This window comes from Canis lupus, chromosome 19 (assembly GCF_011100685.1).
Source record: "Canis lupus familiaris isolate Mischka breed German Shepherd chromosome 19, alternate assembly UU_Cfam_GSD_1.0, whole genome shotgun sequence".
Classification (NCBI taxonomy): Eukaryota; Metazoa; Chordata; class Mammalia; order Carnivora; family Canidae; genus Canis; species Canis lupus.
In genome coordinates this window covers 42,092,182-42,236,360 of record NC_049240.1, presented here as the reverse complement: position 1 = coordinate 42,236,360, position 144,179 = coordinate 42,092,182, and the positions used below count along the sequence as shown (strand labels likewise).

The 144,179-nt window shown below is 37.1% G+C and overlaps 1 protein-coding gene and 2 long non-coding RNA genes across 4 annotated transcripts; all 3 read right to left on the bottom strand.

Annotated features, from left to right (window-relative positions):
- Window positions 1-36,260: 36,260 nt before the first annotated feature.
- Window positions 36,261-42,690, bottom strand: LOC119864487. Its single transcript, XR_005374246.1, has 2 exons — window positions 42,005-42,690; window positions 36,261-40,599 (listed from the first exon to the last, which is right to left on the bottom strand). It is a non-coding gene; the product is annotated as an uncharacterized LOC119864487 (long non-coding RNA).
- A 5,792-nt stretch (window positions 42,691-48,482) lies between these two features.
- HNMT (histamine N-methyltransferase) lies at window positions 48,483-94,838 on the bottom strand. Of its 2 annotated transcripts, XM_038565099.1 has the most exons (7): window positions 94,491-94,838; window positions 84,432-84,467; window positions 82,621-82,673; window positions 61,573-61,680; window positions 60,408-60,538; window positions 57,909-58,002; window positions 48,483-49,219 (listed from the first exon to the last, which is right to left on the bottom strand). In XM_038565099.1, exons 1-7 carry the CDS (start codon window positions 94,625-94,627, stop codon window positions 48,864-48,866), a joined length of 915 nt encoding a protein of 304 aa, XP_038421027.1. In that variant the 5' UTR covers window positions 94,628-94,838; the 3' UTR covers window positions 48,483-48,863. The 2 variants fall into 2 exon arrangements, with proteins under 2 accessions (XP_038421027.1, XP_038421028.1); XM_038565100.1 differs by lacking the exon at window positions 84,432-84,467 and having other exon boundaries at window positions 94,491-94,832.
- Window positions 94,839-95,481: 643 nt separating this feature from the next.
- Window positions 95,482-112,143, bottom strand: LOC111091176. The gene is made up of 4 exons (XR_005374245.1): window positions 111,888-112,143; window positions 110,185-110,306; window positions 95,780-95,994; window positions 95,482-95,600 (listed from the first exon to the last, which is right to left on the bottom strand). It is a non-coding gene; the product is annotated as an uncharacterized LOC111091176 (long non-coding RNA).
- Window positions 112,144-144,179: the final 32,036 nt, after the last annotated feature.

The window sequence follows — 144,179 nt, the reverse complement described above, 5'->3', positions numbered from 1 at the left end:
TCCTCTTGACTTAGGTATGGGCTGTGTGGCTTAACATACTCAAGTTCTGCTTGGCCTGGTATCAGAAGATCATTTTAGATAGAATATTTGCCACTTCTAAACTTTAACATGGCTGAGATCCGTGTACAGAGTGCTGGTAAGATTCTAATAGTAAAATCTTAGGTTGCACTGGATTTGCTCCCCCAAATTCCATTCTATATTCAGGAATATAGAGAAAACTTTGTATTCCTGAGGCCAGTGGGAAATATCTCTTCAGAAGATTCTCTTTTTGTTGTCTCTTCCTAAAAAAAAAAAAAAAAGATCTTGAATCTATGCTCTCTTTTTTTTGGAGGAAATACGGACTTGAATGAAGATTATTTCTCTTTGGTATAAGTGAGACCCATGAAAACATCCAAACAACAACAACAATAAAAATGAAGAGGCAAGAATTAAGACAATCAAATCTCCCTCATCCACAAGGCCTAAAGAGAGAGCAGAGCCTGTTTCACTGTCTTTGAGGTTGTGCCAGGTTTAGTGCAGCCCTGACCTATAGAAGGCACTCCATATGTGCAGGTCTTTACTTCCCTCCTTCTGAAACTGTAACACTCATTGGGTCGGACTTCTGCCTCTTAGCCTCATTATAAGAGGCCCAGTTTTTTCTTGTCCTAGCTCATAACTGACTTTCCTCTGAGCCAGGTATCTCTAAATGAAAAGATAATGCTGCCAACCACAATTGCCTCACAAGCTCTGTATTTCCACTCCCACCCCCCAGAAAAATACACAAATTGGCCCCAGACTGGCTCCAGATTAATTACTAAAATCTTTCTGTATTTTACTGTATTTAAACAACACATGTAAGATTTTGGTTCTCACAAGGCCCCCATGTTCAGAAGCAGTAAAGGCAGCATCAGTTCTAGGTCCCACTGACACCCAGGTAGGGAAAGGGAGAAACTTTCTCTAGGAGGCAGCTTTCAGAGTCCTAATCACTTCCATAGCAAGAGGCTTTGTTAACAGACATTGAGAGATAGGAGTAAGAATGCCTGATATTATGAGAATGTGGAAAGATGCTTCCAGAAAGAGCCATACTCAGTAGAGGGTCATGGACATAGGGATCAAGGAGAAATTGAAATTAGGAAAATTTAAATACACTGAATGGAAAAGAGTGGTACTTTGAAAAAGACTTGATATTTGGACCACTACATTGCAAATTTCTAAACTCCAAAAGACAGTATATCAAACAGCACTTTCTTGGGGTAAGAGATAGAAACTGTAGGTGGAGTTCCCTAAATTAGGTATGGTGACTATATTAACCCTTATTTAAAAAATCTCTTAATGAACAGGTGATGAGATTTCCAGACCAACCTAATTGACATTTGGAGCTGAAACCAAATTTTCCCCATTTAATCACATCTTTCAAATATCATTTTCTCTGTTCTGCATTCTTTGGCAGTCCTAAGTACTGGGTTTCTTTGCTTTGGATGAGGGCTTGAGGATTGGGAATTGCCTTCATTTCTACATAGCTAGGTTTGCAGCAATACTTGAATAAACTCCTATGTACTAATCTTCGAACTCTTTAAAAAGTGAGGTATATGACAATTTTAATGTGGAACTAATTCAATTCCTGACCATCACTAGAACTGTTCTAGCGATGGTCAGCACAGACTGTAGTTTCTAAAAGAGCCAAACTGTTTAGGCTTTGAAAAAACACCTTCAACTAAGACTGAACACAAAAAAGACTTTACTTTCTTTGGGATTTTCATACCCAAGTTCAAGAATATTTGATTTTAGAGGCTTTTTTTTATATTTAAAGAGTATTTGTCTTACTTTTTTAAAGATTTTATTCAAATTCTAGTTAGTTAACACAGTGTAATATTAGTTTCAAGTGTATACTATAATGATTCAACACTTCCATACATCACCTGGTGCTTGACCACAAGTGCACTCCTTAATCTCCATCACCTATTTAATTACTTTGAATTTTGATGTATTTGAGCTTGAGTTTTCAAGGAATTCTAATCTATGGACTTTATTTTCTCCCAAGGAATTTGATTCTGCAAGGGGGTTTATATTCAGGTATTGGAAATTTTATTATGGGATTAACTTTAAGTTTCCTGGTGAGTTATATTAGGGAATATGCTTGATCAGAATTTAGGATTGGGAAAAATAGGCAGGTAGATTTCAGTTGTCTAGAGTGGACTTAGTAGTTAAATAAACTTATCACCTATTTCAGTAAAGAAATGTCTTTACTGTCACCAGCAACTTCAGGGAGGTCCTCCATAGAGGAGTGATTGGTATGGGGGAGAGCTTTATGAAGGTAGAATCAGATCACCCTAATGGGCTGCCAATCTCCTCCCCCAGAGAGATATCCATACCATTTTGACCATATATTTAAGGGTAACCCAAATGAGTTAAGAGAAACAGGTCTTGGGAATGTTGATTGGAAAGCATATTTTATCCTGGTTCATGTTTCCAAAGGAAGCAACATCCGTGTAACCTCCTGGCTTCTCTCCTTCCATCTTACTTATTCCTCTCTAAGACAGATGAAGTTAGTGATCAGATTGATGAGATGGGGAGAGGAAGCAGGATGCTCACTCCCATCTTTGCTCTCTTTTTGGGCTCTGTCTGCTTTTAGAGAACATGTATTTTCTATTTGTGGCTATGAGCTAAGCAGAGTACTTGAGACTTGCTTGGGGAGGTCTGCAGTTTTCTTATGCTATCCAAATTTAGGGTACAGTATTATGAAACCTACTATTGCTCTTCACTTAAACCACAACCTCTATCACCTCTATAACTGAAAAAGTTGATTTTTTGAGCTCTCCCTGCCTTGTTGTAGACACCAGGAAGACTTCCATTTATAAACTAGGTGACCTTTGTCAAACCATTTAACTTCACTATTTCCCAATTTCCCTATGTGTATAATGGGAGAATACCTGTATTTATTTTTACAGGATTGTTATAGATTGAAAGAGTTAATGGAAAGTGCTTAGGTAAATTCTATGTTAATGTTTGTTATTACTATTTTATCTCATCTATCAATTTATATATAATTTGGGGAGTGGGAATGAGATATGCTTTTTACTGTGTCTCCTATGAAGTGCAGCAATCGGTACTAGGTGTACACAGAGTGATGTAATGGTGGTGGAGACAGACAGATGATAATTGTGATACAGCATGTGATGTGCCATTTGATATAGGAAGTCAGAGATGGGAGCAACTGACAATTTAAATATTCTTACAGCTGTACTTAAGACTAGTTCAAGATAAATTATGAATTAGAACCTAATATTTTTCAGCCTCAAAGTTAAACTTTTGTGTTAGTGGTCTTCCCAATTTTTCTGCCACATAGTGATCTATGTATGCTCTCTCACCACTCCTTGGATGCCCTCCTGGAGTTTCTCCTTCTAATATGTAATCCCAGATTCAATAGCATGTTGGCACAACAGCTGCCTGAGGCACCCATCCATATGAGCTGTCAAAACATCACTGGATATGTAACAAGATGGATAAAATTGAGTTTATCTGAAAGGAAAGGACATAGTGTACCAGATGAGAATTGTGGTTACAAGAAGCAGAAACTAGGTCAGAATGATTAAGTAGAAAAGAAATTTATTAAAAAGGTATTTAGCAGATCACAGAATCATTGAAAACAAGCTGGAGACTGAGCACTCAGAGCAATGCCCCAAAGCCACACTGTAATACTGGTCTGTGAGGAAACTGCAACTGAGGCCACTGCACAGTAGGTAAAGGGATTTGTACCACCACCATTTGTGCATTACAACTGCATTGCTTCTGTAACCACTGTCGCTGCTGTACTGATGCCACTTCTATAGCAGCAAAGCAGCTTTGCATCTTCTACAGCCACCACAGACCCCCGAATGCTGGACATTTCTTCTTTAATCTTGCAATACAATAGCAACAACAACAGAAAAATGGATTCTGTGCAGTTTTTGCTTTTACCACTATCTACTTTCTACTATAGTTTGTAAAGGTTTATCCAGTTGGTGGAGCCCAGGTAACATACTTGAATTCCAGCAGCAAGAAGTTGACAAAGCCAGTATTCTGGCTTCTCCTTTAGGGTAGTATTGGAAAAGTCTTAGTGAACCAGGAAACATGACAAATGTCTAGGATGCTCTTAGAGCCTTGGAGTAAGAATGAGACTCTTTAAAGATTTGATTGAATAATGATTGATGCCAATAAATATAAGGCTTTTTCTTTCCTTTTCATATTGATGGAAAGATTTTCTTTTCCATTTTTTATTTTACATGCAAGGGTGGAGCCAGAACTCAGAAAAATACATGTAAGGCTAAGCAATTCCACTGTGGGTTCCCTTTTTTCCAATATTCTTCACATAGTTATCTGCCTTTCCTTTAAGTGTTGAATTTATATTAATAGCAAATTATTTTGAAGGTGCGTCAAGTTATCTATCAGCTTACCTAGGGCACCCATGTGTCTTGATATTTAAAAATGGTATTCCATGGTAAACTTCTTTCCTTGTGCCCTCTGAAGTATAGTGTTAAGGGTTCTCTTGTTCAAATAAAATAATGTCAGATATTGCCTGATCATCAAATCCTTCTGAAATACAAACTAAGTTATCTCTTAATCTTCTGTTATATTCTTTCCCTCACCAGATGCCATGACATACTAGATGCTGTGGGTCTTGCTCAAATATATCATTCTATTTGTACCTCCAGGTATTATAAATTCAGGCCTTGATGCCAAAATTGCCTACAAATCTTGCTTCTTAAATGTCATAGACAAGATACTTTGATTAAAATCTTCTTCCCTAAAATGAGAAACATCAACACTATCAAGTAAATGCTCAGAATATATTACCCATTATTATTATTATTATCCTCATCATCATTATTATTTTTGTTAATTAGGCATAAAAGATAAAGGATTTTAATAGAATAATTTTTTCTCTCATGTAATTATTTTTTTAAGGAGTCTCTGAAACCATATTCCAAATCTATTACATGTAGGGGTTCCCTAAGACAATTGGCATAACAACCCTTGAAAAAGGCAGTCAAATAAGACCTTATGTCCAGAAGAAAGCTGGAATAATCTTGTTTCATGGGAAAAAAGACGACTTTCCTAGCCCTCCAGATAAGGATGACAGTGATCTAAGAGAGCTGATCTCCGTAACCAAGTAGGATATATTTGGGTTGAATTTAGCACCAAAAAGTGGAGTTACTTTCAATCTCTTCTTCCCTTGAAAGATCACTGATGGAAGTTGGCCTAGTGAAAACCTGCAGTGCTGGACATCATCAGCCAAATTCTTCAGTGTTATCTTTTGGTGGTGAAAAACAATGGGGTTACAGAAGCTGCAAAAGACTGATTAGAAAGATGGCTTCTCTTTCTTTGGACTTGGAAATCCAACTGACAAGGTTGGCCAGCTATCTTCTCATCTTCATCTAGGGGGTTGATCTGGTTTTATTTTTTTTTAAAGATTTTATTTATTTATTCATGAGAATAAATAGGAGAGAGAGAGAGAGAGGCAGAGACATAGGCAGAGGGAGAAGCAGGCTCCATGCAAGGGAGCCTGACATGGGACTTGATCCCGGGTCTCCAGGATCAAGCCCTGGGCTGAAGCGGCTCTAAACCACTGAGCCACCCGGGCTGCCCAGGTTTTATTTTAATTTGAAGAAACAAAGTGTGTCATCAAACTTATATGATGATTACAGTATTTAAAACTGTAGTTATGTTTTACTGTTATGGCAGTTGACTGCATGTGCCTATTTACATGGAAAGGCCATGGAGAAGACTGTGAAGCTATGATGGGGAATTATATAACAATATAAAACATAAGCATGGGTGATTTTATTTGTTCATAGATAACAGCCTCACTTTGAATGAGTTCTAGCTGTTATTTATTCTTCCACTGTCTCACAGGATCCATTTGAGGGAAAGGATCACTAAATGTTTGATCTGGAAGAAACAGAAATTGCCCAGTCATTCCATTTGAAAGAGAAGTATCTGGAAGGCCAGTGAAGAAGTGAGACCCCACAAAGGTCACACAGTGTAAATAGCAGAAGTGAGACTGGAATCATGTCTCTTCTGATAACATCTGGCCATGATCTACTCAAAGACATATCATTTGCTTTCCCTCTAGGCATCAGGCTGAACTTTTTTCAAGCTCTACTTTTCAAAATGATTACTTTGTAAATTTTAACAGCCATGTTAGAAAATAACACACAATTCCAATGTTAATTATTATATGAAAAGGGAAAGGAGACTTTGCAAATATTGTGCTAAATCTATAAGCAGATTCAGCTATGAGGCTAATCTTTTCTTTTTTTTTTTTTTAAAGATTTTATTTATTTATTCATGATAGTCACAGAGAGAGAGAGAGAGGCAGAGACACAGGCAGAGGGAGAAGCAGGCTCCATGCACCGGGAGCCCGATGTGGGATTCGATCCCGGGTCTCCAGGATCGCGCCCTGGGCCAAAGGCAGGCGCCAAACCGCTGCGCCACCCAGGGATCCCTAATCTTTTCTTTATTACCTTCTTCTCCAATCCTAGTTTAAAAATACATGCTGATAAATAACCTGTTCCAACAAGTCCATTTTTCAGAATCCAACACATGTCTTTGCCTCTCTTTAACATTGGCCATCTGTGGGTCCTACTTTGGCTTTGTTCCTAATTACTATACTATTAGCTCGCTCTTCATCTGTTCTTGGCCATTTAGTCTATGTGGACTTGTTTTCTTTGCCCTACTGATTATGAGTTGGGCAGTGGGATAGCAATCCCACTCAGACCTAACAGATAACCCTGTGCAGTATTAATTGTCTTATTTGACCAAACTATCACTAGCAACTCCCTGAAACATTCCCTTTGAATCCTAATCCATTATTTAGTAAAGTTCCCAAATTAGAAATCAGGACTCCATATGGCTTAGGCAAGCAAATTCTGAGTTAACTCTATTAATCCAATTTTGAGGGGACACCTTAGGCCTGGGGTTCTTCTTCAGAGTCTATATCTAGTTTTAAAGTTGTATTTGACAGCTTATTCAGGGCAAAATATACTAAATAACTTAGCATGTAGTTTTCTCTGGATACCTCTGTGTGTAAGTAGGCTTTGCGTACCAGTGAGACTGGTTGATAATTCAGCTATATTCAACTAAGTAGAAAACACAGCCCAGATGGTCTGTCCAGAGGAAAAATGCCTCAGATTCTGACCTATTTCCATTACACTTGAAAAGTCCTAGTTAATTCTTCTTAATGGTATCCAATTCCAACCATTTATTGGTTACCATGGAACAGTGAGAGCAGGTCCTTGGTTTAATGCTCTACTGTTGCTGTCTTGAAACTTAATAATTTAATCTTTGTGTGTTTTGTAAGTGAAGTCCTATGGGAACAATGGAGCATACACTTGAGCAAAGAACATAGGTGGAAGAAAGGTAGAAACTTCATATTTTAGTACTTTTAATGAAACTGCTTTTCTGCTTTTTGAGCAAGGGATCTCATTGTTTCATTGCTGTTCTGAGTAACGATGGTATATATTGCCAAGTCCCTACTTCATCTTGGCCACTCAAATTTATAGATGGCTCTATAACCTTCTGTCCTGGTTATATGCTACTCACACATCACCTCAATGACTAAGGTTCACTTTCTCTCACTTATACCAACAGTTATTTAAACTGTTTGTTAAACACTGATTCTGTGCCAGACATTGTACCACGTACTTAATCTGTATTATACATGTAATCACCATGGTGTCTCTCTGGGTTCACTGTTTTCATTATTCCCATTTTACAGATGATGAAATTGAAATGTAGGTTAAGTGACTTTATCCAAAATCACATAGTAAGTGTTGGAGTCAGAATTTGAATGCTGAAAGACTCCAGAATCATGAATGTAAGTGAAAAATATCTAAGAAAATGATCAGTCCAAGAATGTGATCTATATATTCTTATTAATCTACTCCATTATTTCCTCGGTAGTCTGTGACCTTTTATTGATTTATTTTGACTTAAAAATACCCTCCATATAGTACTATTTTACAGTAAGTTTATGGTCTACTAAAATACATCTTAATGAGGCATTGATGAGGTGATAATAGACCAATAATCACCTGCCTTCTCCTGTTTGATTTCTTTAAGAGTAAGAAATATTTGAATAACCTATTGTTCTGCTTAAGGTCCTTGAGTCAAAATTGCACTTGAATTCACTTAATTATTTCTATTTCCTGATCATTCCTTCTTTCTCTGAGACTCAGTTTAGAAAGCTATGTGCAGTACAGGAAGTAAGTTCAAAATCTGTAGAACTCAATTTGTAGAACCTGATTCCAAGAAAGTATACATGATCTTCATACCAATTCTGCAGATAGGTCCAAAAACTATTCTCCTCCATTTCATTTATGCTTTAACTGCAAGAACAATCCAGAGATCCTTCTCCAAGGTGCACACTTTCCCCTGATTGCCACATCAGTCATTCCAAATCAGAGCTTAGATGATTCTATGAATGCAAGTAGAAAAGTTCACTTTCTTCATCTTTCCCCACAACTAAGTCTAAATGGAAATGTTACACATTCAATAGAGTTCCAGTATGAACTTATAAGGAGTTGGCAACTAAAGTAGAGAATGTGTAGCTCTTATGATGAGAGTTTTCTGTTCTGCTTAGTGGCTGTTGTATTGTTAGCATTTCACTGTCCAGGATGGAAAGAGTGAGGGGAGAGGCTTTCCCCCTTGCAATTACTGAATGGGCAACTCTTAGTAGAATGCGTACATTAGTCTGCCTCTCCCAGTGAGCAACAAAATTTCATCTTTCTTCTGTTATGATGTTTGATCTGAGAAGTACAGAATGCAACTATTTTTCAGGAAAACAGATTTTTCTATGGATCTATGTTCTGTTCCACATGAGTTTTCCTCAAGAAGATGCTCCTGATTAACAAGGAGAGGGAATTTGGCAGTAGCAACAGACTGCTGAGAAGGATAAATGACTTTCTATACACCCAAGTTACCAGAACATTCATAATCATTGAGTGTGACCAGGCTGTGTCCTCTCTGGTTAAAAGTATTTCCAAAGAGAAGATCATTTTTGCCATTTTACAACTTGTACTGGCCTCTGTGCTATTAGCCTGACTATTTCTTGAAGTTAGAGCAATTTAATGGTAGTTTTTATTTGAGGGGTTCATTTTCTCCTTACAGCAGCCCAGCTGGACTAGGAAGAGGAAGCTCTAGCCCTGTAACCAAGAATCAACTGCCTCCCCTCCCCAGAGAAGAACCATTTATTTTGAGCTCTCCATTGCTGCACACCATGATTATATTTAGTGAAGCTTCTAATACCAGCAGGATGAGAAGTTAAAGGGGAGATGACCCCTTACAACACACTGGGCCTTTCCTCCAGACCATTGACAATTACTATTCTAATAGTCACTATCCTCCATCAGTAGGAGGCTCCTACTATCACATCACACCATCATACTTTGATGTTGAAATATATGCATCACAAGCCACAGAACACATTCTGATCTTTCAACACCACCTACTCCCCAACACTGAGGCTAAACTTCCACATTCCCTTTTCCCAAACCCTTCTACCATTCCTCTTGAATACATGACCCTGAAAGGTAAAATCCTCTCACCCTTAACATGTTTCGTATGAACTTCATTTTCTGTAGCCTATTGAAGAAGAGGGTGGCTTTATCCCTTAATAGGAATGGGAGGTAGAATTATTATCTCCCTTTCTCCTTGGGGGTAATTCCAGACCATTCTATTTTTCTTTAAGGACAGAATCCTTCTATACCATTCTACTGTTCCTTTACTAATGTTAAGACATAATCTCTCATTCATTAAATAATTTATTTTTATTTTTTAAAAGATATCTATCCATCTATTTATTTGAGAGATAGGGAGCATGAGAGAGAACATGGGAGGGGGAGGGGCAGAGGGAGAAGGAGAAGCAGACTCTGCTGAGCAGAGAGCCAGACAGGGGGTTGATCCTATGACCCTGGGGTCATGACCTAAGCTGAAAGCAGGTATTTAACCAACTGAACCATCCAGGTGCCCCTTAGTCATATTTTATGTGCTTGTTCACTTTCCACCTCAACTTTGACCCTATTCCAGAAATCTTCCAAAGCAATATCTATGATTTCTACAGTTAATTGATCTCTTACTTCCTTGAGTTATCTCATTTCAAATGAGCTTCCCTCTCATTGCACTTCAACCATCCATTTCCACAATTCTTTTCATGTCTGTATGATCTCCAATAGATAATCCACTCAGAAGTCACAAAAGCATAGGTTGCTTTCTTCTGCTAGAGCTCTTTACTTCTTTCCAGTTGCCATACTCAGGCATATGTCCACCACAGTACATCATTGATGTCACTGATACGCTAGTCTTTGTCACATCCAAATTTGATCTATCACACCTCCCTGTTTTCAGGTCTATCCTTATCCAGTACATGTTCCGTGGCACATTCTAACAGTCATGCTCTTGCAAAAACTCGCTTGCACCTCCCTTTTCTCATCCAATCTGTCTGGCAAAACTATGCTCCTGGGTAGAGCTTAGTATCTGTATTTTCCATGCTTGCATCCAAACAGATGAGTATTGTGCAGAAAAACCACAAAGCCAGGCAGATTCAGTGAGATTATAAATTTATGATCCCAGATTTCAGCTGAGATTTCATAAGTGCTTAACATTCTAACTTGGCTGTGCTACTAAGAAAATTCTTATATTTGCTTTAAAATATCATTCATATATTCCACTCTCTTCATAACACTTAACCCTCCCCTGTACTCAATTTCACTAATCTTTGAAAACCTTTGAAAAGCAGAAACCATTTCCATGAAATGGAAACCCCACCTTCCTGCTACCAAATGTATCAAGTTTTCTACATAAAAGCCCATTCTCTTCTTCTCTCCTGCTTTAAAAAAAAAAAGAAGAAGAAGAAGCATCCTTTACCAATATTCAGCTTCCTAGGTCTCTAGTTCCTGTCTCACCTTCCCATGGTCCCCTCTATATCAGTTATAGTTCTGGGCAGCCTGGGTGGCTCATCGGTTCAGCACTGCCTTCAGCCCAGGGCCTGATCCTGGAGACCTGGGATCGAGTCCCCACGTCAGGCTCCCTGCATGGAGCCTGCTTCTCCCTCTGCCTGTGTCTCTGCCTCTGTGTGTGTGTGTGTGTGTGTGTGTGTGTGTGTGTGTGTCTCATGAATAAATAAATAAAATCTTTAAAAAACAATATATATATATAGTTTAAAAATATATATATATATATCAGTTAAAGTTCTTCCTCTTATGTTTGAATTAGTCTTCCTTAGTGAATTCTTTTAATTAGCATCCAAACATGTTCTTGAATCCACCACCTAGATCCCCATGTCCATCCAACCAATGCTCTCTATTTTTAACGACTTTTCACAGTTAATTTTCAGAATTATCTATCTAGGCATCCTTAGCTTCTCTGTTTCATTTATACTTAGCATCCAATATAACAGCAAATTACATCAACAGTAGCTTCAAAAATTTCCAGAATGTGACCTTTCTCACCATATAAACCAAAACTACCTGGTACAAGCTGCTGTCATTCATTACCTGAGGGCAACAATTGCTCCTCCTGCTGCTTCTACTCTACCTTCCTGCAGCAGCCTCTGCTGAGAACCCTTCAATGGTTTCTCATCTCAGAGAAAAGACCTAAGTCTTGAAAAAAGATTTTCAAAGCCTGACAGGACCTGTTCCATCCTACTTCCCTCACCACTCTGATCTCACCTCTATCCCTTTTCACTTTATCCAGCCAAACTGGCTTCACTGTTATTTCTCAATAATAGTGCAGCTGCCTCAGGTCTTTTGTATGTGCTGCTTCTGCCTGGAGTGTGCTCCCATAGATATTCTCATGATGTACACACTCTCTCTTATTTCCTATAGGTCTGTGATCCAACATTACCTTATAAAAGAGGACTTCCCTAAATAAAACAGCAAACACCCCTACTCAGTAGTTCCTATTTCCTTTAATGCTTTATTTTTTTCCACCAGACATATTGCATATTTATTTATATGCTTATTGTCTGTTTCTCCTCCTTAAGGCATGTTTGTTTGCTTGATTTTGATTTTCAATTTACTACATTAGCCCCAGCATGTAGAACAGTATCTGGCATGTAGTAGGTCTCAATAACTACCTCCTAACAAAAGTCTCCATCTTGTTATATCCCCTTTATTCTCATATTCATTCCAAACTGGTTTGCCTCCCTCCCTTCTAAATTTGCTCTTCTTAAGGTCTTCAATGACCTTTTTTGCCAAATCCTCATCTAATTTTTGTTGCACAGAGCAGGTTTTAACAGAATAGGTAACCACCTCCCTCTCAAATCACTCTTCATGGCTTTTGTGATATCCTTCTGCATTCCTGGTTCATAGTCTCATTAATTTTTCCTTTTTATAGCCATTAAATTGTGGAGCTCTTCAGGGGCCTCTCTTCTTAAGCTTCACCTTCTCTCCAGGTGATCTAACTTTCTCCCATGACTTTATAAATGTCACCTATTGGGGCACCTGGGTGGTTCAGTGGTTGAACTTCTGCCTTTGACTCAGGTGGTGATCCCAGGGTCCTGTGATTGAGTCCAGTATCAGGCTCCTCACAGGGAGACTGCTTCTCCCTCTGCCTGTGTCTCTGCCTCTCTCTCTGTGTCTTTCATGAATAAATAAATAAAATCTTAAAAAAAATAAATTTCACCTTTTGCTAATGGTCCCAAACTTATTCTCTTGCCAAGCATTTTCTTCTGATATTCAGGCCTGTGTTTCCACTAAAAGTCTCAACATGATATATGAAAAACTACATGTCAGACTTACTTATCCTTGAGTATTATTCTGAAAATGATACCATTGCTTAACTCACAAAAATGGGAAGCCCTTCCCTATTCCTCATTTCCTATATCTAATTCATGACCAAGTCCTATTCATTCAGCTGCCATACCATACCTTGTGTCTTTTGCCTTCTCCTCATCTCCTTTGTTGTACCTACACCATCATCATTTCCACCTAGAACATCACAACAATCATTTACATAGTCTTTCTACCTCTACTTGTCTCCTTTCAATCTTTTCTCTACACAGTCTCTAAAGGTCCATATGATCATGTCACTTCCTTGCTTAAAGCACTTGAAGCAGCCCTCATCACAATCAGGTTATAGTGTCCATCATGATCTGGACTATAACTATTCTTTTGCATGATAACTCATATTTTTCCCTCAGTAATCCTATGCCTACACGTATCTGTAGTTATAAATGGCTTTTATTCAGGCATCTATTATTTGCATTGTGGTAGTTATGTAAACTTTGTTTTCATGCCACTTTTTAATTTTCATGCAAAATGAGCACCAGTGTCACTAAGTTTTAGATAAGGATGCTGAATTCCTAGAAATTAATCATGTCACTGAAATCATATTTATTGAATGAGTGAATGAATTTGTCCAAGATCACATATATCTAGACATTGTAGAGCTTTTCTACCATACAAGGTCCTTGGGATTATACACATGCGATATTTTTTTTTGAAAAGCATAAAGTATTAAAATGTAAATTTAAAAAATCATAGTACATTTTGGAAGTTTCTGTTACCCTGTATTATAAAGATACATATGCCGGAGGGGAATAAATAACTAAAAAACTGAGTTTCCACCATCAAGTGGCTTATCTTCTCACTAGGCAGGCAAGGTTTATGTATACTAGAACTCACTGTAAACAATATAATATCACACTTATAAATGCTGGGGAAAATAATTGGGGAAAGTCCTCCCTCTTTTGTATTCTGTTGAGGAAGAGTACAAATAAAGAAAGGGAGACTTATCCGATCAATCTGATCAAGTCAACCAATAGGCCATCATTATAAATTATAGCCAGATTTCCAGTATCCTATGCAAAAGCCCCCATTACTGGACTTAGCTCACAAAAGCATATCAAATCTGAACCTACAAAAGTGTCTAATAAGAGAGGTCTTCTCTGACACTATGTCCACATTACCCAGCAACGCCTCATCACTTTTATCTCACTAGTCTTTAATATGATTTTTTCTTTCTTCTCACTACCCAACATTCATGTATTTATTTGTTGTTGTTTCCTTGTTTTTGTGTTGTCTTGCTCAACTAGAATGTGATTTTGAAAAGAATATGGACTTTGCTTTGTTTGTTGTCATGTCCCTGGTCAATAAGGGGCTATATAAATAATATGTTAAAGACATGAAAAATGAAGCACTATGTTGAATAGAATCCATTCTTTAACTGAGGGACTCTGATTAGGTTAATTACTTAAAAGCTCTCTCATATTATCCTTTCTTGACTAGAAAGTACCACCTAAGTTTCCTCTCTCAATTTTGAGGACCAACTTCCCTGCCCTTTTCCAAATCTTATAATGGGAGAAACTGCCACCTCACCTACCTAGTGTGCCTGGGGAATATGACCAAAGGGATGGGCCATGCCCTCTTCTAAGAGTTGCCATAAGCAACTGTCTGGTATCTCAGTGGGCCTCACTTTGGGCATGGCTGACTCTAATGCAGAGGATCACTAGCTTATTTCCAAATGTGCTACTTATGCGAAGTGATCCAAATAACCATTCCACAACCCAAGAGGCCCCAAACTGGCTCCATTCAGCTGTGACAATGTGCCCAAAAGCTACTACAGGTTTCACTAAAGTACAGAGGAAATGTCAGACTTCCTTTGCATTATCAGACACACGTCTTACATGACTTCTTTATTGGGTTTTATATCTTGAGGGGGGGTCTTAATAGGATGAAAGGGAGGCTTGCTAGGTGCAAATGAGTGCCGTTCAACTATTTAAAGGCACATTTAATTAAACTGGATTCATAGCCTGCATGGGGCAAGTTAAATGAAAACTAAATAGATGGAGTATGATTACATATTATTAAGAAGAGAGACAGCTCTGGAGACCAAATTCTTTTAACACAACATTAAGCTGAGCTCATTTCATATGCACAGTTTAGCACCGGCCTATAAGGAGAACGTGTTTTGAGAAAATCAGCAGAATGGTTATGAGCTCTAAACAGCTTTTAATAAAATGCAATGTTTCAGGGAAGGAGCAGCTTCTAAACTTCACTTAAATATGCTAATTAAAGAAAATTAAGTTTCCCACTGATTCCAGGTTCTCTTTGTTTTCCATTTTTTATGTACATCTCATCCAGGCTACTTTCTACCTTATTTTATAAACTCCCAGAAATGTTCTAAAATCCTTATTAAAAAGATGTCAGGACTTGTTGAGAGTTGGGGAAGAAAACCAAACATGAGTCTTGCAAATTGATGACTTTAATTGACTATCTGGGTCTGATTGACCATAGACTAAAGCTTTTAGCTGGTATCTAGACCATTTTTGACCAAGAAGGCCCCTCAAGCTGGGCAATAATAATAAAAACAGTTGTATCTGTTGAGTCTCCTGAGTAAGGCAGGTGCATCCCAGATATCACCTAATTGGATGCCCACCATCACCCTAGAAGATAGGTATCCACAGAGATGGGAAGGACAAGGGAAATAGTTTGTGGTGTTGCTGGTATTCAAATTCAGGTCGGCTAACTTCAAAACCTCCACTTCTTCACTGATAATACCTACCTTGAGTCCATCTAGGGAATTACAACCCTGGAAGAGGGAGTGATATTTGAAAAGCACATAAAATTGTCAACATAGCTGACATAAAATAGTCAACACAATTTTATATTACAAAATAGTGGGAAAAAATCTTTCAATGTCTTTCAAATCTTGCAACGATTTCAAACCCCTTTAAAGAACATTGTACAAAGTCGTCTTTGTTTCTGGTCCATAGGTTAAAAAAAAGATGTTGAGAAGCATTGATCTGATTTATTCATCCCTGAGTTATGTTTTGAGCTTGTGTCACCATTCCTATCTCTTCTGAGTGCAACACCTTAGTGCAACTTCGTAGAATTGGCTTTCCTCTACTTTCCATCCCTGTGGCCTGTATTTGTCTCCCTAGGTCATTCTTTCTTGAAGTGTGATTACCTGATCAGTAGCATCAGCATCATCTGGAACTTGTTAAAAATGCAGATTCTCCAGCCCCATTCCACATCTACTGAATCAGAAACTGAGGATAGGACAGAGAAATGTGTGTTTTAAAAAGTCCTTCAGGTGACTCAGATACCTGCTCAGGTTTGAGGACCACATCTCTAGATCAATGTTTTTTAAATTCTTGAAGTAGCAGAAACATTTTCCTTAAGTAGAATATTGCCTAAAAGTCCAATATAAGTCATTTTGCTTGAAATGGAGATAAGGAGCCTAGAGATCTACTTGTTCCTGAAAACATATGGTAGCACCTGAGAACATTTCTAGGGACACTCTAGGACTCCATGAGATACAATTTGGATAAAGATTGGTGACATGCTATGTTAATGAGCACCTGCCCCAATTCATATCACGTTAAATACTTTTCCACTAATATTTACACTCAAATTTTCTATAGTCCCAAAGTTCTGTTTTAGGGTGAGATTTTCACAAATCTCTACATAAAATGAGTCTTTTGAATATTAACAGAGTCAGAACAGGAAGTTGGGATTAGGGAGTGCAAGGTAACGGAGGTCCCTGTTCCTGCTGGAAGAATTCACACGTGGATATAAGGAAGGAAAAGCAGCAGCTCTTAAAAACAAAAACAAAAAAAACTCCAGACGCAAAACTTTTGGGCCTGGAAATGGTATAGGAAGCTACAAATATTCCCCTTAAACAAATATGTATTGCTCTAAATGTTACAAATTCAGTAAGGCTACTTTAGACAAATTTATGAAAAATTGGAATGTGTCATGGATCCTAGCTTGCCTTGCCGCATGCTCACCTAGCCTTGCCTGAGGGGAATTGTCTTTTCTACAGAAAACTGTCTAAATCACCCGTGCACACTGCAGCCTCATACACTTGGTGTTCTGTCTTCCCAAGGCTATTTATAGAGGACAAGGCAGTCTTCAAAAGAAGGAACCAACTGTTTAGGAAAGATTTGGGGTCAAGGAAATTTTTACAGCCCTTCTAGGAACACTATTAATTGCTTCTGTGTCTTGGCAATGGTTAGTTATTATCCCTGAAATACTCTGTGACCTTCAACTCAGCCCATTTCCAAAAATTTCTATTATTATTATGTAACTTCAGATATCACTAATAATTTTAACTACCTCCCTGTAAAATTATCCCTGTCTCCCTGTCTTGTCTTCTCTGATATTCTTTTTAGTATGTTTCCACTGATTCTTGTGCATGGCTGTTAAAATGTTTATCATATTTTGGTACTAACAACATTTTAATAACAATAGATAATACATTTTATATTTATCATTTCAAGTATGTATCTCTTCAACTTCGAGGTGAAAGTAGAAACCATAGTGTTTTATCTATGTATCTGAAGAGCCAGGCACAGCATCTGTCATATCATGGGGGCTTAAAAATACCTTTTCTGTGAAAAAATAAATAAATCCCTTACTAGGCCTACTCTCCCAAGGTCAGTTATGGAGCTTACCATCTTGAGAACTTAATAACAGCCTCCATGAATTGAATGCTTAACATAAACTAGGCCTAGTGCCTGGTAGTTTCAGATGAGAAAATTTGGGGATCCCTGGGTGGCGCAGTGGTTTGGCGCCCGCCTTTGGCCCAGGGCACAATTCTGGAGACCCAGGATTGAATCCCACATCGGGCTCCCAGTGCATGGAGCCTGCTTCTCCCTCTGCCTGTGTCTCTGCCTCTCTCTCTCTCTGTGACTATCATAAATAAATAAAAATTTAAAAAAAAAGATGAGAAAATTGAGGCTCAGAGACATTATGAACCTTTCTGAGATCAAGTAGCTGGTGGAGCAAGGATTTAATCCTAGTCTTGTGTGATGGCAAAATCTGCTCTTATAATATTTATCTTTCCCTCTCCTTCATTCACCCATTCATTTAACCCATGCTTAAGGATAGCCTCCTTTGCTTCAAAAGGAGCAATGCATGGCAAGGTATGTAGACATATCAAGGGGCTATTCTCAAGGTCCCAGACTTCCCTAAGCTCACAGAATGGTGGAGAGAAAATCCCCCAAACTGCAAAAAGCAAACATACAAACACAATATGATAAGGGCTCTTGTCTTAGATTAAGTATTACTTTTCTTTGAAAGAATACAAACCTCTTAAAAAAAAAAAAGAATACCTCTGAGTACATAAGCAGTGAGATCATAAAGAGATTGCCCTTGTTTAACTATATCTCCCTATGGAAATAAAGCTCATTCCTTTACAACATCCTCAGACTTGGAGGAAGATCAAATTAAGCAGGTTATCTTGGTACTGTTCATTATCTCAGGCTGCTCACCTATCCCTTGCTCTAATTGCTAGCTTTCTGAGCAAAAATATTTCTAAGCTGCACGCTCTGCACTTTCTCCTCCTTTTTAATATCATCAGATTTGAAATAGACATACGTTGCAGCAGAGTTGCTAGAAATATTACAGAAGCCCAGTAGGAGATATTTGCATATTTATGAAAATAGTTTACCTTCTGCTATGACAATAACAAATGTTCACAATCTCAGCAGTTTGTTCACTTTGTAGAAGGAAAGAACTAGGAGTGAATTAGCAATTTAAGAATAACTTCTAGGGGATGGTTACAATATGATTTTCTTTTCTTAAAGTTGTCATTCTATGAGGCTTTGTGGGACATAATTGCTCATGCAGACATAACCTTCTTCTGACCATGAGAAGCATTTAAACTTTTGGAATCCTCAAAATTTGCTAAGGATTTAGGTCAGACTTTGCCTAACTTTATCTAGCCCATCTATACTCATAGTTCATATTCAACAAATATAATTTTGCAATTTTTTGGATAATTACTTAGAAACAGCCTGTCAGTCTCATGAGTAGTATTTAGCTTTCTAAAAATCTTACTGAAGACATTAAACAAAGAAGGATGTAAATCTGATCTACCCAATGGCTTTTCTAGGAAGAGAATGAAGATACCCAAAGAAATATTTTAAAATCGGAAGATGATACTTATAGTGCTTTTAATGATGCTAAGTCTCTGTTAGCCAATATTTGTGTCATTCTATCTTCAGATATACCACCAGTTTATTGTAATTTTGAGATAGTCTCAAATCAATGAGCCCCATGTGGAACAGGCTGAATGATATAATAGAAAGAGCAAAGTTAGAAGTTAGACGGACTTGGACACAAATCCCTACTCTCTTACTTCCTCATAGTGGTCTTCTGGAAAAAGTCTTAACCTTTTTGAGCTCCAGTTTCATCAGCTGTAAAGTCAGGATGGCCTCACACATTTTGTATGGTTCTATAAGTTTGAAATTACAGAGAAATTGGGGATAGTTCTGGGCACAAAATGCTCAGAGGTGTTCAATATTAGTAGGTGTTCAATAACCTTACCTCTTATTCAGTAACCATACTATTGGAGTATGTATTCCACTTTTTTATATTTGTGTTATAGTTATTGTATAGTTTCAATGCTGCTACTCATTGTATTTGTTTCCTGTGGCCACTGTGACAAATTTTCACAAACTTGGTGGCTTTCGACAGTAAGAATTTATTGTCCCATAGTTCTAGAGGCCAGAGTCTAAAATCAAGATATTGGCAGCACTTGATGTTCTTTGAAGGCTCTAAAAGATAATCTTTCCTTGCCTTTTCCAGTTTCCATTGACTCCTATGTTCCTTGGCTAGTGTCTGCATAGCTCTAGTCTCTGTCTTCATGTGCCCTTCTTCTTTGTTTCGTCCTGCTATAAGGCATTATAAGGACATTTGCCATCAGATTTAATGTACACCTAGATAATCCAAATGACATCATCTTGAGACCCTTAACCTACTTACATATACCAAGACCCTTTTTCTCGATAAAGTCATATTTGCAGGTTCTGGAGATTAAGGCATGGATATATCTTTGTGGGGACCACCCTTCAGCCCACTACTAGTATATATTTTGAAACTATAGTAAACTAATGAGAAGTTAAAAACTTTAAGTAAAATAGGACATGAATAGATACATAAAAGTTAATGGATTCACTGAAATAATAATGAAAAGTTAGGCAGGAAAATAGGAGAGAATGAATTTATGCAAGATTGTCCTAGTTTATAATAAGCTTGAGTGAAAAGACTTACTGGACATTGATTGTAACAACTATGTAAAATATTCCATTTCCTGAGTACAGATATGATTGTTTTAATATTAACATACAAGTCTGACTAGCTCTGAACTTTTACCCTGCTTATCTGCAATGAGCACAATCTTCCTAGAACAACTGTGGCTCAAATATTTCTTTAAATCCCCAAGTAGGAGTGAGAACATGACAGTGAGTTGACTAACACAGTGAGTCAGTCTTATACATTTTAAAGACTTTCTAGTTAAGCAAGAAATCAGAACCCCCTTAAGACTAATTTTAATAGAGATATTCCAAGGCAACTGGCACAGATTTTTTCAAAATTGGCCTCCACTTTAGTTCCTTGGGAAACCCACTACTGCATCTAATATTTGTGAGTGTTATAGTACTGAAGAATGCCAAATGTTTTGCCCTGCATCTTAGTTCTAGGGCTTCTCAACCTTGTCCTTTTGCAGTGAAAGGAAGAAAGCATTGTTGTATTTGAATAATACAGAAGAATACTGCATCACCTGTGTTATCCATAGCTGGGTCCTCAGTTATATAACCAAAGCTCCCAGTGGTTGCAACTCTTTGGTGCTTACCAGAACAGATGTTGATAATAAGGTTCTGGTATCAACTGACACACTTTTTTCCAGACTCACTAATGGCCTCCAACAATTTCAGTCTTGGTGAGGAATCTCATGCAGATGTCCAACCTCCCTGCTCTCAGTTTTCCTTTTCTGCAATCTCTTCCTGACACAATTCCTGACTATTTTTCAGGTGATCTGTTATATATCTGGATTTAGAACACTGGAGGTCAGAATTCCATTCCCTTTTGTCCAAATCTGTTGCAACTCTTATGCAAACAAGGGATCCAAGTAGACATAGAAAAGTCACATATTTTATACCTTTACTTGGTGTCATTCCCTACTCACATACTCAACATCTTTTGTAAATTCCTTGGAAAAATATTCTGTCTAGGGATGCCTGGGTGGCTCAGCAGTTGGGTGCATCTGCCTTCAGCCCAGGACATGATCCTGGAGTACTGGGATCGAGTCCCACACCAGGCTCTGTGCATAGAGCCTGCTTCTTCTCCCTCTGCCTATGTCTATGCCTCTCTTTTTCTGTGTCTCTCATGAATAAAAAAATAAAATCTTAAAAAAAACATTATGTCTAAGTAAACTGTGCTTAAAGACAAAGAGGAGTGCAATCTTTACATTATAGGGACAGAAAGAAGTACAATGATCAATGAGTGATGACCTACTGGGAGGTGTTCCCATGGCGAGTGAGTCAGACTAGGCATACAGAATTTACTTCTCCCCTGAATCTTCTGGAGTTCATTTCTGTTGCAACACTAAAGAGACTTGGGACACCAAAGGATAATAAGCTGGGTCTTCATGGTTGATCTTGGTATGGGAGAAAAAATATGAACCTTGGAATCAGAGCAACTTACATTAGAATCCTAATCTACCATTTACTAGCTTTGCTTTTTTAAACATCTCTTAGATTTTTTTTTTAATTTGGATCATCATTAAGTTGAAAGAAATACCACTTAACTGAAAGCATGGCAGGAAAGATTAAATGAGAATTGAAAGCTTAAGCTTTTTCATAATAAGAATTAATTACCTTAAAACTTAGTTCAAACTTTAATAATTTATAGATTAATTGTCTGTGGCATCTTTAACTCAGAGCATCTTTGTTACTAGACCTACTTCTTTGGCTTGTTATCTCTTCATCTTGTGATTCTCTGTCCTGCCATAAACTTTGCTCCCTGATAAGTTACTTGATGGGTGCTGAAGATTTAGATTAAAATACTGTCATTTTCAGAAATCTCTCTTTAAATAAATATACAAAATCCATATTCTTATCTTTCATTTGCCTTTAAAAATAAACCAATATAGATAGAACTTTTTGACACACTTAAATGCTAGTTTGAGATCACTCAACTCATTTGCATGGATGACCTCTACTTGAACTCATTTCTCTGGAAATAAAAGTTTAGTGCAATACTAATTCAACTTAGAAAGTAATTGGAAGTCTTCAGTAAATGAGGAAAATTCTAATTTTATAGGGACTGGGGACTTAATTCAAATGAAAAAAAGTTCATTGATGACATGAGTTAATTGTGCAGTTAACATGAAATAACCTTACCTAGCATTTTGAAGACTCTAAAAGCATCAGTTTGCAGGTATCAATGATTAAAAGATCTATAACAGAAAATAGCAATTCTTGAATTTTCTTTATGTTGTATATAGCAAAGGAGATAGTCAATGGTCACTAGAGAGTCTAAGACTTTCCATAATATCATATAGTAGACCCCTATTGTAACTCCCAAATCTAGGTATAAAGGTTCGGTTTCTTCAGATTATACTTCAACTTTTGCAGGATCTTCATCTTCTACCTCTAAATGTTGTCAATCTCAGAGCTCAGTCCTAGACTCTATCCATTTATTTTTTATTAAATATTTTACTTATTTATTCATGAAAGGCATGCACAGAAAGGCACAGACACAGGCAGAGGGAGAAGCAGGCTCCATGCAGGGAGTCCAACAGGGGACTCAATCCCAGTTCTCTATGCTCACACCCTGGGCTGAAGGCGGCGCTAAACCACTGAGCCACCTGGGCTACCCAACTTTATCCATTTCTCTGGCTGTTAATGCCATTCTTATGCTACTGATGTTCAAATACTCCATCTCTCTAAGGTTGAATCATGTATCAACCTGTCCACTTAACATTACCACTTGAATGCCTCAAATTCATATTAAAAGTAACATGTTCAAAATTAAATCCTCTCTCAGGTTGGGTTCCCTAGAAACAGAGCCTCAGACAGGGATTCTCAAGAGATTTATTGTGTTCATATTGATTTAGTGATATTCAAGTGACTATTATTTAGTGAGTGCCCTTAGGGAAAGGGGAAGAAAATCAGGAGAGAATTGGGGAAAGAGCTCAGTGAGACTAGCTCTAGCATGTTCCCCCTGGGAAGCTCTGGAGTGCAAGTTGTACCCTAAGTTATTTTCATCTTGAGGCATGTCAGAATCTGGATCCCCACAAGTGGGAGATTGGAGGACATAACTTTCTGAGTACTGCAGTTTAACTGCAGTTAAACTACTGTTTAACTTGTGAAAATTCTCCAGAGAAGATGTTAGCTATGAGCAATTAACAGCTAACACTCATGGCAGCTATGAAATGGGTATATCCACCAATAAAGCAGGTAATTGGAGGACACCAATAATATCCACTAAAGATTTTTAATTGGCCCTCTCAATATGTGGCCTAACTTCTACCTATAGCTTATATGTGAAATCCACATGCATCTCAGCCAATTCTACTTATACCTAGCCCAGGGTGCTATCATGTCTTACCTGCACTGTTAAAATGTTTCCAACAGATGCCCCTATGCCAACCTTAACTCAGCAGCATACATTGTTCTCACAAAAGCCAGAATTATTTTCTTTCTTTGTTTGTTTTTGTTGTTTTTAATACAAATCTGATCACCTTTAATAAAAATTTTTTAGTAGCTTCTTATTGCCTATAATTAATTTCAAACTCAAGACCAAGATCTAAAACACACTTCAGAATTAGGCTTCTGCCTCCAATGCCAACCTTATCAGACACCTCTTCTCTCTGATGTTTCTGATGCTGACCTTTGGTCTATGGCTAGATTGTTAAAAGTTTCTATCTTGACCTTCATTCTTATTATTTCTTCAAGTGAGAATGATCATCCAGATCTCTTTGGTCGGTTCCTTCTCATCATTCAGGTCTCAGATTCAAGGACACTGGTCTAAGAGAGGCCTCTCCTGACCTGCTTAGCTCATTGACAGCACTGATTACAATCTGTTCTCTAAAATCCTGACTATCAAATGAGCTGGATTTGGGTATATGAAAGCAGAAAACAACTTTCTATTAACCTCAATCCCTTGACTCATTATCCTCCACAGTGGATAATCCCATATCTTCTTCTATTCCTCTCAGATATTAAAATTCCAATCCAGTAAAACATCTAGACTTTAGTTTCTTTGACTTAAACTACTTGAAGATTTTTAGCTCTCCCAGCTTGGGCTTGCCTCAGGCTGGAAAGACTACATTGGACAAAGAGGGCAAGATGAACTTCTTCACTATTCCTTTAGCTTGCACTCCCTTCGTCTTTCCACCCAACTGTGTAGGCTCCCTGAGCCTTTGAAACTGGAACAAAGGTAGATCTAGGTGATATATAAAGGTACTTAATTTACTTGAGTCATTGTTAACTTGGCATCAGGACTTCTGTGTGTTGTAGGCCTGACTGCTAATTCTTTCTCAAGTTGGGAACTCCAAATCTTCAGTTTTCTGACAGTTAAAACCTTGGATACTAGCTAATTATACATCCTTCAACTCCTGGCTTCTTTCAGCCTGCTCCTCTAAACAATCATGCTGAGGTCACCTCACTCCTTTGAGCAATCCCCTTTTGAGATAACATGAGATACAGATCCCTTTTGCAGAGAATGTACCTGGAGCAGGGACAATAATTCAGCTTTGTGCTGCCAAAGCAAGGGGATACAGGACATTCTCAGTCCATTCAGAAAGATATAACAAAAATATCATAAATTGGGTGGCTTACAAACATCAAACTTTTATTTTTCACAGATTTGGAAGATGGAAAGTCCAAGATCATGGTGCTGACCAATTTGGTGTCTGATTAGGGCCCTCTTTCTCATTGATGGCCACCTACTCAGTGTAATCTCACAAGATGGAAGGGGCAAGGGAGCTCTCCGGGAACTCTTTTACAAGGGCATTAATCCCATTCATGAGGGCTCCACCCTTATGACCTAGTCACCTGCCAAGTGTTCCACCTCCAAATACCATGACATTGTGGATTAGGTTTTAATATATGAAATTTGAGGGAATGGGCACATTTAGACCATAGCAAATACTCTCCCATGAAACCTGCTACCAAAGGTTATTCAAGGTCAACTGGAGGCTTTCAGCCACGAGTAGTAAGATGTCAGACTCTATGTCTCCCAGACTTCTGCTTGCTGAGGATTAAATTTTCTAAGGATGAAATAATGTGCTCTCTTATACCCTGAGCTGCTTGCTGACATTACATTGTGCATCACTCTTTATTTCCAGGCCTCTTATATTTTCTGCTCTTTACAGCCAGGAAGTGAGTATTGGCAATAGATGGCAGAACCAATCTTATCCAATCCTTTTGTACAGGAAACCTCAAAGATCTAACACTTCTATTTAGAATTTGGAGTATGTTATACCTGTTGTTCCCCAGCTTTAGACCCTCACTTAAAACTCTAAGATGGTAAGAGACCCATTTAATACCCTTTTATTTCCACCCCCCCTTTTACTGTAAGTCTTACTAGAATATATATACAATGAGAGCTGGGATTTGTTCGTCTGGTTCTTTGATGAATCCCCAGCTCTTCGCCAAGTTTCTGGCCCATAGTCTGTGCTTAGTAAGTATTTGCTGCAAACTAAACTTTGCTATGTATACACACTTTTTTTCCTTAGTTCCTTTATCCATAAAACTTGCTTAAAACCCAACTTTCAGAGTGAGAGTGACAAGAGAAAAAAATATACAGCACACATAGAAAAGAGTAGGGAACTGATATTTAGATTATAACTTTTATTTAGGATTTGAAGGGTCTCAGAAACTAGTCAGTGTCAGGGATTTACAACCTCCCACTCTTACCCCATGGATCTTTTGTTTAAAATGTAGTATTTAAACTGTTAAGTACTTTTTTTACCCCAATTTTTGGTAAATTTTTCCCAAATCATTCATCTCCTCACCTGCTCTCCCTAGAGGAGCTGTTCAACATAAAATGGTCTATGTAAAAAAAAATAAATAAATAAAATGGTCTATGTAGTTCTATAAGGTAAGAGGCCCTTGCACTCACCAGGCAGGTATGTGTCTTACCAACATCTTTCTGCTTCAGCTACTCTTGCCTCCTCCTGGGAGTTCAGAGAGCCACAATAATAGCTCTGTCTTTACATGAAGCAGAAAAATGAGAAATACCTGGAAAAGTTTCTCTGTTATTGGGTGGCCAGTACATCCTACTTATTATAAGACTTATCACTATATTTTTGATATGTTAACAGGCCATCCTGTCAGAATCTTCTGTGTAGTGAAAGTAGTAAACTTCTTCTCATCTCACTTTCCTTTGTCAACACTTATTGTTTCTCCAACTAATTAAACAAACTAGTGTGTATTTTCATGATCAGAGTGAACAATAAATTTTGGAAACAAAACAAAACCAAAGGAACAGTGTGTGTCCAGAAGAACTGAGGATTCTACTGTGGAAGTTCAGTCACCTGGTAAGAAGACATCTAGCTTCTCTGAGGGGTTTCATATGTGTGTCAGCAATGATTTTGCCAAAGTCAGTATAGGTGAAAGTGCTGTGATTGGATGCTTGGAAAAAGGTCGAAGGAAAATGTATGTAGGCAATTTAATAAATTTAAAACACACACACACAAGTATTTGAATAAGATAGGGGCAATGCCCAGCTCTGAATTTTTTCTCCAAGTTTCTCCAAAACTAGGGGAAAGAAAAAGAGGAATGAGGAGAGAATTATTCCAAAGAAGAATGAAGAAAAAGTTATTTCAAAAGACATCTGTGGAGATTGTCAGGTTTATTATTAAAGTAAGTGAATTTTGGGCCTTTTTTGGAGACTGGCAAGATCTGAAATAAGGGTAGGAAATCACAGCTCTTCTATAACAAATGAAGTACCCAGGCTGTAAAAATGAAGTTCTTGAGTTCTGGTAAAATATCCAGAAACAGAGGAGCACAGTAGTTCTTCATTAATACAGAGATAGTTTCTTCTGCACTGAAAATATGTGGTAACAACAATGTTTATGCTTTATGTATGGTACCTTATTTTGTTTTTGCAATTTAACTTGAAGCCACACCCTTCTAACATACTTAGGTGTTTCCCTGGAGCCTGACTGCCCAGATCTGTATCCTGGTACCACTCAATGTGTTTGCTGGCTGCCCATATGGCAAATATGTGCACACTTGAAAAAGGTGCACTTTTAAAAAGATTCTTTACCTCCATCTGTCAAAAGTGTCACAATATACTGATTTTGTTAGAATAAAACACTGTACTGATATCTTCTGGAAAAGTGTCCTATTCAATATACAAATCTACTATGACTATTTATTCATGAGAGACACAGAGAGAGAGAGAGGCAGAGACACAGGCAGAGGGAGAAGCAGGCTCCATGCAGGGAGCCTGACTTGTGACTCAATCCCAGGTCTCCAGGATCACGCCCTGGGCTGAAGGCGGCGCTAAACCACTGAGCCACCCGGGCTGCCCTACCATGACTATAATGGGAATGGAAGAACCTTAGATGGGACTCTTTCGTGGCATACAACATATGAAAACCACCTTAGTTCTGCTCTCTCTTTTTTTAAATCAATGTGAGCTTGTGCAATTATTTAACCTTTTTCTGTTTCTGTAAAATGAAGCCAATAATAGGTTTCTGGGAATTAAATTAGTTAATGCATATAAAGTGCTTAGGTACTTGGCAAATAGGAAGCATTCAGAAAATATAAATTATAATCATTATTACTGATGAAGAAATATACTTTGATTAGACAGCTTCCCCAATGATATCCAAATGGTAAGAGGAAAAGCTAGGATATGAATTGGGTCTGGTTTCTCTCACCCAGTGTTCATTTTCTTGCTGATGATTCATGACAATTCTTGGGTCGGGGATGTGCTCTGTTGTCAAACATCCAATGCTTTTCTTGATCAACACTGACATTTAACTGAATGGAAGGTAGCTGTGTAATAATGTGTTACTGCAAGAAATAGTATAGATACACATTCTATTGTTTGCATTTAAATTTAAAAAGTATAAATTTTTCTCTCCAGAAAATCATGTGGTTCTGTTCAGTGTGCAGTTCCTTTCTATTGTCTAACTTCTTGTAAAGAATGTCCTGTGTTTACTACCTAATTTGGGACCTGCTGTAATTATAGCCTTTAAAATATAATCTTTTAGAACTATGCCCTTTTGAAAGCATATGTATTCATTAAAAGCAAAGCTCTCGTTATGGGAAGAAAGTTTGCAAATAACTATGAACCCTGGGATGGTATAGAAAACCGGTGCCCATGTTCCAGACCAGACCTCTCTCTTAATTCGTGTTCCCTTTGAAACATAGGAGATGGCCCCTGTGGGACCTGAAACAGCTGCAGAGCATGAGAGGAAATTCCCCTGTCACTCCTCCTTCTCACTATGTTCCTGCCAGCTCCCCTCTGATAAAAGCCCCCCACTTCATCCCAACTTATTAAAAGTAAGCAGGCTTGGCTGTATCCTGTATCATATCCTTCCCCCATATGCATCTTCAGATCTTTTGGGGAAATTAACTTCTGACAGCTTGAAATGAACGAAATTCCATCTTGTGTGCCTATTCAGGAAGCTGCTTGCCCTCAAATTTAATTCTCTGTTTTCTCCTTGCTCTGCTCTGGCACAAAGGGTAAGGAGACAGTGACAGGGGAAGGTTAACTAATCCCCATAGGCTGTGTTTTCCAGAGTCCATGCTATATTCACAGGCACACACTTATGGCTGGATTTGGGCAAAGAAGGCACTAATGGAAGAAGATTAGAGATTGGTGGGAAGAAGGGAGAAGCCGCCACTTCTCTGCCTATGGTAGGGTTTCCAATATCAACTGCTTCTCCTCTGTGTCTCCAGCAAACCTTGCAACGACCTACTTTTGTTCCAGCTTATACTGGATGCCACCTTCCCCAGGCCTTCAGTGATAACACTTCTCTCTTATTCCTTCAAACTTGGGATTCTAGGGGCCTCTTAGTTTTACTCATCTCTGGATTGCTTCCCTTTGTACTGAATGACTTTACATCATACTTCCTGTCCTCTGTATAATTTTGGAACCAATTCCCTGTGTTTGTTTTACGCACTTGGACTGATTTCTGTTTTCCTAGTTGGGTGCTGACTGATAGAGACTGATTTTACAAAAGGTGGTTGTGGTGAGGTAGAGTCAAGCACAAACTCATAAATATAGTATGTAGAAGAAAGAGGAATGTATATGTTTTGGGAAGTGATTCAGATTAAAAATAAGAGGTTGCTGGCTCCTAAATGCTATGTTGCAGGAAGGAAAGAGGTTAGTACTCACCAAACTACTGGGCAACAATCATACTTAGACCATTACACATTAAAACCACAAGATTTTTTTTTTTCTTATCAGCATACAGTACTGGGCTTTCCCTCTTAGAATTGCTTTGTACTCAGCAGGGAAGGAATGGACTCCTGCCACTAAGGCAGCAGACAAGAGACCGTGTGATACTCAGGATGGCTGGTGAGGGTATACAATTCAAAACAGCTATTTGAAAGTTATATTACTAACACATAATTCTTGTGTTTTTAATATATAGTTCAGTGTTTGTCCTATAAAGCATTAAGGTTAGCTGGTGTTTTTCAGTCATTATATAACTATTAATGAATGCCTACTATGTTCCATGCTATATTGTGTACTGGGAGAGAGCAGTAAGCAAATTAAAAAAAAATACTCTGGGAGCACCTTGGTGGCTCAGTTGGTTAAGCATCTGACTCTTGATTTCAGCTCAGGTCATGATCTCAGGGTGGTGAGATAGAGTCCCACATCAGCATGGAGCCCACTTAAGATTCTATCTTTCTCCCTCTCCCTCTGCCCCTTCCCACCCCCAGCTCATGCAAGTGCATGCACTCTCTTGCTCTCTCTTTATCTATCATCTATCTATCTATCTATCTATCTATCTATCTATCTATCTATCATCATCATCTATCTATCAATTTTATATATATACAACACATATACTCTGTCTTTATGGAATTTATAATATAGGGGTGAGGGACAGAGGAGATAGACCATAAACAAAATATATAAGTAATATTTATGTTAAAATGGTAATATATTTTACAGAGTAAAATAATGCAGGGAAATAAATAATAAATGTTGGGAGTAGAGAGTTGAAAAAATTTTTAAAAGATTTTATTCATTTATTCATGAGAGATACAGAGAGAGAGGCAGAGACCTAGGCAAAGGGAGAAGCAGGCTCCCTGCAGGGATCCTGATGTGGGACTCTACTCAGGACCCCAGAATCACAACATGAGCCAAAGGCAGACTAAAGGCAAATGCTCAACCACTGAGCCACCCAGGTGCCACAGAGGGTTGAAATTTTAAATAAGAAGGTCATGAAGGGCCTCATTTAGAATAGTATTTAACTAGAGACCTGAAGAGGTGAAAGAAAGAGTCATGGGTCTTGTAAGTAAAGAATATCCAGGCAGAGAGGAAAGAATGGGGCAGGAGTAATAGAGCGGACTCAAGGAGGAATACACAATTTCTGGTCAGTGCCTCTGGAAGGACAGCATTCTTATTAATTGAAACAGAGCAAGATGAGTTGAAGGAAGTTGAGTTGGGTTTGGGAGATTAGCAGCTTAATATTTAGACATATTAAATATGATAAGCCTATTGCACATTTAAGAAGAGATGCCACATAGGCAGTTGCTTCTTTGAACCTAGAATTCAGAGAGAGATTTCAGACTTGTCAGCATATCAAGAGTACTTAAATTAAATTTCAAGCCCCAAGGAAATGAAAGTGAACATAGAAAAATAAAAGGCTGAAGATCAAGTCCTTATCACTCCAAAATTAAGAGGTCAGGAAAATGAGGAGGAACTCAAAAAGAAGCTGTATTAGGGTTCTCGAGAGAAACAGAATCCATAGGACTTATATAAAGGTATAAAGATATGTTGAAAGAGATTTATTATAAGGGGCTGGCTCATGAAATTATGGAAGCTAAGAAGTCTCATGGTCTGCTGTCTGCAAGCTGAAGGCCCAGGAAAACCAATGATACAGTTCTGGTTGAAACACAAAGGCCTGAGAATCAGAGGAGCCAATGGCATAAGTCTCAGTTCTACTTTGAAGACCTGATGTCTGAGAGGAGAAGAAGATGAATGTCCCAACTCAAGCAGAAAATAAGCTAGCCTTTCCTAGGCCTTTTTATTCCATTCTGGTCCTCAACAGATTGGATGATACTTACCCCCATTAGTGACAGCTATCTTCTTTACTCAATCTATCAACTGAAATGCCAATCTGTTCCAAAAGCACCCTCACAGACACACACAAAAATAATATTTTTTATCATTTATCTATGCATCTTTTAGCCTTTTCAAGTTGACACTAAAATCAACCATAACAAAAGCATTAGAAGCAGTAGCAAATGAGGCACAAGTCAAAGGTTTTGAGGAGGATATCCTGAAAGTCAAATGAAGAAAGTGTTTGAAGAAAATGTAAAATGCTGCTAACAGAATAAGGTGTGGAATGAGGCCTTCCCATCTGATCTAGTCATCTGGAGGTCACTAGTGATGCTGAAAGGAGCAGTATCAGTGGAGTATTGGAGATAAAACACAGAGTAGGCTCAAGGGAGAATGAAATTACATGGCAATGAATGACAGAATAGGAAATAAGAGGAGAGGTATAATAGACATGCCAGGAGAGTTTCAGTAAAGAGAAAGAAATAAATGGTAGCTAGAGATGAAGTTGAGTTAGGAAGAAATTTTTTGTAGGTAGGAAAATAAACAGTAAGTTATTATGTTGATATGAAAGATCTAACAGAGAAGAGAAAATCATAGTTCTGGGGGAAAAGGGGGATAATTGCTGCTGCATGACCTTTGAGCAGACTGGAGGACTTGGTACCAAGGGCCCAAGTTAGCTAAGAGCATGGAAAGTGCATCCATAGTACTAGGAGAGAAGGCAGAGTGTATGGGCAAAGATGCAAGTAGCTAAGTAGATGTGGAAGGAGTTTGTGAAGTTCTCATCTGGTTGCTCTTGTTTTTTCAGCAAAATATGAAGCTGAGGAGGAATCAAATCATCAACTAGGAAAGGGGGATAGGGAGGAGATATTGGAGGTTTCAAGTATGAAATAGTCCACTAGTAAAGTAGAAAAGAAATTGATATGGAAATATAATTTCCAGCTCGTCTTAAGAGCTCACCTGAAATTCATAGCCATGAATTTAAATTGAGGGCCTTTACCATGGTTTTATGCTTTTGTTAGTCAGGTACAGTTGCACAGTTGCAGGCATAGAATAGACAGATTTAACCAGAGATGTGTTTTGGCCTATGAGGAAGCTAGAGAGCAAGAAAGAATTCATTAATATATGCAAGGGTGGGATTATTGGTCACAGAATTAAGACTGGATAAGAAGGGGAGTGAATCCAAGACGGCTCAGAAAAAGTGAAACATATCATGGATGAATTTTAGGTCCTGATGGGTTCAAATGGAGATTAAAGAGAAGATAATGGAAGGAGTGCCCTAGAAAGATGGCAGATGGTGGTCAAAGAATATGATGCTGGAAATAGAAAATATGGAGGGGATGTATTTTAGATAACAACAAAATCTATGGTATAATAATGGGAAGAGATCATAGGAAGTTAGGGTTAGAGACTGAGAAGCCAGGGTATCAGAAGGATAATATTAGATTAGAAAGACATTGAAATCACCAAGAAGCAATAGGGTATAAAAGATAATGACAATGAAGCAGGATAAAAATCTTCAAAAAATAAGACATGGCCTTAGTATGAGTTGATAACTATAGCAAGGAGGACTGGTATATAAAAGCACTTGATTATTTTGAGATTCAAAACTGAGTGTTTTTATGGAGAAGGAAGAGCAAATAAGAAGGAAGGGGCAGTGAGGGAGTAAGAAGACACCTTCTTCTTACAAGCCAGTGTCTGAGAACACAGAGGGGCCAACATCTATTATTGGAAGGGCTACCAGGGAAGTTGTATTCTCAAGAGTCTGGTCTAGAACATAAGGTGCCTTTCATTATAATGGGCCAGGATTTCTATAAGTCATATTTGAAGAGTTTTAGGAACTGGGTACAGTTGGTAGATGTGATCAGGAAAGGATTCCATGGGACGCCGGGGTGCTCAGTGAGTTCAGTGTCCAACTCTTGATGTTGGCTCAGATCATGATCTCAGGGTCATGAGACAGAATCTCGAGGGGGCTCTGTACTGAGCATGGAGCCTGCCTAGGATTAATTCTTTCTCTCTTTCTGCCCCTCCCCCCTTACCCACTGCTCTTTCTCCCTCTCTCTCTCTCAAAAAAAAAAAAAAAAAAGACATGGGAACTTGGTTAGGGCAGGGAGAGGAAATTATTACTTATTGGAGTCATAGGCTGGGGTAAGACATTGATGCTCTTACACAGTGTGGTCCCCCATGAGGAGAAAACTTGTAGGATATCATTGGATAAGATATATAGTAAGTTTTTACTTTCTCCTGAATTATCTATTTTTATTTTAGTGAAAAGCTTAGGTTGATAAGTGAAATAATACACATGACAATTGCTAAACTCTTTGGGGAAAAAAAGGTGCTATAGGAACAGAAATTATTATTATTATTTTTTTTAATTTTGAGAATAGGAAAGAAAGAATGAGCAGATGGCTCGTCATGCTTTCATTGGTTTTCAGGTTGGTTCCAAATGGTAAACTATTGCCTGGCAAATATTCGGAATCAAAATGACCCTACTCCATTTGTTCAGAATATTTCAGTACTCTGTGTACTATGCAAGTCATGTTCACCATTATAAAAGGGCATAAAACTTGCTAGGAAGAAATGTCTGATTTATTAGATCACTGGGATGAAGCTTGAGAAGAAAGCAAGTAAAGGAACAGATACCCATCACCAAATGGCAAAAATGCTAACAGAGAAAGAAAAGACTGAGTACATTGTGGAATTTGAAGTTTAGGTGGCAGAGCTATTCTCTAGCCGTGGGAAAACTCATTGTAGAGACCAGGAGTATTTTTAAGTGAAAGTGGATCTTGAACTATAGCTCTTGTTCTAAATAAGTCAAAGAGAATTTTGTGTAACCTTGATGGAACCAATAATCTTTGTGAGTAAGTAACATTAAAAAAAATATTTTAGTAAACCTGAAATGACTGTATTGTGGAATAAAAGAAAACCTAATTGAGACTTGACTCAAGAGCATCAATCAAATTGTTTGGACTTAAAAAGAAAGAAAAAATACTGAACTTTGCATAGTTAATTAGTAATATGAACTAAGTTTTAGAGAGTGGGTTGTGGCTGTCTCAATGTTCTAATCTATCACTTGGAATTAACTCAAAGACAATAGTTGTGCCTCAGGGCTAGAGTGTGGCACAGCCTGTGCAATCAGTCCTGAGTCTGAATTCCCACTGAACTACTTCCTAAGTATTAGTTTCTTCTGTAAAATGGAAATATTAAAATCTCCTTCATGATTTGCAGGGATGAAGTGAAATTCATATATTGCTTAGCATAGTGTCTGGAACAGAGAAACAGGATTTTGCATCTAGTTCCTCCCAGTAAGTTTGCTCTACAATGGATTATGCGGACACCACTTGAACTTTTCAATTTTTCTTTCAAAGATGTTTGGGAATAAATGTAATAAAGGAACCCATTTGCTCTGCTTTTTCCCACTTAATGACTAAGCAAAATTTAAAGCCTAGTATGCTATGGGAAGAAGGCTAGATGGATATTAGAGTTTCTCTTAAATAAAAAGCAGATTTATTCCTTCTGACTATGCTTTAGTTGCTGCCTCTCTCTCTAAGCAATTACTATGTTTGTGATTTTGTATTCGTCATTATTAGAAGTTGGGCAAGTATAAATTAGTCCACTCTACTCCAGCCAATGGTCATTCCTGAAATAGGAATCTATTATTCCCCTCATATTGTGATGTATCCCATAAAAGGATATTGCACTGGACAGTAGGATGGGAGAGCAGTCTCTGAGGAAAAGAAAAAACATAGATGGGATTCTTGAAAATCCTGCTCAAATGTGTCCTGTTCAAGAAATAAATTGTCTGGTAAGAATTGTTTTATATTCCCTCAAGTAATCGCTGCTTAATTTTGCAGTTATGGCTCATTTTATCCTATATTATATTTGTTTTCTTGTCAATCTCTCTTAGTTGTCAGTAACCACCATGAGTGCTAGACTATCTTCTCATTCACTGCCACTTTCCTATTGTACCTAGCCCCTAGACCTGTGCACAGGTATCCAAACAAAGCCAACCCCTGACAATCACTTCCTCTCTGCAGTAACCCCAAGACTTGAGAGTCTTAGTTATTGTGATTATATCCATGAAAATGCTTAAGTTAGGAATTGGGGAGATTTTTCAGGTAACTGTGATTAAATAAAACCTCATTTTGAGGTAAGAAAGATCAAAGCTTGTGGAATCAGTCATCCTGTAATGCAGAAAGGCCTTTCTGGTCCTGCTGCCTTCTACCTCCTTGGCTGAGAAATGGCATAGACTGGTAAAGCTGACTTCCAAGCCAAAGGCACACCTATTTACACAGCTGTGGTTATTTATTTGACTATTACTTTTGCTTCTCCAATGTTCCTCTCTCTTCTCAATAATGTTTTCTCACTGTTCCATGTAAATTCTTCTATTTTTCAAATTACTGATCTGAAAAGGGTAGGAGAGAGGCATCTTGCATGAAAGGAAAAATCAATTGGCATATATGGTTATCTTGAATACCTGACACTTGAGTTTAGTTGTTACCCTCCTAAAAATTAAATAATGTCTTTTTATGGCATAAAACTGGGACTGCTAAAAACTCTGATTTTTAAATAGCCATAGGTATCTGGGCCAGATTTGAATGTATTATTCTTAGCAGGAAATGATTATGTCTTACAGTTCCCTTCAATACTATTGTGCACAAGCCAGCAGATCTCTGTTCTTTTTTGATTGGAAAATGTAAATCATACTTAAGAATTGTTCCAAAAAGAGTCTTGAGCTGAGTCCTTGGACACAAAGTTGCAGCTCACTGCAGATTCTGATAGTTGAGTTACAACTCACTGAAAATCAGGGGTTTAAAATGGAAGCACTGACAAACCTTCAAGCCAGGGCAGCACAAATGGCGCCTTGATAATTTATAGTCTACAGGCAGCTCTTGGGTTTATTATCACAATGACAAATGCACTGTCATTGTTAATAGGATATTTCCCAGCAAGGACTTCTTGTTATGCAAGCCAGGTTCGGTATGTCATGCAGCATGATAGCAATAAAGTCTACAAGAATTTGTAATGAACTTCAATTACTAATAGATTATGGTTAATGGAAAATATGTGCAGTAAAGATATGGGTTTTTATATGCGCCTTCTGGTATTCTACAAGGCAATGATTTATGCTACAATTTATGTTAACATTTTCTGCTATGAAAAGGCCCAATTTGGTAGAAAGCCACTTCATCCATAACAAATATTCAAGATAATTTTGCACATAATATAAATGAACGTATAAAATTAGATATTAATCTATTTAATTTTAGCATTTTTATTTTATTTTTTTGAAATGGAGACTTTTTTTCTCTCCTGAGTAGTACTGTTGGTTAAAAATTCTTGATATAAAACAAAAGCATGAGATATATTGATGTCTTTCAGTTAAATGTAACATTTTGCATGTTAATTTCTTTGTTTAACTTCCTGTTGTAATTAAGGACCCAGTTAAGATTTGATATATGCTGGTGTCTTGCTTATGTAAGTATTATTTTGAATTAAGAAAACCCACAAGTATTCATGTTAACATGAATTTATAATCCACATCATGGTTCCTCTCAATATGAAGATTGACAGCTGTGATAATAAATGTGGAAGTACATATATAAATGATTTCTATTTGTGTGTATGTGTGTGTGGGCACATGTGTGGCATAAACAGACACAGTCTTATATACATATATATATAGATAGAGACAAAAACAGACAAAACTGAAAAATGCAAACCCCAACTTAGCCAAGTATAGACCCAAAAAATGCAATAAAATTAAATTATAAAAAATAAAACAATTCACCAAAAGATTTTGAATTAAATGATAATTAATTTAAAATTTTGAGTGTAGAGCCAGCACAGTCTTGGAAACCTACTGAAAACATTTTACCTCTTTAAAATGTGTGTGTGTGTGTGTGTGTGTGTGTGTGTAAAAGCTAAGATGACTTTTAAAAAGATGAATTTTTAAAAACCTTGGTCTTTAAACTCAGAACACATATTTTTTAATGCTCTTCCTTTTCTTTTAATCCCTGAAATCATTTTTTCCATAGGTCCTATATGATATCCTGCAAATGGCAGGTACACACATAACATTTGTACTCACTACTGTACTTACTTGAATAAATTTTGACTGTGGTTTTTCCCTCTGACCCATGACAATGCTAAGAATGATGAGCAACCTTAGTGTCCAAGAGTTAAGGTCTTAGACTCTGGAGAAGAGACCCAGTTCTGCCACTTTTTAGCTTAGATTTTGTGTAAGTCCATCTAAATCTACCAAACCTCAGTTTTCATCTGAAAAATGAGAATAGTTAGTAAAGAATGCCTTTTTATTTTGAAAATTAAATGAAATAGTGTCAAAGATTTTCATAGTGCCTAACATAATGAGCACATAATTCATTTTAGATATTATTTTTATTTGCAGTATTTAGTGAAATACTGGTCTAGATATGTCAGTGAGTGATTTAATATTTTTATAATTATTGCTATCATTATTATCAATATTCCTTGCAAGCTTCCATATCTTATAGCTTTTGAGGCTCTTGTGATCCAGAGGGTCACCTGGTTGATTCATAAAAAGGCTTCTAGGCTTCACACACAAATCTAGGGTAGGACCAAGAAATATGCATATCTAACAAGACTCCCAGATGAGTCTTCTGCCCAATGAAATTTTAAAAGCAGTGCCGTGGTACAATTTATAGAATTTGTTGGTGTTCATATTTCTGCTACTTGTTGAAACATAACTGAAATACCATGATGACTGACTTGATCATCTGTTAGTTGAGATTTGACATCATGCTGATTAAACATCTAGAATCCAAGTGATTGATAAAATATGTATACTTCTCATCTTGATATTTTGGGCCTATTTGGGGAAAAAATGCTTTTTCCTTAAAAATATCCATCTACTCTCCTAGATCCAATATAACTTGTATTTTTTCAAAAATTTTCTCTTTTCTCAATGTTCTTCTTGGTCTACTTTATAGATTAGAAAAAAGATTCTAAAAACAATGGGAAAGACTTGAATTAGATTAACCTTCTTGTGTTAGGGCATTATCTTACTCCAAATAAGTTAGCATTGTACACTGCTTCTTTCTCATGTAACAGTCTGAGGATAGGCAGTACACACACCACATCAAGACTCAGCAACTTCTACCCGTTGCTCTGAATTTCCTATGGCATTGCTGCTCTTTCTGAACAGTCTGAGATAGCACACTCCCACTTTCACATTCTAGTCATCCAGAAGGAGAAAAAGGGGAAGAGGAGAACATAATTCTTGCTTTATCAGCATAACCCACAAACTGTGTTGCTTCTTCTCACATCCCCTTGGCTAGAGGGTAATCATATGACTGTATGTAGCTCAAAGGAAGTATCAGAAATGCAGTCTTCATTTGGGGAACCAGTTATATCATTAAAAATTAGACATTATGTTACCAGAGAAGAAGGGGAGAATTGCTATTGGGAAATAGTCTCTGCCACATTCTGTTACAATTCTCCAGCCAGCTGGAGTTAAATAGGCCTTATCATTTGCCATTACCAAGTATCTTTTGTTATGGATACTCAATAACTGATAATATGCTTACTGAAGACCAGAATACTAAATCAATTCACTAGAATTGTCCTCCCCTGCCCAAAAGGGCAGGCCACAGTTATATAGGAGTTGCTTGTTTAAGGTAGTACATTGTAGAATCAAAGTTGACTAAGTCAAACAGGTGCTGTCTTTGTGCCAGGGTCACCAAGTGAGATCAGTCCCCAGGAAATAGAATGAAAATTCGGCATCAAAGAGGTAATTCCTATAATGAAGCTTGGAGAGAGAAAGGAACAGAGAATTAACAAGGATTAACATTAAAGACAGCCAGGATGTGGTGGTTAAGAACATGGTCCCTGGGGTTCATCTGTGTGGGTTGGAATTCTGTTTCCACCAGCTGTGAGAAAGTGGGAGAAGTGATACAAGCAGCTTAAACCTCAGCTTCCTTCTTTGTGAAATTGGGATAAAAATAGTTACTAATCCATAAACCTGTTAGGAGGATTAGATTAAATAATATAACACAGTGTCTAATACATCATAACTGCTCGATAAATATTACTATGGAATCCTTATATTTAAGGTCTGTTTTTTTTTTAAAGCAGAGAATCTTTTTCCATGATCAACCCTTTTTCAAGCTGGAAATCTATAAATTAGACACACCAGAGAAAACCCAGGGAGCCAATGTTTACTCCACCATTCCTAGGACACACAGATGGGAAACCCATGGATTGCCAACCTTGCCCAAATAAATCTGTCCCACGAGGTTTATTCTGAAGCAGTAAGCCTTGGCTAATTTCCTTGTCCTGTTCTCTGGGTATGCTTTGAAAAAAAAAAAAAAAAAGAAAGAAAAGAAAAAAAAAAAAAAAAGGAGGAAGAAGCCCAAAGTCTTTTCCCAATCAGACCTGGAGAAATAAAAATAATAAAAAAACTAATAAAAGTAATAAACCACAAAATTTGTAAAGCACCTCCCATGAAAAGCTATTGTAAAGTAGGTAGGTTAAACTTGGAAAGCATGTAGAATGGTAGCAATATCTTGATAAATAAGCCAAGGCTGCAGTGTGCTTGTGCTGATAATAAGTAGCATGGAAGAACTGTCTCTTCTACAAAACCCTGGGATTTATGTCCAGTCTGCCTGCATCGGAAACTGGAGAATTAACTCATGAAATCCATCTATCAGCACAGGTAGAAAGAAGAATCACAGTATAGAAATGAAATTAGCATGAAATTAGTTAGCTGTAGGACATAAATATAAGTACTGACATTTTCCTGCATCTTCTGTATCAAATGTCTTTGGAGAGCTCACCAAGCTTGGACTGTAGTTGATGGCTCCTATGATTTATTTCAACATTTTCTACCCTAGGCAGGTTGTTTGCAAAGTCCTTCAAGTATCATTAAGACAAATCAGGAAACAGATAATTCCTCAAGAGAAGAATATGATCATGGGAAGACACCACTTATACAGAATATCCACAATGTGTCATTGCAGCCTCCAGAACAACGCATTACTGTATTTATTAATCTATTGCTACAGAGATTACGGCAATCTGACATGGAACCCTAATGAATTTTTGGCACATTTGAAAATTGTGACTGTTGTTGCCCGAGGAGCCTCTTAAATCAACTTCCACCCCTTTACTGCTGTTGCCTTTTTACAGTGTATATCATGTTGAGAAATGGATTACACAACCCGCAGCTTTAACTAACCTGCATTAGTTGATTGTGTACTATGGATGTGTGTGTTGCCTGGCATATGAATCATAGGGGAACTAGGATATGGGTGACAGATAATTTAAACATGAAATTGGTGATGCCTGGGACCTGGTAGGAATAGTGGTAGAGAAATAAAGGCAAAAATCAAGGCAAATGGTTGGGAGAACCCAGGTATTTGGGACTTGATTAAAACAAACTAAATAATAATAATAATTACTATTATTTAAAAAAAGCAAACTTACTAGTGAAGGATAGTGTTTAGAAAGAGTATTATTTTACCATTCAAGGAAGTGAGTTTTTTAATACTACCCTTTGGCCCTCTGATGCTTCTTCTCTTCTATGATAGGATCAACTTCCTTCAATTTGCAGATGGACCTTTGGGGCAAAAGGAATTTTGTTCTATGAAGTCTTACCTTTTAAGGCAAGCTACATCTAAGATGAAAGAGCATCATTAACTTAATTTTCCCACTCTACAGACATATAGTGTAAAGTCAGAAGATATAGAGTCTTGCTTACACCCAGTTACAAACTTGCTTTGAGAATTGGGCTAAATCATTTAACTTATTAGTATCTTAGCCTCCTCACCTCCAAAATGGGATAATGATAACCAATCTTTCAAATTAAGTAAGAATCAAGTGAAATGTTATATGCTGTTCTATCTAGGACATCTGAGTTGCGAGAGGCAGATATGCCCTAGGATACTGCAAGGTAAAGGGTATTTGTTTTCAGGATAGACATAGACAGAGATTGGAAATGGCAAGGGGCATTACTTGAGACAGCCAAAGCTCAGCTCCCATTCAAATGCCATGTGGTTTTACACTCCTGGTATCTCTCATTCCTGTATATGCCCCTTTCCTGTCTTTCTAACTAATATCTTGAGGTCCCGCATATGGTCTACAGTAGCTACGCTGGATTGACTCTGTCTTAAGACCTTTCATCTCATCTACTACAGAGTGCCACCTAGCCTCCTGACAGTCATTTGAATATGTCAAGCTCATTCTCACATCAGGGCCTTTGTACTTATAAGTTCTTTCTGAAATGTTCTTCTCCCATCTTTTTGCATGTCTTTCCCTTGCATTTCATTTAAACTTCTGTTCAAATCTCACTCCTTTAAAAAGGACTTCCTTCACAATTCTAACTAATATTATACCCTCTGGTACTCTTTTCTCCTTACCTACTTTTATTTTCTTATTAGTGTCTATCACTATCTGACATAACTATTTTTCTGTCTTCCCTCCCACTGCTTCTAGAAATCACACCAGTAGCATTGGGAACTTTGTTTTCTTTACTGCAGTATCACTCTTGCTAAGAACAATGCCTCACATGATAAATATTATTAAATGTATATTTCATGAGTGACAGTACAAATGCCAAATCTCCCTAGATTTCTAATTTCTAATTTTGTTAAAGATTTTATTTATTTATTTATTTGAGATAGACTGAGTGAGAGCATGAGAAGGGGGGAGGGGCAAAAGGAGAGGAAGAAGCAGGCTCCCCACTGAGCAGGGAATCCTATGTGGGGCTCCATCCCAGTACCCTGAGATCGTGACCTGAACCTAAGGCAGACACTTAACTGACTGAGCCACCCAGGCGCCCCTATAATTTCAAATTTTTTAAGAGAAGAATTAAAAGGATCCATTTGATATTTTTCAAGAGAAATCATTCCAGTCAATTTCTGGCCAACCAGTGAGTTGCCTCCTTGTATTAGCTTCCCACCCATTGGTCTGCAGACTAGGTTGAAATGGGGCCACTTCAGACAGTACAGAGCACAGGCACTTACAGCATCAGATAGGCAGGTGTCTCAAGGTGGGGCTAAAGTGGCCCAACCCTGATGGCACCTTTGGTTTCATGAAGCAAACCAGTAGCTTGGCTCCAGTAGACACAGCTTGGCTCCAGTAGACACAGCAAGCCCACCAGTCTTTGGCTAGAAATATCAAGGTTATGAATTATTAGGTTGACCTCTCTAGGTACCAGCTCTCTGGCCTCAGTCATAATTTTCTTTAATTTTCATTTTTTTATCTGCTCTGCATTTTATACTGAATTGTTATAAGCAATTAATAATAAGCATTGCTACTATTTTTGAAATTCCTGGAGTCTGCCATTTTATGAGTATATTTATGCAGCTTAACTCCAGAAATCCTTATGACCATCTTCTGAGGTAGATACTATGATTATATTCATTTTGAAGGTGAAGAAGTGTGAGAATCAAGAAGAAATCAGTTACCTGAGATAACTTAGTAAGTAACTAACAGACTAGGGTTAACCCAGAAGTCTGGTCTGCTTTTCATCTGACAAGATTATATACATTCATTTCCCTGCAGGGCTTAGCAAGAAGTCCTTATTTTCTCAGAAATAAGGTTCTGATGGGGTAAACACATGTATATATGCCTTTAAAATGACAAAATATTCTGTGTAAGCTACTCTATTAAGCAAACATTTGAAACATTAAATATACATTCAGGTCTATGCAGTTTCACAGACTTAAGATCTAGTATTCTTTGTGACCTTTGTGTATGTTTTTATGGAGATACACCAGAAATCATTACTATTTTATGTGTGCCCAGATTGGCAGAATTTTTTATTAAGAAAATTGCCAATTTTTATAATAAGCAAATATCAGAACCCTGTAATAGTGCACTCCACTTAATGTTTTCTCTGGATTTTGGCAATACTCCCTAACAACAAAATAAAAAAAGTGTCCGAAATACTTTAAATAAGTTAAGGTTTATATAAATACTAAGGGCAACAAAGAATTTTATTGGGTTCTTGAGCTATACTTTCAGTAAGAATATAAACACACAGGCAGAAAAAAAAAAGAATATAAACACATGGTTACAAGATGAATGCTTGAGAAAGAAATCATTCACTAGACACCCATTACTTGGGACCCATATGAATGGCACCATATTAAACACTGGGGAATGTATTATTTTGTATAAACTAGCATTCCAAATTCATGTTACAGGCTTTTTTCTGAACCAAAAGAACAAACTCAAAGAGTCAATAGTTTCATTCCTTGTACCTATGTAACTTCCCATCACTGCCTGGTAAGTACTCATGGGGATTTTTGTTTTAAAGGCTCAAGTGTTCCCGTTACCTTAACAAATTGAAGCAGGTGAGAAGTTATCCTTTTTTTTTTTTTTTTTTTTTTTTTTTTTTTTTTTTTTTTTTTTTTTTTTTTTTTTTTAGTAAGTGATGTTTTTAGGGATGAGAAAGGCCATTTTTACAAATATCCCTCTATGGATATCCCTCTTTTCTATCTGTAAGTAGCATATTATTCAGTTCTTGTTTTGTTTTGTACGTGTGCTTTTCAGAAAAGGCCATAATTTGCTCTATAGAGTCTTGATTTCTATCCTTTTGGGGACATTGTTCAAGGTCGTCATGGCCCATATCCATCAATTATGTCTGCCTCACAGATTTCCTTTGTCAGTAGTACATATCAGTATGATTAATGGTTCAGGGTTCATATTCAGGAAACTGATTGGTTAACTGTCATTTCATTTGTTGTCACTGATAATTCAGAAAACATTGATGAAGTTGTCCAAGAAAAGAGGGCAATGCAAGCCAGTTTTACTCATAATGAACAACAAAGTTTGGTCTTTTGTTAACAAAAATAGGCTGCGCACTCCCATATACTTCCTGGGCCTCAGCAGGAGATTAGGGAGAGGTGTTAACTCTGTGATTATCCTGCAGCATTAAGTGGTAGCTCTGTAATGTGAAAGAGTGAACACCACACTATGTTGAAGGCTCCATCCCTGGGAGAATGAGGGTCCATGAGCTCTTCAGTAAAATCTAACTGTTGTTCTGTATCTAACAGAAAGTAGTAATTGTTTACTTACTTTAAATATGTCTTTACTTATTAATTATAAATTACTGGATTATTTACTTATTTAAAGAGATGTACTGCTTTTATAAGAATGATAGATGTTCACCATTAAAGATAAACACATTCAATACTCTCAAAAATCCTCTGAAATCCTGTCCAAGGATGACTTTTGCTCTTAAAAGAGATCTTAGAGGAATATAAGAGACTCTAGAGGGTTGAAATAGATTCAAGATTTTCTGGAAATTTGATAAGTGATACAGAATGCATTTTAAGTCTGTGGAGTTTCCCTCCCTCCAAGGAAAGTATGTATAGCAATCTATCTTTGTGAGGATAAACAGTTTGTTCTCTTTTTCACTCCTTACACTTATGTAAATTTCCTTTTTTAATTTTTTTTATTTTTTTTTCCTTTTTTTAAAATTAAGTTTTAAAATTTTAATTCCAATATAGTTAGCATACAGTGTTACATTAGTTCAGGTGTACAATATAGTAAGTCAGCAGTTCTATACATTACTCAGGGCTCATCATGATCAGTGTACTCTTTAATCCTCATCAGTTTGTTCTCTATACTTAAAAGTCTGTTTCTTAGTTTATGTCTCTCTTTCTCTTTTTTCTTTTTCTTTGTTCCTTTGTTTTGTTTCTTAAATTCCACAAAGGATTGAAATCATTTGATATTTGTCTTTCTCTGACTTATTTCACTAGCATTATACTCTCTAGCCCCATCCATGTTGTTGCAAGTGGCAAGATTTCATTCTTTTTTATGGCAATAATATTCCATTATATAATTGAATAAATATATAAAATCACTTCTTTATCCATTCATTAATCAATGGACACTTGGGTTGCTGTCATATCTCGACTATTGTAAACAATACTTCAATAAACATAGTAGTACATATATCTCTTTAACTTTTTGAGGAATCTCCATACCGTATTCCACAATGAGTACAGCAGTTTGCATTCCCACCAAGGGTGCTCTAGGGTTCCTTTTTCTCTACATCCAGTCAACACTTGTTTTTTATGTTTTTTTATTTTTTTTATTTTAGCTGTTCTGACAGGTGTGAGGAATATTTTTTGTAGTTTTGATTTGCATTTCCCTCATGATGGGGGATGTTGAACATCTTTTAATGTGTTGGTTATATGTGTTTTCTTTGGAGAAATATCTGTTCATATCTTCTCATTTGTTAAGTGAATTTTTTTGGTGTGCAGTTGTATAAATTTTTTATATATTTTGTATACTAACCCCTTATTGGGTATATCATTTGCAAATATATTCTCCCATTCAGTAGGTTGTCTTTTAATCTTGTTGGTTGTTTTTAACCAGTTTTGCTGTTCAGAAGCGTTTTATTTTAATATAATCCCAAGTTTTTTTAAATAATAAATTTATTTTTTATTGGTGTTCAATTTACCAACATACAGAATAACACCCAGTGCTCATCCCATCAAGTGCAAGTTTGTTTTCGCTTTTATTTTCCTTGCCTCAGGAGGCATATCTAGAAAAATGTTTCTGAAGCTGATGTTAGAGAAATTACTGGCTGTGTTATGTTTTAGGATATTTATAGTTTCAGGTCCCACACTTAGGTTCTTAATGCATTTTGAGTTTATTTTTATGGTATAAGAAAATGGTCCAGTTTCATTCTTTTGTATGTTGTCTGGTTTTCCCAACACCATTTATTGAAGAAACTGCCTTTTTCACATTGCATAGTCTTGCCTCCTTTGCCAAAGATTAATTGACCATATACTTATGGATTGATTTCTGGGTGTTCTATTCTGTTCCATTGATCTATGTGTCTGTTTTTATGTCAGTATCATACTGTTTTGGTCTATGCTTTGTAATATAACTCAAGGTTCAGAACTGTGATGCCTCCATTTTTGTTTTTCCTTTTGAAGATTGCTTTGGCTATTTGGGGTCTTGTCTGGTTCCATATAAGTTTTAGAATAATTTGTTTAATTCTTTGAAAAATGCTGTTGGTATTTTGATGGGGATTGCATAAATGTGTAGATTGCTTTGGGTATACGGACATTTTAATTCCGTATTTTATTGGTATTGGTATTTTATTGGTATTTTATTGGTTTTGGTGCAGTTGTAAATGGGATAGTTTCCTTAATTTCTCTTTTGCTGCATAATTATTAGCATATAAAAATGCAATAGATTTCTGTACATTGATTTTGTATCCTGCAACTTTACTGAATTTATTTATCAGTTCTAGTATTTTTTTGTGTGGAATCTTTAGGGTTATATATAGTATCATGTCATATGCAGAAGCCCCTTTTAACAGGGACTGTTAAAGGCTGGTTTGGTGGTCATGAAGTTCTTTAGTTTTTGTCTGAGAAATTCCTTATTCTTCCTCCTATTCTGACTGCTAGCCTTTCTGGATAAAGTATTCTTGACTGTACATTTTTCCCATTCAGCACTTTGCATATATGTCATTCCCTTCTGGCCTTAAAAGTTTTAATTATTGTCTTTTCTCTTTCTGCTTTATTTTTTTTGTCTTTATTACTTCTTTTTGCCATTTTAAGTATTGTCTGTCTTTGTGTGGACCTCCTTGGGTTGATTTTATTGGGGGATATCTGTGCCTCCTGGATCTGGGTTTTTGTTTCTTTCCCAAGATTCAGGAAGTTTCAGTTATTATTCCTTCAAATAAATTTTCTGCTCCCTTTTCTTTCTCTTCTTAGGGATCCCTATATTGCAAATGTTATTATCCTTGATGCAGTCACTAAATTCTCATTTTGTATATTTGTTTTCTTTTACCTCCTCAGCTTGTTTGCTTTCCATTACTGTCTTCCAAGTCATTAATTTTTTCTTCTCTTTCCTCTAACTTATTTATTCCATCTAGTGTATTTTTAATTTCATTTATTGTATTTTTCATCTGTGATTGGTTCTTTTTTTATAACTTTGTTAAGGGTCTCATTGATGCCTCCACTCATTTCTCAAGTCCAGTGTCTGTCTTTTGATCATTAAATTCTCTATCAGGCATATTACTTATATTTGTATTGCTTAGGTCTCTTCCTGTGGTTTTGTCCTCTTCTTTCATTTGGAACGTATTCCTCTGTCTCCTTATTTTGTCTAACCTTCCATGTCTATTTTTATGTGTTAGGAAAGTCAGCCACATCTCCTGCTCTTGAAAGTAGTGGGTGGAGCACACACTTTTAACAAGGTGGTGCTGGTTCTCTTCTATAGGGTACATGAAGTTGCTGTGAAGACCAGAGCTGGCCAGTGCTGCTCTGCAAAGGCCACGTGGACAGGGAGGCAATTTTAACCAGGTGTATGTGGAGGTCACCTGTTGCTTGGAATAAGGCCCCCAAAACACACAGGACTCTCTGTTTTGGCAGGTATTTTTCAAACTACTACTTCTTTGCTGTATTTACATGGGATATTTGTTGTGCTGTTCTTTAAGGGCAGGAACTCGGTTTCTTATAATACATTGGACTTACCCAGAGCTAAGCCTGCTAATTTTTAAAATTCCAGGCTTTACATATTGCTGATTGTAAGAACTCATGAAATTCAGCCCCTTTCACTTTCAAAGGCAAATGTCTTGGGGATTCTTCTTCCCCATGGAGGCTCCCTGGTGTAACTGTTTCTCATCCTTCTCCATGCCCTTGGTCCCCTCTCAACTGCAGACAGCCAAGGGTCTTTTGGCTCCCCACATCATATTCACCCTTCCTATCCAATTACATGTGGCCTCTCCTTTACCTGTAGTTGTGGAGTTTTTTCTGCCAGTCTTTGGGGGTATTTTCTGAGTTATTTTATGCTGATATGAGTTACTGTGGGACTAGGTGATCTTAGAGCCCTTCTACTCGGCCATCTTCTCAGACTTCTACACTTAGGTAAATTTCAAACATAACCAAAGATTTATTTTTTTAAAGTGAAACTATAACTTTTTATAATAAAATATGTAAATATTCTAAAGCCTTGTTTTAAAAAGGCCTTTAAAAATGTGTCAGAAGGGATCCCTGGGTGGCGCAGTGGTTTGGCGCCTGCCTTTGGCCCAGGGCGCGATCCTGGAGACGCGGGATCGAATACCACATCGGGCTCCTGGTGCATGGAGCCTGCTTCTCCCTCTGCCTGTGTCTCTGCCTCTCTCTCTCTCTCTCTGTGACTATCATAAATAAATAAAAATTTAAAAAAAAAAAAAAGTGTCAGAAGCCCAGAAATTAAGAAAGAAAAAAAGCTTAAAATGTGACTGAATAAAATAGAAAAAAAATTCAGTATATCAAAAAACAAAATCTATAAAGTCAAAGATAAAATATAATAAAGAGAAAAGAGAAAATAAAATGGAAGCAAATGGAACACATGACAATGAATTTTCTAATATCCTAAGGTGCTTACATCTAGTAATCAATAAAAACAAGATAGAAACTACTAGAGGAAAGTACACAGGCAAATAATTCTTAATAAAAGAAGAAAAAATCAATAAACATATACTTTTTCATATATATCAACAAGTACATACTTGTTAGTATTTAAAGAATCCATGGTACATGTTTTATTAATATTTTGGGAAATTCCAGTATAATCAACAAATTGGAAAAGATTTTCTTGTCAATAAGCCAGTGAAACTAGTTGTCTCATTTCTCTAGCTTATGTGGTATTTAACCTGAATGTGGCCTTTTGATAGGGAGAATGGATAGGATAAGACAAAGAGTATCCTATATGATTCTGCATGGAAATCTGAGAATGTCTTGGAATTTTCTAGATTTTATATATGAGACAATGTTCTACTTATACCGAGATGTGTTTGTAATTTTAATACAGAAATAAATGATCAACATTATTCAAAATATAATTTTTTGAGTACACTCTCATGATTGATATTTATGCCTCAACCACTATGAAACTCAGATTATTATTAAAAAGAACCTTTCCCTCTTTCTTTACACTGAATTCAGACTCTTGCAGATCTTTCATAATTTCTGCTTTAAGATCAGGTGGTGCTGTTGTGTTAAAGTTGCAGGTTTCTGTCAAAAAATCACAAAGCAGTTCTCCATTTTCATTGCCATCAGTAAAACAATCAGATATGTCCATGGTGGACAGAAGGTCATAACACTCATACTTAATCCCCAATTTGTCCAGCATCTGCGTGAGGTCAGACGATGTGACATACTGGCAGAGGTCATCCTGAGGTAAGCGGGTTCCATACTTTTTCCATAGCTTGTCCCAGCCACTGTTTCCTGTGAGATAAAACAAAGTTCATGCTTTTACTTATTCTTCTTTTCATTTTCCTACTCTGCCAGGAAGTATACTAGATGTTTAGAATAAAACAGTCGGTAAAGAAATATTCTTGCCTTTGGGTAGCTTAGTTTAAGGAGTGTACAGCAGAGGGAAAGTTAAAAACAGAAGTAAATAAATCACGTATCAGATGGTGCTAAATCCTAATGAAAAACAAATCAGAGCAAGGAATAAGGAGGGTCCAAGAGCTGGATGTGTTGCTGTTTTCTATAGAGTGGTCACAGAAAGTCTCTGTAATAATGTGACATTTGAGCAGAGATATGACAAACCATGTAGGTATCAGAGAGAAAATGACCTTAAGTAGAGAGAATAGGAACTACAAAGGACCTGAGGCAGGAACATGCTTTTGGCATGTTAAGAACTAGCCAGGAAATCAATGAGATTGGAATTCAATGAGCAAAGGGGAGAGTAGAAGATGAAGTTTGATGAGTGGTGGGGGAAGTGGATAGGGTGCCATATCATGTGGGGTGAGATGGGAAGTCATTGTAATGGTGTCTGAAAGAAATTTCTGGATTGATGGACATATTTTATATCCACATTGTCCAATATGGATGATAGCCACTAACTATCTGTGGCTAAGAAGCCTTTGAACTAAGCATTCCTTAGTATGACCAAGGAAATAAATTATAAGTTTTACTTCATTGCAACTCATTTAAATATCAATTTCAATAGCCAAATGTAGCTTTCATATAGACAGTGCAACATTAAAGTGACTTAACCTAATTTACATTTTAATAAAGTTACTTGGTCGCACAGATGAGAATAGACTATGGCGTATTAGGGCAAAAATAGAACAGTAAAGAGGTTATGGCAATAATCTGGGTGCCAGGTGATGGTAATTGGAGCAATTAGCTTTGGAAGTGAGAAGTGGTTAGATTTTTTTTTTTTTTTTTATCTATTATGTTCCTAGATCTAGTGATATTTGCCAACAATTTGGATATTGGGTGTGAGTAAAAACAGAGTCAGTGTCCCCCATGATTTTGGCCCAACTATCTGAAAAAAGAGAATTGTCATTATTGGAAAAGGGAAGAAAAAAGGCACCTGGGTGGCTCCATGGTTCAGCAGATGTCTGCCTTTGGCTCAGGTCATGATCTCAGGGTCCTGGGTTCAAGTCCCTGCAGGGAGCCTACTGCTCCCTCTGCCTGTCTCTGCCTCTCTCTCTGTCTCTCATGAGTAAATAAATAAAATCCTTTAAAAAAAGGAAATGGGAATAATAAGGAAGAGAAGTTTTAAGAGTGTCATCAGGTGTCAGGTTTTGGAAATGTAAATGTGAGATGTCTATTGATACGTATCTCTTGGATATTCCAGCAGCGATAGGAAGAAGGCAGTTGTTTACATGAGTCTTGAGTTCAGAGGAGAGGATCTAAGAGTAAGAATTGAAATAGAAAGAGCATAATAAATACAATGCTGATTTTCTCAAACAAAAAATGGGGTAGCCTTTCATGTCTCCACTTATGCTGCCTTGCACTGCCAATAACTAGGCTGATTCTTACAAATTTTGTCCCCAGCTTTAGAAGATATTTTAGCAATGTCTCAGCCCAGTGTAGAAGCTAAGAGATGCAACCTCTAAGTGAGCGAGACACAGGTTGGAATGTACTTTTGACACTTCAAAAATAATATGAGGTTTGTTATTAATTTCTCAGAACCTCAGTTTTCTCATCTATAAAGTGGAATAACCATGTTTACCTCAAATGCAACTGCAAGTATTAAATAAGATAATTTAAGTGAATTGTTGCACAATGCTAAGCACATGGCAGATGGGTAAAAAGTACTTAAAAAATAAATGAACATACTGTGGAATTAGTTTGATAATGTATTTTCATTGATTGTAATCTTGAGGCTGGAAAAGCAAACTTGCTATTCAGAAATCTGTAATATTGATACATCAATACAAATGAGCATCTACTTGTGGATCCTCTAATACCTGCATATAATAATGGGATGTTATATACACAATTGATACAGTGTAGTAATTAAGAGGGTCTTTAAAGCCAACCGCGTAGAGCCTGCCTTTTCTTCTGACTAGCTTTATGAAACTGCCTCAGTTTAATCATCAGCAAAACAGGGATAACAATAGAATTTATGCATAGGATTGGGGCAAGAAAAAGTAAAGGAACTAAAAAAACCATGACTGGCACACATAGTAAATAAATATTGTTGACATATTAGGGAATTAATTTGGACTTGGCAAAACAATGCAAGAGAGAACCTATATTTTCTATGAGCTTCCGGGATTAATAGTGAAGATTTCAAAGCTTTAATTTTTTTTTTTGTTCCCAAACCTCTTTTACAGTCTAATGAAGTAATTAACTTTCCAGAAAAGTACACAAACAATAAATACCCATACAATTATGCATATAATTATTAGATGCTCAAAGACCCCTGGCCTTCATCCATGGATTGGGCTAAAATGTTATGATTGAACTCAACAAAAGAGACTATCTAAGGCAGAAAATGATAAAATTTAAAAGCTTAGATAATTGACATTCTACTAATATTTCAGAAGAGGGAGCAATAACTGCAGGGTGTGCTCTAGAAGGTAAATTGGAATGAAGCAGTAAAAAACAAAACCTCAGTCCAGTGAAAAAAAATTAGGGTCATGACTATGTATTAAAAAAATCTTTAATTACAAAGATAGTGATTATCTACTCAAATAAGGATATGCCTACAAATAAGACTATATAAGAAAATAAATATTTCAATGGTTGAGGAGAAGCTGTATTATCATTCTTATTTTTATTTTTAACCTGTCAGAGAAAAAAATAACCAGACACTGATTGCTGGTGTTAGTGTTGTGTGACTTGGTGCCATTTCTGAGCTGAGCAATTATACACTTTCTAACTGATGCATTATCATAATGGCTCTCAGTGGGCACAACATATGGTGTTACTTTTGTTTCCAACATGATATAAACCAGATTCTTTTTCTTTCATTGTATTAAAAATAACACACCATGATTTTCCTCCTTCCTTAGGTAAGGAGAGGGGAGGACAAAAACTATGGTCTCCTCTGGCTAAACCCCCTTAACTAGAAAAGTTGCATTTTAACTAGCAACTCTCAAAACTAATGCCTGGCTACTGCATTTTTAGAAAAGCATGCTGCTACTGATATCATTTTAGTGTGAGAATAACTCATTTTAAAAATCTACCTCTTTGTCTTTATTTCTCTTCCTTTTCATCCCCAAATCAAATCTTTTATCTTTATATAATCAGGAACTTCTGCTTGTTCTAATTAAATGAATATTTACTGAGCTGGGCTAGTTCTGTAAGTGATACTTATGATCACAGAGAAGTCTCTCTTCCCTCAAGCAACATGTATTCTAACAGTAAATGCTGTCATTTAATTCTGAATTCAATGTCTTTCTTTTCCTAATGAGTTTCACTTGCCCACCCTTCATCAGTCTTCTCTGCCTGTTCCAGTGAGTGCTCTAGTGTATATGTGTATCTTCTATATTGAATCTTTTACTCCTGTTTATTAAATCTACCTTCAAATCTCTAGAATGATTCCATGCCATCATGTAGTAAATTTTAGCCAAAACATGATCTCTTTTTTTATTTATTTTTATTTTTTTATTTTTATTTTTTAAGATTTTGTTTATTCATGAGAGACAGAGAGAGAGAGAGAGAGTGAGGCAGAGACACAGGCAGAGGGAGAAGCAGGCTCCATGCAGGGAGCCCGACATGGGCCTTGATCCCGGGTCTTCAGGATCAGGCCCTGGGCTGAAGGCAGTGCTAAACCGCTGAGCCACCAGGGCTGCCCTGGTCTCTTTTTTTAGACAGACATTCAGAACTAGTAAAATATTATAAGGCAGATATAATAAATTATTAAAGAATAACTTATTCAGTTCAATTCAAATATCTATTAAGTGTACTCCAGCTGCCAAAGAGATAAAAAGTAGAACTTCTGCTCTCAAGGAGCTCTCCTAAACATCTCATGTGCCTCTGACAAGAAACTTAGCACACTGCTCCAAGTGGTTTACATAAGAGCCCTTCAAAGGCAGAGGAAAAGTAGTAGTCTGCATCCTTCAGAGCCTAGCAGTGACTGACTGTAGAAGCTCAAGAAAAGCTGAATGGACCAAATCTACACAATAGCTATCCCCTGTGCAGCCAGTATGGGACTGATAGTACAGGCTGTGTACTGTTTTCAGTATAGCTGAACACACATGCTACATATGGAATATATAGCCAACCTAGGTCTCTGCATAATTCTAGAAACTGATCCCGTATTTCCTTATACTATGACTAATAAATTGCAAAAGTGAGTGTCCACATGGTACTCAAATAACAGTAATTCAGTCTATTCAGAGTAATAACTTGTTAATAGATCAGTGTCTGAGATGGACAAGAAACAGTCTTACTCATGTGGCATATTTAAGATAATTCTTAAGAGTAAGACATACCATTATCTGCCTAGATATTAGCTAGATAAGTGTTCTTGGTAATTTAATTTAGTAACTAGTTCTAGGCTTGTCTTAATTGTCTACAATGAGCACCCAATTTTCTGCATTGAAGTGTAGCTGTGGATGACAATACTGCCTTAAAGCAAAGGCTTCTTCTTAAACAGGTTTCTTCACTTCTAGGTAATTATGAAGCAAATTCCACTCAGAAAGTGACTGCAGGGATGCCTGGGCAGCTCAGGGGTTGAGTGTGTCTGCCTTCGGCTCAGGGTGTGATCCTGAAGTTCCATGATCGAGTCCCACATCGAGCTCCCTGCATGGAGCCTGCTTCTCTCTCTCCCTATGTCTCTGCCTTCTCTCTGTGTCTCTCATGAATAAATAAATAAGATCTTTAAAAGAAAAAAAAAAGAAAGTGACTACAAAAGTCTTGATAATAACATAACTTACTGTGAACCATTTTGACGTATGTGTTCCAAATTTTAAGGCAATATTCAAGCTTAAGGAATGTTTTCATGAGTCAAATACGGAGAAGATGGTTTCAAGAATTATAGTTTGGGCCAAGAAGGCAGGTTAGAGCAATGGCTTTTATACAGAGGTGAAGGGGGAAGTTGTTCAGGCACCTCATGTGACCCAGCGAGCATTCTCAAACTTGGTTGCTATCTATAGATTGGTCTGAGTGGATAGGGATTTGAAGCGATATCATCAAATGAAAAAATCACCAATAAAAATGTGGATCAATCCTATACATGTTAATTGACAAGAATATAAGGCAAATTTGATTGCAAATTTCTTGTGATTAAATTTGCTTTCACTATTGGAAACTGGCCATTATCTATTTTTCTAAAAGCTGACTCATATATTTGTATTGCCTTGGTTCATGCAACAAAGAAGTTATTGTTATTTTTTTTTAAAAAAGATACTACAGCCACTTCCATACACTGAGGGACAATACAGTTTATCCTAGAGATATATTCTATGGTTAAGACAGGTTTATAGGTGCACAGGTTTATCCAGGTGAGAGAGATAGAGCAAAAGGGCATTAAACTGCACCATGTAACAAAAAGGATGCAAGAGGAAAGTAAGGAGTGGGTATCTTAGGAAGAGTAGTCAGCTACAAGGATATGGGTGAGGTCTGGGAGAAGTTATGAGTAGGTGCAAGGGAGAAGGGTACCAATGAGCAGGAGAACAGCTAGAAAAAGAGTGGCTGTGGGCCTTTGTGCTAAATTCTGTTTCTGTTGTTCTTCCATCCATCAATCTTGCCATCTCCCCAAATCAAAGAATGGTGCTTTGGAGAATGAGGGAAGTAGGGCTGTGTTTACATTTGAAGCAAAGCAGAAGAGGATAAGAAAAGGCAGGTGAAGGACATGCAAGGTTTGGAGATAGGAAATCAAAATTTGAACCAGGAGCAGAAGTTTGGAGCAAATAGTGGTTGGCAACAATCATGAGCATGTAAGCATGACCCCTAGGATCCTCAGGAGTCAGGGGGCAAGGAGTGGGTGATCCAAGTCACTTGGAACAAGGGGTCCTATCATTTTTCTTTTCTGGATTTGTAAGAATTATGAGTGAGCCCCTAAGACTGGGGAATCTGGAGTCATTCAGATTATATTAAATTGATGACAAGATCAACATATTTGACAATTTTATTTACCTTTTCAAGTAGAATATTTTCTTTACTGAAAAGGAGACTATATTGAACAAGGTTGATTATTTTTTAATTACATATATTTAATTTATTTACTTAAAACTCTTCTGATAGAAGCAATAAAGCTATAACTTTAACATCAGGAGAGAATTGGAAAGTCCAAAATAAAATACCTAAATTTATCTTCTCTTTTGCTAAGTGGTTCTTTAAGAAGAAATATATGTATGATATTTCTCTTGTAGCTGTGCAAATCTCTTCTAAGAAAGAAATGCATGTGATAAAGGCAGGGGGTCATTAGAATCCCTTTAATAACTGTACTTCTGTTATTTGTTGCATTCTTATGTGTAGGAACTATGTTTATGAACAATGTTTTCTTCTTTGGGATACCTGTCTTCCATGCTGGGTACAGTAATAAAGAGTGGTTTACTGTATACAGAAAAAGTGAGCAAATATTTCCACCATCAAACTACATTGACTGAATAACTTTTGCCTCAAAATACTTTTTTTAAAATATTTTATTTATTTATTCATGAAAGACACAGAGAGAGAGAGAGGCAGAGACACAGGCAGAGGGAGAAGCAGGCTCCATGCAGGGAGCCTGACGTGGGACTCAATCCTGGGACTCTAGGATCACGCCCTAGGCCGAAGGCAGGCGCTAAACCACTGAGCCACCCAGGGATCTCCTCAAAATACTTTTGAAGAAAGAGCTGATATTTGAGTCTTTTCTCCCTTTCTTTGATTTTTCTGTGTTAATGAATGAATACATAGTACATATGAACCATATATATGCATAGATGAAATGTAGGTATGATTATCTAGAAATAGCCCTTGAATAAGCTAAGACTTATAGACCAAGTTCACACAGCTAGAAGTGCCTCAGCATTCCTGTTGCATGCATTATATCATCATATATTTCACTGCACCTATTTTGGTTTGCACATTTCTTGATGCCAATGAGCCACGGATTGTATTAATGTATTCATGAAATAGCCAACAGAATACTGTACTCATAAGGGCACTTAGTCGATTATCAGTTGTTTATAACTACTTACACCGCTTTCTTAACCTTGGGCTGACTTTTTCCTATTGGTAGAAATATACTCATAGAAAACTGCTTTCTGACACTGAAATACTTAACTTCTGAAAATATTTAAGAATAGACCAAACAGGGTCACCTGAGTGGCTCAGTGGTTGAGCATCTGCCTTTGGCTCAGGTTGTGATCCCCGGGTCTTGGGATCGAGTCCCACATCAGGCTCCAGGCATGGAGCCTGTTTCTCCCTCCGCCTATGTCTCTGCCTCTCTCTCTCTGTGTCTCATGGATAAATAAATAAAATCTTAAAAAAAAAAAAGGATAGACCAAATATAAATAAGAGTGGATCTTCTATGGATATGAAACATATCCTAAAATCAAACACACATGACTTCTGGATGAATTAGTTCTATCTGTAACACTTTTTCTTTATTATTGATACAGATTATCAAGAATAGAGTGTCCTCACTGGTGACAACCAAGTTTCCCTTTGTATTCCCAAATGTAGTACAATGGCTTCACCTAAGTGTTTTAATTTAGATAGAGGCTAGTAGCAAGCGTCTAGTATACATAAGCCCTTCTAAATGGGAAGACAGAATTTTTCCAGATAAATGAGTATTTTTAATTAACCAGAGATAAAAATAGTGTATCAAAATGTCCCTTGGGGGAAATGTTGTATACAGGATCTCTCATGTGCAAAACTCCCGCATGAGTCCAAACCTTGTATTACAGGCAACAACCTTGTTTGCCATCCTTGAAGTCATTCCTCATACTTAAGAGTTAATGAATTTTGTGATTTATAGTTTTGAGTATGGAGTATGCTATAAGCTTAGGAAGATAGAGCTGTTGTATATCTAGAATTAATCTGCCTAGCACTGTGTAAACAATCCATGAAGATTGCTGAATGAAAGAAGTGATGAATTAATGAACTCAACAATGCCAGTGTTTCATTGATTAACATGTTTGCTTACATTCTCTAAGTGGTACTTATTATATACTGGAAGCAACATGACATCAAATGCTGTCTTTGGAAAAAAGAGAGTAACATAAAGCAAAATAATAATTTTTGGTAATTATTTGAGAAAATCTATCATGAACAATATTGATAATGGCTCTAGAAATGCAAATTAATCAAACATGAAAGCTTCCCAAATATTTATACCTTTATTTATGTATTAATAAACATCAGAGAAAGGAAAGAGACATTCCAGAAACAAAATGGAGGTAAATAGAAATATTTACTATTTTTGGTCTCATTAAAAATAAATCCTATTAGCGGTATTTGCTCTATGTTATTGAGAAAAGGATTTATATATAGACAACAAATATGAAATTTCCCAAGAGAAAGGAGTATATAGACATTTAATTCCACTAGACTCCCTAAATTGATAGCCATTGTGAAGGACTTTCCTAATACTGTGTTAATTAATTGACTACGATCAGAAGCCAAGTCAAGAATTTCATAATGAAGACAAAATATAGCAGCTGCCTTCAAACACATGTATCTGAGCACATATGCACTATTACTGTTTTAAAATTCAGAGTGAATGTAAATAATTTACCTGACACAAGAATAATGAGCATCTTAGCATTGGTAGCTAAGAGACTATGGAAGAATTTCAGGGTAGCTGGGATATCTTTTACATAATACAGCATCTAGAAATGAAGAAAAAGAAAAATTAGATGCTTTTCTATGTCAATGTCTTTGTTAATTGGGCTAGATACTTATTAGAAAGTTTGATTTTCAAATTGAGATTTTTACTCAACAAAACATTTTTAGAATTTAAAAATTAAAGATGTTATATAGAGAAAGAAATAATAATGTGATAAAATATCTGGGAAAAAGGAAAACTATGTTATATGCTCAATTACTGCCAAATAGTTTTAAATTTACTCTTTCTGGCTTCAATAATAGAGACATTTATAGCTGGAGATACTTAGTCTCCAGTCCACATTGGGGTATTGATTCTATGCTTACTCTATATTTTGTGAATTATAGTTCTTCTGGAAGAAGATGGTACTGGCACTGTAAAAACAGACCCCATTTCATGGAACGTTGCTTTAAAATTAAGCCCTTTGCACTAGCTTTACCATATGCTCACAGATGCTTTCTTTAAATCACAGAAAATATGTCAGGCTTTGATGTTGACAGATTCTCTAGGAAAATGGACTGAATAAAGCATGAGGTTACATGCTTGGTCACAAGGTTCTAGGGGTCAACCCACCCTTTTATTTTTTTTTCGAAATCACCCCCTTTTAATAACTCTGGAACATCTCTGAATTCAGGGGGAGGCCTTTCCACTCAATACAGGTAGAGCTAAGAATTATACATTGCCAGTAGAAATTTTTCCCAAAAGGCTTGCATTGCTGGAATCTACCCTCACAGATACTTAACTTCTTATATCTTATCTCCATCTCTCTTGGGCAAGAATTCAATATTCTAGGTAGATGCCCATGATACAATTTGTTGCATAAAGCAAGTACAACTTAAATTATGCTCCTCTCACATGAATGAATGAAATAAAATGGACCTGCATATGGCCTATGCTGCTTCAGGGCCATATTTAGTATCATGTCACTCCCTGCTGTTCATGACAGGGATAGATACCCAGATACATAATCCATAAAATGGCTAATAATCTATGATGTGATCTGGCTGAAAAAGAGGAGGTGGGCCATAACAGATGCTCTGAAATTTGATCTGATAGACACAGATTCTCTGAAGTTGACTGTGAACATTAAGTTGAAAGAATGTCATGAGAATATTAAGACTATAAAGAACAATGAAGAGACAAAGACATAATATGGGAAAAATGCAGAATAGACAGGGAGGAAGAAAGAGGAATAGAGTAATAAAGCAGAGGAAACAGAATTGCTCTAAGAAAGAAGGGAGAAAAAGAATGGGATCTAGAGCACAAGTGGAGGGATTAGTTTTCAATAAAAGGAGGCTTCTGTAATAAGACAAAAGAGATGGTGGTTACAGATACAGCTGTGCTTATAAATTTGGAGGGTGAAAGATGACTTTCTATCTGATGATTCCTCTTTGCTATACAGTATAAAGTCAGGTTACCAGTTGGAAATGAGTGGTGGGGGAGGGGTTACAGGAGGTGTAAGGAGAGAGAAAGAGAGGTATGAAATAGTTACGTGAGGAAAGAGGAGAGCAAGTCTAATTGAGAAACACTGTAGGCTTGCTGGACAATTTAAGTACTCCTTCATAAGTAAATTATTCTGTCACTAGTAGAGCAGAGATATAGGATCACTTGGATATTCTAATGTTAGAGTCATTTCTTCCTTTGATTTCTTATAAGTTTATTCCTTTGTAATGACTGTGCTTATGGACTATAGAAGTCTCTTACTGTTAATATTGATATTTCTAAAATATGCATATTTTCTAATGGCAGCCAGTACCCAAGATCTATACACCCATATGCTATCCAGAAATATCAGTGATTCTCAGATATCCATCCCTATAACACCTAATGAATAGTCACTGCCTTTCTAAGAAATACTCTAGTGTATTTCTAAGAAATACACTATCAGTGCTGGATCACGGAAATAAATTCCTACTGAGTGACTGACTGACATAAGTAAAATTTTATTGACCTAAGAAATTATCTAACCTGACCTTCTGTCACATGCACACTAGCCAGGTCATCAACAGAAGAGAAAAGCAAGAGGATTCAGAGAAACTCCAGGACATTGGTACATCCATACCATTAGAGCTACTGGAGCGCTGTGCTAGGTAGGATATGTCACACTCAACTGTCCTCAAATCTATCTATGAACTTCCAATCCTACAAAAATTGATTAAGCCAATATTGAAAAAATATCAATAACTCTAAAGGTGTTTGAGTATAAAGAACTGGCTTTTTTAATTTTACAGAGACTATCCCAGTACTATCAACATATTTATCCTCAGTTTCTGTAGATAATGCTCACTTGTAAAATCAGAAATCAGATTTTCAGTTTTCTTCCTAAAGGTAGAATATCAGGCATTCTTCATACATACTTCTGAAAAAAAACCTCCTTTCTGAGAATATATAACAATAAATATTTCTTACCTGAATCATATGAATAAAGTCCCACTTCTGAAATTCTTTTTTCTCTCTGATTCTATTTTGATATTCAGATGATGTCTCCTTATGCCAAGCAAACTTTATGTTCTCGAGGTTTGATGTCTTGGCTACAAGCTCTAAAATACAGAAAAGAGATGGCACACCATCAATTTTAATTGCAAATGCAGAATCCATTTCCATTTCGAATTTTAATGCAATCAATGTTATATACATAACAGATATAAAGCACATTTTTCTTTTTTATGTAGCTCTGTAAAACCAGAGAGTTCACCCTGATTTTTTCTAGTATTAAATGAAATTAGAGGTAAAAGAAAGAATCAATAAGAAATAATTATGAGAATGCTGATCAGACATAGGTTACATTATCTCAGTATTAATGGGGAATCAACTGGTGAATTTTATCACTGGAAAACAAGTTGATATGATTCTGTAACCCAGTAGTCAGCCACCCATGGCCCATGGACTATATCTTGCTCACCACCTTATTTCTAAAAGGACTACAGACTAAAAACGCACTATTATATTTCCTGACTTTATGCCTGTCTTTCATGTCTCATGTTGTTACACTTTAAAATGATTGAAAAAAATCAAATGAATAGTATTTCATGATATGTGAAAATGATATAAAATTCAAACTTTGGTATTTACAAATAAAGTTTTATTGGAACATATGAACACTCAGTTTATCAGTATCATCTATGGCTGCCTTGGTGCTATAATAATAGAGCTGATTAATTGTGACAGAGATTGTGAGGCCTTCTATGTCTAAAGTATTTACTGTGTGTGTTTTTTTCAGAGAAGTTTAATGACTTCTGCTACAATCCATTAAACACACTCTTTAAGAGCAAGGATTCTGTTTAAATATTTCTGAATGAATTAATGACTGTCTCTAAGAATAAACATCAAAAATAATAGTTGATAACCAGGGAATAAAAGGAGTCAGTAAAAAAAGAAATCTAATTATTCACCGTTCGTATTTCTGAGGTGTTAGTCATGTCTGCCAAGAAAACAAATTAAATATGTTCTTCTCCCAATAAGCTTACAAAGAACATACCACAGTAACTGTGTTGTTAATGACTAAGGGGACAAATTTGGGTTGATAAGCCTTTCAGGATAGGATTTGATGTAGAGCACCATGGCTTACAGGTACCTTTGTACTTGGCAATTTGCTCAGCACTTGGCTCAACAACTTCATTGTTGATATGAATTCCTGGATATTGAGTCTGCAGTTTGGAAAGAATTTGAAGATCAATTTCACCTAGAAGACAAGCATATGGAACATATATTGTAAACCCAGAAAGAAATGATTAAGAATAATTTGAGGTAGTGTATTATGTCTTACTTGTACTAGGAAAACCCAACATAAAGAATAATGCTCAACTGTTGCCCTGTCACATTGTCTATGATGCAGAACAGCTAGATTATAAGTAGGAATAATAATATGAATTGAGCAGGGCTGTGTTGCTATTCCTTTCTTCATTTATATAACCTTTATTTATTATCTATGACTGTATTATGTTAAATCTAAGATGCCATTGGTTATAGGACTCAATCAACTCTTCTTTTTTATCACTAGGTCAGAGAAAACACTGTTAATTATAATTTTAAGATTCCATCAGTTTATAGCAGCAATGGCCACAATAGCCAAACTGTGGAAGGAGCCTCGGTGTCCAACGAAAGATGAATGGATAAAGAAGATGTGGTCTATGTATACAATGGAATATTACTCAGCCATTAGAAATGACAAATACCCACCATTTGCTTCAACGTGGATGGAACTGGAGGGTATTATGCTGAGTGAAGTAAGTCAATCGGAGAAGGACAAACATTATATGTTCTCATTCATTTGGGGAATATAAATAATAGTGAAAGGGAATATAAGGGAAGGGAGAAGAAATGTGTGGGAAATATCAGAAAGGGAGACAGAACGTAAAGACTGCCTAACTCTGGGAAACAAACTAGGGGTGGTGGAAGGGGAGGAGGGCGGGGGGTGGGAGTGAATGGGTGACGGGCACTGGGGGTTATTCTGTATGTTAGTAAATTGAACACCAATAAAAAATAAATAAAAAAAAAGATTCCATCACCTGAAGGTGTATCCTGAATTCATAGATATTAAAATATGACAAAAAGTACCTTCAAATTGATAAACTAGGCTAGGCCAGAAGCATATAAAGAAAATATGTTAGGTACAAAATAAAAGATAAAAAAAATATGACAGACATCGACCTTAAAATACATCATGATCTAGTGGGAGACACAGGCATGGAAAGAACCCTGTTGGGTTGGGCCATGATGGGAAGAGGAACGGAGACAGTGAGGAAGAGGATAGGAGAAGAAGTGAGAGAAATGGAAAGCCTTATGGAGGGAGACCACTCCTGAATTCTTGAGGTAAGTGGAACTTAGCTCAGAGACTTTTGGGAAAATGAGGAATTGCAAGGTCTATAGATAAGACAGCAAGATAGAGACAAGGTCAGGAAACAATGGTATACATGGACTACTGGCAGTTCAGAATTTTGGAATATTTGATAAGGTAAGGTCTCCAAGCAAAAGTTGATTCCAGTGAGGTAAAATAGAGAGGGGGTTGTGACAGAATAGATATTTATTCATTAATTCATGCATCAACTATTAATTGCATGCACTAGGCTCCAGCAAGTAATGATAGGAAGAGCACGGAGATACCTACCCTGATGAAAATTTAGCCTGTAAGTGATTGCATGAGAGAGATGGCAATAAGCTTGATGGACTTGCATTCCAAACCTGTCTTTCCCACTTACTAGGTGTATATAACTTTCAACAATTCATTTTGCCTCTCCACACTGTATTTCCCTCATCATAAAAATAGCAATAATGATTGTACTTAATTTATTAATTGTGAGGGTTCGGTGAAGCAAGGCATATAAAACTCAGTGTAAAAAAAAATAAAACTCAGTGTAAAATAGACACCCATTAAATGGAAGCTGTTCATTAGTTTTTGTTGTTATTATGACTGAGTGCCTCTCTTTGAAAATATCTCCTCTGTGTCTATTGCTGATGTCTCCAATGTAAGTTCCACATTTTTATTCTCTAAGGTTATGAAGTTGATCTTTACTAAAATAGATGTATGTGCTGGCAAAACTAGCCTATGAAAATGATATTAGTCTTTAACATTTTGGCATAAATGACATTAACAGAGCCTCTACAAGGTTAGATATGGCAGGCAACCAAAGTAGAAGTCATAAGACTAGAAGGTCTGGAAGAAAGGAAATAAGGAAGATAATTTGGAAACAAAAGATGTTAAACTAGAAAAAAGGGCAAACAGCATCATGAGAGTCCCAAGTACTGGAGTAGAGCTGGTAAGGGTAGGGAGAGGAAGGAGTGGGAAGGAGGCTGAAATGGAGAATAAAGGAGATTATGTGACAATTATCTGGCCTCACCAACAGGAAACCTTTTATACCTTCTGTAATAATTATAGCTGCCAATTATTGGTCATCTACTGTTTGTCAAACACTGTGCTAGGCACTTTACTTAGATTGTCTCACTTAATCCTGACCACAATGTTATCACAAACTCTACAATATTTTTCTAACTGGATAAGGTGATTCGAGTAATTTGACACTCAGGAGATATTAATATGCCTAAAGTTTAAAGCACATTTTTCTGATTCTAAAGTGTTTGTTCGTCCTTCTCCGACTGACTTACTTCACTCAGCATAATACCCTCCAGTTCCATCCACGTAGAAGCAAATGGTGGGTATTTGTCATTTCTAATAGCTGAGTAATATTCCATTGTATACATAAACCACATCTTCTTTATCCATTCATCTTTCGTTGGACACCGAGGCTCCTTCCACACCAATAAAAAATAAATTAAAAAAAAAAGAAAAAAAAATAAATAAAGTGTTTGTTCTTCTAGAAACCGAATACTAAAAGGGCATAAGGAGTATTTTTTTCCTTCTCTGCAGTAACTATTTTTGAAAGATAAAAAATAATAATTACTAGGCCAAAGGCTGATAAGAAAAGCTGTGGACTAATGAGAAATAGATTCCAGATTGCCCATAAGGACCAGAGGTCAATAATTCTATTCTTGCCTCTTTCAACCTAGCTTGCTTGCTTGCTTGCTTGCTTGCTTTATTTATTTATTTATTTATTTATTTATTTATTTATTTATCTATCTATCTTATTTAACTTATTTATAGAGTGCATGATGCATGAGCAGGGAGGGGAGAGACAGGAAGAGAGAGAAGGAGTGAATCTTAAGTAGGCTCCATGTCCAGCTCAGAGCCCAGTGTGAAGCTGGAACTCATCACCCTGAGATCATGACCTAAGCTAAAATCGAGTCAGACACTTAACCCCCTGAGTCACCCAGGCAACCTAACCTAGACATATATTATAAACAAAAATATTCATCAAATCTGAGGGTCCCAGATCCAACATTCTGAAATTCAGAAGGTTGCAGTAATTTTCCCCCTGGGGGAAAAAGATCCCCAACATTTTGTATCTTCCCAAATGTCAAATGTATCCAGCACAGCCCCGGGGTATATTACTATATTATTACTTTCCCAACCAGCAAAATATTCTACTACAGTCAGAGCCAGCCAGTCACTCTTTTTAGGGCAATGATGGAGGGTACAATATTAGAATAGCAGTTGAGACGTGGAAACCACAGATTTACCTAACAACCTCTAGAGTATGAGTGAATGTGTGGGCATAAACCATCTGTGCGTTCTCTGCTGCAAATCTAGCAGAAATGAATGAAAAAAAAAAGAAGATAATGAAACTATTTCACCAGGAATTCACATATAGAATCCATTTCTGACTTCATAAATTGAGTAACCATGCTTCCTGTTTGCTAGGGATAGTTCTATTTTATGCTTGTTGTTCTGGTGTCCTGTCTGGTTTTATTCTTATCCCAAGTTTTTAAAAATTTTTAACCAAATATTATTATTAGAATTTTATTTTTGCAAATAGTTTTGAAAATATTTTATAAATTGATCAATATAATAAAAACCTGTTTAATAAATTATTTAATTTTTTAAATTTTAATAATTTTAATTCTTTACCCACTCCCTACAACTCTCACTAATTTAAAAAATATGTGTATTGATTTATCTTAGAATAAGAGAGTAGGAGGAGAGGCAGAGGGAGAGGGAGAGAGAATCCTCAAGCAGACTCCCCGCTGAGTCCAGAGCTCAACATGGGGCTTGGTGCCAGGACGCTGAGATCATGACCTGAGCCAAAATCGGTCCAATGCTCAACTCACTGATCCATCTAGTTGCCCCTACAACTCTAACTCTTAAAAGGATTCTGGGTTTGACAATAATGCCACCATGTGCTTGAGACACTTATTCTCTGTGCTATATTTTTTATTTACAATGGACTATATTATTTCTTATTGTGATAGATGAGAGAGAGAGAGAGAGAGAGAGATGTAGAAATCACCCAAAATATAATACATTCCTTGGTTTCATACCCTTTATAGTTTGCTTTCTAGTATCCCTCATAAATAGGAGACATGCATTTAAAAAATGATTTATACGAATGTCTTCCTCTACTAAAAGAGAGTAATGAAGAGGTAGTTCGATGTTGTATAATATTATGTCCTATAGTCTAGCCTAAACACTTAGCATTTAGTTATAAATATATTTTTAATACATCATCTATACTGTTCCCTGCCTATCCAGTCTCCCAAGCTTTGCTTCTTGCTTCTTCCTCCTTTTCTAGCCATGTGTAAAATTTCCTGCTAAATTTTTCTTTACTTTTTTCCCATTCCTATTAGCAATCCTTGTTCAGGCCCATATTATCTATATCTTGGAATACTGCAAAAATTCCCTGAAAATACTCTACAAATTCTATCTGAACTTTGTGTCCCCCAAAACCATCATGACTACAATCATTCAAAACTCTAAGCCAAGCAAGCCCATCACTTCCCTGCTTAAAACCTTCTGACTAATCAACTAGATAAAGTCCAAGCTCCTAAACTGTGCATTGACAACCCTACATGCTTCATATTCTCATCTCTCACAGCTTCATATTTTGAAACTTTTGGCTTCAGGAACCTTGAATTTCTTGCAGTTTTACCCTTCTTTCTCTCCCCTGCCCTCCACATATACCATGCTCTTCCATGCGTTTTGTCCTCTGCCAGGAATCCTCTCCCCTCACTTCCTTACATCACCTAACTCCCACACATCATGAACTCTTCCACACATTACCTTGGTAGTAATGTTTCCCACAGACCTTGGAAGTAGCATCAAAATCCTTCAGACAGAAACTACCCATCAATTGACTGGAGTTGGCAACACAGATAAAGCCTTGTGTTCCCTGACCTAAATTATTGCTTTACTTCACTTCTTTTATTCACTATCAAAGGCTTGATTCCAATGAATTTGTTAAAAAGTATCAAGGACTCTAAAATGCTAGACTGAACAACTGAGCAGTTTGATCATCAATCACTGAAAAACATGTGAGGGGTTATTACAGCATGTAATACCTGAGCCAGCAGTAAAGAAATTCAAAAAAAAAAAAGAAAGAAAGAAAGAAAAGAAAAGAAGAGAAAAGAAAAGAAAAAAAGAAAAGAAAGGAAGAAGGAAGGAAGGAAGGAAGGAAGGAAGGAAGGAAGGAAGGAAGGAAGGAAGGAAGAAAGAAAGAAAGGAAAGAAAGAGAAAGAAAGAGAAGAAAGAAAGAAAGAAAGAAAGAAAGAAAGAAAGAAAGAAAGAAAGAAAGAAAGAAAAAAGAAAACAAAAGAAAAAGGAAGGAGGCCATTTGTTCTTTTTCAACTGAATCCTCCTGTGTAGGAGCCGTAACATTATGAATGCGTTCCAGTATCAGACATTAAGCATCCTATAAATGCTTTTAGAGAGCACATAAACCAAACTAATGTGCCAAAGGAATGGGAGAAAGTAAACTTGAAATGAATCAATCAAATAATTCAGAAATTCTCAGCAAATTCTCAGGGGGTAAACAAAAGGAATGTGGAAACCAGGACTTTTATTGTATGTTGCAAAGCCTCCTGGGAATTCTACCTTTGAGATCCAAGAAAATAGCATTTAAGGAGAAGGCAATACTTGTTTATCTCAAAGTCAGTCTTCTTTTACATATGATCTCTCATTAGTCATTGCTTGATCATAATTCTGACAACGGTAGAGTACTTATATTTAACATCCTAAGCCTTCAGCTACATAATTGCCAATAGTTTTTTGGGTTAACTAGAGCCTTAATATGTGTTTCCCCTTAAAGTTTTGGAACAAAATCTGCAGTTTCCTGTGACAAATGGAAAAATTATAATGATTAAACAGCTCTATTTCAATATACTATCCTTCTTTTGGTGTCTGTGCATTTTATGATGTAACTATCTCAGTTGGTTAATGTGTGAAACTTGAGCAAAGTTGGGAAAATCCAAATGTGTCAAACTGTTGTAGAGTATTTCGTTTCTATTTATAGTGTCTAGAAAGATATGCACCAATTTACAATCATTGGTTACCTTGGGTATTGGAATTATAGGTTGTTTTTCACACACACACTCTTTTTTAAATCTTTCATTCCTGTGACTTTTTCATTCCAGAATTGGAATCCTGTACCTCCCACTCACCTTCATCTATTCACCTCCTCTCTGGCAACCACCAATTTGTTCTCTATAGGGGTCTGTTTCTGCTGATTTGTTTTATTTTTTTAGATTCTACTTATAAGTGAAATCATACAGTATTTGTCTTTCTCTGACTGACTTATTTCACTTGGCATAATACACTCTAAGTCCATCCCCTCATTGCAAATGGCAATATTTCATTCTCTTTTATTGTTGAGTAATATTCCTGTGTGTGTGCACACGCATGTGTACCACATCTTCCTTATTCACTCATCAATTGACAGACAGTTAGGTTGCATCCAGATCTTCACTACTGTAAATAATGCTGCAATGAAAACAGAGATGCATATATTTTTTCAAGTTAGTATTTTTGTTTTCTTTGGATAAATACCCAGAAGTATAATTACTGGACCTTATGGTATTTCTATTTTTAATTTTTTGAGGAACTTCTATACTGTTTCCCACAATGGCTACACAAGTATACATTTCCACTAACAGTGCATGGAAGTTCCTTTTTCTCTACATCCTTGCCCACACTTGTTACTTCTTGTTTTTTTGATACTGGCCATTCTGACAAGTGTGAGGTGACATCTCATTCAAATCCTCATTTTTAATTGGATTATTTGGGGTTTTTTGGTGTTGAGTTAGGAGTTCTTTCTATATTTTGGATATTAGCTACTCATCAGATATAGGATTTGTAAATATCTTGTCCCATTCAGTAGGTTCCCTTTTTGTTTTGTTGATTGTTTCTTTCACTGTGCAGAAGTTTTTTGTTTTGGTTATTTTTACTTTTGTTTCCCTTGCCTAAGGACATAGATCCAGAAAAATGTTCCTAAGGCCAATGTCAAAGAGATTATTGCCAATGTGTTGGTCTAGGAATTTTAGGATTTCAGATGTCACATTTAGGCTTTTAATCCATTTTGAATTCAGTTGTCCAGTTTGTCCACCACCATTTAGTTGAGAGACTGTCTTTTCCCCATTGCATATTCTTGCCTCCTTTGTTGTAGATTAATTAGCCATGTACGTGTAGGTTTAGTTTTGGGCTCTCTATTCTATTCCACTGGTCTATGAGTCTGTTTTTGTACCAGTACCATACTGTTTTGATCACTGTGCTTTGTAATATAAATTGAAGTCTAGAATTGTGATGCCTTCAACTTTGCTTTGCTCTTTAAAGCTTGCTTTGGCTATTTGGGGTCTTTTGTGATTCCATCCAAATTTCAGAATTGTTTTTTCTAGTTTGAAAAATAATGTTGGTATATTAAAAGGGATTGCATTAAATGTGTAGATTGCTTTGGGTACTATGGACATTTTAACAATATTTTTTCTTCAAACCCATGAGCATGGAATGTATTCCATTTCTTTGTGTTGCCTTCAATTTTCTTTCATCAGTATTTTATACTTTTCAGAGCACAGGCCTTTTACCTCTTTGGTTTGGTTTATTCCTAGATATCTTATTATATTTGGTACAATTGTAAATGGGATTGTTCTCTTAATTTCTCTTTTTGCTGCTTCATTATTAGCATATAGAAATGCAACAGATTTCTGTACATTGATTTTGTATCCTGTAACTTTACTGAATTCATTTATCAGTTCTAGTAGTTTTTCAGTGGAGTCTTTAGAGTTTTATATAGAGAGTATCATGTCATTTACAAATTGTGAAAGGTTTACTTCTTCCTTACTGATTTAGATGCCTTTCATTTCTCTCTGTTGTCTGATTGCTATGGCTGGGACTTCCAGTACTCTGTGGAATAAACATGGTGAGAATGGACATCCTTGTCTTATGCCCGACCTTAGGGGAAAAGTTCTTTGTTTTTCCTCATTGAGGATGATATTAGCTGTGGGTTTTTCATGCATGACCTTTATTATGTTGAGATGTATTCCCTCTAAACCTACTTTGTGGAGGGTTTTTTTTTTTTATCATAGATGGATGTTATACTTTGTCAGATGCTTTTTTTGCTATCTATTGAAGTGATGATCATATGGTTTATCTTTTATTAATGTGATCTATCACATTGATTGATCTGCAAATACTGAACCACTCTTGTATCCCAGGAATAAATCACACTTGATAGTGGTGAGTGATTTTTTTAAATGTATTGTTGGATTCTGTTTGCTAGCATTTTGTTGAGGATTCTTGCATCTATATTCATCAGGGATCGTGGTATACAGTTCTTCCTTTTCGTGGTGTCTTTCTTTCTTTTTTTTTTAAGATTTATTTATTCATGAGAGACAGAGAGTGAGAGAGAGAGAGAGAGAGGCAGAGACACAGACAGAGGGAGAAGCAGGCTCCATGCAGGGAGCCTGATGTGGGACTCAATCCTGGGAGTCCAGGATCATGCCTTGGCCGAAGGCAGGTGCTAAACTGCTGAGCTACCCAGGCATCCCCAAGTGGTGTCTTTCTCTCGTTTTGGTGTCAGGATAATGCTGGCCTCATAGAACGAATTTGGAATTTTTCCTTTCTTTTTTATTTTTTTTTAATAGTTTGAGAAGAATAGGTATTAACTCTTCTTTAAATGTTTGGTAGACTTCACCTGTGAAACCATCTGTCCTGGACATTTGTTTATTGGAAGATTTATTTATTACTGATTGCATTCCTTTGCTACTTTTTGGTCTATTTGAATTTTCTATTCTTTTGAGGGGTTTTGGTAGTTTAATGATTTTAGGAATTTATGCATTTCTTGTAGGTTGTACAATTTGTTAGCATATAGTTTTTTAATATTCTCGTATAATTGTATTTCTGGGTATTGGTTGTTATTTCTCCTCTGTCATTTATGATTTTATCCATTTGAGTCATTTCTCCCTTTTATTAAGTTTGGCTAGGGGATTATTAATTTTATTGAGTTTTTTCAAAGAATCAGGTCCTGGTTTCATTGATCTGTTCTATTGTGTTTTTAGTTTCTATATCATTTACTTCTGTCTGATCTTTATTATTTCCTTCATTCTGCTGGTTTTAGGTTTTGTTTGTTCTTTTTCTTTATCTTTTTGGCATAAGGTTAGGTTGTTTGAGATTTTTCTTGCTTCTTTAGGTCAGCCTGTATTGTCATAAACTTCCCTCTAAGAACAGCTTTTGCTGCAGGCTTTGGACTGATATGTTTTCATTTTCATTTGTTTCCATGTGATTTTCATTTCTTCTTTGATTTCCTGGTTAACCAATTCATCATTTAGTAGTGTGTATTTAACCTCCATGTATTTGTGGTCTTTCTAAATTTTTCCTGTGGTTGACTTCTAATTTCATAGAGTTGTGGTCAGAAAAGGTGAATAGAAATGACTTTGATTTTCTTGAATTTTTTTAAGCTTATCTTGTAGCCTAATATGTGGTCTATTCTGGAAAATACTCCATGTGCACTGGAAAAGAATATGTATTATGCTGTTTTAGGATGGAACATCCTGATTATATCTGTTAAATCCATCTGTTTCAGTATGTCATTCAAAGCCATCCTTTCCTTGTTGATCTTCTGTTTACATTATGTATCGTATCCCCTGATGTAAGTGTGGTATTAAAGTCTTCTATTATTGTCTTATTATTGATTAGTTCTTTTATATTTATTATTAACTGTTTTATGTATACAGGTGCGTAAGTAGTTATAATTGCTATATCTTCTTGTTGGATTATCCCCTTTATTATTATATACTGTCTTCGTCTCTTGTTAGAGCCTTTGTTCTAAAGTCTATTTTATTCAATATAAGTATTGTTACTCCAACTTTCTTTTGACATCCATTTGTATTACAAATCCCCTCATTTTCAATCTGCAGGTGTCTCTACATCTAAAATGAGTTTCTTGTAGGCAGCATATAGATGAGTCTTGTTTTTTTTTATCCATTTTGTCATCCTACATCTTTTGATTGGAGCACTCAGTCCATTTACATTCAAAATAATGTAATGTAGATAGGTATGTAACTATTGTCATTTTATTTGTTTTGTCATTGTTTCTATTTCCTCTGATCCTTTCTTGTTTTTCTCTCTTTTGTGGTGTGCTGATTTTCTTTAGTGATATATTTGGATTTCTTTCTCTTTGTTCTTTACATATTTATTAGAGGTTTCGAATATATGGTTACCATTAAGTTTGTATATAACCTTCTTCAGCATATACTAGTGTTGATATAGTAGTGTGGATATATTAAGTTGATGGTCATTTAAGTTTGAACTCATTCTTTACTCCTCCTCATGTTTTTGGTATATGTTGCCATATTTTTTTTTATAAATTTTATTTATTCATGATAGTCACAGAGAGAGAGAGAGAGAGGGGCAGAGACACAGGCAGAGGGAGAAGCAGGCTCCATGCAGGGAGCCCAATGTGGGATTCGATCCCGGGTCTCCAGGATCGTGCCCTGGGCCAAAGGCAGGCACCAAACCGCTGCGCTACCCAGGGATCCCCTATGTTGCCATATTTTGCATTTTTTTTACTTTGAGTTCTTTGACTGATTTTTTACAGAAATGCTCTTTTTTACTGCTTTTGTGTTTCCTACCTTTATACTGTCATCTTTGGTCTCCTCTTTCTATTCAAAATTCTAAAAACATTGCAGAGCTGGTTTAGTGGTCATGAACTCCTTTAGTGTTTGTCTGGGAACATCTTTATCTCTTCTTGTATTCTGAATGATAGCCTTTCTGGATAGGTATTCTTGGCTGCATACCATTCAGCACTGTGACTTATGCCACTCCCTTCTAGCATGGAAAGTTTCTACTGAAAAATCTCCTGCTAGCTCTATGGGTTTTCCCTTACATGTTATTGTATTTTTTGTCTTGCTGCTTTAAAAATTATCTCCTTATCACTATATTTTGCCAATTTAATTACAACAGATCTTGGTATGGATCTGCCTTTGTTGATTTTGGTGGGGGTTCTCTGTGTTCTTGGATCCGAATATGTTTCCTTTCCCAGATTAGGGATATTTTCAGCTATTATTTCTTTGCATAAATTTTCTGCCCCCCCCCTTTCTTCTTCTTGTTATTTTTTGTCACACAAAATATGCTGATCTTGATTTAAAAAGTTAAATTAAAACTAATTTTTTAAAATTCCCCTCATTGCAAATCTCCTTCCTTTGTACCACCTCATCCCTCAAATCAGCCACAACTATAAAATGATTTTCCATGTCTTTTTTGGGGGGGTTATGTTGAATCTTTATTTAACTTTGCAGCCAGATAATTTTGTAGTTGTAATATCTTGATTTCATAGCAGCCATATTTTAAATGCATCATGCCTATATTTGAGGGATATGTATTTGAAATCCCTGACAATGGAACTTAACAAAAAGTTTAAAAACAAGGAAAGAGAGGATTTCATCCTCTAGACAACTTTTCTCTATTCCCTGAACTTCAGTGGTATATTTAATGAGATAGCAGAGAAATGTTGCATTCTTGCTTGAAATTCAAGGTCAGCTGATTAAAAATGGAAAAAAAAAAAAACATGAAAAGGAAAATTTAGAGATTATGGATAGATAAAACTGAGCTCAAATTTAGTATTTGCCAGAATTATACAAATTTATTAATATCTCTGCCCTTTAAAGTGCATGTCTATAAATTAAGGATAATGTAGTCTATCCTATTGTAAAGGTCAGCGGCACTATGTGGAGATCTTGTACTTCAATTCATGATTATATAATAATTGCTCAATAAATTGAAGCTATTATACATTAATTCAATGAATATTTCTGGGTATCTACTAAATGCTATGTTCTAGTCACTGGAGATATAGCAATGAATAACACAGACTAAAACATTCAAGTGTTACAGATGGTGATAAGTCTCACAGACAAAACCCAGGCAAAAGGAGCAAGGTGAAGCCATAAAGGGGAGTTTGTGATTTTCAATTGGATGGTCAAGTAGGCTTCACGGAAAAAGTGACATTTAAGAGAAAGTTTAAGGAGACTGGGAATGAGGGAATGAAGTTTTGCCCTTCATGGGCAGTCCCATAATAAAATGAAAACTTAGAAGAGTGCTCATCATGTATTTGTATTGTCTAGGTTGTTCTTCTGATTTAGCTTCCATCAAATAAAACACAAATCCCAGCTTAAGAACCCTGGGGCTTCCCAAAATAAGAAAACCTGTAGGTCAAGAAAATGGAAGGTTAAAGACTAGAGATATCTCTTGCCATTTGATCTCCATCTATTCTTGCTTCATTTCTCATATCAAAATATATGTGAATTCTTTATATTATCAGCAGGAAAATTTTATTCTATTACATGTTGCATTAAGATTATTATCTTCCTTGCTCTCTCTACTAGAACATCAGACACAAAAAAAATTGTTTGTAAAGAGAAAAATTGCCCAGAAAACTCTGCGCTTAGTAATGAAAAATAATTTCAGCTATGGGTTTGCAACCAAAGTAAGAATAATCTGATGTTGAGCTGCAGGGGGAAAGATAGAAGATTCCTGACAAGATCATCTCATCTCAATCTCTCTCTCTCTCTCTCTCTCTCTCTCTCCCTCTCTCTCTCTCTCTTTCTCTCTCTCTCTCTGGGTGGCTCAGTATTGAGGCAATTCTGTCAGTACAGAAATATGAGAGTGGAATATTAACATAGCTATAGGGTCTCAGGAAAGGAATTATAAATTCTGAGTCAAAAGCACATTGCCATTTGCTTTCATGTGTCTTCTGGCTATTTGCCCAGGAACAAAACTGCCTGAATACTTTGTAACTGCAGGAGTCCTAAGAAAAACCATGCTACCAAAATGTTGTATGAAATATAAACTTAGAGAAAATGTTCCAAAAAGTGCTAAACACTGAAATGTAGATATATTTGATAGATGATTCATATAAAATACAGAATTTTGCCTTAACTTTTAATTTATAGATTTTTAACATATAGATACTTGATTTCTACTTCAGCATATACATAGAAGGAAGTACATTCTATCCATACAATATTGTAATGTTTCAAAGTTATATTGAGTTACCCTTAATGAAGTGCTTTTTCCTACCTTTCCTTCCTTATACCCAAGGAAGGATTTATAGGATGAAACTCCTTGAAATGGCAAAGGTAGTCCAAAATAATCATGTAGATGGTGTGATTTTATCAACATTGGCATACATGCTCTCTCATGCCTATTCTGTCTCTTAAATAACCTTCACAGGCTCTCATCTGAGCCTGCAATATTAATAACTGTTAAAACACAAATGCTATTGATGAAAACTATCAGTTATTTAAACCCTCACATGAATAGAGTCTGAAGACCTACTGTCCTCATGGAATAAAAAGCATTAAATAATAAGTATCCCAAGGAAAACACAGTGAACAACCAACATCCTTTTGACCACCCTCACCCTCATCATTATGGCTAACATGTACTTGGATCAGCCGTGAGAGAATCTGTGTGCTCTGAAAAAAAGCTCTGCTAAGTTATAACACAGATGGCATGGCTCTTAAAATATTTGTACAGGTATAATGGTGTTGCCAGTGACTCAAAAATGGCCAAAGGAAAATTGTCCCAAAAACATATATGTGGGAGCAGTGCTATGGGCATCAGCCACATAGCTAAAGTTGCTGTGAGAAGTCAGTGAGTCTACTCTTTACCATCATCTCTCATCAACTATAAGATTATAGTTTTCACTAGGTTTACTTTTCCTGTTCCTAGTTATAAAATAAAAACTGTAGGAAACCTGAGAAATAGACAAAGATATAATGTACAAAATGAAATTAACAGTTTACTACCAGAGAAAACCAAAGTTAACATTTTGGCTTATTTCCTTCTAAACTCGTCCTTTTTTACTTTCAAACAAATAATTTCCTTTAGTCTATCCAGGTGAAATCATCTTGTGTATAAATTATTTTGATTTGCTTACTTGAGGGTTAAACCACGAATATATCAAAATTCACTTAAATGTGTTATTTATGGTGGCAATTCTCTAAAATGGAATAATTGTTTTAATTATTATCTTTGATAATATAATGTAAATGTAATGTAAATTTATATAAGTGTATACATTTATATGTGGAAATTTATATGAATATGTATTTATATATATAAATGTATTTTATATATAGTCAGTTGGTATATAGTTATTTTTTTCCTATCATGAAGAACCTGACAACAAACCATGACTTTTTGAGCAAAAATGTTGTTTTCAGATTAATTCCAAGAACCAGAACTAATGTTAGAATGAGCCCCTTGATCTTCGGTGGTATTGAAAATAAAACAAAACAAAACAAAACAAAAGACAAAGTTTAAGGATAAGGGTGCCAGATGCTGAGAAAAGATGTAGGCTGAAGAACTATAGTACATTTTTAGAGGCCTCCTCATTGGGCAAGACCAGTCTAATAGCTGAAGCACTTGCAGATGGGGAGCAGAGGTACAGGGGTGGGAGCAGGAATGTCCAGGGGTCCATGAGGAGGGGCTGAAGCAGAAGCTGGGGCTGTAGTGGGACAACAGGGGAGTGGCTAAGTATGTCAGTATTTTTATTGACATATTTGTTTATTAAGTATATCAGTATTTTTAGAGCCAGTATGAACAGACTGTATTAGATGAATATCAGAACTTTTTCTGATACATTACTTACAGGAACATTTCATTTCATTTCATGCCTTTATCTTTTGTACATGAAAGCTTCCGTATCACTGTTATTTCATTAGTATTACATATTGGCTTTTTAAATCTTCTCAAATTGTTCTCAGTAAAAATTTGAACTTTTCTTCAAATAGGTTGCTTATTTTTGTATTAAATATAATTATTAACCAAACAAATAGGTTCATCATCTGTAAAATGAAGATGACAACAGACCCCTTACACCAAGGTTGCATGAGGATATATATTAAATCACAAAGTTTTATTTAATAGTAAATGTCAAGTGGAACCTTATTCACTAATTAAGAGTTTGTCCCAAACTGTCATAAGAACTGACAAGATACAATTTTTTCCTTCAGCAAAATTGCAGATAACCACATGCTAAGGTTTTCAAATACCTTGTAGATACTCAAAACTGTGAATGAAAAACTCATATGTTAACCAAAAAAAAATGTGTATATGTCATATTGCTTTTTATCTGTTTTACCTATATCAAGCCATTACTGCATTCTTATGAATTCTAAGGCTGTGCAACTGAGTTTATTTGCTTTTCTGTGTATACAGTCATTTAATCTACAAATAATGGTAGTTTCTTCTTCACTCTGCTCATTATCCTGTTTTCCTGTTTAAATCCTTATTGAATTAGCCAAAACAGTCTTGTTTACTCCGGTTTTAATGACAATGATTTCAATGTTGTAGCATTATGCTTGTTTCTCTCAAATTGGTAATATATTTGTTGTTAATAATACTTCCACTTCACTTGAAAGTTTTAAATACAATGGAGTAAACTATTTTGTTAAAATTATATGTATTTTAATATCATTATGAATGCCTTTAACAAAACTTTCTGAGACCCCAAACTATGATTACCCAAAGTAGACAGTCCTGAATTCTATAAATTAGTGAGTCTCTAATAATAGAGTAGCTGCTAGCATGCCACACGTGAATCCATAGAGTCCATATACCTCTAATAATAGAGTAACTGCTAGTATGCTATACATGAGTAAAATAGTATTTACTCATTTCAAGTTATAAGCAATTAGAATACAGACTAAAATTTACGTACATATCTAGATGTCCTATTTGAATTCCACTTCCTCAGTATAGGCAAACATGGTGTTAGTCATACCACTCTGGAGAAATGGCTACCTCTTTCTAGAAGGTTAATCATGAAGCCATAGATTTTATGGAGTAAAAGCACCTTTATTGGCCCCAACATCCGAAAAAAAAATGTCTAAGTCCTTTCCATAGCATATCTGAAAAGTATTTTTCTAGTCTATGCTGACTCCTAGAGCCTTATCTCTCAAGATGTGTGCTTTCATTTCTGGACAAGTTTGATCAGTGAGTTGTAATATTGACTCAAAAAATCTTTCTCTCTTACAACCATTGGTTCTTTAAGGGTAAATATTCTGTAGTTAGATCAACATGAAATATCTGATGATAGGAATAAGCACTTATATATATTTCCTTTTTTGGTCCAGAAAAAATATTGAATGTGCTTATTTCTATCATCAGATATTTCATTATTTCATGTTGATATGTATATATACATGTCCCCTGATTAGGGGAACATATATATGTCCCCTAATTATCTGAATTTTCCCAGTCATTCCCAATTTGCTGATATAAACTGTTAGCTTACTCTGGACCACTGAAAAACATTAACCTTTGCTTCCTACCACCTCCTGGCTTTTAAATTTGACACACTGGCTCTTTCAGTTCCTGCCCTAATTATATTTGCTTCACTTCTATCCAATTAGTTTAGAAAATTAAACTTCTGTGTCACCTTAGCATGTCATTATGAACAGAGACAGAATGAATAATCTAAAAGATTAGATTTTCAAATAGCCGGTTATTACTTAGTATTTAATATCTCCTTTTCCAAGTCACTTATTAACTTTTATATTTGCTTCATACAATCTGTTGAACTGGACTAAAGTCAAGAGACCTGGCTTTTGTTCTGCCTTGGTGGTTCTCAGGCTTCTTTTCTGTAAAATGAGATGTTGATGGTTTCTAAACTCTTTTCTGTTTTCTAATCTTAGTAGGAACACTGATGTCTATATGTTGCAGAGCAAGAAAACCACCTAATTGTTCTCACCATATATGAGCAAAATTATTACCAAAAAGATGTCATGAGAGGGTTCACATTACCTGTATTTCATATGTGAGTTGCTTCAGTTGATTAGGAATTATCTATGGGGGGGGGGGGTTCCTGGGTGGCTCAACTGATTATGTGTCTGACTCTTGATTTCACCTCAACTCATGATCTCAGGGTCATGGAATTGAGCCCTGCATCAGGCTCTGTGCTTAGCAGAGAGTCTACCTGAGGATTTTCTTTCCCTCTCCTTCTATCCCTTCCCCCTGAAATAAATCAATACATTTTAAAAAATTATCTGTAAACCTATATACTATTATATATGTTATGGCAATTGAGTCAGTACACAAAAGGTTAATAAAAATAGACATAGAAAGCTGGATAAAATGAGATTATTTGAGTTATCTTGTCTAATCCTTATAAAACTTTCTGACATTTGAACATATGAATTGAACAGTATAGCAGATTCCTTTAAGCAGAGCCCCCAGAGCAAGGAGAACACATTACCCATTACTGCCTCCTGGAACATTTTTCTGGGCATAAATGCATGCACTGTAAATTACTACCATTCTCCTTTACCAAAAAGAATATGGATTTATTTTTTTTAAGATTTATTTATTTATTTATTTATGAGAGAGAGAGGGAGAGAGAGAGGCAGAGACACAGGAGGAGGGAGAAGCAGGCTCCATGCTGGGAGCCCAATGTGGGATTCGATCCCGGGACTCCAGGATCGTGCCATGAGCCAAAGGCAGGCGCCAAACTGCTGAGCCACCCAGGGATCCCACGGATTTCTTTTTATTTACGTACTGTGTAGCATAAAGACAATATTCATTAAACATCAAGTAATAATGAAACTCCATTGGGTGGTTTAATTTTAGGAAGTATCAGTACTGAGGATGAACCAAAAAGCATATTCTATGAGACTTAGAAGACAATGTAATTGTTCTCATTATCTGAAAGCAACTGCTAAAATGAATATGGTATAAGTACTCCAAGACCTTGAGTAAAACAATTCCAGTTGTTTCGTGTTTCATTAAAGTACAAACTCATGCAACACGACACAACTTTACACTTACCAGTTTGAGCTGTATAAAAGCTACATGATGTTTTTCATTAGATGTCCTCTTCTTCATTTTTGGGTTTACATATTTATTTCATACATTTTCCTAACATTAAACATATAATATATGGATAGCAGTGCTGTTTATCAATTGTATTTTATTGATGTGTTAGATCAAAGATCACATTAAAAAGTTTGCCATGAGTTTCCTTTCTTTTTGAAAGAACCCTAATAATTGTTCAGTTTCTGAACTGAATTGTCAGACACCTTTTTCAAAACTCTCATATTCTTTTTTAAATGGTGAAATCTCTCTCCACACAAACACCAACCTCTACAGAAAAGAAGCAGAAAACATAAAGGGTGCATTGGTAACCCCCTGCTCATGTTTCTGAGAAGAAATTCAAATAGGCTGACAAAGAACATGAACATTAAATGATAAAAGCAGCAATTTCATTTAGAGAAGTTTTTAGTTTGTTTGCTTTTGATTTGTTGTTGTTGTTGTTGTTGTAATGGGGAGAAGTGGTAGGTAGCACCATTATGAATGGAGAAAATATTTGCACCAAAGATGTGCAGATAATGATCTGCAGGTGTGGACAACCAGAAGGAGAGCATTTACAAGGTGAAACCAGAGAGGTCCATAAGCTAAGAAGGAAGTAGAACTTTGTAAAATATATTATGGGAGCTAAGTGCAAGTACTAGATAGGGCCAATGGCCTAATTTGCCATAGATTGGAGTTCAGTGACTGATTGGAAAGGATACTGAAGTCACAGGATAATGCAAAAACTCTCAGGCATGCTATAGATTATAAAACATGTGGGGAGACCATAAGGCAAAGATAGGGAGTTCCTCATTGTATAGTAATATATTGTTCTTCTTCACAGTGCTTGCTGTTAGGCAATAACAGGTTATCAGATAAGCAAGTCCCAGTTTGTATGTGAGCACCCAAACTGACTAAATAGGGTCCTATTATAAAGCACTGCTCTTTCATGCCAGGAATATGTAGACCTACGAATTTCAAATAAATCAATTTTGATTTCATGTAGCTTACTTATTTGAGCAGAGAATGCTAAGTATCTATAGCTTGAATTTCCCTTGGAGTTCTTCTTATATTTTTGATCAATTTCTCATGCAGAGTAACCTTAAAGGGCACCCATATTCTCTCCAAGGCAGAGCCTGTCATTAATACAATGTTAGGGCTCAGTCAGAAAAATTCCAAGTGTTGCTTCCTTTGTTTTGATAAGTTCTCTATATTAGTTACTATGTGCACCTTTATGTAAGGAATCACTGTGCAGGCCAAATGTTCCTTTCTCTAGATAGCTTATAAGCATCTGGATAAATTTACATTAGAAATTCAATTAACTTTATATTAAAAGGTCAATTAACTTGGCCATGATAGAGATTGTTTTTAATTACTTTTCCTTGTAGGGCTTCTCTTCTTGTCCAAGCACAAATGACACTATCAAATGATGGTCTCGTAGCTTGTTGGGTGCCTGAAACTCATATGTAAAACTCACTGGAAAGGGCAGTCTTGGTTGAATGAATTTACTTTTATGATTCTTAGGACTTGGAATATCAGTAAGCAATGATAGGATATTTTAGCTTAAACAATCTCTATATTATTCATGACAGTATCCTTCATTATTTGTCCTTTCTGGTTTCCGTTTTCTTGGTGGAAGATGATAATAAGTAAAAATTATTTTAAAGAGTTAGCCATCATTACATCATGTCACAGTATATTGTATGAAAAAAATGAACAAATGATTACATTAAAAACAAGTGATTCTATTCCATTAGAGAGCTCTTAGCTTTGTGTTCACATGGGTCACAATTTAACTTGTTCATATGTCATTAGATCCTTATACATAAGAAACCCAAGGCATTACCACTTGGCATTATAACTAAGCCATCACTCAGTCAAAAGAAAATAACGAAAGAAAGATACAAATATATAAGTAATATATTGACTATATCTTACATATTAATATTCTAACTCAGATCTTCAGATGACTAGCAATTTAAAAATAAAACAAACAGTACTCAGGAGTTTGATACCAGGTGCAATCTGCAGATTAAATTTTTTGTTTTATTTTTGAAGAAGGGACCAGCCTTTACCTTACAGGAGCAATAACAATGTGTTAAGCATGATATAAATGTTATCTATGTAGTTCTCACTACAACTCTATGAGATATAATTCATTGTTTCCATTTTACTGATGAGCAAACAGAAGTTTATGTTCTAGCCACGGTCACAAATTTTCACACTCTAATGGTAGAGTCAGAAACTACACCCACATCAATCTGCCTTTTCAGATTTCCTATTTTCTTCCTGGGTAAAAACACAGCTCTAAGAGTAGTGAGATCAATGAAGTGCTTATAAGAGTGGGCTTGGGAGTGTGTTGAATGTTTGGAGGGCAGTTTGGGAACTGAATCAGAGGAAGGGAATGGTTTGGGTCAGTGTAACTCAAAGAGTGGAGCCACAAGGATATAAATTAACTACGTCATTAAACATATTTTTCCCCCTTAGCGATAGTTTCTCAATGAAGGAGCTGTATACTGATTTACATTCTGGTACATGCTTCTTCCCTCCTCCTGGACAATGATAGTTTGCAAACCAGCAAGCAGTCCATAGACCACACTTCAGTGGCACATGCTTAAGGAATGTCATATGAAATTTTCCTTTACTGTGAAAACTTGAATCATTTTGGAAAAAAGTTACCCTCAAAATCACCATATATTTTTCCATTTATGAAAAAGTATTAAAAAGCCACTTCTTATCCATATTTCAGATACAAATAAAGGCTTAAGTCCTAAATGTTATAAAAGTATGGGGGCCCTTAATCTTAGTTGAAATGTTACTACTCTTACTAGTTTTAATAAGCTAATCTCTTCCAAGAGCAAAGAAAAATAGTTTTCTTAAAGAATGAACAATATTGCCATCAAACAGCATGATGTTTCAAATGAAATACAAATTTTAAAAATGTATTATTCATACCTGCACCTCCGCCAATGCTTAGAATCTTAATTTCTGATTTTCTATCACCAATCCTGAAAAAAAAAATTATGTAGTTTAAGAAAATTGTGCTATGTGCTTTGTAAAATCTGATTATCAAGTCTAGTTAAAGAGAACAAACTAAAATTTTAGTGAACAAAAACTAGGCCAACATGAAAGGTCACACTCATGTTAGTGGTTACACTGCTGTGTTTAGAAATCTTTAGAAAATAGTTCCACTCATTAATGGTTTTGAACTGGGAGACTTTTAGAAACAGCATTATAAACAGTTCAGAGATAGGAAATGCCATTTGTTTCATGATTAGAAAACAAGAACACAAAAAGTGGGCCTTTGAGTCTAGTGATCTAATAAGCCATTCATTAAAGATGGGAGAAAGGTTAAGGTGATTCATGCTGTATATCTGCCTTCCTTCTTTCTTGCTAACTTCCTTTCAATGAATACGTGTTTATTAAACATTTATTATACATCTATATTTAGCATTGGGGATATAAAAATGAATAAAACACTACTTTGCTCTCAAGTTAAAATGAGAGATAATAAACCCCAGTATTAAGAGAAGGTAAAGGTGGCAGAGTAGAAGAACCCTGAGCTCATCTCCTCCCACAGACACACTGAGACCACAATGACATATAATGCAACTCACCTGAAAACAACCTGAAGACTAGCAGAACAGATTTTCCACAGCTAAAGACAGAGCCATATCAAGAAGAGTAGGAAAGATAGAGATGTAGTAGGAACCAAAGCCCCAGCATGGCAATTATAGGCTGGAAGGATATTAGAGGCATGGAGATCCTGCCTAAGAGGTGAGGGGATGAAGCCCCATCTGAGGCACCCTCTGTCATAGGAACCTGTACCAGGAAGACAAGCCTTCATAACATCTGGCTTTGAAAATCAGCAGGAACAAACTCTGGAGAGCCAAGCCACAGGAAACTGAGACTCTGTTCTTAAAAGGCCAGCACACTATATCACTCCATCAGAGACCCAGTACAGAAACAGAAGTCTGAAAAGTACCTGGACATATAGGGAGGAAATTTATTGACTTTTTGCACTGGAGGGGCAGGGATCTAAGAAGCTTTCTACAGGAATGGAAATCCTGGAAAACATCATTTTTCTTGCCCTTTTTCAGTCCAGCTAGCTGGATGCTGGTAGGAGCCAATGTTGACACTCTCCATCTACCACTTGCTCTTCTCAGCATGCCTCTGCAGACATACCCCAGCAGGCAGTGCTCCAAAGCAGCATCTATACCACCACACCCAGAAGACAGTGCTATCTGGAACCAGTGCCCCTTTAAAGTGATTTCTACACTGAGGATACTAAAGGGTAGCCCTAGCCATCAGTATACCTGCAGTAATTCTGGCTGGGCATTTCTGCCAGCTGTGTTGGGAGCTCACACCACTGACCAGCAAGCTCATAGAGGCTATAGCTTGTTCTTTCAGCTAGCCAGGCTGTGGGCCATCTCCACCCATAGTGTCCATAGCAGTTGCATCCTGGTCACACCAGGAGGGCACATATGGCCTACACAGGGGACACTCCTGGAGCACCTGGTCCTGGTAAAAGGAGACATTTTTGGCATTACTGGGCTCCACAGGATGCTTTCTACATAAGACCACTACTTTCAAGACTATAAGACCAACTAATGCAAAGAAATAAACAGAGTCAGATAAAATTAAAAGACACAGGAATATGGTCAAAACAAAAGAACAAGACAGAACATCAGAAAAAGAACTAAATAAAACAGTTAAGCAAGGTACCTGATGAAAAAAATGAGAGTAATGTTTATAAAGATGCTCACCAGATTTGGAAGAAGAGTGGATGAACTCCATGAGAACTTCAGTGAAGAGACATAAAATGTAAAATAAAAAACATCAGAGCTGATGAATACAATAACTAAAATGAAAAATATAGTAGAGGAAATCAACAGCACGTTAGAGGATGCAGAAGAAAAGATCAGCAATCTTAAGTCAGGATAGTGAAAAGCACCCAAGCTGAAAAGCAAAAAGAATTTTCAAAAAATGAGGATAAATTAAGGGACTAATATATATCAAGTGTACTAACATTTGTATTACAGGAGTGCCAGAAGGAAAAGAAGGGACAGAAAACTTACTTGAAGAAATAATTGCTGAAAATTTCAACAACCTGTAGGAGGAAACATTTCCAGGAGTCACAGAGAGCCCCAAACAAGATGAATCAGAGGCGATCTATACCAAGATGCATAATAATTAAAATGCCAAAAATGAAAGATAATATGAAAATCCTAAAAGCAGCAAGAGAAAAGAAAACAGTTATGTAAGAGGAAATCCAAAGGCTATAAAACTGATTTGTCACCAGAAACTTTCTAGGCCAGAAAGTAGTGAAATTATATATTCAAAGTGCTGAAGGAAAAAAACAAACAAACAAACAAACAAACCTACAATCAAGAGTATTCTACCTACAATATTAACATTTAGAATAGAAAGGAGAGATAGTTTCCCAGAAAAACAGAAATTAAAGGAGTTCATCACCACTAAGCTAGACTCACAAGAAATGTTAAAGGGACTTATGTACATGGAAAAGACAAAGTCATAAGTAAAAGTAAGAAAATTAGGAAAGGAAAAAAGTGACATCATATACATAAAACAGAGGGGGAGGTAAAAAATGTTTTTATTTTAGAATGTGTTTGAACTTGAGCAACTATAAACTTAATATAGACTGCTATATACATAGGATACTATATAGGAACCTCATAGTAACCACAAACCAAGAACCTATAATAGATACACAAAAAATAAAGAGAAAGGAATCCAAGCATTACACTGAAGAAAGTAATTAAATCACATGGCAATAAAGCTAGAGGAAAAGAAAAGAGAGAAGAACTACAAAAACAATTATTAATAATTGTAAATATTAAAAAAAATAATTGTAAATATCTATTCACCCAATATATAGGCACCTAAATATATAGAGCAAATGTTTTCAGACATAAAGAAGTTAACAGTAATACAATAATAGTAGGGAACTTTACATCCCATTTACATCAACGGATAGATCATCCTGGCAGAAAATTAATAAGCAAATAGTGGCTTTGAAAAACACGTTAGATCAGATGGACTTAACAGATATACACAGAACATTCCATTCAAAATCAGTAGAATACACATTTTTTTCCAGTGCACATGGACATTCTCTAAGATGGATCATGTTAGGCTGTAAAATTTGTATCAATAAACTTAACTGAAATTATATCAAACATCTTTTTTTATCGCAACAATATGAAACTAGATATCAATTACAAGAAAAAAATGGGGGAAAAAAACCATGGAGGCTAAACAGCATGCCACTAAAAATCCAATGGGTCAACTAAAAAAATCAAAGAAGAAACAACAACAACAACAAAAAAAAAAAAAACAGGAAACAAATAAAAATGGAAACCACCAGTAAAAATGTTTGGGATGCGATACATGCAATTTTAAGAGGGAAATTTATAGTGATACAGGTCTACCTAAGAAACAACAAAAATCTCAAATAATCTAATTATATACCTAAAAGACTGGAAAAAAGAATAAATGAAATTCAAAGTTAGGAGAAGGAAGTCAGTCATAAAGATCAGAGAGGAAATAACTAGATGAAATAAAGACTTAAAAAACAATAGGAAATATCAGTGAAATGAAGAGCTGGTTCTTTGAAAAGAAACAATTCATAAACCTTTAGTCATATTCATTAAGAAAAGCAGAGAGAGGACTCAAAATTGGAAATGAAAGAGAAGTTAAAACTGACACCATAGAAATACAAAGGCTTATAAGAAACTACTATGAAAAATTATATACTAACAAATTATATACTGAGAAATAGAAGAAATGGATAAATTCCTACAAAAATACATTCTCCTACAACTGAATCCAGAATAAATAGAAAAATCTGAATAGGCAGATTACTATTGATAAAATTGAATCAATAATCAAAAAACTTCCAATAAACAAAATTCCAGGACCAGATGGATTCACAGGAGAACTCTACCAAACATTTAAAAAAGAGTTAATACCTATTTTTCCCAAACTATTCCAAAAAACAGAAGAGGAAGTAACACTTCCAAATTCATTCTATGGTGCCAGCATTACTCTGATACCAAAACCAGATAAAGATACAAAAAAAAAAAAAATTACAGGGATGCCTGGGTGGCTCAGCAGTTGAGCATCTGCCTTTGGCTCAGGGCGTGATCCTGGTCCTGGGATCAAGTTCCACATCGGGCTCCCTCCGAGGAGCCTGCTCTTCCTCTGTCTATGTCTCTGTCTCTCGTGAATAAATAAACAAAGTCGTTTAAAAATATTACAGACCAATATCCAACATAGATGCGTAAATTCTCAATGAAATATTAGAAACCAAATTCAACAACACATTAAAAGGATCATTCACCATAATCAGGTAGGATTTATTCTGGGATACAAGGATGATTCAATATCTGCTAATCAATCAATGTGATATACCACATTAACAAAATGAAGGACAAAAATCATATGATCATGTCATTAGATGTAAAAAAGCATTTGACAAAATTGAACATCTACAGAATGGGCTTAGAGGGAATATACCTTAATATAACAAAGGCCAAATAGGAAAAGCCAAACCCACAGCTTGCATCATACTCCTGTGAAAAGCTTTTCCTCTAAGGTCAGGAACAAGACAAGGATGTCCACTCTTACCACTTTAGTTCAACATAGTACTGAAATCCTAGCCAAAGCAATCAGGTAAGAAAAAGAAAAAAAAGGTGTCCAAATTGGTAAGGAAACTGTCACTATTCATAGAAGACATGATTCTATATGTATAAAACCCTAAAGACTCACTATTCATAGAAGACATGATTCTATATGTATAAAACCCTAAAGACTCACTAAAAAACCGTTAGATGTATAAAATCTATTCAGTAAAGTTGCCGGATCCAAAATTAATATACAAAAATCTGTTCCATTTCTGTACACTAGTAAAAAATCTAACAGAGAAATCAAGAAAGCAATCTCATTTACAACTGCATTAAGAAAAATAAAATACCTTGGAATAAATAAAAATAAGGCGGTAAAAGGCCTATCCTCTGTAAACTATAAAACTGATGAAAGAAATTAAAGGAACAAAAATAAATGAAAATCTATACCATGCTTATGAATTGGAAGAATTAATACTGTTAAAATTTCCATACAACCCAAAGCAATCAATAGATTTAATTAATTTATATCAAAATACCAATAGTGTTTGTCACAGAACTAGAACAAATTATCCTAAAATCTTTTATGGAACCACAAAAGACTTCAAATAGCCCAAGCAATCTTGAGACAAAAAGAACAAAGCTAGAGTTATCTCAATCCCAGATTTCAAACTATATTACAAAGTGGGAGTAATCAAAAACGTAAGGTACTGGCACAAAAACAGACACATAGATCAATGAACAGAATAGTAAGCCCCAAAATAAACCCAAGCTTATACTGTCAATTAATCTATGACAAAGGAGTCAAGAATATTTAATGAGGGGGTGCCAGGTGGCTTACAGTTAAGCATTTGACTCTTGGTTTCAGCTTTGGTCATAATCTCATGGGTTGTGATATTGAGCCCCATGTTGGGTTCCACTGTCAGCAAAGAGCCTGCTTGAAATATTCTCTCCCTCTGCCCCTCTCTCTACTTGCTCATGCTCTCTCTCTCGAAAACAAATCTTAAAACAAGCCAAAAAAAAAAAAAATAAAGAATACAAAATGAGAAAAAGACAGTCTCTTCAATAAATGGTGCTGGCAAAACTGGATAACTACATGCAAAAGAATGAAACTGGCCCACATTCTCAAACCATAAATAAGACCTGAATGTGAGACAGGAAACCATAAAAATCCTAAAAGCAAACATAGATAATAAACTCTTGGACATGAGCCTTAGCAAGATATTTTTGGATCTGTCTCCTCAAGCAAGGGAAACAAAGACAAAAATAAACAGCTGAGACTACATGAAACTAAAAGGCTTTTTCATGGCAAAGGAAACCACAACAAAACAAAAGACAACCTAATAAATGGGAATAGATATGTGCAAATGATATATCCAATAAAGGGTTAACATCTAAGATGTATAAAGAACTCCTACAACTCAACTCAACACACACACACACACACACAGTAAAAAAGAAAATAAAATCCAATTAAAAATGGGCAGAGGACCTGAATAGACATTTTCCCCAAGAGAACATACAGATGACCAACAGACACATGAAAAGATAGTCAACATCACTAAATGGACAATGCAAATGAAAACCACAATGAGATATTACTTCACACCAGTCATGATAGGTAGTATTAAGAAGATAAAAAATAGCAAGTGTTGGTGATGGTGCAGAGAAAGGGGGTCTCTGGTGTACTTTTGGTGAGAATGTAAATTGGTGCAGCCCATATGGAAAACAGTGGAAACAGTATGGAAAACAGGTTCCTAAAAAATTAAGAATGGAAATACCACACAATCCAGCAATTCCACTTTTGAATATTTACCCAGAGAATAAGAACATAAGATATATGCTTAAACAAAAAGATACATGCCCCCCCAAAAAAAGATACATGCTCCCCTATGTTTATTGAACCATTATTTATGATAGCAAGATATAGAAGCAACCTAAGTGTGAATGGATGAATGGAGAAAGATGTGATATACATACACAATGGAATATTACTCTCACAAAAAAAATGAGATCTTGCCACTTGTGACAACATGGATGGAGTTAGAGAACATTATTTTAAGTGAAATAAGTCAGACAGAGTAAGATAAATGCCATATGATTTCACAAATATGTCAGATCTAAAAAACAAAACTATCATCAACAACAACAAAAACAGAGACAGATTCATAAATACAGAAAACTGGTGGCTGCCAGAGGGAGGAGGGTGAGGCAATGGGTGAAATAAGCATAGGAGTTTAAAGGGTACAAACATCCAGTTATAAAATAAATAAGCTATGGGGATGTATATACAAGATAAGGAATATAGCGAATAATGCTGTAATATTGTATGGTGATAAAACAATAACTACACTTATTGTGGTGAGCATTTTGTAGTGTATATGATTGTGGAATCACTATGTTTTACACCTGAAACTATATTGTATATCAAATTTATCAAAATATTAAAAAAATAGAGACCAGTATTATGGTTCTAGCACTAGAAATGGAATGGGATTGATGGACTGGGAGGTAACAGTAGGATTTGCTTCTGATTGATGTTAATAAAGGGGGGGAGAGTATTAGAAAAAGGAGTGCACAATGAGTGACTAACTTCCAATTTCGATGACTGCATAAAGTATGGAGAGAAAAAGGAAGCTGGATAATATACTTTGATGGCAGGTGTGTGTTTTGTCAGGGTGTGTTTTGTTTTGTCTTTTTTTTTTAAATAAATCTGAATTCTACAGACATTTGGATATGCAAGATTTAAGTTGAGTGGGAGATAGATCAGGGTCAATTATGTATTCTGGAGAATTAGTATCATAAAGTTATAATCAAAACTAGGAGACTAGATTCTATCACCCAAGCATATTGCAAAGAGTTAGATGAGCAGTGGGAAGATGATGCAATGCCAAGTTTTAAAAGTCACTGGATTATGAGGAACACGCAAAGGGGACAAAGAGGAAAACAGCAGAGCTCAGAGAGACAGAATTAGAGAAAGAGAAAGCCATTAGTAGCAGAGTGTACTACCAAAAAATAAAGGAGGAATCATCTTCATTGAATTTGAATATGAATATGTTTGATAATAGTTTTAAAGGATAGCTGAGTGCAGAAGTCAGATGGCAGGGGGATTAAAACTGAATAAAGAGGAAGAAGATCTAGAGATTGTTGGAATAGAATGAAAGAGAAGGGAAAGCAGAAACAGGAACTGAAAGAGTGGTGTTTGTTTATTTGAATTTTAGCTTTTTTTTTTTTTTCCTTTTGAAATGAAAAAGCCTGTACAGAGTAGCAGAACAAAGACAGAGATAGAAGCAAAGTTCTTACAGAAACTGGAAAGGATAGAGTCAAGGAAACATATAAATGAGTTGAGTTGCCTTTCTTAGTTCTAATTTTCTTCCCACTCATAATCATACACCCATCCCTATCTATGCTCTTGGTTAATTCTTAAAACTGCTTTTATATTTGTAGATAGCATAGTGAAGCTATGGAGCGCAGCACCAAGATTGAAATCCCAGCCTACCAATATATTACCTTAAGCAAGTTATTTAATTTCTCTGCATCTTTATTACCTATGAAATAGGATAATAATATCACCTACTAGATAGAATTGTAATAATAGTATCTAGTTTAAGGAAGAGTTGTGGGGATCAAATTATTTAATTCATGTATATCTCTTAGAAATGTGTCTGCATATGACAAGCACTCAACATATGTTAGCAATTATTATTATGTCAGCCACAGCTAAGTGATTTGACTCTTTGAATCTTCACAATTCTTCTATGAATTAGACACTGTTATGATCCCATTTCATATATTATGATTAAGAATTATTGAAAATTTACTATTTTCTAGTCAACGATCTAAATGTGTTACATATAACAACAAACTTTATTATGTATGGCTATATACTGGAACTCTCTCCATCCCACTCTTCACTTCCAGATGGGGATTTTTTCCCCCAGGGAAACAAACCATCTTGGTGCATAAACTTCTAATTTTGACATCTGAGAATCTCCTAACAAACAGCTAAACCCACATCCAATTGCTACAGTGACTCACACACTCAATAACCTTCACTTATATACACAAAGAGGATCTGAACACCTTTTTTGTGTTTCATTATTGATTGGATGAACAATCAAATCATACCAGGTAGCTAGGGTGCTCTCCTAACCTGAGAAAGACCTAAAGAAACAGAAAAAGAACACTCAGAAGAAACATGCAGAAAGCAGAGGAAAATTTTATAATAGATAAAAAAGATATTACATCTGTGAAAGATGAACAAGATGCTATAAAAAATCCTAAAAATTAAAAATATAATAGTAAAAAAATAATATAAAGGCCATAAGATAAAATTGTAGAACTTAGATATATATGAAAATTAGAGAATTAATTCGAAAGGTCTGGTGTTTGATGAATAGAAATTCCAGAAAGAGAAAAACAGAAGGAAGGGATGATAAAATAGTACCAAAGTTTTCCTGAACTGAAAGGTCTGAATCTTGATTGAAATGGCCCAGGGGACTACACACAAAAATATGTGAAAAAGTCCCTTATCACAATTCATCTTAAATTTCAGAATACTAGATAGAACATCCTTAAAGCTTCTAAGTAGGGAAAGCAAAAACAAAACCACAAAAACAAACAAACAAAAAAGATCACAAATGAAACATGAGCAATTTGAAGGACAAGGGATTTCTTAGAAACTCTAATTGCTAAAAGACAATGGAAAAATACCTTTAAATTTCTGATATCATTTCAGGATAGAAATTACTACCTAATAAAAATGACCATAGATTGAAGGCACTCTTAAACATGCAAAATCTCAAAAAAGTTTACTTTTCATGCACTCTTTCTTGGGAAGCTCTTTTAAAAATATTTTTTATTTATTTATTCATGAGAGACACAGAGAGAAGGGCAGGGACATAGTCAGGGAGAGAAGCAGGCTCCCCATGGGGAGCCCGACACAGGATTCAATCCTGGGACTCCATCCTGGGGTCCCATCCCAGAATCACACCCTGAGCCAAAGGCAGATGCTCAAGTGCTGAGCCATGCAGGTGTCCCTCCTGGGGAGTCCGTTAAGGGGAAGGAGAATAAAAAGAAGAAGGAGAAGTAGAAGTAGAAGAAAGAGAGGAAAGACAAAAGAAGAAGAGGAAGAAAAGTCTAAAGAAACCGAGAAAGCAATAACATGAGATCCAGAATCAGGGAATCCAATACTGCAGAGAGGGAAGAGAATTTCTAGAAGTTGAAATAAATTCTCTTATCAATAATTGTATAGCAAAATAATAATTAATAATAATAATAATAATAATAATAATAATAATTGTGTAGCAGACCACCAACAAATCACCGCAGACTAGAAAAGATGGACAGAGAGCTCCAGAAAAGATGTACCCATGGGAAGAAATTGACAGATGACTTGATCTGTTGGACTATGTTGAGAGGAGATTAATACTTCTGATTGGGGCACAAGTAGTGATAGGTATAAGGAAAACTAAGAAAAGAAACTAAAATCAAAACAATAGTTAACTCTAGGAAAAACAAAAAGTACCAGAAAGGAAATGTGAATGTAGCATATAACACATCATTCAATTATGTATATTATGTACACCGGCAAAATGATAAAAACATTCAAATTATTGAACCCAAAATTTTGACATAAATACGCTGACATGATAGGGGAAGAAATGTACATGCTTATTTAGCTATTTTAATACAGTAAATTAAGAAAGAGAAGAATAACATGTTATTTAGAATTAGGAAAGAAAATTTCATAAGAAGCAACCAAAATATTTCAGAATGTTAAAACTGGTTGCTTCTAAAGAGTAGGAGTCAGTGATGGGATTGAATCGGGCTAGGAGCCCAGGGCATTTGCAGGGCAATGCAAATTTGGTTATTCCTTTGAAAGTTCTTCAGTCTTTCACAAATTCTACAATTGATATTTCCAACCAGATTGTGTACACCATGAAGGAGGGGTCATCATTCATTATGTTATATGCATCCATGATGCCTCTTCGAACCACTGATGACTGAAGAAAACCAAGGGTCTGGATAAGCTACAGACATGAACACAGACCTTTAATACTGCAAAAGACCCAAAGAAGTAAATTACTAGTTCCTAGATAAGAAGTTATCTATATTTGCTGTATGCTTTGATTTTTGGCATCATTGTTTCATTACTTACTAATTATTAATAAATTATATAACACTCTATTTTTTAAAAATTAAGAAACTAACCATGAAAAATAGAAAAGGAAATAGAATTCCATACACATCCAACAATGCCTGCTTTCATCAGTCAGAGGTACTGTACTGGTGAAAGAATTTCAGGCCTACAATAGAGAAATCCAGCAAAAGATAAAATATCAGTTTTCTTTGCTGTTGTAAATTGGATCCACAGTCAGTCATTTCTTCCCAGTTTTCTATCATTATTTCCTGAAGCAGAGTAAGTTACAGCAATCCACCCCTAGATAGGTGATTTGATTATCTTTAGCATGTGGAATCTTTTACTCTCATAATGCTTATCAGCTCTGGCACAAATTGAACACATTAATCACCAAAAAAAAAAAAAAAGTCTGCAAGAAGGATAGGAACTAGTGAGTTTCACTGATAATGGGAAAATGCTGCTTTTTTTTTTTTTTAAAGAACCACATTGCTAATATTAAGTTGAAAGGAAAAGACTATTTTTTTTTTGAAAGCGATAACTATAAGGATGGATAAGGAAATGAATTTAGATGGATATTAGGAAAACTGAGAAGCACCCACCCCTCAATCCTCAGGAACAAACAGTAGTTGGCACTTATTTATATTTTATTCTAATGACAAGGCGACTAGACTCCGCGTTTGGGACTTTTTTGAGGCGTACAATCTGGAGGGCTGAAAAATCTGAGCTCAAAGATTGGTATCTTTTCCCAAATGAACATGGATGTGTGCCTTCAAATGGTTAACGCTTATCTCCGCGCAGCTGGAAACGCTGCACGAATCTGAGCCTTTGAACGTGGGAAGCTGGCGTCTCACTAAAGCACCCGGGAGAAGGGGCGCAGGGGGGCGAGCAGGGGGGTGAGCAGGGGGCGGGGGGGGGGGGCGCTGCTGTCTGAAGCTCCTTAGCCGGGGCCCAGCCTGCAGGGTTGGGCTCCCCCATCTATCACTGAGCACAAGCGGCCGGAGGCTTGTCTCTTGGACAAAAACGTCCTTTTTTGTTACCTTGCTGTTATGCCTGGCAGCTTCTTGTCCACGAATTCCTGCATGCACTGGTGTTCCGTGGAACTGTTGAGAAACCTCCGGAAAGATTCAACGTATCTGTTGTGGTCAGAAAACAAGCTCCTCATGGAAGATGCCATGTTTGGTTTTCTGATGGAAGACAGAGAAGGAAGGAAGTTTTAACTTCCCCTCCTTTTCTTCCCAGTTCCCTATTTTTTTTTTCTCCTGACTGCCACCAATCCTATCCTCTCTCCCCTTGCACACACAGAAAGAAAGAAAGAAAGAAAGAAAGAAAGAAAGAAAGAAAGAAAGAAAGAAAGACAAGAAACAAAAACCCTGCTTTGAATTTATCAGTCACTCAAGGCTGGTGTGCAAATCTCATTATTACGTCAGTCATTTGTACAGGACTTTGCGCTGCTACTTTAACCCCTACGGTGTTTTGTAAGAACCAGAGGTGGAAAAGTAAAGCCGTAAATCCACTGCTAAAAACTTGTTTTTTAAACGCCTGAAGTTCAGAAAGCCGAAAAAAGCAGATTGGATTCTGATCACTTCCTGTTTTGTCAGCAGCAGCCAGAAGTAAATTCCATGTGGGACAGTGGCTGCTTTAAGAGCCGAAGGGGACAATCACGGGGATAAACACCCATGTAAAAGGCTGCAAACCACTGTCAGAAGTCTACCCCTGCAGAAACCTTTAGACTGTCCTCTGCCTCCAGGCTTCCTACAGAATTCCTTGCCTTCACCCTTCTCTACCTGAACTTTACACTCATCCACTGCATCTCTTCAAATGCTGATTGGTTTGTTGTGATTCAGGAAGTCTCTTTAGCATATTAAGGCACAAATGCAGGAGAAAGGGTAAAAGCCGAATCTGTAGCAATCATCCCTAATTGCTTCCGAACGAGGGATCTTAGATACTTAGGGTTGGATGAGCCTGAGGTGGCCTAGTGTTGTCACCTGTCAAAGACCCAAAATGTTAGAATATCCACCTGCTGGACCTTTTTACCTGGGAATTGGTGTTAAACAAGACCACTCCTCCAGCATAGGGTGTTTTGTTTTGTTTTGTTTTGTTTTTTGTTTTTGTTTTTTGCATAGGGTGTTAATAACCGTATCCAACTCCTGGAAGAGTTATAAGAATTAGTGAGTTATTCATACACGTCTCTTAGAGGTGTGTCTGCCCAAGCCATTCCCTTCCGCTGATTCAGTTCCCAAACTGCCCTCCAAACATTCAACATACTCCCAAACCCTCTTTTTTAAGTACATCATGATCCCACTACTCTTAAGATCTGTGCTTTTACCATAGGAGAATGTGGGAAATCTGGCAAAGCAGACTGATGTGGGTGTAAGTGTGACACTGTGTGACCTTGGCTGAAACATGACCTTCTTTTTGCTCATCAGTAAAATGGCAACAATGAATTAAATCTCATAGGGTTGTAGTGAGAATTCCGTAGATAACATTGATGTGATGCTTAGCACGTTGTTACCGCTCCTATAATGGGCAGGCTGGTTCCCTCTGTAATAAGAAAATAATAAAAAGGTTATCAGTTTTATTTACAGACACTGAAAATTGAGTTTCATTTCATTTTCACAGGTCATGAAATGTTAATCTTTGGATTTTCTCCAGTCATCGAAAGATGTAACAATTATTCTTAGCGCAGGGGCTGCACAAAAACAAGGTGCTGGGCTGGATTTGGTCCTAACTCAGCTCCTAGACCGACAGACAGACAGACACATGCTCCTTAACTCCTGTGTCTATCCAACCAGCCTTGTCTTCTCAAACTGACTCTCACAAGCTTCTGGTTCTTCATTACCATCTCCCGCTCTTCCCTTTAGAACTCAAGCCAAATCATTCATGTATTCATCCGCCGTCATCCATTTAGTAAGGGTAACTGTGTGAAGAAATGGCATTGACCTGCTCTTCAAAAGTTCCTACTAAAACCTACTTAACTAAAACTCACTCTCACGTGAGACCAGCACATGCTCCGTTGTCAAATCTTCCCTAACAGGCCACTCTTCATTTATGTCTCATTAGGGATTTCCTCCGTGTTCTCATGCCTCTTTATCCTACTTGAACTTCTCCTTTAAAACCTTTTATTTATTTATTTATTTATTTATTTATTTATTTATTTATTTATTTATTTATTTATGCCTTCTAAGCTATATTCATACTGGCCTTCCTGTTTTAGGAGAGCCAATTGTATTGCCAAACCATTTATTTATTTATTTATTTATTTATTTATTTATTTATTTATTTATTTATTTATTTATTTATTTATTTATTTATTTATTTATTTATGCCTTCTAAGCTATATTCATACTGGCCTTCCTGTTTTAGGAGAGCCAATTGTATTGCCACCACCAGATTCGGTTTTCCAAAGCACGGTAATGATGAAGTCACTCCTCTCCCTTCAGATGTGTCCTATCCCTCCCCAGGTTAAACCCAAGACTCATTCTCTGACTCTCCTACCCCATATCATCCAGACTTCGGTTTCATTGTCCGTTAAGTCTGGGCAGTGCATCCCTTCCAACTGCGCTGCTTCTCTGGATATATCCCTGTGCTTTCCTGCCTACAGCTTCTCCACGTGGTAGTCCCCCCGGGAGTGATGCTCTGCTTCTCTCCCCGCCCCACTGAAAACCATGAAGCCTTCCATATTTCCCTCAAAAGGTTTAGCATTTGTGCTCTTACTTTCTGAGGCTCTTACAGCATTGATGGCATTTGTCCTTGAGTTACGGTTTGTTAATACACTTGCCCCATCACAGGAGAGGAGGGTAAGACGGTGGAGGAGTGGGGGTCCTCAGCTCACCTGGCCCCACCAACTTACCTGGATAACTTTCTTTCTTTCTTTCTTTCTTTCTTTCTTTCTTTCTTTCTTTCTTTCTTTCTTTCTTTCTTTCTTTCTTTCTTTCTTTCTTTCTTTCTTTCTTTCTTTCAAGATTTTATTTATTTATTCATGAGAGAGAGAGAAAGAGAGAGAGAGGGGCAGAAGGAGAAGCAGGCTCCATGCGGGAACCCGATGCGGAACTCGATCCCGGGTCTCCAGGATCACGCCCCGGGCTGAAGGCGGCGCTAAACCGCTGAGCTGCCACCTGGATAACTTTCAAACCATCCTAAAAACCTTGAACTCTACCTGAGATGTAAAGAGAGCACAGCTGGAATGCTCCAGAGGGAAAGGTTTTTGCTTCTAACAAGGCAGCAAGGTGGGGAAAAAAAAAAAGACACAAGAGAGGGAGGGCCCCGAGGGGAGCTGGGCTAAGGGGCCGGGGAGAGCCTGGGGACAGGCAGGCCCAGCCCCCGGGAAGCGTCCTCCTCTCCCCGGAGGGAAAGGCCTCAGGGCGTCGGCAGGGGGTCAGGCAGGCCGGCAGGAGGGCGGGGGAGCCCCAGGTCCCGGGGTCACGAGCAGAGGAGGGAGCCGGGGGAGAGCGCACCCCCACCGCAGCCCATCTCGGGGCAGGGCTGGAGCGCACCCCGGGGCCTCGGGGGAAGCCGGGGGTCGGGCGGGGCCCCGGGGAGGGGGCTGCGCCCTGCTGCCTTCGGGGGCTCCCGGGAGCGATCCCAGAGGGACGCGGGCCTTGGGGGGCACCTGGCGGGGGCGGGGCATCCCCCAGGGGCGCGCACCTGAGACGCAGCACCGCAGGCCCCGCCCCCGGGAGACCAGCTGGAAGGACGGGGGAAGGGCGAGCCCCGGACCCAGCAGGCTGGGAAGCTCCAGGGGAAGTCCATGGACTTAGAATATATAGAACCAGAGGATACTCCTCCTTTTTTTTATCTTCCTTTTTCCAGTACAAAGCGTTTTTATATCAGACTGTAAATTTCCAGGTTTTTTTCTCTTTTCCAACCTTAACTACAATAATTTACCACCTCTTCATTTTTAAGTTTCTTCCTTTTTGACTTTCATATTTCTACAACTACAAGTCTTAGATATATTTTCCACTTCTAGATTCCCTTCCACATACTCAATTTTGGGAGATATATAAGATATGGGGTTTTTTTTGTTTGTTTGTTTGTTTTGTGTTTTTTGTTTTCTCTGCCTCATTTTGTTCTATAATGGCAGAAGTTAAATTCTTATAAACCATGACCAGCATGCACCCAGAACCAACTACTATGCCATCCTGGTTCATTCTGTGAGATTCCTCATTCCCATTCTGTCCCCCTCTTTTATCTCATTTATGTTTTGGTGGTCAATCCTGGGGTCCTCTACAAGTATTTCTGGTTTATATAAATTTGGGACTGAGCATCTTCTAACATACAGAACTTAATAACCCAGAACCAAGAGGATCACTCTCTAGGACCCCTCAGGTAGACTACATTCTCCCTCCACTACAACATTATCACCACCACCATCTCCCAGTACCCCCCCCCCCCACTTTTATACTTCTCCTTTTTCTTTTTCTTTTTATCTTATACTTTAGGATTCTTGGCCTTTTATTTTTTACTACTTTGTTTTAAAATGTGGTTTTCACTTTAGTGGACCTTTTGTTTTATTTTGCTCTGATCTTTGTTTTCAATTTCTGGTCTCTGACCTCGGCAGAATCATCTAGGGTGAAATTTACTTAGGTCGTGGTTGATATTCTTGACTCAGCCCACTCATACAGCCACTCTGCACTGAGCAAAATGACTAGAAAGAAGAACTCCCCACAAAACAAAGAATCAGAAACAGTACTGTCTGCCAGAGTTACAGAATTTGGATTACAATTCTATATCAGAAAGCCAATGCAGAAGCACAATTATAAAGCTATTGGTGGCTCTAGAAGAAAGCATAAAGGAATCAAGACACTTCATGACTGCAGAATTTAGATCTAATTAGGCTGAAATTAAAAATCAAATAAATGAGATGCAATCCAAACTGGAGGTCCTAATGATGAGGGTTAATGAGGGAGAAGAAAGAGTGAGTGACATAGAAAATAAGTTGATGGCAAGGAAGGAAGCTGAGTTAAAAAGAAAAACAATGAAAAGACCACGAAGAAAGGTTAAGGGAAATAAATAACAGCCTCAGAAGGAAAAAATCTATGTATAATTGGGGTTCCAGGGATCCCTGGGTGGTGCAGCGGTTTAGCGCCTGCCTTTGGCCCAGGGCGCGATCCTGGAGATCCGGGATCGAATCCCACGTCGGGCTCCCGGTGCATGGAGCCTGCTTCTCCCTCTGCCTGTGTCTGTCTGTCTGTCTGTCTCTCTCTCTGTGACTATCATAAATAAGTAAAAAAAAAAATTATAAAAAAAAAAATTGGGGTTCCAGAGGGCACTGTGAAGGCCAGAGGGCCAGAAAGCATATTTGAACAAATGATAGCTGAGAACTTCGCTAATTTGGGGGAAGGAAACAGGCATTCAGATCCAGGAGATAGAGAGGAGCCCCCAAAAATCAATAAAAACCATTCAATACCTCGACATTTAATAGTGAAACTTGCAAATTCCAAAGATAAAGAGAAAAATCACTAAAGCAGCAAGAGACAAGAGATCCCTAACTTATATGGAGCAAAATATTAGATTAACAGCAGACCTCTCCACAGAGACCTGGCAGGCCAGAAAGGGCTGGCAGGATATATTCAGGATGCTAAATGAGAAGAACATGCAGCCAAGAATACTTTATCCAGCAAGGCTCTCATTCAGAATAGAAGGAGAGATAAAGAGCTTCCAAGATAGGCAGAGACTGAAAGAATATGTGGCCACCGAACAAGCTCTGCAAGAAATATTTTTTTTAATTTATGACAGTCACAGAGAGAGAGAGAGAGAGAGGCAGAGACACAGGCAGAGGGAGAAGCAGGCTCCATGCACCAGGAGCCCGACGTGGGATTCGATCCCGGGTCTCCAGGATCGTGCCCTGGGCCAAAGGCAGGTGCCAAACCGCTGCGCCACCCAGGGATCCCTCTGCAAGAAATATTAAGAGGGACTCTGTAAAGGAAAGAGGATATACAAAAAATAATCCACAAAAATGGGGACTGAATAGGTACTACAATGACACTAAATTCATATCTTTCGATAGTAACTCTAAATGTGAATGAGCTAAATGATCCCATCAAAAGACACAGGGTTTCTGACTAGATAAAAAAGCAAGACCCATCTATTTGCTGTCTACAAGAGACTCATTTGAGACCTAAGGACACCTACAGCCTGAAAATGAAAGGTTGAGGAACCATTTACCATTCAAACGGTCCTCAAAAGAAAGGAGGGGTAGCAATCCTCATATCAGATAAATTAAAGTTTATCCCAAAGACTGTAGTAAGAGATGAAGAGGGACACTATATCATACTTAAAGGGTCTATCCAACAAAAGGATCTGACAATCATGAATATTTACGCCCCTAATGTGGGAGCTGCCAAATATATCAGTCAATAACCAAAGTAAAGACATACTTAGATAATAATACATTAATACTGGGAGACTTCAACCCGGCATTTTCTGCAAATGACATATCTTCTAAGCACAACATCTCCAAAGAAACAAGAGCTTTAAATGATACACTGGACCAGATGGATTTCACAGATATTTACAGAACTTTACATCCAAATGCAACTGAATACACATTCTTCTCAAGTGCACATGGAACTTTCTCCAGAATAGACCACATACTGGGTCACAAATCAGGTCTCAACCGATACCAAAAGATTGGGATTGTCCTCTGTGTATTTTTAGATCACAATGCTTTGAAACTAGAACTCAATCACAAGAAGAAATTCGGAGGAAACTCAAACACGTGGAGGTTAAAGAGCATCCTGCTAAAAGATGAATGGGTCAATCAGGAAATTAGAGAAGAATTTAAAAGATTCATGGAAACTAATGAAAATGAAGATATAACCATTCAAAATATTTGGGATACGGCAAAAGCAATCCTAAGAGGGAAATACACTGCAATACAAGCATCCCTCAAAAGGTTGGAAAAAACTCACATACACAAGCTAACCTTGCACCTAAAGTAACTGGAGAAAGAGTAGCAAATAAAACCTACACCCATCAGAAGAGAGTTAATACAGATTCAAGCAGAACTCAATGAAATAGAGACCAGAAAAACTATAGAACAGATCAACAAAACCAGGAATTGGTTCTTTGAAAAATTAATAAAATAGATAAACCACTAGCCAGCCTTATTAAAAAGAAAAAAGACTCAATAAAATCATGAATGAAAAAGGAGAGATCACAACCAATACTAAGGAAATATGAATGATTTTAGAACCATATATGAGCAGCTATATACCAATAAATTAGACAATCTAGAAGAAATGGACGCATTTCTGAAAAACCACAAATTACCAAAACTGGAACATGAAGGAATAGAAAACCTGAGCAAGGCAATATCTGGGGAGGGAATTGAAGCAGGCATCAAAAACTCCCAAGACACAAAAGTCCAGGGCCAGATGGCTTCCCAGGGGAATTTCTATCAAACGTTTAAAGAAGAAACAATCCCTATTCTAGTAAAGCTGTTCCAAAAGATAGAAACGGATGGAATACTTCCAAACTTGTTCTATGAGGCCAGCATCACCTTGATTCCAAAACCAGACAAAGACCCCACCAAAAAGGGTAATTATAGACAATATCCCTGATGAACACAGATGCAAAAATTCTCAAGATACTAGCCAATAGGATCCAATAGTACATTAAGAAGATTATTCACCATGACCAAGTGGGATTTATCCCTGGGATGCAAGGCTGGTTCAACACTCATATAGCAATGTGATAGATCATATCAACAAGAGAAAAAACAAGAACCATATGCTCCTTTCAATAGATGGAGAGAAAGCATTTGACAAAATACAGCATCCATTCCTGTTCAAAACTCTTCAGAGTGTAGGGATAGAGGGAACATTCCTCTGCATCTTAAAAGCCATCTAAAAAAGGCCCACAGCAAATATTCTCAATGGGGAAACACTGGGAGCCTTTCCCCTAAGATCAGGAAAATGACAGGGATGTCCACTCTCACCACTACTATTCAACATAGTACTAGAAGTCTTAGCCTCAGCAATCAGGCAACAGAAAGAAATAAAAGGCATTCAAACTGGCAAGGAAGAAGTCAAACTCTCCCTTTTCGCAGATACATGATATGTACATACTTTCTATGTACAGTATGACATGATACTGTATATAGAAAACCCAAAAGACTCTACCCCAAGATTGCCAGAACTCATACAGCAATTCGGCAGTGTGGCAGGATACAAAATCAATGCCCAGAAATCAGTGGCATTTCTATACACTAACAATGAGACTGAAGAAAGAGAAATTAAGGAGTCAATCCCATTTACAATTACACCCAAAAGCATAAGGTACCTAGGAATAAACCTAACCAAAGATGTAAAGGATCTATACCCTAAAAACTACAGAACACTTGTGAAAGAAATTGAGGAAGACACAAAGAGATGGAAAAATATTCCATGGTCATGGATTGGAAGAATTAATATTGTGAAAATGTCAGTGCTACCCAGGGCAATTTACAGTTAATCAAAATACCATGGTCTTGGTATTTAGAGAGTTAGAACAAATAATCTTAAGATTTGTGTGGAATCAGAAAAAAAAAAAAAAAAAGAAAGAAAGAAAAGACCCCAAGTAGCCAGAGGAATATTGAAAAAGAAAACCACAGCCGGGGTCATCACAATGTCGGATTTCAAGTTGTACTACAAAGCTGTGGTCATCAAGACAGTGTGGTACTGGCACAAAAGCAGACACATAGATCAATGGAACAGAATAAAGAACCCAGAAATGGGCCCTCAACTGTATGGTCAACTAATATTTGACAAAGCAGGACAGTCTATCTACTGGAAAAAGGACAGTCTCTTCAATAAATAGTGCTGGGAAAATTGGGCAGCCACGTGCAGAAGAATGAAACTAGACCATTTTCTTACACCTTGCACAAAGATAAACTCAAAATGGATGAAAGATCTAAATGTGAGACAAGAATCCATCAAAATCCTAGAGGAGAACACAGACAACGCCCTTTTTGAACTTGGCCACAGCAACTTCTTGCAAGATCTATCTATGAAGGCAAGGGAAACAAAAGCAAAAATGAACTATTGGGACTTCATCAAGATAGAAAGCTTCTACACAGAAAAATAAACAGTCTACAAAACTAAAAGACAACCTACAGAATGGGAGAAGATATTTGCAGATGAAAATCAGATCAAGGGCTAGTATCCAAGATCTATAAAGAACTTACCAAAGTCAACACCCAAGAAACAAACAATCCAATCATGAAATGGGTAAAAGAACAGAAATTTCACCAAAGAAGACATAGATATGCCCAACAAGCACAGGAGAAAATGTTCTGCATTCCTTGCCATCTGGGAAATACAAATCAAACCACAATGAGATACCACCTCACACCAGTGAGAATGGGGAAAATTAACAAGACAGGAAACAACAAATGTTGGAGAGGATGTGGAGAAAGGGGAACCCTCTTGCACTGTTGGTGGGAATGTGAACTGGTGCAGCCACTCTGGAAAACCGTGTGGAGGTTCCTCAATGAGTTAAAACTAGATCTGCCCTATGACCCAGCAATGGCACTGCTGGGGATTTACCCCAAAGATACAGATGCAGTGAAATTTTGGGACACCTGCACCCCAATGTTTCTAGCAGCAATGTCCACAAGAGCCAAACTGTGGAAGGAGCCTCGGTGTCCATCGAAAGATGAATGGATAAAGAAGCTGTGGTTTATGTATACAATGGAATATTACTCAGTCATTAGAAACGACAAATACCCACCATTTGCTTCAACGTGGATGGAACTGGAGGGTATAATGCCGAGTGAAGTAAGTCAGTCGGAGAAGGACAAACATTATATGGTCTCATTCTTTCAGGGAATATAATAGTGAAAGTGATTATAGGGGAAAGGAGAGAGAATGAGTGGGAAATATCAGTAAGGGTGACAGACATGAAAGACTCCTAACTCTGGGAAATGAACAAGGGGTGGTGGAAGGGGAGGAGGGCGGGGGGCTGGGGTGACTGGGTGACAGGCACTGAGGGAAGCACTTGATGGGATGAGCACTGGGTGTTATGCTGTATGTTGGAAAATTGAACTCCAATAAAAAAAAATATATACAAAAGAAAAAAATACACTTGCCCATCTGCCCTGCTAGTCCCTGCTAGTCCGTACGATTGCTAGCAGACAAAGAGAGGGACTGAGTCACAACTCTCTCTGATGTGTGCTGCCCACAGTAGGCTTGTTGTTTTAAAAGATTAAAATTGTGCTTGATCATTTTCACTATTGAGGTACTCTCCACCATCAGATATTCTTCATCCTTTGCATTACTGGGCAACTCTGTTAATAATAAAACTGTAATACCACTTACTGAGTTCTTATTATGTGCCAGGAATTGTGTGGATCTTTTATAACTCCGGAAAGGACTTTTCCCTTTGCAGTGTCTCTGTGGGCTTGCCTCTATGACAGATGAGAAAACGGAGTTCCCAAGAGGTTAGGTCCTTTGCTGCAGGCTGCCTAGCAAGGAAGGGGCTGAACTGGGCATGTAATTCTCATCTGGCAGGTGCCCAGACCAGTGCTCTCACAAACTCTATCTCCAGCCCAAATCCACCTCCCTATAACTTGTACAAGGTACTCCTGTCTCTGGCTGCTTAAGCTAAATGGAATGATTCTAATTTCTTCCCCCATATAACACATATTGAAAACTTTGAAATTGGCTCATAGGACAGCCCTACTCCCAGAGGTATCTTTCATTGCTCCATAATTCTTAGTGTATTTGGACTGCTATCACAACAATGCCATATACCAAGTGGCTTCAACAGCAAACATTGATTTCTCAGAATTCTGCAGGCTGGGAAGTCCAAGATCTAAGCGCTGGCAGATCTGGAGTCTGGTGAGAGCCCATTTCTTGGTTCTTAATTAGTGCTTTTCTCACCGCCTCTTCACATGTCAGAAGGGACAAGAACGCTCTTTGCAATCTCTTTTTTAAGAGCACTGATCCTATTCATGAAGGCTCTATACTCATGACCTAATCATTTTTCAAAGCCCCCCACCTCCTAATACCATAACATCGGGGGTTAAGATTTCAAGGTATGATTTGGTGAGTACACATAACAGTTACTAATTATTTCCTTTCCAATATAGCTTTATATAATCTATTATGCCAGATCCCTCCTTTGGACAAACTAGTTTGTTAGGATTTCTTTAAAAAAAATTGCTGTCTCAGGGATCCCTGGGTGGCTCAGTGGTTTAGCGCCTGCCTTTGGCTCAGGGCATGATCCTGGAGTCCCAGGATCGAGTCCCACATCGGGCTCCCTGCATGGAGCCTGCTTCTCCCTCTGCCTGTGTCTCTGCCTCTCTCTCTCTCTCTCTCTCTCTCTCTGTGTGTGTGTCTCTCATGCATAAATAAAATCTTTAAAAAAATTGTTGTCTGAAAATAAACCCAATATCCCAAAAGTTGCCTAACCAGTACAGAGTGTTACTGTCCAGGTTAGGCCAAGACAAATATTTCCCAATGATGTTTTGTTCAACCAGAGTTCTTTCAGATGTTACTAGTTGCTTTACCAAAAAAAAAAGAGGGGGGGGGCGGTCAATAGATTTCCTCCAATAGTCATAATGCACATTAACATATTAAAGGTTCATAAAATCTTTGTCACATACTCTGTTGAAATGCAGATACACCATGTCTATGGCATTTTGACGTTTCTCTGATTAGTCTTTCAGCCCCTCCAAAAAAAGGAAAATCTGGTTACCTTCAGCACGACTTGCAGACTTGCACTTGGCTAAATGCTTGTTTCAGCAATTACAACTTTCTTTTAAAATTTCAAATAGAATATCTATTTCATAATCCATAATGAATCTGGAAGGTCCAGGGGATTAAAACATCTAGCAGGTTGGTTAGAATTACTAAATTTTAAGAATCCTCTCTTCTCTCCTTTCTTAAAAATTGGGACAACAATCTAACACAGCTATCATTTGCCATGACTTCTCAAAGGTTACTGGCAATAACATCATTAATTACTCTTATAAATTATTTTAGTACATTGGGATGTGATTCTTCCAGGCTTTGAAAGATTGTCTTAATTAGAATTCTTAGATGTCCTCTTCTTTGGGATTTCTGTCCTCTATTACCTACCATATATTATGCTTTCATACATTATTTCATAGTATGGCACAGAGTGCCTTTCATACATTATTTCATAATACTCAATCCTCCGGGAGTGGAACAATTGATATTATCAAGCAAGACTCAGAACAAATAAGTTGTACGAGACCATAGCTCACGAGAGAAGAATCTGGATTCAAATTCCAGATGTTTTTTAACTCCATGGACCACTTAAAAAAATTATATAATACAAACCATGAAAGACTCCTAACTCTGGGAAACAAAGTGTTGCAGAAGGGGAGGTGGGTGGGAGGATGGATGACTGGGTGATGGGCACCAAGGAGGGCACTTGATGGGATGAGCACTGGGTGTTATACTATATGTTGGCAAATTGAATTTAAGTAAACTATTTAAATAAGTAAAAAAATATGTCATACTACTTCTTACTACTCTGTACCTTTTCAACTTGATTATTTTCCATGCCAGAGAACTCCAAGACAAACAAAAAGTAGAGTAATTCGGTATTCTTCCTGTCATCCATCCATGCTAGGTCAAAAAACAAAACGTTTCCTTTATTCTCTTTAATTTCTTTTTAATTTGAACATAGCTGACACACAATGTTACATTAATTTTAGGTGTATAACATAGTGATTTGACAAGTTTATACATTATGCTATGTTCACCATGAGTGTAGCTGCCATCTGTCCTAATATACCATTATTAATGGAGGATAGTTGCAAGAAAGGCAGACAGGGGCAAGGGGTCCCCATCCTAAGAGGAAACAACCACTAAAACAACCCCATCCTGTTACTCTACACCACACTAGAAGGAGCCCTCCACCCTTTCCCATGTGAACAACTACATGACAGGTAGATGAGCATAAGAACAAAAACCTGATTGGGTGATAGGTGCATGGAGGGTTAATCAGAATAAGGCAGCTGGCCAACATTCCCATAAAAACCCCTAGACTTAGAAAACCTAACGGCAACCCTCTCAGGCCTCCTCCCTTTTCAGGAGATTTGTACTATCCCTCAATAAACTTTGTTTTGCTGTCCACCACTAGTCATCTGGTCTACCTCTTTGTTCTTCCAAGGGGTGTGACCAATAACTGCAAGTACCAAAGGAAAAGAAATCCTGCAACACTACTACAATATCATTGACTATATTCCTTCTGCTGTGCATTTTATTCCTGTGACTTCTTCTTGCCATAACTGGAAACCTGTATCTCCCCTTCCCCTTCACTCATTTTTTCAACTTCCATGCCCCTCCCTTTTGGCAATCATCAGTTAGTTTTCTGTATTTGTAGGTATGATTCTGCTTTTTGTTTATTTCTCTTTATTCTTATTGCCTTATATGTGCTATACCAAAAAACAAATAATCAAAAAGAAGAAGAAACAATAGCAAAATCCTAATAATGTGAAAATGTTGGGGTTTAGGAGCAAATGGTCAAGAAAGAATTCTTGAGGTGTCTTTGGTGCAAATAGAGTGGTTTTATTAAAGCATGAGGACCAGACCCCTGGGCAGAAAGAGCTGCACTGAGGTTGCGGGGATTGGATTAGGGAAAGCATAGTCTTTAAGGAACTTGGAAGGAAGGTCTACAGGACCTTGAGGGGCTAGCTGTTGTTAGGATAAGGTCATTTACTAATATCTAGTAAGACATTAAGTCATGAGACCCTTCAGATATATATCAATGGGCCATCTGCTTGAGGGATGATTGCTAACATATATCTTGGTAGGAGTAGAGATAAAGGAAGTTTCCAAGGAGATTTTTTTTTTTTATAGGATCCTGAAGGTTGGGATAATATCAAGCTGAGGTTGCCTTTTGCTTTTAGCAAAGTATTAATATCAAAGCAGCTAAGCTCCTTGAGGAAGATCACTCTGCCTGTCTCAAGTATTTTGTCAATGGACTGCAAAGGAATTTTTTTTCCTTTTAGCTTTCTCCACATCATTCCCCCTGAACAATTTTGACCCCTAAATATTTAAGGTTGCTGAGGGTAGAAGGGCTCATCTTCTATAACTTTTTCCTGCTGAATAGAGACATAAAGATTTCCCTACCTACGGGTCACCATTGATCACTTGGGGACTTATATGTATAGGAATTATGAAAGGCAGAGGCAGCTGAATCCAAAGGAGACCACATGTATGAATTTCCCTGAGTAGAAAGGATCTTCTGTTGGCTTAAAGATAGGGCAGTGAAAGAGTCTGGGCACCAGCTGAAGAGACATAGGAGAAAACAGCAAAACATGATTAGAATAACAAAAAGAAAAAGAAGCACAATCAGAGTCCTTTGATAGTTGACAAAAATCCTCCTCCGATCCATGATTTTAACCAATCATTAAATGAAAGAGAGGGATTATTTAAAGCACCTACCTTTGGGTATCCATATAACCCTGGCATGTTTTTGTGGTAATCTGGAATATATACATAGCACTCAGTTTTAATAAAGCAAAGATTCCCCCTTGAGCTGCAGTCAGGATGTGAAGGGCCATTTGGTTTTGGAGGACCACCTTTTGAATTTGTGGGTGACTGCTTGTCTAGCTTAAAGATGGTCACTGTATGCTTGGCTAAGGCTTCTATTTGCAACTTTTTATCATTAGAGGCAGATTCTGAGACAAATATGGTTAAAGGATAAAACCACCAAGAAGCCCTCTCCTTTTGATGTTTAGCCTTAACAATATCCTAATTATGAGGACTCACTGGCAAGTGGAACGAGATTTGTCTGGGTGTATGGGCATCCTCAAGTGTAATAATATGATCATAAGGAAAGCGGGGCTGTCCATTACTTCCACAAATCCATAGTTAATCCCACGGAATGGGGTAGGCTCTGGCTTTTAAGGAGTGATTTTGTCATTTTAGCCAAAAGAATTGCTCAAGGTGCTAGTTATATAATTTTTGGGGAGTCTCCCATTTTTCCAGTTGTTCAAATAGTCATATGCCCATGGGATCCTGTTATTATCCTCACAGAATAACAAGGATGAAGGTTGTCTAAATGTGAGCTATTATGGCAATTTCTCTAAAGTTTACCTCAAGTTGTTTAGCTTAAGCAAAAACAAACATTCAAAGTCAACCAGAACTAGAATTTAACATCTTCAAAGATACAGTGATAAAACATAATTTTTCTCCCTAGAATCACCCTTATTTCCAGTGATAGCCAAATGGAGACTAAATTGTTTGTAAAACAAGTTCAATCCTCAACACAGTTGGCTTAATTACTTACATAAGCTCAGCAAGAATAGTAATTGACCATATAGATTTTTCAAAATTTGCTTTGCTGGAACTATTCATAAGGAATCTAGATTGAACTTTTAGTAGCCTCTCTAGGACAGAAACATAACTGTAATACTTACAGATTTGGGTAAATTCATCTTCCCAAGGTCCCCAAGGTATCCTGAGGTCCCTGAACCTACCAGCTAGTGACATTCTTTACTTATCTGGAAAAGCTGCTGGGAACTCTGTAAGCAAAGTATCAGGCCAACATTTCTGAGGGACTTTATGGCTCCATGTTTTATAAAGTCAACCTCAATTATTTAGAGCTGTCTGATCATATCTGAGTCTATGGATATTTTTCTCAAATATGATATTCCAGTCAAAGCCTTGGTAAAATAACCAATGTTTTAAATGATGTCCTGTTATAAGAAGAACAAATTCTTCTTGAATTTATGCAAACAACTATGATTGCCATGAAAGAAAGAATACTTACTGAGACTTTCTGAATTTCAGAGGGTTCAGGTAGAGAGAAAAGTTAAATGCTTCAATTTGTTCAAGAAATATTTTATCACATTTCTATAAGTCATAGGTATCTTAGGAGAAAGTTTCCTTAATCTGGAAAAGCAAACATGAGAGAACCAGTAGTGTTTCAAACAAGAGTCACAAAACTATAATCATCATCTTTGGTTCACTTAATTCCATGCTACTAATTCTTATTCAGTTTGAATGTAGCTTTCTTGTTAGTTCTGAAATCCTTACTCATTTCAGTTTTAGAATCTTAAAGATACCAAATACCTGTATTTGTCCTAAAAGTCCTTTTTATGAATCTCCTTAAAGATGAAACAACATTTTGCAAGAGCATCAGAACAGTTATAAATGACAAAAACTCAGAAATAAACACTGTTAATGATCTGAGAGTTCATTATGACGTAGCTGACAGGAAATTCTGTTATTTTTATGACAAGTAGCACTTCAATAATCAGGATATCGACAGATGACCTTATACCAGAATGTAAATTATCGAGTAAACAAGCCTAATTAGTTAGAAAACTCATTTAGGATTGAAATCTCAGGGAAGTTTGTTGAAACCTTAGAATATTTTATTTTATTTATTTATTTTTTTTGAAACCTTAGAATATTTTAAAGCACATGCCTAGATAAGATTATAGATCATTAAAGACCTGATAAAGACAAAACATAGAAACTGGTTTTTCTGGGCTGACAAAGAAAAGAGAAAACTTTATTTTTGTTTTCTTATCAAGAGCAGACCAGCAATCCAAGAAAACTTTCTTTTTAATAGAGAGAAAGCAAATTCCAGTTATATAACCAGGGCATTTTAAAATGCATTCATTTTAACCTCAGTCCATCCTGACCACACATAAAATATCTTTCCAAAGATTTCCCTTCACAAACCTTCTACAACTTTCTTTTGCACTCAGATTTTGTCTCAAGCCATTTCTCTCTACACAATCAGTCTCATTTTAGTACAAAATTACTCTTTTTTACCTTCAGCAAAAATATATTCCTGTTCCTTACATCTTACTCATACATCTCCTACTTTCCTACATACAGAGTTGTATTCCTACATACAGACTGTATACAGTCCCTTATTTCCATCAGTCTTAACTCTTAGGAACCTTAATCTCCAGTAAAAACGAAGTAATAACCAATTATGAACTGTTACACCAGAATTCTTTAGATGGCAATTTTATGCATCACTTAAGCACTAAGCCTATTTTCCAACAGGCCCAATTATCCTAAGTTTCTTTGCAATAAGAAGTCAAAAGCACAAACCTCTGTTCTATAATCAAAACTTTAGCACTTCATCCTATTTGGAAAAGACCAGGACATCCAATAAATTCAATCTGAATCTATCATTCGAGTAAAACTTCAAAGTTTCTGGTTACCAAAGGCTTTGAAAGCTTCTTAAAATTCACGCAAAGAAATTGAGACAGAGAAAATTAACCATCATTTTAAGTCATCTTTTTGTTAACAAACTGCAACAAAGATAATGCAGGCTTTTTTGATCTTTAGTAAACCTTGGTAGAATAAAAGTTTCATATTTACTGCTGATTACTCCAAAGACATGTCTATCTTAATTAAACCAACAAACTTAAATTAGTTTAAATACTGAGTTGTGTTCCACCTGGGTCCACTTATAAGTCAATCAGTTTGTTCTCCATTGTTAATGTTTACCTGGGGGCACCGGTGGGGAAATCCGGAGTGGGTAGTGTAAGTCCAAGGAGCTCTTTGTTCCTTTATAGCAAGGTTAGGAGGAGAAGGCATCTATGGAGCCAGAGGCACTCAGGCTGGTATAGGAACCAGCTATACAGGCCACACCCAAGGTGGTTCAGAAACAAGAGGATGGGGAGGAGGCAGAAAAGGTGAAGTACTGCCAGAAGATAGAGAAAGAGGATCCCTGGCTCTAAAGCTGGTCAGCTCCGACAGTTGAGCAGACACCACACTTTTTTCCAACCAAGTTGAAATATGCAGTCTCTATGCCAGCGAAGATAGGGAACGTTTCCAAAACAAAAGGAGTTTTGGCAGCTGCTTGGGAATATTCCTTCCCGTCCCCATCCCAAGGTTGAGTAACCACAGTTGGCTCCGATTATCGTAGGCATTGACCCAGGAAATGAACGAGGAAGAAGCCCCGATATCTATTAGGAGGAGGAACAGCAAGAGAGGGTCAGCATCCCCTTTGTTAGGAATGGCCTGTGTTTCCTCCAGCAACATGAGTTCTATGAGGAGGAGGCCTATTTAGACAATTATCATCCGATATATCAGAAGAGAGTTTACTGGCCCCGTTAGTGACCAAACACATTCCACAAGAGGCCCTTAGGTCCGGGTCCTGATTTAGAGCTACGAAGGCCTGGACCTGTGATACCTCTGTCCATTGGCATATTTCCTGCAGCAGAGACATGGTAGATCATTGAGGCCATGCCATGGGACAGAAGATCAACCCTTTCCTAAATTGTGCAATCTGAATTATTTCCAGTGGGTTAAAGGGCATTCTGAAGGCCTTGCCTTGCTGGGCCTTTAACTAGCCTTGTGGTGCTGTAAAGGTCAGGCTGCCAAGAACCCACCATTTTTAGCCTATGGAAAATATTAGGAAAGTTTTATAAGGAGAAATAACCCAATTTTGTAATTTAAGTAGTTAGTAGGGGACATTGATGGAAAAGAGTAAAGATAGAAATTCATCATGGTCTAAATGACGTTCCAACACATGTAGTTTTTTACAGCTAAATTCTGTCAGAAATAGTTTCCAGTTGGGTTGTGATTCAGTTGGGTATTGGTTTCGGCTGGCTCTGAGTGGAGGTTTTGTGGACAGAAGTGGCTAGACCAGAGATGAGGAGGGGGTCACATTAGACCTATGAGGAGGAACCCTCACATGGGAGCCTTAAGATTAGCAGCTGTCCTGGTGACTTAGGTGGCTCTCCCATGCCCAAGGCAGACAACTTTGTATAAGGACAGGAATAAAGAGAGGGCACCAAGTTTCTGGGTCTGATTACCATTCTGACCAGCGAACTAACTTCCAGCTAGGAGAGGTAGGCCTTCTCCCTGTGTAGCCATGGGCCAGAGGATTACAGCCTGAGCAACTGATATGAAAGTGTTCCAATAAGACTGTACTCCTTGAAAAGCCCATAGAATGAAAGTAAAGGGAGAGGAGAGAAAACCCCAAGTTTACACCAAAGCTCAGAGTTCAGATGAGAAGACTTAGGCCAGACATTTGAATGTCAAAATGATGTGAAAATGTTGGGGTTCAGGAGCAAAATTTCTTCAGGTCAAGAAAGAAGTCTTGAGATGTCTTTGGTGCCAAAAGGGTGGTTTTATTAAAGCCCAGGGATAGGACCCATACTAGGGTCATGAGGAGTGGCTGATTATATGCTTTTAAGTTGGGAGGGAGTTAAGAATAGCATAGTTTCTAAGGAATTTGGAAGCAAGGTTTCGAGGACCTTGAGGAGCTAGTTATTGTTAGGTTAAGGTCATTTACTACTATTGTCTAGTAAAATCTTAGTCATGAAACCCTTCAGATATATATCAGTGGGCCATATGCTTGGGAGATGATGGCTAACATACATCTTGGGGGTGGGGTAGAAATAAAGGAAGTTTCCAAAGGGATTATTATTATTATTAGTAGTAGTAGTAGTAGTATTTTTAGGTAGGCTCCACATCGAGTCCAGCATGGAGCCCAACCAGAGCTTGAACCCACGACTCTGAGATGAAGACCTGAGCTGAGATCAAGAGTTGGACACTTACCTGACTCAGCCACCCAGGTGCCCATCAAAGAGATTTTTTATAGGATCTTGGAGGTTGGGCTTTTGCATTTAGGAAAATATGAACCTGAAGGACACTACACTCCTCGAGGAAGGTCATTATGCCTGTCTTAAGTACGTGTCAATGAGCTGCAAAAAGGATATTTTTTTCTTTTGCCTTTGTTCTCCACATCACTAAGAACCCATTTTATTGTATATTACATTCTTCAGCTTATCCACTCACTCTGGTCTGGAGTCTTTGGAACACTGTTCTTATTGGCCTGGCTTCTTATCCTTAGTCATATGGCCCATCGTGTAACATATGTGTAGATGATAATGTCAATATTGTTCAATTATCTTAAGTAGTTAGAAGAGTCCATTTTATTTTCTCGTGACAAATGAGGAGGAAGGTATTTTATACAAACTGATTGAGTTATTTGATATGCTGATTTGTTTGAAATATAGCAGGGAGTTTGACCCAACTGTGGTCTTGAAGGAAAGTTTGAAATTATAGTACATTAAAAATTAGGGCTCAATTAGATTGGTAATGTCAGGCAAATATGATAGATACTATTAGAATCTTACTCTTAAATATATTTGATATTTGACTAAGTTTCTCATAAGCGTAGAAATAAGCCAAGAAGGGAGAGACTTGAGTACTATACAAGCTTATCCTCTTAGTAGATAAATGACATTAGGTAAATGATGTAACTGCTTTAAACTTCCTGCTCCACACCCTACTGTCCCTACCATATATAAATATGGGGAAAGAAGGTAGCCTAGATGATCTATAAGGATCCTTGAAGTTCTTTTTTTTTTCTTTTTTCTTTTAATAGAGATTTTATTTATTTATTCATTACAGACAGAGAGAGAGAGAGAGAGAGAGAGAGAGGCAGAGACACAGGCAGAGGGAGAAGCAGGCTCCATGCAGGGAGCCTGACGTGGGACTTGATCCCGGGTCTCCAGGATCATACACCGGGCTGCAGGCAGCACCAAATTGCTGGGCCATTGGGGCTGCCAGTTCCTTGAAGTTCTAATTAATCTTCATCTTTTAAAAAAGATAAATTATTGGGGGCTTGTGAAACTAAAAATAGATATATTCATAACTAGCAGAGCCACTGTATCCAAAGACTATCAATAAATCATAAATGATAACCTGAAGATAGTCTCTGCATAAGCAGCCCCTTGGCTGTACATGAAATATTCCTGGCCACATTTTATCAAAGTAAGTTGCTTAAGTTCATACAGCCGGTAATAATGGTATATGTCTTATTTTTAATGGCATAGTAGTTTCAACTGCACTTTATTAGCATGGAGTTTAAAAATGATTTTGTTTCAATTAGAACAAAAAAATAATAAAGGTCCAAAATACCCAGTAAGAGAGGAGACAAACCAAATGAAATAATGTAGAAGAAATATTGGGGACTCATTAGTTGAGAGGTAAGAGGATGGATGGGTAGACAAATAATGTTAAGAACTATAGAAGAGCAACTCATGATTTTCTAGGGATTACAGCTTATAAGAAATGTTTATGGGAGGAATAAGTAATGAGGCAAGACAAAGAAGAAATAGAGAGTTCCTATTTAATAACCCAAATATTTTAAAAGTCACCTGGAAAGGTCTAGATCTTCTTGCAAAAATAGAAGTTGGTAAATATTTGGAACCTGATATATTATCAAGAACTGGACAGTTATGAGAACAAAAACAAACATAAAAGAATACAATTCATCAAACAAGCCTTGCCTGAATCCATAATACAGGTCATCTCAATTACTGCCTCAGTGACTCTACGAGGAGATCTAATGTTGAATTAGGGATCTGTGAAGGTGAGGGATTCATGTAAGAGAATTTTTTATAAAGAGAGTGGTAATGGTAAGTAGACTACTCTGGCATTTGGTACAGAGGCATGTGTTCAAGTATATGGTGAGTTAGAATATTCTCCCATCTGGGAAGCCTTGCTTGTGCATGATCCAGAGACTAAAATGATATACATGTTCATGAGTCCTAATATTACTTTAAAAAAATCAAAGCATAATTTACCCATAATAAAGTATTAAATCTCAAATGCATAGCCCGAGGAAGCTTTGTATATGCAAACATCCTAGAAGACTATCTCATGTCTGCAATCAATAATACTGCCTCTCCAACTCAGAAAACCACCATTCTGATTTTTATCCCCATAAACTAGTTTTTCTTGTTCTTAAACTTCATATAAAAAAAAAGGGTAATACAAAATGTATTCTTTTGTGTCTGGCTTCTTTTCTCTTCATACCACTTTTGAAATTTGCCCATGATTTTTTGGAGGGAAGGGGAATCAGCAGTTAATTCTTTTTTATTGCTGGATATTATTATAATGTATATAGATTTTAAATTTTATTTATTTATTTTATAGAGAGAGAGGGAGTGAATGCACTTGCATGTGTGTGAATGTATATGAGAAAGGGGGGAAGAAGCAAAAGGAGAGAATCTCAAGCAGATTCCCCATTGAGTCTAGAGCCCAACTTGGGGCTCCATCCAATGAGTCATGAGATCATGACCAGAGGCAAAACCAAGAGTTGGATGCTCAACTGACTGAGCCACCCAGGTGCCCCTAAGGTATCATTGTTTAATTTATTTTTCTCTTAATGGGTATCTGGGCTATTCCTGTTTGGGGCTATTACAGAGAGACCTGGTGGAAACATTCTTATGCATGTCATTTGATACACTCTTTTTTGTTACCGTGAGTGAAATTCCAGTTGTAGGAAAAGCAAATGTTTAGCTTTAGAAGATATTGCGAAAAAAAGATTTGCAAATATCCATTATCACAAGAAAAATATAAAGATATTAATTGTCTCACATTCTCATCAGTTCTTGATACTGCCAGTCACTTCTATTTTATGCCTTCTGGGGATATATGGCAGTATCTCTTTGTAGTTTTAATTTTCCTCTGATTAATGACTTTGAGGATTTTTTTCAAACACTGTGGGCCAGGGCAGCCCCAGTGGCTCCGCGGTTTAGCGCCGCCTTCAGGCCAGGGTATGATCCTGGAGACCCGGGATGGAGTCCCACATCAGGTTCCCTGTGTGGAGCCTGCCTCTCCCTCTGCCTGTCTCTCTCTCTCTCTTTCTCTCTCTCTGTCTCTAAGAAACAAACAAACAAACAAATAAAAAACACTGTGGGCCATAAAAAGCATATAGTCTTTTATGAAGGGCCTGTTAAAGTCTTTCATCCATTATAAAAACTGTATTGTTCGCTTCTTATTGATTAATATAAGATTTATTTATATATTCTAGATAAGTCTTGTCATATATATGTATATGTGTGTGCATATATATGTAAGTATATGTTATATGCATATATATATATATATATATATATAATTTTTCCCGTCAGTGAGTGCTGTTCACTTTTTTGGATGATGTCTTTTGAAAAACAGAAATTCATCAACTTATATTTTAAAATTCTTACTTAATCTGAAAATATACTCATTTAATATAATCAAGTCAACAAAAACTAACCATGTGCCTTTTAAACCTTTGCCAGTCATGTGGTGGAGTTTCTAGAATTCTGAGAGCTGATTGAGAGCTCAGATATGAATCAGTTTTGGTGGGGATATTTACACTACGCAAATGGACGAAAACTATGAATCAGGACTTTTAAATTTTTCCCAGAGGTAGATTGTTAACCAGTTAGCAGTACACCATAGCTTTTAGCCCTGTGACTATTTGCAAAGCAGCTATAGTGGCCTTGAGCCTTCTGGTAAACCAGCTAAGCTGTGGTAATATGGTAGAGGTCTCTGGCATGAAGTTCCTGAAGAGTTTGACCAATCAAACTCTGGAAGAGGTGGCACCCTCTTATAGCATCTCTTAATTGGTTATTCTCTTATTATGATCTGGAGAGTGATCTCAGTAGTGGATCTGCCACTAACTAGTATGACATTGGGCAGGTTCTTTATGTGCCCTGAGCCTCATTTTTCAATCTGTGAAATAGGAATAATATCTCCCTCATATAGTTTTGTGAGAACCAAATGAAATAATGTGTATAAAATGTTTAGCATAGTATCTAGTCCATAGTAATGTCTCTGGTATGAGACAGATTTCTCTAACCTTCAGTTTCTTCATTTATAGGATAAAGACAACAATGCTCTTTTAGCCAGGTTTCAGTCCAAATGGCAGATTCCGTGTCAGGTGATTCAGAGGGAATTTTTAATACTGGCAACCAATTGGAAAGGTCCTGGAAAGGCCGAAAGGGCAAAGATGGTGAGGCAACCCATCAGGAAGCTCCCCTCACCTGTACGGCTGGTGGGATAAAGGGAAGACATTTGTTACCAAAGCTCAGGAGCCTGCCTTACCCAGTAAGAACTAAAACAATGGGGGAGACACAGCTGCTCTGGAGATGCCACCTGAAACCAAAGGGAATGGACAGAAACACCCGGCATCTTCCCTCTTTCCTATCTTCTCATCTTTGTCAGTTTCCCCCTTTACTAAAGCTGAGTGAAAACCAGATGGCAAGAAAGCATGAGTGATGTAACTTGTAGGATTTAGCTCCCTGTAATACTGAACAGAGCAGAAGGACCAGAAATGGATCTGATAGAAGTCAATGACCAGCACAAGTACTTAGTATCTTAATTTGTTGTGAGAGTTAAATTTAAAAAAAGTATAAAGCAAAACACCTAGAACATATTGAACACCAATATATGATGCCAATGAGTGCTCATCGAGTGCCAGGTCATCATGGTAAAATAGTGGAAATAAAGGTACTTTTGCTGTATTATGATATTATTATAGCTATTATGATCGTATTATATGGTACATATTATATGATATTATTATAGTTAATATGATAGCTACGGGGTCAAAGGAAGGCTGGTATACATGAAATCTTAAAGAGCTGGAGTGATTGGCTATGATCATTAACTCCCTCAGGTCATTGGGAAGATTGGCTTTGTATATGGAGAGGGTATTTGCTTGGAAATTATCTCTGTGGAATCCAACAGGGTTCATTAAACGTATAAGGAAGAACCATCAAGGGCACGTGGGACTCCCTTCTGAAAGTCCTAGAGTTGGCCATGAGCAGCGTCAGGAGGTCTGTCTCTACTCAGACAGTCTAAGGAAGTTATTAAGTAGTGTGTGAGCGACCCCCTGGTTCTTCTTGCAACTATTCACTAGCTCTTTGTGTGACTTGGAACAAGTACTTAAATCAGTGGGGGTTCAGTTTCTTCAGATGTGAACAACTAGATCCCACCATCTCACTCCCAGTTCTAAAATTCTAAGACTATTTGAGTTTAAACCCATTATTTAAGAATGTGGTTAATATTTCAGGTTGGAAGCAGGAGGCCACTTCTCAGATATTTGGCACGCTGTGTACCTCATTCTCTGACTCTGGTACCCCTCCTTTCCTGAATTCAAAACTATTTTCCATTGTTAAGCATAGATTATACTACGATTCTGCACTATTTGGAAAACATAAGGAGATAATATTAATTACCCATATACTTTCAGACAGTACAAAATAATTAAGATCTGTTTATCAATATGACTAATTAAAAACAAAATGCATGTATATCAAAGTTTGTTTTTATTATTTCCTATATAGGCCTCTAAGAGTTGTTGTTTATACCTATAGGACCTGAAGAGCTAGCTCCTTTCCCAGGATGTTCTATAATCAGACATTATACATGGGGTGTCAGCCGGTTTAAGTAGCTGAAGATGGCCTCCCATAAACACAATTGCTGTTACATTTCAGAGTTATCAATTGTGAATGCATTTTGTGCAGTCAAGTGAAATTTGCAACCAATAAAGATACGGTTAAAGAAGGAGGCATAAATGTATACAAAGTGAGTACAAAACCTCTCGATTCAGCTGGTCCAAATAAATACTTCCATTGGTTCAGTTCTAGCAGAAACAAAACAGACATTGGGTCAAAGATGGTGAAGGTATGTGGAATTAACTCATTAACTTTTGAGAATTTGCTTTTAGGAATTCTGAACACTCACGTGAGCTCTCTTGCCTCTAGAATGTCATGTCATCAATAAGAAAAAAAAAAGAGTGATTGTTTTCCTTCCACAAATGCTTGCTTTATATTATATAGTCTGCTTTTAATTTGGATGCCAAAGGAAACACTGGTTGGAATTTTAAAGTTGGTTAAAACCTCACAGTATTTGGCCTTTCATTGCTCAGATTCACAGCAAAAGCTCACCTGTCTTGCCTAATATTGTTAATATTACTGTTAGAATCATTTTTCTAAGGTTCATTTTATCACCTTTTTATCTCCAGTCAGGATAAGAAATGAATGCATATTGGAATTTAATTTATTTAGGGAATTCATTTTGTTTAATTTGGTTCTAAAATACTAACTGCAATCCAGTATTGAGACGAGATAGCTCAAACTCCTTAATAGCCATATCCACAGAGATTTCCGTAGCAAAAGTGGAGGGAGAGGGAGAGGTAGATATTGATGATATTCAAACAAATAATTTTAGAAAACTTATGGAATGAACCAAAATTATGTATAAAAACTCAAATTGGAATTAGAATTCAAAGCAAGTTCTCAGTGAATGCGGGGGCCCTGTGCACAGTTGCTAGATGGCAGACAGAGGGAAGAATAAATGAGCTCTAGCTTTTGAGAAACTTAATTAAAAGTTATATCAAACCTGGGATTCTCCTGAAAGAATTTGTACTTACTTTAATAAAGGCTGTTTCTCCTTGAGAAGCAATTCTAATTTTATACCAGGGTTGCAAGGCTGTGCTGAAAATGGCCTTTCTATGTGATCTTGTTCATTTTTGCAAACACAATATATCCCCACCCCCAGGACCTTCCTCTGGCACCCAGACAGAAGAGCATTTGCCAAAACAATGATAGGGATGGTTAGAAAACAATAGCTCTTTTTTAAACTTTATTACTCTAAGCTACTACACAACAAAAAGCCAGACCAAGGGCAATGCTTACACAGGAGGGAAACCACATTTACCAGCCGGTTTGGAAATTTTCATTTCCCATTTTAAAATTCTGGTAGCAACAGCGAACAGCTCAGTTGTTGGTAGGGGTTAAAGGTCAAGGGAGGAGTAGACTCTACAGGAGCAACAAGAGGTTCTTTCAGAGTGATGGACTCTGTGGTCTGAGTATGGCAGTGGTGGTAGGTATCAAAATTCCTGGAACTGAATGCCAAAAAGAGGGAAACTTATGGTATATAAAATTTAAAAATAAATAAGCAAACATTATCAACTTTGGATTTTTAAAAATTGTGTCAATTTGATTTTATGTTATATATGTACACCAGTAGACTTGACATCTAACTAGTACTTCTCCACCTCCCTAATTACTATTTCAAAACCCCCTTCCCTCCTACCTCTCCTTAGTTTCTCTTCTTTCCCAGTGTTTGCTATGATTCCCTGATTGTTCTTCTTTTGCAAAACAAATAAAACAAAACATAAAAACCTTTGAGAACTAAGCCCTAAAATTAATGATGATGAAAAGAATTCAGACCTGGGCAAGACCAATCTGATAATAGAGAAAACGTGCTGGTGGAAAAGATAAAGTTTCCAGGGGCAGGGGTCTCAGCAGATTGGCCTGAAAGGGGTGTCTTGGAAAAAAAAAAGAGGAAAAATTGAGGAATAGAGAAGGAATAAATAGAAAGATACCACAATAATCCTACCTTCTATTTGTAAAGTGCATTATGGCTTATAATAGTCTTAAACTAGTTCCCTTAATAGTCTATATTTTTTGCTAATATAGGTAAGGGTTATTGCCCCCATTTTATAGATGAGAAGACTATTCCCCGGGGTCACAGGCCTAGAACATGAAAAAGCTTGTACTTGTGCTAGGATTCCTCATTGTAAGCATTGGCATCAATCTACATCTAACCACATGTAGCCTGTGCAAAATCGCTATGGGTCCAGAACTACTGACACCAGTGTCACACCCAGTGAAATCCTTGAGGTCCTTGAGGTTGGCTGCCCAAAGGGTGTGGATGGGAAGTGAATCAATAATCTCCACTTTGGGCTTGTCTTTTCGGGATGCCATTGCTAATTCTGGGTTGATGGGCTCACTCTTACTCTTTCAGTTTGGTCTAGAAAAGCCACAGAAATAGGTAGCTCAGATGGGACAGTGTTCTTTAAGCTGAAGACCACCTCCACAACAGGCAGTATCAAATTGAAAATCTAAATGCAGGAAATAGTGCCTGAGATCTCACCCCTCATGTGCTGAAGGAGAGAAATTTGACAAACTCAAGGATGAACACATCAGAGAGGTTTTCTTTTATGAGGCAGGAGGTGGTTAACTAAAAATTAATATCAATTTAGTCTGTGTCTTGTTCCACAAATAGTTTGAGAGAACTAACTAGGAAGGCATAAATCTAGTCCTATTAACCAGACATGGTTCAAGAAAGATGGGCCCCAGCCCTTCCTGAGAAATTTCCTCAAGAGACTGGTTTTGCCAAATGTTCTATGTTTTGCTTTCTATAGTGGATTCAGTACTTCTCAATATGTTTCAAAGTATAAATAGCAAACCCGTTGAGCAAATGCCCATCTGGTCGTCTGATCTCTTTTTAAGTAGAGAAAAAGAAATTGCCTTTGACTTGAGGAAAAACGTGGAAGAGTGTTGGTGGCTCCATTCTAGATCTGATCTGGCCATATTAACTTGTCAAACATCACCAGAGTCATTTCATCGGAGGTGTGGTTCTTGATCCCCAGAATCCAGTCCCCTCCTGACTTCCTCTGGTCACTTGTTCTCTGATATAACTTAGATCTTTTCCTTCAAAGCATTTGTGAAAATATCTTCATTAGGCTGAAATGTCAAGGGAGCAAGGAAGTGTGTGTTTGAGCCATAATTGGCCCCAGTGCCTCTCACAGTTCCTGGCACATGATACAAGTGAAATTAATAGATGGACTGATCTGCTATAGAGTGGCCATAAACTATGTTCCAGAAAAGATGTGCTGCCTTCCCTTCATAAGCCAGAGAAAGACTTTTCTTTTCCCCCTTCCCATTCCTCAATTGGCTCCATAGGAAGAATGTAGCTCATGTCAGATATGATATATGCGTGGCCCACCAGGGGTGTATGTAGCAGTGGGATACTATAAAATCATCTTTCTGACTTAAGAACAAGGAGAAAAGGTTTTCTCTTGTGGAGTTGGGACAGGCTGGAAGGCAAAAAATTAGAATGATTATTCCTGAGGTTTGCTCCATTTTGATGTGAGGAATTCAGTTTTCTAAGCAGTAAAATGTGCAAAACATTGTGGAAAGAGCACTGGGCTTGTTGTAATGAAAACCTAAAAACAGAGCTGGAACTATTTTAGAAACCACTGCCAGTGGTTTTCAACATTCAATGTGTGTAAGAATCCCCAGTAGAGACTGATAGAAATGTTTAGATACCTGGGCTCTATGTCTAAGGATTGGGATCCAATCAGTCTCTAGTATTCTTAATTTATCCTTGAAGCTTCCAGGTGATTTGTCTGGGTAGCTAAATTTAAGAACGACAAATATAAACCAAAGGTCACCTGTTTCGACCCCATATGTGAACCCTGGGCTCTGAGTTCAGGGATGTCCCCAGCCCAAGAGGTACCCAGAGGACCACACTTTCCCTTGGGTTCACCAGCTTCTCTGGCAGCTAGAGCAAGGGTACCAGGGCCTTCCATCACACAGACTCCTGGACTTTGAATGAGAACTGGAGACTCTCCAGGATGCAAGAGCCACAGAGACTTCTCTTTGCTGACACTGGCCATCACCCCAAGGGTGACTTTTTGGGCAGCAGGGGAATCAGATCCGCTGCAGTATGCTTCCATGGCAGCAGTGGCACCCTCTGCACATCAATCCCAGGGCATTACCCCAGGTTTGGTTCTGGTGAGCACCTGGGCAGCAGCACTTCTCCAGGCCCCCCTGGAAGAGAAGCAATGTCCTCAAAAGGGTTAAAGATAGGTCTTTTTTCCCCTAGATCAACTAGACCCAGCTTCTATTGCTTGTCAAGAAAGACCCTGAATATTGCAAAGGCTTTTTGTTTGTTTGTTTGTTTCTGACTGTGTTTCGTGGAATCTTCTGGTTCTACAGGTACCTTAGGAGCAACACAGAGAAAACAGAATAAGCCAAGCTTACAGTTTTCTGCGTTCTCTGTCCCCTTCAACCAGAGAAGCTCAATTTAATATTTTTTTATAAAAAAAAAAAGCATTTCTAGAAAAAAAAGTTTAGAAATTACATTTGCATGGTAGAGAAGTTCTTTAGTCTATCAAATTCCATTAATTTTGTCTGGACTTCCCCTAGATACCAAGACAGAGCTATTCTTCTAGACATGGGTAAATTCTAGTAATAAAGTGAGCCAAAGTGCCTGCCTGCTTCTTCTCCAACATTATAAGTTTGTCCAGTTCATATTTCTAAGTTCATTCCAGGGGTCTGGAAACACAGTATAAGTCATTATTTCTGCCACTTCTTGTCCTTGTCACCATGGGCAAATACGTTATTTCCACTAAAATTGAATTCTTTTTTCTATAAAATAGAACAACTAATACTTTTCTGTCAACCACATGTGACACCTGTAAGGCTCAAATAATATAACAGATTCAAGTGGTATAATAAGTAAAATTATGTTTTGCACTTACAAATCATCCAATGCATGCAAGATTAAATTCTTATTACCATTACTGTCAGCATGAAATCTTAAATCAGTTGGTGAGTTTGCTTCCTGGATATGAATGAACTAAACCAGTTTATCTGATAGAAGAAAAAGCTAGTTCTTGTCACAGGGGGTTGTATAGTCTGCTGCCACAGGTCTGTGGTTAAATTCTGAGGTGATACTGAAATCTCAAATAATCTTTATACTTCAGCAACTTGTAGGCTTTGAAAGACTTACTTACTTTGGGCGTTTTATTTGCAGAGAGATCTGACTGCAATAAAAATGGATGAAGGACAATATCCCTTATATTTTCATCTGTATACATTTGTATATTTATAATTATATACAAATATTAGTCAAAGAACAAATTTTATTAAGCATCTTCTAAGCACAAGACCATGTGATTCCATGGCTATATAAAGTTGAACGGGCATGGATTGTTAGAGTCCTGATTATTAGCCTGAAATGTTTAGATTCTGTTTAGTAGTTAGGAAGCCATTGGGAGTATTTGAGAGGATTTATGATAATAGTTATCGAGAAATAAAGATTACTTGGATAATAATAATTAAGTAATTAGAAAGGTGAAATATAATTTAAAATTCCTAACTTGGGAAATTGAGAGAATGGCATTGCCTATACAAAAGAAAGTTCTGGCCGAGTGTTTTAGATAAACCTTTAGAACATGTGAAAGTTCTTCAAATATGGCCAGGGTGAAAAAAGGAACCATGAGTACAGAATATTCTTGACTTACATCCACTTTAACAGCCACTGCCACCTGGTGGCTTATGACCCTTTTTCCATTGAAGGGAGAAACCCTGTTGATTTTTGATGGGGCCGACAGAAGCAGGGCTGGAGCAGAATTGAAAGAACACTGACTTGCTATACCAGAGATCTAAGTTTGTGGAGCACAGGGGTTAAAGGCCATGTGACCTCCTGCAATATTTTAACATGTCTAGTCTGTGAGGCTCGTCTAACTATAAATATCTATACTTTAATGATTTCTTACGAAACTCACAAAGTCGAAATCCAGCAAGACTTCTGATAGCAGATATGGATTAAAACTGCAGTTCCCATCATGTTATGTTTAAATTACTCCTTTCTGTCCCCTTTTGATTGAGTAAACCTCATATCTCTCCTGAAATACTGAATAATGGAAGACATAGAAACCATGGTAGTTAAGGAAAGAGGAAATGATAGGTGGGCAGACAGACTGACAGTGAAAAAGACGAAAATAGGCAGCTCAAAACATTTCAAGGAGTAAGTAAATATTTGTATTTTTCTGAAGTGACATCATGGTATGGGCACATAGCTGCTGAGTATCTTGATTCTGAGAGTGAGTAAATATTTCTTTTCAGGGTCAACATTCCATCAGTCATAACTTCTTTACATTTCCCAAGAACAGGCCATTTTAAGATTTCCTGATATCTTTCTTAATGCCTCTTGCTATTTGGAAATTCCACTAGCTATCTACACATTTCTTTCAGAAACTCCTTATTCCAAGGTTCCTCATTCTGGAAAGCCTTCTAAAACTCTCCCGAGAGACAACATTTCTCTCCTCCATGCCACTACTCATTGTGTTCTGTTTTCGTCATAACTATGTTCTCATCAACTCCTCATTATACTCCTATCAAAACAATGTGCATCATACTATGTGTTTAAACTCATATGATTTTTCCCATACTTTGGTCTTCTCAGACAAAGATCAGACACTTTGTCTTTCAATTCTGTATTCCAGATATCTTTTTGGTTGACAGTTGCTAGAATACATAATGCCTCTTTCTCACGTCCCAAAAGGATAACTCCGGGAGAAACTGAATAAGAGTGCAAGAGATCTAGACACCAGGTTCTTTGAGGGTTACAGAACAAAGAGAAGAGTTTATATAAATGTCTGCATGCTTGTCACATCCAGGGATTCCGAGCTTCCAAATGGTATCTTAGGGTCTCACTCAGGGGACAGAGGTAGAGTTTGCCAACAAGAGAGTTTTATCACAGAGAGTGACCAAAAGTTTGGCTTTTTTCATGGAGATTTCCATTACTGACAATATGTAGACATAGTTTCTGTGAATCTTCCATTTCTCTAGAGAGGACTTCACCTTGCCAAAGGGTATAGCTCCTGACTGCCAGAGAGAGTGTTCTGGAAAGAAGGCAAGAGAAGATGTCCAGAACATGGGAAACAGTGGGAAAAGAAAGCAAAAGAGGTAGAACCAGAGAAATGACATCATGAGAAAGATTTGATTGAAGGGGGCCATGAGTCAAAGAATGTGGACAGCTTTTAGAAGCTGGAAAAGGCAGGAATATAGATTATCCCTTAAACCCTCCAGGAAGGAAAGCAACCCTGACAACATTTTTATTTTACCCCTGCAAAATGTGTTTTGTACATCTGGCCTCCAGAACTAGAAGATAATAAATCCATGAGTCTGTAGTGATGTGTTATAGCAGTAATAGAAAACTAAGAAAAGACTACCTTGCATTTATTATTATTCCCCTACTTGGTTGTTTTAGTTTAGGACATTTACTTAGGTCTTACTGTCCTTGTCCCTAATCCCTGATTCCCAGCAGTCTACCTTTCTCACAGGATATGTTCTCTGCTTTGCTAGAACCCCAGTCACCTCTACTCACTGCATGTGGACCAGTCCTGACTACTTATTAGCTTTGAGTCCCAGGACTGCAGAATGTCACTGAGTTGGCTCTGGCTGTCCTCCTTCACACTAACCTTTAGCCCCTAGAAGGACACCAAACCTCCTAAGAATCTTTGACATCATCACATGGACAAAGAGGGTTGTACACTGTGCCTTTCTTTTCCTCCTTCAGGTCTCAATACACTTATATGACTGTTTTCAGCACATGGATGAATTATAGTTATCTTGATTGAACTCTCCATACACAGTTTTTAAACAAAAATGCTTTCAATTACCTACCTCATCTCTGACTGAGTCCTTGATATCAGCCAGAAAAACTATCCAGCTGGAATCCAAGTTTTGCCAGTCCACAAATATATTAAGCAAGGGTGTTTCTCTTAGAATTGCAAAGTATTGAGGACTGCTGAAAACAGAGATCCATAGCCAGAGATACAAGGGGGAAAGGGTAAGAGGGTCTACCAAGAACATAAATAATGACTGAAAGATCCCAAAGAGGACTGCTGAGGGCAAAGGGCTGTTAGTAATGAGGGAAACTCCAGGAGTGGCAGGAGAGACCCTGCAGAGCCAGGACTCTGCAAGAGAGGTCAAGTTCATTTGAGTTCAAAGTCTAAGTCATATGAGAAAGTGCTTGCCTTGATAGCAATTTGCCCCAATTACCCATTTCCCTCTGACCTAAGACTAAAATCTAATTATACTCAGCATGAGAGGAGGCCTGGTGGGAGTTTAATATCCACAATCTCTCTCTGATCTGTTTTACAGAGCACTAAGAGGTGGCCTGCAAATGTAAACAAAATTTGCAACTGGGATTTTGCATCAAGCCGGCAAAACCTCATTTTAGGAGACAACCAAACTGTCAGGGATAAAGAACAGATTCTCCTGTCTCCTCTGATTCTCCAAGGTTGTTTTTATTAAAATGGAAATTTCTAAGGCTTTATGCAAGGCTTACATGTCAATGAAAGAGCTGCCTCACCAGCAGCGGAGCTGTAATTGTCTTCTCTTGTTCCTGAACTCAGCACTTGGCCGTTCATTAATTAACAGTGTACCCCATGAGCATAGCATTTCCAGACTGTGGGCTCCTAAACAATTCCTCAATAAACATAGTATCACCTGCATTAGCATTGCTGCTCCTTGCTGTTATGGACTTCTAATTATAATTTTATTCATTTTTCATTTGGCACATCTATACTGAACTTCTAGTGCAATAAGCTGCTTTATTAGCTGTTGTGGAGGACATGGAGATAAATGAGATACAGTCAATGCCTCAAGGTACTGAAAGCTGGCAGCTGGGGCAACCCCCAGAGGAAATGTACAATATGTGACCACCACCTTACATTAAAAATACAAACCCCCATTGCATGCTTTTAACCTAAGCCTTCTATTTTAACTATCAACATTTTTATTTCCTAAATAATTTCAGTTGCAAAATAGAAGACTTAAGAAATGTTTGGATAATGCAATTAGGCTCTATTGGATACTATGGTTGGTGGTTAACTCTCATAATAACCTTATGAGGAAAATTATGTACTTTCCAATTACATGTAACCTGCATTTCCCAAGCTTTCATGAGAAACACAGTGAGGTTAAAAAATTGGCTATAATCTATGTTTTACTTACTTTTGCCTATACTCACCAATGAAGGACTTCCAGGAACACGTGTATATGTGTATTTATTCCATGGCATAAACCATCATTCATGCAAAATGGACTCAGTGTGGTCCACTCCTGTTGGGCCCACACCTTGGCCTCCTCTACAGTTGGGATCCCTTTTCTGGGAAGGGGAGGACATTTGGGCTATGTATGTCAGGAAGTTACCCGAAGGCTTATAATAGACTCAGGTCGTATTTTGTACTTCTGACGCCAAGTACAGTATCTTTTGTGTAAGGGCCAATTCACCTCTTATCTAAATACAAAAATCATTACATTGATCCACCTAGTGTATTAGTATGTACTTTCATAATCACACAGGCTAGCAGAGAAGGGGAGGGGATCAGGCCTGAAAGAGGCCTTGTGAGACCAAAGGGCAGCAGTCCCTGAGGACAGCAAACACAAAGATGAGCGTCAGGCTAAGGAGGGGGCAATGCCAAGGTCAGGTCTCACTATTTGTCTAGGATGAGCATAGCTCAGATGATATTGTGTACTTAAAACCTAATAATATCTACTGCATAGACCACAAACTTCATCGCTAAGCAGGAATCCATGTCAGCATGAACCTGTTGCCCACTCTATGCCAAGCATATATGCCATTGTTTGGTCACTTTTGTGTATTTCTGCAATACTCACAACAAGCCTTTAAGGTCATCTGGGACAGAGAATGTCTCTTGCTTCTCGTCCTCCCTTACTACCTTCCTTATAATGCATGATTAATAGACTTTGCTGTTTTAATTCCAAAGCAAATGGAAATTCTATAATTACTAACCGAATGGATCCTCCTTGGATAGGGTCAGTGCCTCTCTTTAGGGTGTAAATCTCACATACCTCATTGTAATGACCAGCTCTGCCTTCAGGGATGTGGTGACTTTAGATGTCTCTCTCCCTCCTTAGACATCAGTAGCTGATTTTAATTTTTCTTCTTTTGCAGGATTAAGGAAGTCAAACCTCAGCTTCTTGGAGAAAGTGGTCATCTACTGCCCTGAAATATCTCTTCTTGGAAGGCCATGACCTCAGAAAAGTGAGCACTTGACTTTCTCTGAGGTGGTGAATATTTCATCTGCTACTGTGGGCAAGTATTGAATCACATATTATTCCCTCTTGCTGCCCCAGTTTGTTCACTCTTAGCTCCTTCCCCCTGTCTCATCTTCAAGCGAGAGCTTCAGGTTGCAGAGGATTTCTAACTGCACCATCCTTTTCACTCCTGACATTTCTATGGGCTTCAACAAGAAGAATTCTGTTTCTCTGTGCTTACCAACTGAATTAGTGTGGACAGAAGGGCACATACCACACACCATTTGCAGGAACTATTTCTTATGATCAGTAATTTTAAAGTAATACACCTCCTCAGGCTCTTAAATATGTCATCCCAGGAGCTGCTGCTCCCTTTCTCTCATCCCCTCCATCATCCATGTGTCAGACATGCCTTAGGCCTGCTGGGCATCTGCTGTTTACCAGTGAGGCCCTCCCTGCCCCAGCCCCCTGGTAAAGCCCTCTGAGGAATGAATTATGGAAAGCGCAGCAGCTCGCAGGGAATATGATCCAAAAATGTTTTAGTTCCCAGCTTGGCAAAAATGGGTAGTAAATTAACTAAAGGTTTGCTCACTGTGTGCTCTGTTCATAAGCATAATATTTAAAATGTAAAAATAAATAACTCCTTCTGCTCTCATGGTTTCCAAAGTTCTCTGGATAGCTCAAAATGGTGGTTTTGTGCTTTTTATTTGACCAAACAAATTTTTTTCACAAATAACTGTGAACTGGACATTTTATATTATTCTGGTGATATTTTGATGAATAAGGCATGAAACAGGCAAGGCCATAGACATTTCGGGGGAGACAAACATGTACAGATAATTAAAGCAGAGTGTGGTTAGAGCAATAGTAATGCTGTTTACCAGATGGAGTGTGGAGGAGGGTCACTTAATGCAGTCTAATGGAGTATGGTAAAGGGAGACCAAGAAATTCTCTGGAAAGAAGAGGCACATAAATTGAGAGGTAAAGACTGAATAGTTAGTATCTTTTAAAAAGGGAGGAGGTTGGTAGAAAGGAGAAAAAATAATTCTTACTTCTATTGTCCTCTAGCTTGTGTGTATTATTAGCACACTCCAGGAAATCTATAACTACTGCTTCTTTGGAATCATTACACCTGGTGAATGCTGTGGGCCTCTGCCCCCTTATAATTTCTATGCATTTGCTTAATTAAGACTTTTTGATAGACTGGGCAGACATTTCCTGGCAATTAATAATCAGCTGGAGGAGCTAAAGTCTTGAAGCAAAGCTGTGAAAATATGCATTTATATTTATATAAAAAGTAGTCGAATTGTTACCTTTTCATGTCTTGATTAGCCAAAAGTTGAAAAGTCACATTGTTGTGGTTGACAAGCTGCATTTACAGTTTGGTTCTCTTCCTAATCACCGAAAATAAATCCACTATCCACAAATAAACAGGAAGAGAGAAGCACACACTTTGTCTTTTGCATTAGTTAATTTGGAATCCAAGTTAATTTGGAGAACTTTCCTAAGAGTAACTCCTGGTTAATCCTGGGTTTACTTACTCAGCTTGGTGGTGTAACCACCATAAAGACCTTTACAAATGTTCTTAATCACAATAAATTTGGCAGAATTTTGCTTAGAGATGGTGGAGTGTGCACATCAAGTCTGCTGTTTGTCTTATAAAATGTTTTCAATTCACCAATTCAAAGCATAATACTTGAATTGTGCACAGGAGTGACAATACAGTATGGGTTATTAACCTATTGTAAATCCAAAGAAGAGTCTAGGCTTTGCTCCAAATGATTTTCATCTGTAACAATTATAAGGCTTTGGAGATCCTTTCTTACTGAGGTTCTTTTATGGGCAGATCGATTTCTTATACCCACCTCTCACCATTTGGACTCAACCATGACACTGGAGTCTTAAAGGAAGTTAGGAACAAGGAGCAAATGATATGGGACAAGTTCCTTTCAGACAGAAAGGAAAGGAAAAGAAATAAAAGGGGTGGGGGAGGAAAAAGCATATCTCTTCTTGCCTTAAAGGATCATAGAAAAAAATAAAAGATAGCATTAGAGCAAAAACATTCTTATTTCTACTTCCCCACCTAAGAATCATACATCAAATTGCAGAGGTCCTTTAGGAACATAGAAATGAGTATGAGGCAACATATAAATATTAATGGAATAGTTTATTTTCTAGGATAGATTGTATGGGAGGTTGCAGGCCCCTAAAATGGCTTGTACTTCAGCTGAAGTCAAATCCAATATGGCACCAAAGCAATCCCCCAGGGTAAGCTAAGATGCATGGGCCTGAGATATAGTATAGGCTTGGCTCCTCTTTGTCTGCATTTGGTATGATAGGAATCCAGAAGTCCCTGTGTGCACTAGAGGGGAGGAGGAAGTGTTAAGAAAGGAGTGGGGCAACTTTTCAAAGGCTTGGGGTCAAAGCAAACAGGAGAAGGTGAGAATAGAATTGGGGAGCACATGTGAATGCCTGGAGCCATGGACTCCTATGATGGGTGTTAATGCTTCATTCCAGAAAGAAGAAGGCGAATAGTCACAGCTTAGCAATTACCAATATTGCAGGATGTAGACCACTCTGTCCACAGTAAGCAATAAAGAGTGTAGGCGACCCTGCATGATCTGAGCCTTCCCTCCCCTCTACCCAAAGGACAGAGTAACCCCCTCATATACCTGGTGACTTCTGAGGGAAGATCAGGGAAAGGGGAGGGAATCTAAAAGTCTGAGCAGCATCTAGAACAGATTGCATTACCTAAATGACTTTCAGTTCCTGGATCACACAAAGGTCACACAATTGCCTCCACTACCAACTAGAGTGTGAACTCATAAAGACTAGGGCAGCTACAGAATACCAAGAAACTGCAATTTCTTTACCTGCATTTGGCTCTGAATACATTTTCAACCCTACTGCACATGTGTTTTCTCACTGAATTCCTGGATTATCCCATAAGTAGGCATCAGTATTGTGCAGGTGATGAAACAGGCCGGGAAAGATCACGCCACGTCACCCTGGTTTCACAGCTGCAAGTGCAGTGTGGATTAGAATATGGATCAGCCTGAATTAAAAATCCATGGTCTTCTCATGATGACTCATGGTTTTCTTTTTCCTTTTCTGAATGTAGAAACATCTGATGCTTTGTACTTGAAGGAAAGTAAATGCAAAAAAAAAAAAAATGGTGGAGATGCCATATTCCTTTTATCTCCAGGGATAAAGGAAGAGGAATTGCCTTCTAGTAGGTCTGAAGGTTACCGTGGCATGACCAGGAGATGAGTGCAGGCAGTGTTCCCACGAATGGGTTAAAGGTGGGGCTATTTTGGTGGAGTTATTTGTTGGAGAAATGAAAAAAATCACAAAAATACTGATTACTCAAGAGGTAGCAAGTAGCATGTGGTTTTGGTTACTTAGAAGAGGAGAGAACAGAGCTTAACAATTCCATGAAATAGACATTTATTAAGCTTCTACTATATACGTGGCATGAGGTAAGAACAAGAGGACACATAGGCGTAACAGAGTACAATAGATTATGCTACAAGCCTGTGCACTGAAACTCACTCCCCCGCCCTATTTTCAAAGCATCTTCTTTCTTGCTCTAATCTTTGTAAAACTAAAGGCAAAATCTGCACCTGTGCGAAGGAGATATGGCAGGGAGCTCTCAGGAAGGATTGAGTCACTTAATAAATTTGCAGCCTCTTTTCACCTTGTCACAATCTCACTCTGTATACCACAGTATCTGTGGCCTCGATCGCATATTATGCTTCTCTTATTTTCTTTAAACTCTTATCCAGTTCAGCTTTGTTTGCCAGCTCTTATGCAACCTATACATGTAGAATTCTCCTCGGACTTCTCTGACTCAGACATAAATTGAAAAACAGCAACTTTGGCAATGGCCCATTGGACACATTTCAGTGCATGCGTATCTCAATGGACCGAGTCAAAGAGACCAACTTGTTTTAACTGACAACCTAAAGACAAAAGCACTTCAGGGTTATGAAAAAGGCTTACTTTGAAAGTACAGGAAAGAGGAGTATATGGGGGGAAAAAAAGAATGGCAGTGGAATTTTACTGTTTTCAGGAAATAAAAGTAGTTTTTAGTCTATTAAACCCAGATTGCTTAAAAAATAATTTGTACCCTTTAGGGAAGAGGAAAAAAAAATACTGAGTTTAATTCCACTAGGATAATTAAGTGGGAGGGGAAGGAGTGTGTTCTTAGGAATTTCTCACCAAGGAATGAATGGCACACCCTATCCACCCTGCCTCCACACTGGACTAGACTGCTTTCTTGTATAGGAGACCAGGATTGTCTCCTCATGAGAGAGGCCCTGGGGGGTCCCCTATATACTTGATCCACACAGTAGCCTATCTTGAGAATGGTGCCCTGAGAGGATCCCAGTGGCATGGGGCTTTGGTGCTTGGGAGATAAACCTATCTAAACCATGGTTCTGAAGTGTGCTTACTTGGGATTTCTTGGAAAGATAGTAGAGAGACTGAAAGGAAGATATCTGTGCCTTGCACTGCCTCTTTATCTAGGGTACAATTCTAGGTTTCTTGCTATCTATTCTTTTTTTTTAAGATTTGATTTGTTTAAGAGGGAGAAAACTAGAGACAGAGAAAACCAAGAGAGAAAGCACGAGCAGTGAGAAGGAGTGGAGGGAGAGGGAGAAGCAGATTCCCTGCTGAGTAGGGAGTCCGATGCAGAATCATGACCTGAGCTGAAGACAGATGCTTAACCGACTGAGCCACCCAGACATCCGTCTTGCCATGCATTCTTACCATGACAGGAAACATGAAACACACACAGGACTTCTCTTTTCTTGTATACACAGAGATACTGTACACAAATCTGATGACTGCATGTGCAATGTGAGGGCTTCAAGACTTCTCAGATTTAAAGTGGTTGAAGCTCTTCACCATTCACTGCATGTACATCCTCAAAATAACATGCACTGGCTCTTCCTTCATTCTCTAGATTTAAAACATAAAATGAATGTGGCCTCACACCCCCTCTTCCTTTTTTCCCCCCTCTCCTCTTCTTTGTATGAACACACTGTCCATACACTTCTTGAGTTACATAGCTCCATAGGTGAAAGCAAGTAGGAAAATTTTGGGAAGAATTTGAAATTAACATGAGCTAGACAGCATTCTGGAGGAGATAAGAAAAGGTGCACTTTTTAAAAAAATCATGTCTAGGAGCACACAGGACTACAGTACAGATTGGAGAGATATTCACCAAACCCATCTCTTTTACAGTGGGCACACCCCAGACAACATTTCCCAATCTCCCTTGTGATTAGGTGGCATATGAGTGCATCACCAATGGGACCTCTGCAGAAGTGATGACTCTCCTTGGCCCCTTACTTTTCTGTGCACAGTACCCTTTCTCTTCCCTTGTTGCGGATGAATGTTGACACTCAGGGAGACCTGGGGTGGGAGAAGGATCTTCTTTCAGCCTAGATCTCTGAAAGACTGTGTATGCCATTGTTGTGGACTAAATTGTGTCCTTCTCTGAAAATTCATATTTTCACATATTTTGCCCAATGTGACTGTATTTGGAAATAGGGCCTTTAAGGAGATAATTAGGGTTAAATGAAGTTGATAGAATTGGTGTCCTTATAAGAATAGGAAAAGACACCAGAGCTTGCTTGTTCTCTCTCTCTTTGAGCATGCATAGAGAAAAGGTCATATGAGGATTCAGCAAGAAGTCCACCTTTTACAAAACAAAGAGGCCACACCAGAAACCAATCTGCTGGCACCTTCATCGTGGACTTCCAGCCTCCAGAACTTTAAGCAAATCAATGTCTGTTGTTTATGCCACCCAATCTGTGGTGTTTGTTATGGTAAGTCAAGCTGACAAATACAAACATAGATCCCACTGTCATCTCTGCCCCTACTGTAAAACCAATTGGTTTTACGTAATGAAGCCAATAAGTTAAGGCACTGAGATTTCAGCTTTATCTCTCAACAACAACTAGTTGTTGCAAAGACCAACAAGAGCTAATCAAGTTTCTGATATTCCATTTTTCAAAGTGCAAAGGCTGGAATTTATGTAAACTTTACCTCAGTGCAAAAAGTTCCTTGGGGTCAGCTCCACAGATTACTAAAATAGATAGATAGAGAAAAAAAGAAAGAAAGAAAGAAAGAAAGAAAGAAAGAAAGAAGAAAGAAAGAAAGAAAGAAAGAAAGAAAGAAAGAAAGAAAGAAAGAAAGAAGAAAGAAGAAAGAAAACAACTATAACACCTCTTTATTTTTGTTTTGTTTGCAGTGTACAACATGATTTAATATATACACATTGTGAAATGATTACCGCAATTAACACATACATTACCTCATAGTTACTATTTTTTCTTTTTTTGGCTGGTGAGAACACTTAAGATCTACTCTCTTAGCAAATTTCAAGTATACAACACAGTATTATTAACTATAGCCACCATGCTGTACATTAGAACCCCAGAAGCTTTCATTTTATAACTGAGAGTTTGTTTCTTTTGGTCAACATCTCCCATTCTTCACCCCCTAACCATGACCATCCTACCCTATGGTTCTATGAATTTGACTTTTTTAGATTCCACATAGAAGTGAAATCATTCAGTATTTATCTTTCCATGTCTGGCTTATTTTACTTAGTATAATGTCCTCCAGGTTCATACAGGTTGGCATAAATAGCTGGATTTCCTTCTTTTTTTTTTAAAGGCTGAATAACATTCCATCATATGTACGTATATATATGTATGTATGTGTGTACACGTACATTTTCTTTTTCCATTCAGTTGGTGACAGATACTCAGGTTGTTTCTCTATCTTGCCTACTGTGAATAGTGTTGCAGTAGACATGGGTGGACAAATGTCACTTTGAGACACTGATTTTACTTCCTTTGGATATATAACCAGAGGTAGGATTTGGGGATCATATGGCAGTTTTATGTTAATTTTTTTGAGCAACCTCCATCCTGTTTTCTATAATGGCTGTACCAATTTACATTCACAGCAGTAGTGTACAAAGGTTCTCTTTTCTCCTCATCTTTGCCAACACTTTTTATCTCTTCTCTTTTTGACAGTAGCCAACCAAATAGGTGTGAGGTAATATCTCATTGTGGTTTGACCTTTATTTCTCTGATGATTAGTGATGTTGAGCACATTTTCTTACACAAAGGGTACTTCTTACAAAGAAATAGACTTTCTTACAAAGAAGGCTATTTGTATGCCTTCTTTAGAAAGACAAAATATTAACACTTTATCAAGTAGATGTTTTACATGTATTTTCTGCCATTCCATAAGCTGACTTTTCATCTTGTTGATTATTTTTTGTGTTGTATGGAATCTTTTTAGGTTAATGTAGTCCCACATGTTTATTTTTGCTTTTCTTACATGTACTATTGGTGTCATATCCAAAAAAATTATTGCCAAGACCAATGTCAAGGAGCTTTTCCTGTATTTTATTCTAGGGGTTTTACAGTTTTAGGTCTTGTGTTTATTCCATTTTGAGTTAAATATTGTGTATAGTGTAAGGATCCAATTTCATTCTTTTTGCATGTAGATATCTAGTAGTCCCAATACAATTTATTGAAGACTTCTTTTCCTCATTGTGTATTCTTTTTTTTTTAAGATTTTATTTATTTTTTCATGAGAGACACAGACACACAGAGAGAGAGGCAGAGACACAGGCAGAGGGAGAAGCAGGCTCCATGCAGGGAGCCCGACGTGGGACTCGATCCTGGGACCCCAGGATCACGCCCTGGGCTGAAGGTGGCAGTAAACCGCTGAGCCACTGGGCTGCCCTTCATTGTGTATTTTTGATGCCCTTGTCAAATATTATTATATGAGGGTTTATTTCTGGGCTCTCTAGTCTTTCCATTGGTGTATATGTATATTTTAATGCAGTATCATAATGTTTTGATTATTATAGTTTCATAGTATAATTTGAAATCAGGAAATCAAGAGACAAAGAAGATCATTATATAATGATGGAGTCAGTTCATCAAGAGAATATAACAGTATAAATATATATGCACCCAACATTGGAGCACCTAAATATATAAAGCAAATGCTAGCAGAATGGAAGAGGGACATAGACAGCAGTACAATAATAGTAAAGGACTTCAATACCATGGTTTCAACAATAAATAGATCATTCAGACAGAAAATCAATAAGGAAATAGTGTTCTTGAATAACACTATAGACCAAATGGACCTTACAGACATGTATAGAACATTCTATTCAATAGCAACAGAATATACCGTCTTCTCAAGTCACACAGAACATTTTCCAGTATTAGATCATATTATGGGCCACAAAACAAGTCTTACCCAATTTAAGAAGATTGAAATCATATTAAATGTCTTTTCTCACCATAACAGTATAAAACTAGAAAGAAAATTGGGAAATTAAAAAATAAGTGGAAATTAAAGAACAGGCTCCTAAAAAAAATAAATAAAAATAAAAATAAAAAAGAACAGGCTCCTGAACAATAGCCATAAAACCTAATGTTAACTTTTCTTAATCTGAAGAGACTTTCAGCAAAAGGCTGACTTAGGGATAAATATAAATGAAGAGATAAAAAGTGCAACTGGGGTATTTATAAAGTTCATACATTTGTTACATTCTTCAGAGATGGTCTGTACAAGTTGGGGCCATCAGCTCAATGTTTATAAATAAAAATCATGTTTTAAATGTAGCCAAAGAGCACTCTAATTAAAATGATATGGTTTTCAACCAGTGTTTGGAGGGTAATGGAAGAAGGCTCATGGGAGAATATATGAATTTGAAAAAAAAATTATTTGACCACAGAAAAATAAACACTCAACCTAATCAGTGTGTAGAAGCATATAGAAAATAAAGCATCCTTTAGGCATCCCAGTGCTTTTAAAGGGGCTGAATTTTGGGGAACCAGGGGGAGGTTATCTCTCAGAAACTCCTTGCAACTTCTCAAAAACTTCTTCAAAAGGGAGTTTGGGCAGCCAGGGTGGCTCGGTGGTTTAGTGCCATCTTCAGTCCAGGGTGTGATCCTGGAGACCCGGGATCGAGTCCTACATCAGGCTCCCTGCATGGAGCCTACTTCTCCCTCTGCCTGTGTCTCTGCCTCTCTCTCTCTCTCTCTCTCTCATAAGTAAATAAATAAAATCTTTATAAAAGGTGGGGGGGAGTTTGAGTCAAACAGCCTAAGAAACAAGAGCTTAAGGTATTCCTCCACTGACATTAATAGACTGTGTGGCCTTGTGTAAGTCCCATAACCTGTCTGGGCCTCGGTTTGCTTAGCTGTAAAATGAAAATATATACGTATTGAAATAGTTTATGCCTAAGATATGTGTATGTGTGGTTTATGAGAAATGTGAATTTACCTTTACAAAAATCAAGATTTCTTAGTTGTGAAACAATTATAATTTTTTTAAAAAGTGAAATATTTTATTTTCATGACAATTAGCTCATCTTACCAGGTAATTCTGGTCTTAATTCAATATTGTCTCCAGTTTCCAAAGCATAGATCTTTTGTGTCAAAAACACTGGAAACACTTTTTATATTTGCTTTTCAATAAAAAGAAAAAAAGATGAGTCAGTTAGTACAATTAACTATATCTGACAGTCCTATCCCTAGAAAGGCCACATTTTCTGAACATTAATTTTATCTTCTAGAAGAGTAAAACACAACATAGATACGTAGTACTCCAAAACTAAAGCCTCCCATACCACAATGGGAATTAGATCATTAAGTCATCCTGAGGAGGGGCACACAATCTAACGTTGTCATAATTCAACAATAGCAAACAAGACTTACTTAGAAATTTCAATCCCTGAAACATAATGAGGTGGGTTAATTTAGAAATGGAAATGACCCTATGAGGCACATTTAGCATCAAGATGCATGTCAGAAAAATCCAGAGCATTAATCTCTGGGTGATAGAAATTTGGAAGTGTTCATACTACACCAGCTCTTCATCCCCTTCCTGGGAAACTGATGCTGCCCAGTTCACAACTCCATCGAAAACAGTAATATACTCTGAAATTTTATGCAACACTTCTAAAGGGTTGAACAATCTGAAGAAAAAAAGAAAAGATATTGGTGATAGTTGGGGAGGGTGATGGAGAATTCCTTGGGCAGGAAACATTTTTACATAGGGATAAATCATGCAATTGAACTTTCTGAATTGTAAAGAAGAAATAGTTTTTTGTTGTTGTGTTAAGAATACAACATATTCTATTAATTTAGAACTTAAAAAAAATAGAAGGGCTTAAACTGTGATGAAAAATGGTAGGCAGAGTGTACACCCATGTTCATAGCAGTGCAGTCAAGAAGTAGTAGCAACCTAAGTGTCTATCCATGAATGAATAAAGAAAATGTGGTATTTACGTAAAATGGAATATTATTCAGCCACTAAAAGGAATGAAATGACACATGCTACAACATGGATGAAACTTGAAGTCATCATTATACTAAATGAAATAGACTAGTCCGAAAAACGGAAGGAGTGCATAATTCTACTCATGTGAGGTATCTTAAAGTAGTCAGATTCATAGAAACAGAAAGAAGAATGAATGGTGGTTTCCAAGGGCTAAGGAGAGCGGGAAAAGGGGAAGAGTTTAATGGATATAAAGTTTCATATCTGAAGGTTAAAAACTTCTGGAAACAGGGGCTCATGGGTGGCTCAGTAGGTTGAATGCCTGACTCTTGATTATAGCTCAGGTTGTGATCTCATGGGTCATGGGCTCAGCACGGAGTCTGCTTGAAGATTCTCTCCCTTTGCCACTCCCCGCACTTGCACGTGCTTTCTTTCTCAAATAAATAAATAAATCTTTTTAAAAAGTTCTGGAGATGGGTTGTATAATCATGTGAACATACTTAATACTACTGAATGGTACATTTAGAGGTGGTTAAGATCGCAAATTTTATGTGCATTTTTAAAATTAGTTTTCAGAGGTAGAATTTTAGTGACTCATCAGTTGCATATAATACCCACTGCTAATTACCTCAAGTGCTCTCCTTAATGCCCGTCACCCAATTACCCCTTCCCCCCCACTCCCCTCCTCTCTAGCAACCCTCAGTTTGTTTCCTAAAGTTCAGCATCTCTTATGGTTTGCCTCCCTCTCAATTGTCATCTTATTTCATTTTTCCTTCCCTTTCCCTATGTTCATCTATTTTGTTTCTCAAATTCCACCTATGAGTGAAATGATACAGTATTTGTCTTTCTCTAAGTTATTTTGCTTAGCATAGTACCCTCTACTTCTATCCATGTCATTGCAGATGACAAGATTTCATTAATTTGATGGCTAATATTCTACTGTGTGTATGTATATTTTATATTTATATATATATATATAATATATATATATATATATATATATATATATCTCACATTTTCTTTATCCATTCATCTGTCAATGGACATCTGGGCTCTTTCCATGTTTTATCCATATTTTGGCTATTATGGATATTGTAAACGTTGGGGTGTATGTGCCCCTTCAAATCACTATGTTTGTGTCCTTTGGATAAATACCTGCTATTGTAATTGTTGAGTCCTATGGTAGCTCTATTTTAACTTTTTGAGGAATTTCCATACTGTTTTCCAGAGTGGCTATACCAGTTTGAATTCCTACCAACAGGATAAGAGGGTTTGTCTTTCCCTACATCCTTGCCAACATCTGTTGTTTCCTGAGTTGTTAATTTTAGCTATTCTGATCAGTGTGAGGTGGTATCTCTTATGATTCAGATTTGTATTTCCATGATGCTGAGTGATATTGAGCATTTTTTCATGTTATATCTTCTTCCCATTTCTTGACTGCATTTTTTGGTCTTTTGAGTGTTGAGTTTGATAAATTCTTATAGATTTTGGATACTAGCCCTTTATCTGATAAGACATTGCAAATATCTTCTCTCATTCCATAGGTTGTCTTATAGTTTTGTTTACTGTTTGCTGTGCAAAAGGTTTTTATCCTGATGCAGTCCCAATAGTTCATTTTTGCTTTGTTTCTCTTGCATTTGGAGATGTGTCTAGTAAGAAGTTGCTGTGGCCAAGGTCAAAAAGTTGCTGCTTGTGTTCTCCTCTAGGATTTAGATGGATTTCTGTCTCACATTTAGGTCCTTCATCCATTTTGAGTTTATTTTTGTGCAAGGTGAAAGAAAGTGGTCCAGTTTCATTCTTCTGTGTGTGACTACCTAATTTTTTTTTCCACTGGATATTCTTTTCTGCTTTGCTTAAAAGTAGTTGGCAATAGAGTTGATGGTCCATTTGTAGGTTCTCTATTTTGTTCTATCGATCTCTGAGTCTGTTTTGTGTCAGTACCATACTCTCTAGATGATTACAGCTTTGTAATACAGCTTGAAGTTCGAAATTGTGATGCCTCCAGCTTTGGTTTTCTTTTTTAACATTCTTTTGGCTATCAAAGGTCTTTTCTGATTTCATACAAATTTTAGAATAATTTGTTCCAGCTCTGTGAAAAATGTTGATGGTATTTTGATATTGCATTGAATTTGTAGATTGCTTTGGGAAATGTAGACATTTTAACAATATTTGTTTTTTCAATCCATGAGCCTGGAATGTTTTTCCATTTCTTTGTGTCTTCCTCAATTTCATTCATAATTGTTCTTTAGTTTTCAGATTACAGATCTTTTATCACTTTGGTTAGGTTTATTCATAGGTATCTTATGTTTTTTGGTGCAATTTTAAATGGGATTGACTCCTTGATTTCTCTTTCTTCTGCCTCATTGTTAGTGTATAGAAATGCAATTGACTTCTGTTCATTGATTTTGTATCCTCCTTCCAGTACTATGTTGAACAACAGTGGTGGGAGTGGACATCCCTGTTGTGTTCCTGACCTTAGAGGAAAAGCTCTCAGTTTTTCCCTGTTGAGAATGATATTTTCTATGGGTTTTTCATATATGGCTTTTATGATATTGAGGTATGTTCCCTCTATCCCTATAGTGGAGAGTTTTTGTCAAGAAAGGAAGCTATATTTTGTCAAATGCTTTTTCTGCATCCATTGAGAAGATCATATGGTTATTGTCCTTTTTAAAAATTATTGTTAATGTAGTGTATCACACTGATTGATTTGCAGATGTCAAACCATCCTTGCAACTCAGGAATAAATCCCACATCATGATGAATAATCCTTTTGATGTACTATTGGATCCTATTAGCTAGTATCATGGTGAGAATTTTTGTGCCTATGTTCATTAAGGATATTGGTCTGTAATTTTCCTTTTTAGTGAGTCCTGCCTGATTTGGGGATCAAGGTAATGCTGGCCTCTTAGACTGAGTTTGGAAGTTTTCCTTTCATTTCTATGTTTTGAAATAATTTCAGAGGAATAGGTCTTAATTTTTCTTTAAATGTTTGTTAGAATTCTGCTGGGAGGCCATCTAGCCCTGGACTCTTGTTTGTAGGTAGATTTTTGATTACTGATTCAATTTCTTTGCTGGTTATGGGTCTGTTCAGGCTTTCTATTTCTTTCTGTTTAAGTTTTGGTAATTTATATGTTTCTATGGATGTATCCATTTCTTCTAGATTGCCTAATTTATTGGCATATAATTGCTCATAATTATTTCTATTTCTTTGGTGTTTGTTGTAATCTCTCCTCTTTTATTCATGATTTTATTTGTATCTTTTCTCTTTTCTTTTGATAAGGGGTTTATTAATTTTATTCATTCTTTTTTTAATTAATTTATTTATTTGAGAGAGAGAGAGAGAGTGAGAATCAGTGGGAAGAGCAGCAGAAGAGAGAATCTCCAACAGACCCACACTGAGTGTGTGAAATCCAATGCAGGGCTCCATCTCACAACCCTGTGATCACGACCTGAGCCAAAAACAAGAGTCAGACACTTAACTGAATGTGGCACCCATGTGTCCCTCAATTATATTAATTCTTTCAAAGAACCAGCTTCTAATTTCATTGATCTATTCTACTGTGTTTTTTTGTTTAATTTCCTTTTCATTGATTTCTGCGCTAATCTTTACTATTTCTCTTCTCCTTCTGGATTTAGGCTTTATTAGCTATTCTTTTTCCAGCTTCTTTAGATATAAGGATAGGTTTCGGTTACATATTTCAGACTTTTCTTGTTTTTTGAGAAAGTTCTGTATTGCTATATATTTCCCTCTTAGGACTGCCTTTGCTGTATCCCAAAGATTCTAAACTATTGTGTTTTCATTTTCATTTGTTTCCATGTATTTTTTAAAATACTTCTTTAATTTCCTGGCTGACCCATTCATTCCTTTAGCAGGATGCTCTTTATCCTCCATGTATTTGTGTTCCTTCCAAATTTTTCTTGTGGTTGATTTCAAGTTTTAAAACACTGTGGTCTAAAATTATGCATGGTATAATCTCAATATTTTTGGACCTTTTGAGACCTGATTTGAGACCTTATATGTGATCTA

What these genes read in the sequence shown, in the direction of transcription:
- HNMT (XM_038565099.1), bottom strand. Translation starts at nt 94,627, where the DNA reads ATGGCATCTTCCATGAGGAGCTTGTTTTCTGACCACAACAGATACGTT. An exon ending in CTGCCAGGCATAACAGCAAG is followed by an intron (nt 84,468 to 94,490) that starts GTAACAAAAAAG and finishes TCTTCACTGAAG; the next exon opens with TTCTCATGGAGTTCATCCAC. An exon ending in AAGCATTGGCGGAGGTGCAG is followed by an intron (nt 61,681 to 82,620) that starts GTATGAATAATA and finishes CTTGTCTTCTAG; the next exon opens with GTGAAATTGATCTTCAAATT.